The 144,179-nt window shown below is 36.1% G+C and overlaps 3 protein-coding genes and 2 pseudogenes across 13 annotated transcripts; 2 read left to right on the plus strand and 3 right to left on the minus strand.

The window, feature by feature from the left end:
* The first annotated feature begins 3,157 nt into the window (after window positions 1-3,157).
* Window positions 3,158-22,504, plus strand: LOC142520070 (dynamin-2A-like). 3 transcript variants are annotated; one of them, XM_075623025.1, is made up of 23 exons: window positions 3,317-3,443; window positions 4,823-4,880; window positions 4,996-5,046; window positions 5,154-5,274; window positions 5,369-5,458; window positions 5,762-5,823; window positions 6,005-6,119; window positions 6,229-6,571; window positions 8,473-8,620; window positions 9,640-9,741; window positions 9,845-9,964; window positions 10,375-10,458; window positions 10,548-10,675; window positions 13,075-13,159; window positions 13,374-13,518; window positions 19,370-19,446; window positions 19,789-19,845; window positions 20,321-20,468; window positions 20,554-20,702; window positions 20,885-20,998; window positions 21,065-21,132; window positions 21,337-21,509; window positions 22,028-22,504. In XM_075623025.1, exons 4-23 carry the CDS (start codon window positions 5,235-5,237, stop codon window positions 22,255-22,257), a joined length of 2,478 nt encoding a protein of 825 aa, XP_075479140.1. In that variant the 5' UTR covers window positions 3,317-3,443; window positions 4,823-4,880; window positions 4,996-5,046; window positions 5,154-5,234; the 3' UTR covers window positions 22,258-22,504. The 3 variants fall into 3 exon arrangements, with proteins under 3 accessions (XP_075479139.1, XP_075479138.1, XP_075479140.1); XM_075623024.1 differs by lacking the exon at window positions 4,823-4,880 and having other exon boundaries at window positions 3,158-3,443; window positions 22,058-22,504; XM_075623023.1 differs by lacking the exon at window positions 4,823-4,880 and having other exon boundaries at window positions 3,159-3,443.
* Window positions 14,021-15,499, minus strand: LOC142520071 (uncharacterized). The gene has a single exon (XM_075623027.1). The coding sequence runs from the start codon at window positions 15,497-15,499 to the stop codon at window positions 14,165-14,167; it is 1,335 nt and encodes a 444-aa protein (XP_075479142.1). The 3' UTR covers window positions 14,021-14,164.
* A 750-nt stretch (window positions 22,505-23,254) lies between the features above and the next one.
* On the minus strand, window positions 23,255-96,502 carry LOC142521119 (uncharacterized). Of its 9 annotated transcripts, none has more exons than XM_075624318.1 (4): window positions 25,168-25,720; window positions 24,413-24,535; window positions 24,038-24,262; window positions 23,255-23,881 (listed from the first exon to the last, which is right to left on the minus strand). In XM_075624318.1, the coding sequence occupies exons 2-4, from the start codon at window positions 24,440-24,442 to the stop codon at window positions 23,771-23,773; spliced, it is 366 nt and encodes a 121-aa protein (XP_075480433.1). In that variant the 5' UTR covers window positions 24,443-24,535; window positions 25,168-25,720; the 3' UTR covers window positions 23,255-23,770. The 9 variants fall into 9 exon arrangements, 7 of the variants coding, with proteins under 7 accessions (XP_075480433.1, XP_075480432.1, XP_075480431.1 ...); XM_075624317.1 differs by having other exon boundaries at window positions 24,413-24,522; window positions 25,103-25,720; XM_075624316.1 differs by having other exon boundaries at window positions 25,103-25,720.
* Window positions 78,263-79,912, minus strand: LOC142521425 (patellin-3-like; annotated as a pseudogene).
* A 34,314-nt stretch (window positions 96,503-130,816) lies between the features above and the next one.
* On the plus strand, window positions 130,817-132,540 carry LOC142520593 (dihydrofolate reductase-like; annotated as a pseudogene).
* Window positions 132,541-144,179: the final 11,639 nt, after the last annotated feature.

Genomic DNA, 144,179 nt, shown 5'->3' on the forward strand with positions numbered 1-144,179 from the left:
TTAAAATGTTAAATATTATATATTATATTATATTATATTAATATAATATAATATAATATAATATAATATATTTTAAAAAAGGAAAATCTTAAAGTTAGTCGGTGAAATTGAAAGTTAAATTGAATTCCACCTTCAGATTACAGAACGTAAGGAGAAAAGAGAGAGAAGAAAAGAAACAGGGTTTTGAAATTTTCTTTTCGATCGTGCGACTTATCGATTTATCCAATCGACGAATCGACTTTAATTTTGGGATCGTTGACACGAGATCTTCGATTTGAGGTATAAATTATATAGTTTTGGATATGTTTGAAATTTGTCGATTTCTGGAATAAATCCGATAAATTGTTAAATCATACTGAAATTGAAGATTGTTGAATAGTGTATGATCTTAACGACGTAGAGAAGATTAATGTATTGTTGTTTTGACTTATTCCTAATTTATTTTAATTAGGGATTTTTAATTGTTGGATTGAGATTGGAGAGGTCAGTTGTTATTAATTCTGAGTATATATTCGGAGTCTACGAAGTATAGGCTACACGTTGATATAAAGTTTTCATAATTTGATGGATGTTGTAAAATAGCCTATTACTTGAAGTTAATTTATTATGGTGTATTTGATGTTCGTATTGTGAATTAAATACACCAGAAATAGTAATTGTTGAACGATAAGAATTTATAATCGAGTTTTATATTTTGTTGAATTAATTGTTGTTGGGCTATTTGATGTTATATATTGAGGCTATTATGATTGTGTTGATATGGTGACAATGATCTGATAATTGTTGTTGAATTATTTAGATACATCACAAGCCTCGGGATCAAAGAAATAGCCAGATTTTATATATACTCGATTATCAGGTACGTGTTGACGTACGAGCATATGTTGTTATTGTTTAGTATTGATGAATATTATTGTGTTGAACGATGATAAATCGCCGGAATTGGGTGATTTGATATTATATTTGTTGTTGTTTATTATTGTTGATATTGTTGACTATCGTTGTTGGGAGACGTCTCGTTGATGTTGTCACGTTGATGTTGTTCGTTCAACGATATTGCTATCGCCAGAGTTGGGGTGCGACATATCGTTGATGTTGTTATTCGTTCGACGTTATTGTTGTCGCCGGTGTTGGGGTGCGAAATATCGTCGATGTTGTTGTTCGTTCGATGATATTGCTGTCGCCGATGTTGGGGTGCGACGTATCGTCGATGTTGTTGCATTGTGATGTTGTTGAGGTTGTTGTTGGCTGATTGTCCAGAAACGGCAAAGGGGGTATTTCTATTATGATTTCAGTTATATTTTATGTTGTTAATATAACTGTTATGTATTACGATGATGATTGTTGTATATGCTCACCCTTTGAGGGCTGTTTCTGTTGGACAGGTTACAGGACTATGCGTGAGACAGGATAGTGGTGAAGGACTAGGTGTGTCTAGTCAAACAGTCCTGTAGTTAATAGTAAATAGAGACATTATGGTTCATTGTCTTATTTGAGTTGTATGTGTATATTTATTATACTGTTTCTACTACACTGACGTAGATAGTGTGGTGATTGCACTATTTTGTCGTATATGCATTATATTATTACGTCGTCGAAAAGAAAATTTTTATGCATATGACGTCACATGTTGTATGATTACGTGGCGAGGTTTGGGGCGCCACATTACATATCTATCAAGATTTCCTGGGTCTTGATTTAGATCTAGACTGATTTCTGGCTCTGTATCCATAATTCTTTCTTTCAGCATATTTGTCTGCCTCTAACATTTAGCCCTTCACTGACATATTTATATTGTTTTCATGCTACCCTAAGATCCAATTCCTTCGAGTAAGCAACACCCACGACTTTTTCAAGGGTGAAAGTGCCTCTTCCATACTTGAGAGTATCCCTTTGTTGATCGTACTATTTCGGCAAAGAATTCAACAGGAATATGGCATGATCTTCTTCATCAATGAACACTTCTATGTTCTCAAAATTAGAGAGCAAATTCATCAATGTTTTCATCTATGCTCTTGTTCTCATCCATTTTAAATCCATGGAAATGTTGACTCATATAAATTCTATTGGGCAGAGCCTTTGTCATATACAATTGTTCTAACTTATTCCATGATTTCTCCTTCACAACTTTCCTAAGGATTTTATCACTTAAACTTAGAACAATAGTATTTCTTGCATTCTTTAAGATCTCAAATTTGTTTGTAATGGTGTTTGGCATATTCGATTCACCCTTGAGAGCATCGTCCAGCCTTAAATTTCTCAGATGAGCCATCATCTTTTCTCTCCATGGATTGAAATCATTTCTCCACCTCGAATTTTGATATTAACATATGGATATTTGCCCCTGACCAGTAGACTTTCCTCGAGGAATCAACTAAAGACTTCACTCAGAGATCTAACACCTCCATAACAACTAAGTCAAGATCCTTCAACAATAAATGAACATAGCTCGGGTACCACTTTGTTATAACTAATTACCAAATAATCCACTAAAGAAAGCACAAACGATTTATGCGGAAATAATAGAACACCAAGACATGAATTTTACTTGGTCCGGATTATGACCAATCCTACATACAAAGTTATGATAATCACCCAATTGAATCCAAAAATGAGTTACAGAGATATTCAATTCTCATAAAGATTACAACAAGATCCTACATCATATATATATGAGACAATTTATAGTGTGTATACATCCCCATTTGAAATTTATATATTTCGTATCCAAATAATTATATCCTAAATTCTATTAAAATTAAAGCGTATGCCAATCCATTTCATACTAAGGTGGAATTCAAATATCACAAAAGCTCCGATAAGACCGTCTTATAATTCTATTTTATGACACGAATCTCTTATCCAACATAACCAATGAAAAAAATATTATTTTTCATTTTATGTAGATACCAAGTTAATCGATGTCACAAATATAGATTTATAAGACCGTTTTACATGAATCATTATCAAATACACCTAAGTTCGCAAAATCAAAATCAAATATCTGTTTTCAAATAAAATTAATCGATTCGATCCAAGTTGTACTTAATAAAATATATGAAAACTTATTTAATTTCATCATGAGGTAAATCTACCTTAATTTAATACATTATAGTTTTAAAAAAGCTGTCCTTCCATATCTAGGATCTGTTCCTTGTTACTAATTTTGAAAAGAAAAAGTTCAAAATTTCGAATATACCCGGCCCCCTCCCCTCCGCCCTAAATCCACAATATTCAAACGCATTTGCACCTCAATTCTACCGTTGGATCTCCATTTCTTGTTGATCCAATCGATGGAGGCGATCGAGGAGTTGTCCAAGCTTTCCGATTCCATGCGCCAGGCCGCGGGCCTGCTTGCCGACGAAGATATTGACGAAAACTCATCTTCTGCTTTCTCTAAACGCACCTCCACTTTTCTCAATGTTGTTACTCTCGGAAGCACTGTCAGTTCATTATTCCCACCTTTGATTCATCGTTATTTCTTTTCAATGTCTTTGATTGACTGGTGCTTTTAGATTCACGAGCTAGCTTAGTTTTGGATCTACAAGTTCATTCTAATCATCTGGAATGTGAGTTGGCGTTATATTTCTTGTGGTTCTTGATTACCATTTTATTCCACGTCCGAATGCAGTTTTAGGTTCACTAATTATGAATTAGGAATAATGAGGCGGACCATTATTTATTTGTCAATTTGTGGTTAGGTAGAATTGGTTCGTTATGGATTATGTGGTTTTGGTTTGCTATATTAAGGTGTGATTGTGCATGTCGGTGTTCTTTGTATGTTGTTGGTTCAGTGCTTAGCCTTTACCATGAATATGTAATTTGAAGTTTGTCACAATGGTATGAGGTGAGAGGCCTGGCCCAGAAGAATAGATCAATAGACATTTTGTTTATATTCTGATTTTGTCTATATGTCAGTTCACTGAATGAAGCACATATAAACCAACAGTGGTTGTCATTTGTGTTATAGTCTCTTGAAATGATAAGTATTTACTGAGCATCAGCCTCTTTTTCTATCGAAGCTACTTTTCCACGATTCATAATATTCAGGTTCACACCTTTAAAGTTAGAATCCTTTGGTCTGTTGTTTTACCAATTTTTTCTACTCTCTTTTGGCATTGCTTGTATATTTTGAACCTCTTAAGTTGGTATGCTTTATTTTTGGTGTCGTTATCAAATTCTAAAGCTGACAAATATTGGCCTAGTTTCCAGTGAGTTTCTTGACTTGTCCTCTTTTAGAACTAGGTGCATTCTATCAAAGTCAAGTAAATAGCAATTGAAAAGGAAAAAAAAATTCTCTTTTCTCAACGAAATCACTTCTTATCTAAGGAAAATGAGCAGTTCCTTGATTATTAAGCATGATATAAATAACAATATTGGGGATTAATAAGCATGGTACCAATTGTTAGCTTGGATTTCACTTATTTAACGTGGATTATATCTTCGGGTCCAGTATTGAAGGGCGCTGAAACCATTGTCGGAGAGGCATAGGGATATGGAGAGGCAGAGAGATATACCAAATAATTAATGTTTCATGTCTTTCTATTGTATGAGTACCATGCTACGTGTCTTTCTGTTGTATCAGTTCCTGAGGACTTGAGATTGGGAAATAGTTGTGAATTGTGAGTTTGTCTACCGGGATCTGATATTCTGAAGTGATGAATCATTGATTGATAGACTTGTACTTCGCTGGATCATAAAAATTTGCTGGAACTTACCTGACCAAGTGTATCAGGAAATAATGATATTCTATTAATGGCATACCTGTATTTAAATCATTTTCTGTGCCATCCTGTTTGAATATTTTGACAATCGATAACAGATATCGGATCTGTGCTGGTGTTGCTCCAGAATTATGCATTTTTAGAATCTGCATCTGAGTGAGCATCTTTCGTAAAATTATATGCACAGGAATTACTTAATAGAACTATTTTTTTATCTGTATCATAATCTTGTAAATTAATAATATAGTTCGATGTTGAACAATTTCTTCAGGGTGCAGGTAAGTCTGCTGTATTGAATAGTCTAATTGGGCATCCTGCACTGGTAAGTATTTCTAGTTTGTTGATCCTTGATTTTTTTATCATGCGGTATGCACCCTCAATTATTTCTGTGTGAACCATATTTCATGTGTTTAACCTTCAATTTTTCAGCCAACTGGCGAAGGTGGTGCCACACGTGCTCCGATATGTGTTGATTTAATAAGAGATAACTCTCTAAACAGCAAATCCATTATGTTGCATATTGACAACAACTCTCAACAAGTTTCTGCTAGTAGGCCCTCTAACTGAACTTTAGCATATATCATATTTGTATAAACATCAATTAGCTCTTATATGTTTCTTCTTCTTTCTTTGTTCCATCATAGGTGGTCTTCGGCATTCATTACAGGACAGGTTGAGCAAAATTTCAGGCAAGAGTCGTGATGAGATATACTTGAAGCTCCGAACTAGCACAGGTGCATTTGAACTAATAATTTCTTTGCTTAAAATTTTTTACAGAACTGTAGGTGGCTTTTTTATGCTGTTTCCTGCATCTGATTATCCAGTTGTACAATTTACTTTTTATTTTAACTGTTGCTGGCAGTGAATTGGCTAAACATGCCCATTCTGCCCAACACATTAAGCTTCCGAGACAAGTTACTTATTTTCATCTTCACCTTTTCTCAAAGCATTCAAACGTTTGTTTTTCTGACAAAAATGTTCACTAAATTTCTTTATATGTTCATTACCATCTTGTTCTTTGTCACATTGTTTTGCAGCTCCATCATTAAAACTGATTGATTTGCCTGGGGTGGATAAAGGAAGTCTTGATGATGCATTGGTGAGAGTTTCTAAGGAGATTTTAATGCTTGAAAATGCATATGTAATTGTACTTCATATTGAATCTTGGTTTTATACTTATGTTCTGCTTTTTGCATATTGCCTGAATCAGAATAAGAATTCATTACCTGACACTTGGTTGTAATTTAATTCAATGGTCTGATGGATTGTTTTGGTCACAGGGTCGATATGCTGAACACAATGATGCAATATTGGTGGTTGTCATTCCTGCTTCCCAAGCTCCAGAAGTTGCATCAGCAAAAGCCATTAGAATGGCGAAGGAGCTTGATGGAGAATGTAGGTTACATTCATTTGTCAAGTGTGAATTTCTAAAGAGATTCTGATGTCGTGGCGTATTTGTTAAAATTCTCTATGTAAACTTGTCTAACTTCTTATTGTTTATTAGGTACAAGAACTGTTGGTGTTATTAGTAAGATAGATCAGGTTGCTTCAGAAACAAAAATTCTTGCTGCTGTAAAAGCTCTTTTACTAAATCAGGGGCCACGAAGTACAGCTGACATCCCTTGGGTTGCTTTAATTGGACAATCTGTCTCCATAGCATCAGCTCAATCGGGAAGCGTCGGAGCTGACAGCTCTTTGGAAACTGCCTGGCAAGCTGAGAATGAGAGTTTGAAATCTATTCTTACAGGAGCCCCGGAGAGCAAGCTTGGGAGACTAGCCTTGGTAGAAACTCTTGCTCAGCAGATCCGAAACCGTATGAAATTCAGGCTTCCAAGTCTCCTCTCTGGGTATACTCTTTCTTCAAGTTACTTTTATTTTCAATTGTGCTCATCCATTTGGGAGGGATTGTTTCTTTCCATAATCTCTAACCATGGTATTAGTTTTATACTTGTTTTCCTTTTAAACATAATTTATGCTGCATTTCTTGGGGAAGATGATATTTGATATCCTTGGGAAATTGTCATTTGAATACCTTTTTAGATTATGAATTGAGTCTGAAGAAACATGGCATTTTGATAAGAATAAAAAATTGTTCATAATTATTATGTATGAAATAGGAGGATAATACATCCTTGTGATCAATCTCTCCAAAAAGTCTCTGAAGTTCAACCCAATTGGAGTGCCTCCTCGTTTCCAGATCCCTTTTAGTTGCTGCTATCACCAACTTCAATTTTTTTGAATTTTTCCTTCCCAAACATTGATTTTCACAAGTGTTACTGGTCATAATCAAATGAAAACCATATTCCTCCAAGATCTTACACCATTTAGATACTGTGATTAAGCAAGAGAAAAATGCTATCACTGGATTCTCATTGCCACTTTTCTTAGGTAAAGATATATAATGTGTTGTGATAAAACATGTTTTGTTTGATAAAATTTTAATGAGTATGATAAATTTTACATTTTGTGTTGTTGAGACAAAAATACTCTAAACAAACATTGATGACAATTTGGTATATAAAATGATATTTGTAGCGGTGTTTTCAAAACCGTGTGTTCAGCTGTTAATAAATAAATATTTTATAAAATTTTAAATTATAGATTATGCATTTATCTGACAATTTATTTTTTTAATAAAAATTAATATGATTTTGCATTTTATATCATTTTTAATATTGATTTCTAATTATTTTTTCTCTATTTTTTAATTTTATTTAGTTTCATCGTGTAATTATTTAGTGTAATGTATGTGCAAATAAAAAAAATATAAACCATCAAAGAATAGAGTTCAAATCACGTAGATTCTAACCTTCAAAACTCATAAATTTCAATTCAATTTATATATCAACTAGTTGATAAAATTCAGATTCTTGAACTAAGTTAATGCTCAAAAACATAATTTTTTTATAAAAATTACTGAACGACCGATACAGAATGTTAAAAAAAATTAATTCTTTGACAAATCATTTCTTCGTATTAAATTTATCGTAAAATGATAATTTAATCCCATCTAATTATGCTTCCCAACAAATTTATACTAAATTATATTGATTACATAATTAAAATATTATCATCATTAATTAATCTTTTTATATTAAAAAATTATCCAATAATTACACGGGCTTCATGATTAATTGGGCCCATAAAAATGAGACAAACATGGGTTTAACAATTTATCCTTCACTTATCACTCACACCAAACATAGCCTTAGAGTACACCAACTCGGGAGCATCTTTGAGTAAGTTGTGTGTCGTGGTATACCATGAGTATTCAAACTCGTTAACAACCCAAACTAAAACTTTTAACCTGGGAGGTTATGCCTTGCCAGGTTTCCAAATAAGGGGATAAAGATCTCCACATAGTAAAAATTTGGCTAGAGACAAATATCTGTGGATGATTATTTTTTATGGACTGGTCATAAGACTAATTGACCTGAAGTCGTTAGTTTCAAATGAACCGGAATTCGTATAAGGGAGATGTAGGTCTCATTTGTGATGTTAATGATTCCATAGAAGTACAAAATTCACATCTTACCTCTGTTATATCTCTTATAAGATCCCAGCATTCTTGAGAAAACTTAAATTTATTAGGAATTTTCAGTGCTGTAAGTTTTGTCAGATGCATAAAAATTATTTTGTTAATGATGTCGGATACTTTTAAACTGATCCTTATTTTCCCAGTCTACTTACAGTATCTAGAACCTATATTTGAGTTGTTGATTATATTTTTAATTTGATACTCCTTCAGGCTTCAGGGTAAGTCCCAAACAGTAGAGGATGAGCTTTTCAGACTCGGTGCACAGATGGTTCAGAGTTCGGAGGGTACAAAAGCATTAGCACTGGAGCTTTGCCGTGAATTTGAAGACAAGTTTCTTCTACACATTTCTACTGGAGAGGTGAGATATGGAAATAAGCTCTATCATTATCATGCAAACAAATGTGAAGGTGATTATTGTAAAAGGTGCCATTTTTACGCAGTGTTGGATTTGGCAGCATACTCGATCTAATTGGTAGCGATATCAGGAATTGTTGGTGTTTCTTCTCTTTTTTATTCAATTCTCTGTATCTCGAATTCATGTGACCTTGTTCTAGAACAACCCAACTAGCATAAATTACCTGGCTAATTTTATGGTGTTTGCTACTTTTGTTTTCTGAAATTGTACATGTTGTAACATTTGATGCACTTGTCTTGTTGAATGGTCGTGATGTAAATTATTGACACTTGCAATCATTATGGGGTGATATTTCCAGTATCTTGAGAAGATTATCTCGACAGCTGGACGTTGAGATTATTGACTCATCTTAAAATAATAAAGAATCTTGAATAGTTTGTATGGATGTGGTTTAGAATTTAGAAATTGCTTTGTCGCACAATTCTAGGAATTCACTGGCTGTCAAATTTTGTTTTCTCCGTCTGCCCATATTTGTTTAATTTATTCTGATCTGTTCCAATATCATTAAAGAAATGATTCCTTTAAGATTGGCACTGCTGGTTTGATTTTGTTGGATTTACTTGATGAATTTCGTTTTTGGTGGTAGAGTGCTTATTAAATGGATGTTCCTTTTTCTACCTGCAAATTGGGTAATTTAAACTAGGATTTTGCGACATATTGAAGAGATTGTGGCCCTTTTTTCCCCTTGTTATTGTATTCTGAGGAAACAAATAGAATTCGGATCTTTTATGCTTTTCTCGTTCTCCATGATATAGTGCTTGTTTAATTGTGCACTTCCATTTATTTATGTCTGATGCTTGCATCCACATTTCACTTATATCATCATTACCCTTCATTGAAACAATCTTTTGGACATTGTTTTTTATATTATCATGCAACTGTATATTTATGGGAGATGATGTGAGCAGCATAAGTATGTTTTTACTTTGCTAAGATTATAAATAACATCACTTTTCTTCCAGGGTGGTGGGTGGAAAGTTGTTGCTAGCTTTGAAGGAAATTTCCCCAATAGGATCAAGCAGCTTCCACTAGATAGACATTTCGACATAAATAATGTGAAGAGGGTATGTGTTGTCTTACTTTGCTGCATGATCTCTAGGTATCTAATTTGAGCCATAATCCCTATTTTGCATGCTTACTGGGATGATTTTTTTTAATTGGTTCCAGATTGTTCTTGAAGCAGATGGTTATCAACCGTATCTTATATCTCCTGAGAAAGGGTTGAGGTCTTTAATCAAGGGTGTTCTGGAGCTTGCAAAAGAACCTTCACGTCTTTGTGTTGATGAGGTGAACTAGTGTTGTCTTTTGTTTCCTTTCTCAGGTTATGTTGTTTAATTAAATGTTTCCCTTGGATAGTTTCTGCTACATGTATTTGATTTTTTTCCTAATCAGTTATCTTAACATGAAATACCCTCCTATTTATATTTTCCCGATTCTTACTATTGCAATGATCTAGTCAAGTAATTTAACTTCAATTTGATCTGCAAGTGAGATCGATGAATCCCAACGACTAAATTTTCAGGTTTGTTACAAGCAATGACTCCTATAATGTGGTCCCTTACCTTCATTTTTCTTTGGTCCATCTTTCTGATCTAGAGCAATTTTCATTCCTTTTCATGCAGTAAGAAATCCTGCTTCTTCCAGTTGTGCATTGTTTTGTTCTAATGCTAGGTTATACATTAAAAATCTTTGAATAGGTGCACAGGGTACTCGTCGATATTGTCTCAGCTGCTGCAAATGCGACTTCAGGCCTTGGACGATATCCTCCATTTAAGCGAGAGGTAAACATGACTTGTGATTTTAAAATGCATCACAAAATTCAGATATATTTTGTTAGTTCTTGATGGAATATAAACTGTTATTAACGTAGGTTGTAACAATTGCCATAACCGCTTTGGAAGGATTCAAGAATGAAGCAAGAAATATGGTTGTTGCTCTTGTTGACATGGAACGGGCATTTGTTCCTCCACAGCATTTTATTCGTTTGGTGCAGAGGCGGTACGTTCAATGGCTGGTCATGCATTGGAAATTCCTCTTCCCTACCCCTTTAGTAATTTTTAGACGTTGAAACTTTCTTATGTCGCTTGTCAAACACATCGTATCTTTGTGAGCTCTTTTGACCCCAGTTTTTTGTTTGATGTGTCAATGTTGGCCTAAAAGCTTCCCACTTTTGTTAGCTGATTTAGGGATATCCTTACTGTTAGGAACTAAATTTTCGATCGACTCAAAGTAAAAAGTATAACAATAATTCGAGTGAAACACTCAGCCAAGGATTAAATCCTTTACAAAATACCTTAGCTCAAGCTAGTAACTCACTAAACTGTAAAAATGTGAATGAATATCTCCTAACAAACTCCTCTATTTAATCCCTCTCTCCCAATCTAGATTCTTCCGGTTATTTCGAGATATAGGAGGCTTGGGCCTCCTCTGGCCTATTTGGTCTTGGCCCACTATAAGGCCTGGGCCTCTCTCATTTTGGGCCTGACTTTGGACCTCCTTCCTGGGCTTTCTCGGTCCGACACAAGTGGGACCATAACAATACCGTCTTCTTGAAAATAAGTCTTGTCCTCAAGACTGAAACTTGAACTTTCATTGTCTACGATATCAACGTCCATAACAGCTCTAATCCTTAAACTGGGAACTTTTAAGCCACCGACCTGGCCAAACCTTTAACAAGAGTATTGACCACTTCGGTTGTCAATAATTGAGCTGGAAGTTGGATTCCTGGTGATAATGCTGTCTTTCCACTTTCCAGTATGTAAAGTCTCATCAATATTTGTCATCATACCCCAGTACAATGTTCAGAATGCGAGGGTTATTGACCCAGCTCGTAGACCTCCAAAATCGGACAAACCCCAGCTGGAACCTTGAATTTATCTTTGATCGACTGGATGGTCGGGGTGAAACAGGATAGTAAGCGACATATCAATTTACTAATCTTAACTCAACTATAAACTCGCCACATAACCTGTTGGATGTATCTTGATTCCCATCTTCTCCTTTGACACTGTTTATATTCCCTCAATTAAAAATTTTGAGATACTGTTTCGCCTAACACCCATATACTCTGTTATCATAATGAGAATACTAGCATGTTTTCTGATATGTGGATCCATCCAACCCACATAAAAAACAATTAACCGAAAACCAAAGTCTCTGAATAGTTTACCAAAATTCAGAAAATCAAACTGATACTCTTTAAACCTTGTAGAAATGTTCAGTATGGTTAGATTCCTTTGAGTCAAAATCAAGAATCTCAAAACACATTTCCAAGAAAATAAAGCTGCTAGGTAGATCCCACCACTCCAGGGTCCCTATATCTAGCATGATTAGGTATTTAACATCATCATGGATTAGGTATTTAACATCATCATGGATTAGGTCCTTAGCTTTGTTCATACATAACAACAGCCCCAATTTATTTGATCTCTGCATCTGCTGCTTCTTCACCCCTATTTACGATTTTGTCAATTTGCATCCCCCATTCCTTGCTGGCTTCAATGACCACACCCACAACTACCAATGGGGCAGAACTTTTTCGACCTATCCTGCCGGATGCAACCTTTGGACCTTAATTTCTAAGCTCAGAACTAATTCTGGAACAGCAAATCTTATAATATAGGTAACAACTTTATCGTTAACTTCAAAATGAGCCTAACCATGGGGTGGCAGATTCAATTGTACGGAGAATATCATGCTTGGTCATAAATACGAGCCTAGCCATGGGGTTAGCATGTGGGGGTATATAATACGCGAATGGGATGTTCAAATTTAGTCAGACCCAAGTCCATGAGCTTAACATGGTATCAGAGCCCAAGCTCACTTTTATGTGTTAGACTATCCTTATGGGTCACCCTTAATGTTTTGTAAACTTCACGCTCTAATTGTTCTATTCCTGGGTGCGAGAAGGGTGTGTTAGACCACATCGACAAGATTAAGTTCTTGAGAGTTGTATATATATATTCGGACAATCCTTTCCCCTTGAGGTAGTTTTTGGGATGATGCTAGGTTCAAATCCATGATCTTAACATGATATCAGAGCACATACCTACCTTTATGTATTGGACTGCTGTTAATATCATCAGTTTGAGCGTAACTCCACCCAAAACGATAGTTCAGGGGAGATGATTTTCCAAGTCGTTATATACAACTTCCAAGAACTTAATGCAGCCGATGCGAGACATCTAACACACCCTTACACCCCGGAACGAACAACTAGAGCGTGAAGTTTACAAGACATTAATTGGCAGGTCTGAGCTCTGATACTATATTAAGATCATGGACTTAAGTTCACCCCAAAAATTAGCTCAAAAGGATATAATTGTCCAAATCCATATATATAACTCCCAAGAATTTGGTCTGACAAATGTGAGACATCTAACATATTTTTTTCACAGAATGGATCGACAGAGACGGGAGGAGGAGCTTAAAGGCCGGTCATCAAAAAAAGCATCTGAGGCTGAATCGTCCATATTGAATAGGGTACATTGTATATTTTGTTTATTTATTATTTATTATTTCACGCATGAAATTTCACAAATGCCTGAGATTGGTCTTTTTCATCGTATTTTCATTGTAATTTGTAACGTCATGCCAACTGCCATGTGTTCATAGTTCCACTGAAGAAGTTTACTTTTTATTATCTTAGAATTTGTTATTAGTGTGCTCCTCTGAGTGTCTTGAGTGCTTGACTCAGGCTACTAGTCCACAAACTGTAAGTCAACAAAGTGGGGGGAACTTAAAATCTATGAAAGATAAGCCCAATCAGCAAGACAAAGATAAAGATACACAACAAGTGTCTGCCTTGAAGACAGCAGGGCCTGAAGGAGAAATAACAGCAGGTTCATGTTAACAGTTACCTCTTTGTTTTTATTGACCTCAAAGACCTGTTGTTTCCTTATTTGAAGTTTATTTTGTATAATATGAAAGAAGTTGTATTTTGTCTCTCCTTATCTACTCAATCTATAGGTGGTTCTGTGTTTATGTTCAACTAGTTGTATGTTCTGCATGATTGTAGTTCTGAACCGTTCTTGTTTGTCATTTTATAAAGTTTCAGCCCAATGCTGCAAATTGACCCGGAGTATTTGTGTTGAATTTGAACATTTTTTAAAAGATAAATTCTGCGAGAACTGATGGTAAAATCGAGTAAGAATCAGTTTGATGAATTGAGGTTGGCAGAAGCCTGCCATTTGCATTTTCTGCAAAATTCCAACCTGAGAAACAGGTCATAAATCACTGAAGCCACAATTGATCCCATGAACGCCATGAATAAGCTAGAAGTCAAGAACACTATTTTTATTTTGAGTTAATTTTCTTCCTAGTCTTGTTCTGTAATTTTTTTTAATCTTTCACTCCATGGTTGACAGTTACATTTTTTTTTATGAACTAATTCATTGAAAAAGGTAAAAATGTAGCAGTACAGATACACTGGGCATCCCCAGGAGATAGTATACCAACATACAATACATAACTGCCTACTCAATGTTCTTAAGAAATTATATCAATCATATTCGGTACACATCTGTAGGTGTGAATCTGAATTTTCCTAATGGAATCTTCGATCTTCGGTTTTTCTCCCTCAAAAAGCACTCGATTCCTTAAGTTCCAAACATTGTATACCGTGGCTGCAAGGGCTGTGACTCTCATTTTGTCTAAAGTAGACTTACCTCTGTACGTTTCTCTAAACGCTTTGAGGACAGAGGTTGGCGTGGCCATGATCTTCTTCATATCTAACCAATGTCGAACCCCATCCCAGATTTTCTTTGAAAAACGACATTTGAAGAAAAGATGTGAGTTTGATTCATCAACTTCATTGCACAGCATACATATCTTGTCTTCCACAAATCCCATTCGGTCACGCGTTAGAAGTTTTTGATGGGCTAGCAACCATAAAATGATTCGGTGCTTTGGCAAGATGCAATGTCGAGACAAGATGATCTTCCAAGGCCACTTCCCTTTAGATTGCACGAAATATTCATATGCCCTAGACATACCATGATGTGAAGCAAACCAAGAACAGATTTTATCTTGGGCTATTTCCTTTGTACCGAAACCACCTATGAGCAAGTCACGAAGATGGAGTAGTTTTTTGAGTAGTGGCGAGTCTTGTTTATGCACCTCCAAACTCCAAATGTCACTTGAACTGCGATAGAAGTGTTGAACCCATTTAATCCAGAGGCTATCTTTCTTGAGGTGGATTTTCCACAGCGTTTTTGCAAGTAAAGCTTTGTTCCACGCCTTGAGATCCTTAAGACCCAATCCTCCATCCTCCAAAGGCTTGCAAACTGAAGTCCATGCAATAGGCGGGTGCTTTGTTGGCCAAACAAACTTCCGGCAAATTGATTGAATGGAGTCAATCACACAGGACGGAACAGGTAGTATGGATAGCCAGAAACATTCCATTCCTTGAACCACTGATCGAATTAGTTCTATTTTCCCTGCATAAGATAAAGAGTTCCTGGGCCAAGCATTAATTCTCCTCGCAATGCTGTCAACAAGAATGCTATAATCTGCTGCTTTGAGTCGTGCACCCGCCAATGGAACCCCTAGATATCTGAATGACAATGACCCATCAGCAAAGCCAGTTATCATCAATATCTCGTGCCTCACGCTATCAGCCATACTAGCCGTATAAATATTGGATTTTAGTGCATTAATTCTGAGGCCAGCCATATCCCCAAACTGATCCAAGCAATGCATGATCATAGAAACACTAGACACGTCACCATGAGATAATAATAGCAAGTCATCAGCATATGCCAAGTGCGTGATATTGATGGCGGCACATTTCGGGTGGAACCTGAAAGGGGGAGTTCTAGACATACGGTGCAATGATCTTGATAAAACCTCGAGGCACAAAGTGAACAACAATGGTGACAATGGGTCTCCCTGTCTCAACCCACGTTTACCCTAAAAAAAACCATACATCTGACCATTCACAACAATCGAGTATGACGTGGTAGTGACACACTCCATAATCCACTTAATGAATAATGTAGGGAAGTTAAGAGAGGAAAGTACCTCCCGCAGAAAGTCCCAATCAACCGTGTCATATGCTTTGCATAAATCAACTTTCAACATGCAACGAGGAGTTCCCCTTTTCCTAGCATACTTCCTCAGTAGTTCTTGTGCAAGGTGGATATTGTCCACAATTGATCGATCTTTAATGAAAGCTGTTTGGGCGTCATCAACAATTTCTCCCATAAAAGCAGTCAACCTGTTGACAAGAATTTTGGAAATAATTTTGTAAAATACCGTACAGCAGGAGATTGGTCGGTAATCATTAACCGTTGATGCATTTGATGACTTGGGCACTAGTGCGATAGTAGCATGGTTCCACTGTCGCAGCATTTTTCCTTTTTGAAAAAATTCAAACACTGCTGCACATACGTCAGATTTGATAATGTTCCAAGCACTTTTGAAGAACAGTGCTCCAAATCCATCCGGCCTAGGAGCTTTGTCATTGTCGATATCAAGCAATGCTCTATCAATTTCATCAACCGTAACCATTTTAGTGAATGAGTTCCAATCCCTTTCCTTGACACACGGTCCTTGTCGAAACATATCATGGTCAATTGGAGCTGTACTTAATTTTTTACCCAATAGATCAGAGTAAAAATGAATAAAACATTGGGCTATTTCCTTGAAATCAGTAACAATATTCCCCTCGCTATTTTTGATGGCCAAGATAGCATTCCTTTTGTTGTTTCTCTTGATCAAATCATGGAAGAACTTAGTACACCTATCTCCCCGTTTCAAGTAGTTGATCTTTGTCTTTTGAGCGATGAATAATCTTTCAGCCTCCATGACAATTTCAGTTTTCCGCTTTAATTGTTTATATTCATCTAGTATAGTACCTGTGTGAAGCATTTTCCTTTGCAACTCCTCTAATCTCGTCTTAGCAGCAGCTGCACGAGAGGAAATGTTGCCAAAGTGTTGTCTATTGAGCGTCTGCAATGGTTTTTTCAAACCTTTGAATAGCTGCTTAAGCCGATATTGACAAGTGCCATATCCCTCAAATCTCCAACGGTCTAAAACCAAATCCAAAAACTTGTCGCTCAATGTCCACATGTTGAAAAACTTGAAAGCCTTTGGTTTCTGCTTTTGATCCTCGAGTAATGATACTATAGAGACAGTGTGATCCGATAGACAACCCGGGGCTTGAAATTCAGTATGTCCATTTAGATTCGAAGACAGCCATGCCTGATTAACCAAGACACGATCCAACTTGCTGCACACCTTGGGGCTCATCCACGTGTAGAAGCAACCCGAGAATTTTAAATCCAACAAGTCTAATATAGCCACACAATCCACAAAATCTTTGGTTTCATAGTTCTTCACTTTCAGACCCCCTTGCTTCTCATCCGGTGTTAACACATTATTGAAATCACCCAATAGAATCCAAGGTAAAGAGCAATTTGCACCAAATCGTATCAGATCATTCCACAGAAATCTCCTTTGCACAATCGTGTTAAAACCATAAATAAATGAGATACAAAATTCTTTTTGTGTCATTAAACATTTAACTCGTGCATGCAATACTTGATCTGTCAAACAAATGGTAGTAAGATCCACCCGAGTAGGATTCCACAATACAAAAATTCGGCCTTTGTTGCTCATGTCAAAGTTATGAGTAGCTTTCATACCTGGAAATCGAATACGCAAAAGATTCTGAAGGGCTTTATCATCAAACTTAGATTCAAGAATACCAATAACATCAATATGCAGCGTGCCCACAAGAGTTTGGACACCCCTTTGCTTTAGAGGTTTGTGAAAACCTCTAATGTTCCAACAAGCTAGCTTCATTGGGAACTGGAGGCAATTTCGGGTTGCCGCCCCTTCTTTTGGTTCCCAAAATGTATTCCTGAACTACCATCATTCGGCATATACTCAGTATCATACGAACTCGAATCTTCCATGCCTTCAAAGAACACCGCCCGCTGTTTCATAGCTTCTTGTTGCTCAGCATTCGATTTCTTATTATTTTGTTTTTTCTTATTCTTCTTGTTCTCCTTCTTATTGGACACCACTTCAAATCCATCATCATCAGCTGGTGAAAGACCGGAAGTAGCAGGTACCGTTTCATTAGCATTAGTCATAGGCTTCTTTCCCTTATCATTAGCAGTAATCACCTCTGTGGTTGGGGGATCATGAACTGGACTTTCGGCCTTCCTATCATTGGGTTCAGTGATGTTTCCTTCTCTCATACAACTAGGAGAAGCACTTTTGTTCAATTTACTGTTGGTACCTACAGATTGCGAGTGGTGTCTTGGAGGAGCATGTTTATAGCTCCTGCTCACTCTCGAGCGTCCCCTAGATGTGCTTGTTCTCCACGCAATGCTTCTAGATCTGTTGCGTTTGTTGTTATTTGCCACACCATTTTCAGTATCTGCACCCTCTGTTACCACATCATTCAATTTCCTGATACACTTAATCATATTATGTCCAGCCCGATGACAGTTCTCACATATTGGGATGTCGTGTTCATATTCAAATGTAATACTGATATCCCCAATTGGTAGCTCGACTTGTACCTCCGTGATCTTGGGTTTTGAAGTTTCTATCTCTACCAACACTCTTGCATATTTGATTCTCTTCCTGTCATGAGTAAGCATATCCATATGGATAGGATTGCCTACTTTCGACGCTAGTTTGCTCAAAATGTTGTGATTCCAACAATCCGGTGGAAGTCCATGAATTTGAACCCACGAAGGGATTGAGTTCATTTCTTCCTCCCTGAAACGAAAGCACCTTGGCATTTCTTTGAGGAATAAGTGAAACCCAAATACCATATACGAACCGCCACTTAGTACACGTTCTTTCGCTTCTTCATTTGGGAAGGTGAAAACAACCCATCCACTATCATGCGTTTGGAAGTGTATTTCCTTTCCCCATCTTCGTACCAAATCAAATAAAGCCGCAGTAGGTGGTTTCCCATTCAGAACATATCCTAGCAGGCAAATCCCATAAGTTTTCTCAACCGAGTCAATGTCTTCTTCTCCAAATTTAAGCTTGGTTGAACCTGTATCCACAAATTCCAATTTGTAATTGCTGTTAGCCATTCTGTTGTTCTTGAAAAGACTTGCATATGATGCTCGAGTTCTCCTATTGTCCAAACCATGATTGCTCTTATGAGAGTTGTTAAGTGTTTGTTCCATAGTAGGTGCAGAGTTTGATGCCAATCGATCATCACAGTTACTATTGTTACCCTGCAAGTTCTGATTATCATTCGTCTGCTCGAAATTCATGCTTATAACAGTAGCAGAGGTATTCGGTTGCACCTCCGTAGCAACTTGTTCAAAACCCACGGTGCTCATTGTGGCAATGTCACAAACACTTAGACTGCAGAAACCAGGTCTTTGCACTTTCAACAACCGAGATGAGAACGATATCCAACAATCAGAAAGCACAGGTAATTGAAATGGTAAGAAGAGTAAAGCAAGGAATGATCAGCAAATCAGTAGCAAAGACGAAAACTCAAGTACTCGAAATCCAGCGTAAAAGCGCGCCACTCCTTGCATTGTAGTGAGAAGGGAGAGTTTCTCTCTCTAAGTGGCGTATGGGACATTATCGAGTCTATACGTCATTGGTTGACAGTTACATTGTTTTGCTGCAAGCTGGTTGAGTGACAATTTAGTTTGGTAGTTCAGTTTTTGGGAAAAAATTGTGGTTGACTTCTGGTCGCTTCTACAGGTTTTTTATTAAAGAAGAGTGCCAAAACCAATGGTTGGAGCAGGAGATGGTTTGTTTTGAATGAAAAAACAGGAAAAGTGAGTGGCTCAAAGTTTACTTATTAAATTGCCATGGTACTGATACCCTGCACTTTCTTTCCTCTGTTTGGGTTTGGCGTGAAGAAAATCTGAAAATGTATTTAGATTATTTTGATTGTCTACAAACATTACATTGTAGTGTCATACCTTTTTGTTGTAAAAGAAAGTTGGATATAGACTTGAAAAAGGGTTGGGGAGAAAGGAGGGGGGTGGTGGTGTGCAATGATATCAACACAATGTGCTGATAATAGTACAGTGCACTTTGGTTGTCACGGATTCTGGTTTACTCCCTTTTTATTACTGATTATCTCATTTGGTTGAATTGTCTGCATTTTGTTGCAGCTTGGATACACGAAGAAACAAGAAGAGCGCCACTTCCGAGGCGTCATTACGTTGGAGGTGTGCCCTGCATCTGATGACTGTTCGCTATCCTTTTTAGTTTTTATTTTTGAGAAAAAAAACTACCAACCTTACGAATATTCCTGTTTGATGAGAATCCTCTCAGCTTTTCGTTTTGTTTTAATGTCTCTTGTCACTTTGTACCATCTAGAGAAAATGGTGGCATGGACATTTGAAGATGGCAATGCTCTTATTTTTGTGTCTTCTCAATGCTTTTAGCAATAAGAGAATATTTATGGCATATTGCAAAAACAGAAATATCTGTCGTATTTTTGTTCTTTTATCTTTTGATGTACCAATAGTTCAACATATACGTTACTTGTATCGAATTTAGGACATTTGTTGTATTTTGAATGGCATGATTTTCTTTGTATTGTATAATGTTTAGCTGTTAAAGTTTTCGATATGACTTGATATGCTTGGAAGATTGGCGTTTGAAATTCTCCTTTGTGTATTCTTTTGCTGAAACTATCAGGAATGTAACTTGGATGAAGTCTCAGAGGAAGAGGAATCTCCTTCAAAGAGTTCAAAAGATAAAAAGGCAAATGGTCCTGATACTGGGAAAACACCCAGTCTTTTATTCAAAATAACAAACAGGGTTCAATATAAGACAGTTCTAAAAGGTATGTTATTTTACCTTTTTTTCCATCATGTATATTTTTGTTATATTTACTATCAAATTAGCTAGTAATTCTTTGATGTTTGTAGCCCATGGTGCTGTTGTTTTAAAGGCTGAGAGCATGGCAGATAAAACCGAGTGGTTGAATAAACTCAGAAATGTTGTTAGCTCTAAGGGAGGTGAAGTTAAGGGTGAATCTGCCCCTTCAATGCGGCAAAGTCTTTCTGATGGTTCACTTGTAAGTGATTCATGACCTGCCTCGGTCTTCTTGCCTTCTTGGTGCATCTATGGTCCCAACCAATTTTAATCAATGATGATTGCTGCACGGTCTAATTTTTGCCTGCTTGATCCATTAGGATGTATTTTTCTATATCAATGGAGAGTTCTATAAACATGTTTTCTTTTTGTTGCCCCATGTAGGATACAGTGGCCAGAAGACCTGTAGATCCGGAGGAAGAACTTCGATGGATGGCTCAAGAAGTGCGTGGTTATGTTGAAGCTGTTCTTAACAGTCTGGCTGCCAACGTCCCTAAGGTCAGATTTTACTGCAACATGTTTTATCTTAGGCCCCGTTTTCATGTGTGTATCGTTTGATTTCAGGCGGTTGTTCTATGCCAAGTAGAGAAGGCAAAAGAAGACATGCTTAATAAATTGTACATTTCTGTCAGGTAAGTTTCATGTTTTGCATCTATATATTTATTTGTTTTCGTGTTATTGATCAAATGTGAAGTTTTCTTGGAAAATTTATTTTGTCAATCTTGTTTTATTGATCAAATGATTCAAATCTATGTACGTGGATTCAACATAGTATTTTAATATTATATTTTTCATTCTTATTCTCTTATCAAGTAACGATATATATGGGATTATAGTGCCCAAAGTGCAGCAAGAATAGAAGAACTGCTCCAGGAGGACCAGAATGTGAAGCGCAGAAGAGAACGCTACCAAAAGCAATCATCTCTACTTTCCAAGCTTACTAGGCAATTGAGTATTCACGACAATCAAGCAGCTGCAGCTTCCAACATATCAAATGGCGGGGGTGCAGGTAATGACTGTCTTTATCTCTTATCTCTTTTGTTAAAACACCATATCAAATGACTTCTCAAGTTTCAACTCAAGCATATCTCTTTTGTTCGCCTGATATGATAGTTAACTGAATGAAAGACGCTCTCTCATGGTGGAACTGTTTCTGTAGGTGAAATCTGACATAAAGCGAAAAATATTTTTTATGGATGAAACACTACTGTGTTGTGGAGAATACTCTTTGGAAGAGAATCCAATCAGCATGATTGGAATAATGAAATGTTCATCATTATAGAGGGTAAAACACAAAAAGTGACTGGAAAAGGGTAACAATAGACACAAGGAGGCATGTTATTTTCACACTTATTATCATGTATACTTGATCTCCGTTCCTATTTGATCATTTCAATGCAGTTGGGATCATAATGATAGCTTCTTTGTTATTATGATTAATGTTATATCATCATTATCATTATTTACGTTTTGTTTATGAGCACATTTCTCTGTCATGTAAATTGTGCTCCTGTCTAAAATTTGCAGTGAGTAGTCCAACTGCTTCTGGTACATCAGGTGATGACTGGAGATCTGCATTTGATGCTGCTGCCAATGGTGCATCAGATTCCTACTGGGATTCTAAGTCTAATGGTCACAGTCGCCGGAAAAGTGATCCAGTCCAAAATGGTGATTTAAGCTCAGAGCCGAATTCCAGCAGTCGTCGCACACCCGTTAGAATGCCACCTACTCCTCCATTTTCTGGACAACGCTCATAGAATCGAGATAATTTTGCTGATTGATTCTTGCTTGTTGCCGAACTGTTGCGTGTATTGTGAAACATTTTATTGAGTCCTTATCGAGCTCAAATCATGCTCTATAGTATCTATAGATCCAGTACATGCACACACCTGTGTAGATAAATATGAGGATTGATGATGTCTTCGTGGTGGATGAATTTTTGGTTGTGTAGTATTGTCAAATGACATATTATGGGACGTTCATTATTCCATTGGGAATTTGTCACTGGTTGTATTTTATATAATATTAGAGAAAAAATGGATACTCTCTTTAGTAAGCTGTGAGTAATTACTCAAGCTACTGTAACCATTTTCCTGCATTTTTTTTCCTTGTGTGATGATAGCATCATTGTTTTACTTTAGGATTCTTTATTAGCATGTGTATTTTAAGACACTGCCCGATGCACGAGATGAAGAGCACCAAAAGTCAGAGAAGAATCTATGGTGTTTTAACAAAAGTTCTTACTATGTCGTGAGTTGATAAATATTGATAATGAGGTTTTAGAAACAACAATTTGATTCTTTTCAACTATCGTGGTTGGTTTAGGGAAAGAATTCTTTTGCCGAGTATCGTTGCATTCTCATTCTGATTTTTTCATACACGCCATTTTATATTTGTTTCAATTTTAAAGTTTAATTAAAATGAATTTAATTATATTTTGAGATGTATAATTTTAATGTAAAATCAATAAATTTAATCGTATTAAGAAATTTCTAGTCAAATATTCTAATTTCTCATGCATTTAGTCGATATTATATTTACGGTAAATGTCAGGCTTTGGCCTAAGAATCATCCGATAACGAGAAAATTAGAAGAAAAAATGGAGGGCTTAAATTAAAATTAAAATAAGATTCAAAATGACAATCACTTAAACGACGTCGTAATAGCCTCTTGGTGTTGTCTTGTTGACAGTTGATTCCGACGAAGAAAGAGCTGGCTCACGTCGGCTCATCCATGGAGAGTTGAGAAATTCATTAATGTTAGTCACGAATTAATCCATTCCTAATTATTGTTCGTTTGGTGCTTGTGCAGTTCCTTCAACGAGTTTTTAGCATCCTCAATTCTTGGGTAAGTGAGGAGCAGAAAGCTAGCAATGTCCGTTGATGTATTTGTATGGATTTCTCACATCTCCACAATTTTATTTCGAGTTGTTTTGTTTTGCTAAATTTCATCAGTTTCTTGAAATATGCTTCAAACAATGCTATCTTCAAGTATATCAATCCACATGGCAGGAATTGTTATTTACAAACTTTCCTCTATTGACGATCAATCCTATGGCAAAGCACTAGAAATCCCACTAACTTCGTCCAAGAACAAACATTTATCTAGGGATGACCTAAAACTTCGGGATATTATTACTATAAAATTAATCATCACCAACTATTTGATGCCAACAATCTTGTGATCATGACATCCAAATAATCGCTCGGCAAAAGATGGGAAAAAGCAGCTTCGAAGGCTCTATTTGGGCGAACCCCCACGCCAATGGCCCTATTCACTCATTCCACACTCGGAAAGGAACTTTTGATACTCATCTTCAACCTTTGCATAATCACGAGAGTGCTCGTAGATATATGATTGATCCTCGTCTTCTGAGACATGCTGTCACAATTGTCAAGTTCGACAAGGTCAAAACGAGGACGAGAAAAGTTGCATAAAATAGTTGATCAATTCAATATACTAATAACATAAAAGAAGCACCCATAAAAATTTGCACATTGAGAATCAGATAATGGCGCGATAAAGCACAACTCTTACAGCAGAATCTGGTTCACATTCGGTACTCATTGTGTCTGGATCCCTCAAGTCACTGAGAGCCGTTCTCCATCTCGTGCTTTTAGACATGCGGTGATGAACTCCGGATATTTGTGGTTCTTGATTTCTCAGATCTCTAGCATTTCTACTTCTAATAGCCACCATTATGCATCTGATGCAAAAGATTACCAGAGGGACCAGAACTAGAAAAGAACCAATGGTTTTAGCCTGATGAATTGATGATAACATGGACAAGTTTGTTGAGGTAGAAACTAACTTCTAGCGTGCATGTGCGCACACAATCGCTGATAATATTTTACTCGCAAAACACTTTAGTGAAACTTGAACCCAAAAAATGACTATAATCAAGAAACTTACACAAAGTAAATGATGGTGCAATGGCTTCATAACGATCTAATTCCATTCTCTGCCACGAAATCCCAAGCCTTGAATTGTTTTCGACAGCTTAATTCTAAGCCATTCCCCACCTACGAAGTGATGCTTATAAGAAAGGAGACAAAAGTACCAAACGATAACAAAGATTTCTCAAGCCAAGGAGGCAATAGCTAATCACAGAAGTCACTTGATTAAAGCATCTACTTGTTAGACCCAACTTCTAAAGCTCGAACGATTAGATGTGAATTGACAATAGTCTTCCACTTTCACACTCAATTCATAATGTGTAAGTGGGTCATGGGGAGCAGGGCAGAAACAAAATGTCCCGAAGTATACATGTTGGCCGGATATTGAACAACGTTAAAGGAGTGCCCCAAACAAAATTCATGAAATATAGTGGTGTTTCTAACCCTAGTTCGATTTCAAGGATATTTTGAACTTTCCGCACTTTATTCATAACAAACCAAGCCACTGGAAAGCTAAACTCAAGATTCAGAAATTGCAAGATATAGCATAGTAAGAATCGCATATAGCTGAACTTAATCACAAACAAAATATCAATTACTCTACAGATTCCACACAAACCCAATCTCTTAACTTTTATTCTCCAACTTCCTGCTAAATTATCTCCAATAACATAGGCATTCAAGAAATCAATCAACAAAATCTCACCACTTGAGCATATGTGATGACAGGAGAAGGGACATCAAGAAGATGCCCTTCAAAAACAAGATTACCATCCACAATATCCTTGTGAGCAGTAGAGATTTCAAGAATCGGCACCCCATACAATTCTGAAACGGAAGGCATATTTTCATCTCTGCAACATTTAAATAAACCACACCGCAAAATAATTAACAAATCAAGGTAAATGGAATTCAGCAAAATAGATTTACTGTTGACAACACAAGCTTTTCTTATCTCGATTCTTCCAAGATATCCGCTGAAGATGAAGCTTACATCTCCACAAAGGTTTTCTGCTCATTTTCACAAAAAGAAGGGGTGTGTGTGTGGGGTGGAATCCAATCTTCCTACAATTTCTTAGACAACTACTGCACGCATTTCTCCTGGACAAGCTCATTTAGTGCTCACTCTCATGCTTAGAACACATTATGCAATGTCATCAACCAAGAATAAGATGAACTTAGGACAGAGAGATAACCCGCGAAGATAATTTAGAGTTTCTGTCAAAAATTGCATAGGTTTGAAGATGTTGGGTGGAAGACAAGATTGAATAAGCTTCAGTTCCATTGACCATTGTTTGATTTCCAATCGATCAGAATCACAAAATCGCTCCGAGCGAAGAGCGGAAGTGTCGGGCCTTCTTCTTCCAAAGCCCATGGGCTTTGATTACCTAATAAATAGCTCATTGACCATTATTTGACTTCCAATCGATCATTTGACTTCCAATCGATGAGAATCACAAAATCGCTCCACTAAGGATCAGAGCTAAAATTCATACAGTTTTTTGTTCTTACCATCAGTGATTAATGATCAAGGTTATAGTCTTTGACAGAATTCGACTTATATCAGAAAAGACGATGACTTGACAACAAGTACATCTGCATTCATAAACGGATATCTTTTATACAAGTTATAATTGAAAATTGAGATTATATATAAGATCAGTGAACCAGCCAGCACCAACCAATCTTCTGACTTACAAGCAAACCAACTCTCTCCGTAAAAGTATTACAAGAAGTCAAATTAAAGAGCAAGAACACACTGGTTCGATATTTATCTGATCATATTAAGGATCATATTCGTGCGTATTATTAATCTTTTTATAGTTGTGAGCAAAGAACTCTACTGCTCAAAGTTTTCAGTTTCAGTTTCACTAAGAGTTTCAGTTAGGCAGTATTGAGTCTTACTACAATAGATAATTTCAAAATATTTATAATTACCAAAATCTTTTAGTACAAACCTTGGCGTAGGACTATTAAATTCTTCGAATATCCAGAAACATATGTGTGTGTATTTATCATTCAGTTTACCTTCCTTACTTATCTCACTAAATAGCCATTTGTTTAATCAGTTTCAGTAAGCCTACTCTTTCACACAGTTCCTTGAAGAAGAAAGAGTGGCGTAGGAAATTTATTTAAAGCATAAGATAATATTCGAAACATATATTAAAATTCGAGATTAAATTTAAGATTTTTAGTTATTTTATATTATTTTTTACAAAATATCTAGTAGTATTTAACTTCATAATTCTTATAATGTTTCATTTTATATAGAAATAAATATTAAAATTATTATATATCTTCTTTTTATTTTTATTTTTGGAAAATATATTCACAATGAATAAATGTTATAGGGGAAAAAAGACAAATTGGTCTAACTTTAGATGTTTTTTCTTTTGAGTCCTGTAACTTATCAAACTTGGGTATTGGTCTTCTAACTTTTATGTTTTGGCTATTATGGTTCGAATATTACGGGAGTGTCTAATTTTGACTAGAAATTTCTGACTAGTTCGTGATACCTAACACGGTAGAAATAAAATATTGATAATATAAAAACAAATTTATCAAGATATTCAAAATTTTAAAAAAAATTCAATCAACTTATATAAAAACAGAAATATTTAAATATATTTACTATATTGAAAAAATAAATTATAAATATTCTAAATACATGCAACACATTCTTTCCTGCATTACTTATTATTATTATTATTATTCATACTATTTATTAAGTACTCTAAATACATGCAACACCAATTATTTTAGTTTTTTTTTGTTTTTTCAAAATTTCTCTCGTCAAACTACAGAAGTCCATGGTTCCTAAAATAACAACAAACAAAATTTTAAAATAAGAGAAAAAATTAATTTTTAAAATATTAAAAATATAATAATTATGCAATTAAATATAAATAAAAACTATTTAAAAAAATATTTATTTTTCTTAAACTATAACTTAAATATTTTGTAAAATTAATTTTAATATAGGATACTTCCTAAAAAATATTCATTACGCGATCTTCGTGGTACAAAACAATAAATCTATTTTGATAGAGTTTCACAAAAATAAAAATATAATATTTTTAAACATAATTCATATAAAACAAAAAATAACACTCTTATTTAAAAAATTAGAATAATTATCTTAGTATGTTTGTTTCAAAATTGTAGTTATTTTAAATCATTTATCCAATAAAATTAAAAGCTGCCCAGAAAAGTAGATTATAATATATTTTTCTAATTAAAATGTATTTTTATATGACTATCTCAAATAATTTGAAAAAAAAATAAAGCAAAAAATAAAATAAAATTGTAGAACCCGAACAATAAGAATTAAAATAAAAACTTAAAAAAAGATAATGTTAAATTGTTTCATAATTTTATAACTAAAAATCTAGCTATATAAAAGAGTAGGTTTTTTGTGAGACGGTCTCACGAATTTTTATATGTGAGACGGGTCAACCCTACTGATATTCACAATAAAAAGTAATACTCTTAGCATAAAAAATAATACTTTTTCATGAATGACCCAAATAAGAGATCCGTCTCACAAAATATGACATGTGAGATCGTCTCACACGAGTTTTTGCTTATATAAAATAAAGATAACTATTTATCGTCTCCTTTATTGTGATTTCATGGTAACATATGATTTAGATAATCGAATTTATACAATGTAATTTGCTTTAAATTATCAAAATTTGTAATTAGAATTTCGAAAGGAATTTTTGTTGACAATATGTTTCTTGCTTATTCTTCTTAATATTGTCATTTATTCTTATATTGATAAGACAATTGATAGTTGCTTTTAGAAATAAAAAATTCATGTATTGTTCGGCAGAATGATTTACGAATTAATTACTTCTATTATCAACTTATCTGGTTTTTTTAATGAAATAAATAATAAAATCATATACAATTGAAATATACATATCCGAAAACTAAGGTCTCTGAATAGATTATCAAAATTCAGAAAATCAAACTGATACTCTTTAACCCTTTGTAGAAATGTTCATTATGGTTAGAATCTTTTGAGTCAAAATCGAGAATCTCAAAACACATTTCCAAGAAAATAAAGCTTCCCCAATTTATTTACGTATAGGTACGTAGGTCCCTATATCTACGTATTTAACATTGTCTTTCACTACCAAAAAAAAAAAAAAACAGTAGCGACGGTTTAAACCGTCGCTAAAACCGTCGCCTAAAGGGTAATGCGACGGTTTTAACAATGGATTGGGGGTCCGTCACCGGAGGTCGCGTCGCCTTCTATAGCGACGATTTCTCAATAACCGTCGCTATTCTTGAAATAAATCGTCGCCAATAGCGACAGTTTTCAACGCACCGTCGCTATTATAGATTACAAACCGTCGCTATTGGCGACGGTAGTCAAAAACCGTCGAAATAGCGACGATTTACATTAAACCGTCACTGAATATTGCGACGATCTAGTATTATACAGTCGCACATCGCGACGGGTAAAAAACCCGTCGCCTTATATGGCGACGGACTTAATTATAAAAGTCGCCAAAGGTGATGGTCAAAAAACCCGTCGCACAAAATGGCGACGGGTTTGTTCGAAAAGTCGCAAAATAGCGACGATTTTTTATAACCGTCGCTAATGTAGAGACGGTTGTTATTAAACAGTCGCTTAATTTAATAGGCGACAAATTTATGAAAAACCGTCGCTATTTGAGCGACAATTTATCAAAACCGTTGCTAATCCAACCGTTTTTTTTCATGCATATATAGCAACATCCACACCAGCATGGATTATGTCCTTAGTTGTCCTTAGCTTTGTTCATATATAACAACATCACCAATTTACTTCACCCCTCCCTATTTACGATCGTAAATTTTCATCCCACTTCAAACTCTACCCATTAAATTATTTATCTCCACCTCTTGTTATTTAATATGTCAACAGTTTATGTGTTTTGGGACATGGTGACATGTCCACCATCGAGACGAGAGCAGCTATCATTGGTCATACACGAAATACATCATGTTTTTGGTAACTTTCAAGAGGTTGGTCATATTTTGATTTCTGCTTACGGGATAAAAAGCTAACATACCCGTCACAATCCAAAATGAAATCCGCAGAGTTGGCATCCGGATGACTTGATTGAATGAATGTAAATATGTGTGTTTATATACGTGTGTGTATATATATATATATATCGAAATTTGCAATTTTACAGAGATCGAAATAAAATCTTTTTTAAAAAAATAAAAAAAATCATTTAGGTCATAAAAATTATATTCCTCTACGTCTTCATTATTTGTTTGTGTAATGATTATTTCCCGATGAGCACACGGAATTTGCAATTAAATCCAAACTTTATTTTCAATTACTTATATTTAAGTCCAGGTCTTGGTTTTTGACTTGCTGCATTTACTGTACATGCGTAAGTACTCACAAATTTGCGCTAAATGTTGGATAAACAACACCCAAGTTTCAAATCTACGACCAATTTATTTTCAAGTTTTGAAATAAAAAAAAATTATATTCCTCTACGTCTTCATCATTTGTTTGTGTAATGATTATATTTCTCGGTTTTTGACTTGGTTCATTTACTGTACTCACGTATTTTAGCCAGCTGATATCCTGCTTTGATGGGCTCAGATTCCGAATCAGAATCGGAATGACAACAATTGGGCCTCTAATAAAATAGTGGACTTGATGTAATATTGCTCGGGTAATGATGGATTAGAAAGCCCGATAGTATTAATAAGAACGAAGGGTTTTAATGAAGGTTGAAACACATAAAACATTGTCTAAGGTCATTCCTTGATTGGAAAATAATGTTCCTGTAGTTGTGATTTTGATGCAGAAGACCTATTGGGTAGATTGAAGTTTTGAGAAATGTAAAGTGACCTGCAGCATTTGAAACTCGTTGAAAGCACAAAAACATGTGATTTTAACAGCATTAGTCAAAGATTTTCTATATATATATTGTTAATTTTATTGTTTTTGTTAATCAGATGAAGAACATAAGGGAGTGCTGGATTTTATGCATCAAATTATCGCTTTGAAGTTCCATCAGCGAGAGTTAGAGAAGTCTTCATCACATCCGCCAACAAAAGTAATGTGCATGCTCATAAGCATAAATGAAAGGTTTGCGGGGCTGTTACATAAGCTGAAATAGAAAGGTGATTACCAGACTTTCTTGGTACATCTCGACGATGAACCTAGAAAACTTCAAAATTCAACTCCAGTGTGCTCTTGTGATCTTGTTTGGTCTTTTGCCGGTTTACAAAATAGACCTGGACCGTGTCAAACTAAGGTCTCTGAATAGATTATCAAAATTCAGAAAATCAAACTGATACTCTTTAACCCTTTGTAGAAATGATCATTATGGTTAGAATCCTTTGAGTCAAAATCGAGAATCTCAAAACACATTTCCAAGAAAATAAAGCTACCCCAATTTATTTACGTATATGTACGCAGGTCCCTATATCTACGTATTTAACATTGTCCTTCACTACAAAAAAACGGTAGCGACAGTTTAAACCGTCGCTAAAACCGTCGCCTTACCCTTAAGGCGACAGTTTTAACGACGGTTTGGGGGTCCGTCACCGGTGGTCGCGTCGCCTTCTATAGCGGCGGTTTCTCAATAACCGTCGATATTCTTGAAATAAACCGTCGCCAATAGCGACAGTTTTCGACGCACCGTCGCTATTATAGATTAGCGACGGTAGTCAAAAACCGTCGCTATAGCGATGATTTACACTAAACCGTCCCTGAATATTGCGACGATCTAGTTTTATACCGTCGCACATCGCGACAGGTAAAAAACCTGTCGCTTATATGGTGACAGACTTAAATATAAACGTCGCCAAAGGTGACGGTCAAAAAACCCGTCGACGGTCAAAAAACCCGTCGCACAAAATGGCGACGGGTTTGTTCGAACAGTCGCAAAATAGCGACGATTTTTTATAACCGTCGCTAATGTAGAGTCGGTTGTTATTAAACCGTCGCATAATTTAATAGGCGACAGATTTATGAAAAACCCTCGGTAATATAGCAAAGGTTTATCAAACACCGCGTTATTTGAGCGACGGTTTATCAAACACCGTCACTAATCCAATCGTTATTTTCGTGCATATATAACAACAGCCACACCAGCATGGATTATGTCCTTAGTTGTCCTTAGCTTTGTTCATATATAACAACAGCACCAATTTCCTTCACACCTCCCTATTTACGATCGTAAATTTCCATCCCACTTCAAACTCTACCCATTAAATTATTTATCTCCACTTTTTGTTATTTAATATGTCAACAGTTTCTGTTTTGAGACATGGTGACATGTCCACCATCGAGACGAGAGCAGCTATCATTGGTCATACACGAAATACATCATGTTTTTGGTAACTTTCAAGAGGTTGGTCATATTTTGATTTCTGCTTACGGGATAAAAGCTAACATACCCAACGTAATCCAAAATGAAATCCGCAGAGTTGGCATCCGGATGACTTGGTTGAATGAATGTAAGTATGTGTGTTTATATACGTGTCTATATATATATATATATATATATATATAGATCGAAATTTGCAATTTTTAAAGAGATCGAAATAAAACCTTTTTTAAAAAAATAAAAAAATCATTTAGGTCATAAAAATTATATTCCTCTGCGTCTTCATTATTTGTTTGTATAATGATTATTTCCCGATGAGCACACGGAATTTGCAATTAAATCCAAACTTTATTTTCAATTACTTATATTTAAGTCCAGGTCTTGGTTTTTGACTTGTTGCATTTACTGTACATGCGTAAGTACTCACATATTTGCGCTAAATGTTGGATAAACAACACCCAAGTTTCAAATCTACGACCAATTTATTTTAAAGTTCTGCAATAAAAAAAATTATATTCCTCTGCGTCTTTATCATTTGTTTGTGTAATGATTATATTTCTCGGTTTTTGACTTGGTTCATTTACTGTACACACAAATTTAAGTCAGCTGATATCCTGCTTTGATGGGCTCAGATTCCGAATCAGAATCGGAATGACAACAATTGGGCCTCTAATAAAATAGTGGACCTGATGTAATATTGCTCGGGCAATGATGGATTAGGAAGCCCGATAGTATTAATAAGAACGAAGGGTTTAAATGAAGATTGGAACACATAAACATTGTCTAAGGTCATTTCTTGATTGGAAAATAATGTTCCTGTAGTTGTGATTTTGATGCAGAAGACCTATTATGTAGATTGAAGTTTTGAGAAATGTAAAGTGACCCGCAGCATTTGAAACTCATTGGAAGCACAAAAACATGTGATTTTTCACAGCATTAGTCGAAGATTTGCTATATATATATTGTTAATTTTATTGTTTTTGTTAATCAGATGAAGAACATAAGGGAGTGCTGGATTTTATGCATCAAATTATCGCTTTGAAGTTCCATCAGCGAGAGTTAGAGAAGTCTTCATCACATCTACCAACAAAAGTAATGTGCATGTTCATAAGCATAAATGAAAGGTTTTCGGGGCTGTTACATAAGCTGAAGTGGCAAGGTGATCACCAGACTTTCTTGGTATATCTCGACGATGAACCTAGAAAACTTCAATATTCAACTCTAGTGTGTTCTTGTGATCTTGTTTGGTCTTTTGCCGGTTTACAAAATAGAGATGGACTGTGGTAAACTAAGGTCTCTGAATAGATTATCAAAATTCAGAAAATCAAACTGATACTCTTTAACCCTTTATAGAAATGTTCATTATGGTTAGAATCCTTTGAGTCAAAATCGAGAATCTCAAAACACATTTTCAAGAAAATAAAGTTGCCCCAATTTATTTACGTATAGGTACGTAGGTCCCTATATCTACGTATTTAACATTGTCCTTGACTACAAAAAAAAAAAAACAGTAGCGACGTTTTAAACAGTCGCTAAAACCGTCGCCTAAAGGGTAAGGCGACGGTTTTAACGACGGTTTGGGGGTCCGTCACCGGAGGTCACGTCGCCTTCTATAGCGACGGTTTTTCAACAACCATCGCTATTCTTGAAATAAACCATCGCCAATAGCGACAGTTTTCGACGCACCGTCGCTATTATAGATTAGCGACGGTTTGTGACGGTAGTCAAAAACCGTCGCAATAGCGACGATTTACACTAAACCGTCACTGCATATTGCGACGATCTAGTATTATACCGTCGCACATCGCGACAAGTAAAAAACCTGTCGCCTTATATGGCGACGGACTTAAATATAAACGTCGCCAAAGGTGACGGTCAAAAAACCTGTCGACGGTCAAAAAACCCGTCGCACAAAATGGTGACGGGTTTGTTCGAACAGTCGCAAAATAACGACGATTTTTTATAACCGTCGCTAATGTAGAGACGGTTGTTAATAACCGTCGCTTAATTTAATAGACGACGGATTTACGAAAAACCGTCGCTAATATAGGAACAGTTTATAAAACACCATCGCTATTTGAGCGACGGTTTATCAAACACCGTCGCTAATCCAACCGTTTTTTTGTGCATATATAACAACAGCCACACCAGCATGGATTATGTCCTTAGTTGTCCTTAGGTTTGTTCATATATAACAACAGCACCAATTTCCTTCACCCCTCCCTATTTATGATCGTAAATTTCCATCCCACTTCAAACACTACCCATTAAATTATTTATCTCCACCTCTTGTTATTTAATATGTCAACAGTTTCTGTTTTGGGACATGGTGACATGTCCACCATCGAGACGAGAGTAGCTATCATTGGTCATACATGAAATACATCATGTTTTTGGTAACTTTCAAGAGGTTGGTCATATTTTGATTTCTGCTTACGGGATAAAAGCTAACATACCCAACGCAATCCAAAATTAAATCCGCAGAGTTGGCATCCGGATGACTTGGTTGAATGAATGTAAGTATGTGTGTTTATATACGTGTCTATAAAAATTTGCAATTTTTACAGAGATCGAAATAAAATCTTTTTTAAAAAAATAAAAAAATCATTTAGGTCATAAAAATTATATTCCTCTGCGTCTTCATTATTTGTTTGTGTAATGATTATTTCCCGATGAGCACACGGAATTCGCAATTAAATCCAAATTTTATTTTCAATTACTTATATTTAAGTCCAGGTCTTGGTTTTTGACTTGTTGCATTTACTGTACATGCGTAAGTACTCACATATTTGCGCTAAATGTTGGATAAACGACTCCCAAGTTTCAAATCTACGACCAACTTATTTTCAAGTTCTGAAATAAAAAAAAAAATTATATTCCTCTGCGTCTTCATCATTTGTTTGTGTAATGATTATATTTCTCGGTTTTTGACTTGGTTCATTTACTGTACTCACATATTTAAGTCAGCTGATATCCTGCTTTGATGGGCTCAGATTCCGAATCAGAATCGGAATGACAACAATTGGGCCTCTAATAAAATAGTGGACTTGATGTAATATTGCTCGGGTAATGATGGATTAGGAAGCCCGATAGTATTAATAAGAACGAAGGGTTTAAATGAAGGTTGGAACACATAAACATTGTCTAAGGTCATTTCTTGATTGGAAAATAATGTTCCTGTAGTTGTGATTTTGACGCAGAAGACCTATTATGTAGATTGAAGTTTTGAGAAATGTAAAGTGACCTGCAGCATTTGAAACTCGTTGAAAGCACAAAAACATGTGATTTTTTAACAGCATTAGTCGAAGATTTGCTATATATATATTGTTAATTTTATTGTTTTTGTTAATCAGATGAAGAACATAAGGGAGTGCTGGATTTTATGCATCAAATTATCGCTTTGAAGTTCCATCAGCGAGAGTTAGAAAGTCTTCATCACATCTGCCAACAAAAGTAATGTGCATGCTCATAAGAGTCATTTGCGTCAAAATCGAGAATTTCACAACACATTTCCAAGAAAATAAAGCTGCCCCAATTTATTTACGTATAGGTACGTAGGTCCCTATATCTACGTATTTAACATTGTTCTTCACTACAAAAAAAAAAAAGCGGTAGCGACGGTTTAAACCGTCGCTAAAACCGTCGCCTAAAGGGTAAGACGACGGTTTTAACGATGGTTTGGGGGTCCGTCACTGGAGGTCACGTCGCCTTCTATAGCGACGGTTTCTCAATAACCGTCGCTATTCTTGAAATAAACCGTCGCCAATAGCGACAATTTTCGACGCACCGTCGCTATTATAGATCGACGACGGTAGTCAAAAACCGTCGCAATAGCGACGATTTACACCAATTGTAAACAACCATCGCTATTGGCGACGGTAGTCAAAAACCATTGCAATAGCGACGATTTACCCCAAACCGTCACTGAATATTGCGACGATCTAGTATTATACTGTCGCACATCGCGACGGGTAAAAAACCCGTCGCTTTATATGGCGACGGACTTAATTATAAACGTCGCCAAAGGCGACGGTCAAAAAACCCGTCGCACAAAATGGCGACGGGTTTGTTCGAACAGTCGCAAAATAGCGATGATTTTTGATAACCGTCGCTAATGTAGAGCGGTTGTTATTAAACAGTCGCTTAATTTAATAGGCGACAAATTTATGAAAAACCGTCGCTATTTGAGCGACAAGTTTATCAAAACCGTTGCTAATCCAACCGTTTTTTTTCATGCATATATAGCAACATCCACACCAGCATGGATTATGTCCTTAGTTGTCCTTAGCTTTGTTCATATATAACAACATCACCAATTTACTTCACCCCTCCCTATTTACGATCGTAAATTTTCATCCCACTTCAAACTCTACCCATTAAATTATTTATCTCCACCTCTTGTTATTTAATATGTCAACAGTTTATGTGTTTTGGGACATGGTGACATGTCCACCATCGAGACGAGAGCAGCTATCATTGGTCATACACGAAATACATCATGTTTTTGGTAACTTTCAAGAGGTTGGTCATATTTTGATTTCTGCTTACGGGATAAAAAGCTAACATACCCGTCACAATCCAAATGAAATCCGCAGAGTTGGCGTCCGGATGACTTGGTTGAATGAATGTAAGTATGTGTGTTTATATGCGTGTCTATATATATATAGATTGAAATTTGCAATTTTTACAGAGATCGAAATAAAATCTTTTTTAAAAAAATAAAAAAATCATTTAGGTCATAAAAATTATATTCCTCTGCGTCTTCATTATTTGTTTGTGTAATGATTATTTCCCGATGAGTACACGGAATTTGCAATTAAATCCAAACTTTATTTTCAATTATTTATATTTAAGTCCAGGTCTTGGTTTTTGACTTGTTGCATTTACTGTACATGCGTAAGTACTCACATATTTGCGCTAAATGTTGGATGAACAACACGCAAGTTTCAAATCTACGACCAATTGATTTTCACGTTCTGAAATAAAAAAAAAATTATATTCCTCTGCGTCTTCATCATTTGTTTGTGTAATGATTATATTTCTCGGTTTTTGACTTGGTTCATTTACTGTACTCACATATTTAAGTCAGCTGATATCCTGCTTTGATGGGCTCAGATTCCGAATCAGAATCGGAATGACAACAATTGGGCCTCTAATAAAATAGTGGACTTGATGTAATATTGCTCGGGTAATGATGGATTAGGAAGCCCGATAGTGTTAATAAGAACGAAGGGTTTAAATGAAGGTTGGAACACATAAAACATTGTTTAAGGTCATTTCTTGATTGGAAAATAATGTTCCTGTAGTTGTGATTTTGATGTAGAAGACCTATTGGGTAGATTGAAGTTTTGAGAAAAGTAAAGTGACCTGCACCATTTGAAACTCGTTGGAAGCACAAAAACATGTGATGAACATAAGGGAGTACTGGATTTTATGCATCAAATTATCACTTTGAAGTTCCATCAGCGAGAGTTAGAGAAGTCTTCATCACAGCCACCAACAAAAGTAATGTGCATGCTCATAAGCATAAATGAAAGGTTTGCGGGGCTGTTACATAAGCTGAAGTGGCAAGGTGATTACCTGACTTTCTTGGTACATCTCGACGATGAACCTAGAAAACTTCAAAATTCAACTCTAGTGTGCTCTTGTGATCTTGTTTGGTCTTTTGCCGGTTTACAAAATAGAGCTGGACCGTGTTAAACTAAGGTCTCTGAATAGATTTTCAAAATTCAGAAAATCAAATTGATACTCTTTAACCCTTTGTAGAAATGTTCATTATGGTTAGAATCCTTTGAGTCAAAATATGGCGACAATTTATGTGTTATTTAAAGATCTCGACAAAATATGCCGACAATTTATGTGTTATTTACAAAATATGCCGACAATTTATCTGTTATTTATAGCGATCTCGGGAAATTTTTTTTAACTAAAGAGTAAATGTCCGTACATTTTCCGATAGCAGAATATCCTTGTACATCAAATATTCATTAGTGTAATTAAAATTTTACACACGTGATTTTGATAATTTATTAAACCGGAAAAAAGACTAAACAAGATCACAAGAGCACACTATAGTTGAATGTTGAAGTATTCTTGTTTCATTGTTGAGATGTACCAAGAAAGTCTGGTAATCACCTTGCCACTTCAGCTTATGTTACAGCCCCGCAAACCTTTCATTTATTCTTATAAGCATGCACATTACTTTTGTTGGTGGGTGTGATGAAGATTTCTCTAACTCTCGCTGATGGAACTTCAAAGCGATAATTTGATGCATAAAATCCAGCACTCCCTTATATTTTCATCAGATTAACAAAGTCATCCGGATGCCAACTTTGCCGATTAAATTTTGGATTGCGGCGGGTATGTTATGTGGGAACCAAATTTTTCCCATATAATTAATCATTGCAAGGAAATTAGGACCTTGGATTTTTTGTACTAGAATAAGGTATAAATATTGGAAATCTTGTAGATTGAAAATCTTTGTTATCAAGATAATAAAATCCTCACTTGTGCATGAAAATTTTGAAATTATGAGAATTAGTACAAGATCATGGAAGATTTGTGCAAGGCTTAAAGAATTAAGGCATGATATTGCTTAGGATTTTCGAAAATCCTTCTAGAATATATGCCTAGATATTGGAATGCATGGATGCATGGGAGCTTGCAAGGTAAAGTGGAAACTAAATCATCAAGTTGGCTCAAAAATATCCCTTGACTTAGCATCACTATTTTCGAACCAAGCAGGGGAAAAGAATCAAAGATTGAATCCCACAAATTTGGTAGTCCAATAATGCAATCATGGAATGGATTTTGGGAGACAAAAATATGAGATTTAGGCCAATTTTGGACATGATTTATGCACCAAATTTAGCTCCCATCCCTCCACCTATAAATATGCCATCATTCCCACTCCTCAACTCACCCAAATTTTCGAAAATCTAGAGCTGAAAGGTTCGAAATTTCAGCAACTCCCTAGCCAAAATCTGCCGAAAATCTTCTAAGAAAATCGAGCCGTAGTGCCGCCGAGTGAAGAACAAGGAACGATCCACTTCCCAAAGCCGAGCACCTACGTTTTTCGCAGCTAAAGATACTATAAGTGGGCTGTTTTTAAATCTTAAAATTTCGATTATGCATATGTGATTTTCGGTTTTTGATAAAAACTTCGGTCGAGTACAATTCTTTCTTCTACTCCTTTTCTTGTGTCGATTGTCATACTGTTTCAAGCACTTTGAGGAGTCGACTTGTATATGGGTGGGAATCCCAATCATGACGTACCCTTACGCGGTGGGGGATATAACCGCTATACGGCCTCGCCCCCTTAGAGGAGTAAAAATTAGGGACTGACGTCAGTAAACCATAGATAGTTAGATAAATCACAGTGACTGGTAAATGTTATGCATGTTTATGAAGTATGTATGCAAGTCATGTGTTTCGAAATTTATGCATGTTGTTTTATTGTGCTCGATATTCCCCAACTTGCTGAGTATTCCCAAATACTCACCCCCCTTAAAACCTTTCCCAGATAAGCTTGAGGAAGAAATTGAAGAGGAAGAATCTAAGCAGTTCTGGGGATGGTGAATGCTCAAGGAATTAGATTAAGTTTAAAGTTCAGTATTGTCATTCAGATTTACGTTTCCGCATTTATTTTTATCGTCTTTTTGAGATTCCGATTTTGTAAAGACAATGTTATTTCATTGAAATTATGATATATAAACTGGTTCGGTTTACACTGTGCTACGAAAGGCTTGTTATTTCGATTGTGTGATTGTTAAACAACGCCGGTGTCAAATCCCGAGTTTCGGGGCGTGACATGTTAGCTTTTATCCCGTAAGCAGAAATAAAAATAGGACCAACAATTTGAAAGTTACCAAGAGCATGATGTATTTCTCGTATGACCAATGATAGCTGCTGTCGTGTCGATGGTGGACATGTCACCATGTCTCAAAACACATAAATTGTCGGCATATTAAATAACAAGAGGTGAAGATAAATAATTTTATGGGTGAAGAAGAGTTTGAAGTGGTTTTGGATTGGGGGGCTGGGGGGGGGGGGGGGGGGGGGGAGGAATTTATAGAGATCTAGGAAAAAAAAATTTAATTAAAGAGTAAATGTCCGTACATTTTCGGATAAGAGAATCTCCTTGTACATCAAATATCCATTAGTATAATTAAAATTTTACACATATGATTTTGATTATTTAGTAAACCGGCAAAAGACCAAACAAGATCACAAGAGCACACTATAGTTGAATGTTGAAGTTTTCTTGGTTCATTGTGTAGATGTACTAAGAAAGTCTGGTAATCACCTTGCCACTTCAGCTTATGGAACAGCCCCGCAAACTTTTCATTTATCCTCATGAGCATGCACATTACTTTTGTTGGCGGGTGTGATGAAGACTTCTCTAACTCTCGCTGATGGAACTTCAAAGCGATAATTTGAATGCATAAAATCTTGCACTCCCTTATATTTTTCATCTGATTAACAAAGTCATTTTGATGCCAACTTTGCCGATTTCATTTTGGATTGCGGCGGGTATGTTAGCCTTTATCCCGTAAGCAGAAATCAAAGTAGGACCAACATTTTGAACTTACCAAGAGTATGATGTATTTCACGTATGAACAATGATAGCTGCTCTCGTGTTGATGGTGGACATGTCACCATGTCTCAAAACACATAAATTGTCGGCATATTAAATAAAAAGAGGCGGAGATAAATAATTTAATGGGTGAAGAAGAGATTGAATTTGCAGTGGATTGGGGGGCTAGGGGGAATTTATAGAGATCTCGGGAAATTTTTTTTAATTAAAGACTAAATGTCCGTACATTTTCCGATAGCCGAATCTCCTTGTACATCAAATATTCATTAGTGTAATTAAAATTTTACACATGTGATTTTGATGATTTAATAAACCGAAAAAAGACCAAACAAGATCACAAGAACTCACTATAGTTGAATGTTGAAGTTTTCTTGGTTCATTGTGTAGATGTACTAAGAAAGTCTGGTAATCACCTTGCCACTTCAGCTTATGGAACAGCCCCGCAAACTTTTCATTTATCCTCATGAGCATGCACATTACTTTTGTTGGCGGGTGTGATGAAGACTTCTCTAACTCTCACTGATGGAACTTCAAAGCGATAATTTGATGCATAAAATCCAAGCACTCCCTTATATTTTCATCGGATTAACCAAGTCATCCGGATGCCAACTTTGCCGATTTAATTTTGGATTGCGGCGGGTATATAGCTTTTATCCCGTAAGCAGAAATAAAAATAGGACCAACAATTTGAAAGTTACCAAGAGCATGATGGATTTCTCGTATGACCAATGATAGCTGCTGTCGTGTCGATGGTGGACATGTCAGCATGTCTCAAAACGCATAAATTGTCGGTATATTAAATAACAAGAGGTGAAGATAAATAATTTAATGGGTGAAGAAGAGTTTGAAGTGGTTTTGGATTGGGGGGGTGGGGGAGGTGGGGGGCGAAATTTATAGAGATCTAGGAAAAAAAATTTTAATTAAAGAGTAAATGTCCGTACATTTTCGGATAACAAAATCTCCTTGTACATCAAATATTCATTAGTATAATTAAAATTTTACACATATGATTTTGATTATTTAATAAACCGGCAAAAGACCAAACAAGATCACAAAAGTACACTATAGTTGAATGTTGAAGTTTTCTTGGTTCATTGTTGAGATGTACCAAAAAGTCTGGTAATCACCTTTCCACTTCAGCTTATGTAACTGCACGCAAACTTTTCATTTATCCTCATGAGCATGCACATTACTTTTGTTGGCGGCTGTGATGAAGATTTCTATAACTCTCGCTGATGGAACTTCAAAGCGATAATTTGATGCATAAAATCCAGCACTCCCTTATATTTTCATCTGATTAACAAAGTCATCCGGATGCCAATTGCGGCGATTTAATTTTGGATTGCGGCGGGTATGTTAGCTTTTATCCCGTAAGCAGAAATAAAAATAGGACCAACAATTTGAAAGTTACCAAGAGCATGATGTATTTCACGTATGACCAATGATAGCTGCTGTCGTGTCGATGGTGGACATGTCACCATGTCTCAACACACATAAATTGTCGGCTTATTAAATACCAAGAGATGAAGATAAATAATTTAATGGGTGAAAAAGAGTTTTAAGTGGTAGTGGATTGGGGGGCTGGGGGGATTTTATAGAGATCTCAGGAAATTTTTTTAAAAATGTCCGTAAATTTTTGATAGCAGAATCTCGGTGTACATCAAATATTCATTAGTATAATTAAAACTTTAAACATGAGATTTTGATTATTTAGTAAACCAGAAAAAGACCAAACAAGATCACAAGAGCACACTATAGTTGAATGTTGATTAAATGATCAAGATCACATGTGTAATTTTTTAATTATACTAATGAATATTTGATGTGCAAGGAAATTCTGCTATCCGAAAATTTACGGACATTTACTCTTTAAGTAAAATTTTTTTACCGAGATCTCTATAAATCCCCCCCGGCCCCCAATCCACTCTCACTTCAAACACATTTTCACCCTTAAAATTATTTATCTCCACCTCTTGTTATTTAATATGCCGACAATTTATGTGTTTTGAGACATGCTGATATGTCCACCATCGATACGAGAGCAGCTATCATTGGTCATACGTGAAATATATCATGCTCTTGGTAACTTTCAAATTGTTGGTCCTATTTTAATTTCTGTTTACGGGATAAAAGCTAACATACCCGCCGCAATCCAAAATGAAATCGGCAAAGTTTGCATCTTGATGACTTTGTTAATCAGATGAAAATATAAGGGTGTGCTGGATTTTATGCATCAAATTATCGCTTTGAAGTTCCATCAACGAGAGTTACAGAAGTCTTCATCACAACCGCCAACAAAAGTAATGTGCATGCTCATAAGCATAAATGAAAGGTTTGTGGGGCTGTTATTTAAGCTGAAGTGGCAAGGTGATTACCAGACTTTCTTGGTACATCTCAACAATGAACCAAGAATACTTCAACATTCAACTATCATGTGCTCTTGTGATCTTGTTTGGTCTTTTTCCGGTTTACTAAATCACCAAAATCACATGTGTAAAATTTTAATTATACTAATGAATATTTGATGTACAAGGAGATTCTGCTATCGGAAAATGTACGGACATTTACTCTTTAATTTAAAAAGATTTCCCGAGATCTCTATAAATTTCCCCCCAGCCCTCCAATTCACTACAACTTCAATCTCTTCTTCACCCATTAAATTATTTATCTCCACCTCTTGTTATTTAATATGTCGACAATTTATGTGTTTTGAGACATGGTGACATGTCCCCCATCGACAAGAGTACAACTATCATTGGTCAAAAATGAAATGCATCATGCTCTTGGTAACTTTCAAATTGTTGGTCCTATTTTGATTTCTGCTTACTGGATAAAAACAAACACACCCGCCGTGATCCAAAATGAAATCGGCAAAGTTGGCATCCGGATGACTTTGTTAATCAGATGAAAATATAAGGGAGTGCTGGATTTTATGCATCAAATATCGCTTTGAAGTTCCATCATCGAGAGTTAGAGAAGTCTTCATCACAGCCGCCAACAAAAGTAATGTGAATGCTCATGAGGATAAATGAAAAGTTTGCGGGGCTGTTACATAAGCTGAAGTGACAAGGTGATTACCTGACTTTCTTAGTACATCTCAACAATGAACCAAGAAAACTTCAACATTCAACTATAGTGTGCTCTTGTGATCTTGTTTGGTGTTTTGCCGGTTTTTTATTGATCTAAATCACATGTGTAAAATTTTAAAGGAGATTCTGCTATCTGAAAATGTACGGACATTTACTTTTTAATTAAATTTTTTTTCGTAATATCTCTATAAATTCCCCCTCCCCCAGCCCCCCAATCCACTACAACTTCAATATCTTCTTCACCTATTAAATTATTTATCTCCACCTCTTGTTATTTAATATGACGACAATTTATGTGTTTTGAGACATGGTGCATGTCCACCATCGACACGAGAGCAGCTATCATTGGTCATACGTGAAATACATCATGCTCTTGGCAACTTTCAAATTTTTAGTCCTATTTTTATTTCTGGTTACGGGATAAAAGCTAACATACCGGCCGCAATCCAAAATGAAATCGGCAAAGTTGGCATCCAGATGACTTTGTTAATACGATGAAAATATAAGAGAGTGCTGGATTTTATGAATCAAATTATCGCTTTGAAGTTCTATCAGCGAGATTTAGAGAAGTCTTCATCACAGCCGCCAACAAAAGTAATGTGCATGCTCATAAGCATAAACTGAAAGATTTGCGGGGCTGTTACATAAGCTGAAGTGGCAAGGTGATTACCAGACTTTCTTGGTACATCATCAAAATTACATGTGTAAAATTTTAATTATACTAATGAATATTTGATGTACAAGGAGATTCTGCTATCCGAAAATGTACGGACATTTACTCTTTAATTAAAATTTTTTTCCCGAGATCTATATAAATTCCTCCCAGCCCCCAATCCAATACCAATTCAAACTCTTCTTCACCCATTAAATTATTTATCTCCACCTCTTGTTATTTAATATGCCGACAATTTATGTGTTTTGAGACATGGTGACATGTCCACCATCGACACGAGAGCAGCTATCATTGGTCATACGTGAAATATATCATGCTCTTGGCAACTTTCAAATTTTTGGTCCTATTTTGATTTCTGCTTACGGGATAAAAGCTAACATACCGGCCGCAATCCAAAATGAAATCGGCAAAGTTGGCATCCAGATGACTTTGTTAATCCGATGAAAATATAAGGGAGTGCTGGATTTTATGAATCAAATTATCGCTTTGAAGTTCCATCAGCGAGATTTAGAGAAGTCTTCATCACAGCCGCCAACAAAAGTAATGTGAATGCTCATGAGGATAAATGAAAAGTTTGCGGGGCTGTTACATAAGCTGAAGTGGCAAGGTGATTACCTGACTTTCTTAGTACATCTCAACAATGAACCAAGAAAACTTCAACATTCAACTATAGTGTGCTCTTGTGATCTTGTTTGGTCTTTTGCCGGTTTTTAAATGATCTAAATCACATGTGTAAAATTTTAAAGGAGATTCTGCTATCTGAAAATGTACGGACATTTACTTTTTAATTAAATTTTTTTCGTAAGATCTCTATAAATTCCCCCTCCCCCAGCCCCCCAATCCACTACAACTTCAATATCTTCTTGACCTATTAAATTATTTATCTCCACCTCTTGTTATTTAATATGACGACAATTTATGTGTTTTGAGACATGGTGCATGTCCACCATCGACACGAGAGCAGCTATCATTGGTCATACGTGAAATGCATCATGTTTTTGGTAACTTTCAAATTGTTGGTCCTATTTTGATTTCTGCTTACGAGATAAAAGCTAACATACCGGCCGCAATCTAAAATGAAATCGGCAAAGTTGGCATCCAGATGACTTTGTTAATCCGATGAAAATATAAGGGAGTGCTGGATTTTATGAATCAAATTATCGCTTTGAAGTTCCATCAGCGAGATTTAGAGAAGTCTTCATCACAGCCGCCAACAAAAGTAATGTGCATGCTCATAAGCATAAATGAAAGGTTTGTGGGGCTGTTACATAAGCTGAAGTGGCAAGGTGATTACCAGACTTTCTTGGTACATCATCAAAATTACATGTGTAAAATTTTAATTATACTAATGAATATTTGATGTACAAGGAGATTCTGCTATCCGAAAATGTACGGACATTTACTCTTTAATTAAAATTTTTTTCCCGAGATCTCTATAAATTCCTCCCAGCCCCCAATCCAATACCAATTCAAACTCTTCTTCACCCATTAAATTATTTATCTCCATCTCTTGTTATTTAATATGCCGACAATTTATGTGTTTTGAGACATGGTGCATGTCCACCATCGACACGACAGCAGCTATCATTGGTCATACGTGAAATACATCATGCTCTTGGCAACTTTCAAATTTTTGGTCCTATTTTGATTTCTGCTTACGGGATAAAACCTAACATACCCGCGGCAATCCAAAATGAAATCGACAAAGTTGGCATCCGGATGACTTTGTCAATCAGATGAAAATATAAGGGAATGATGGATTTTATGCTTCAAATTATCGCTTTGAAATTCCATCTGTGAGAGTTAGAGATGTCTTCATCACCGCCGCCAACAAAAATAATGTGCATGCTCATAAACATAAATGAAAGGTTTGCGGGGCTGTTACATAAGCTGAAGTGGCAAGGTGATTACGAGACTTTCTTGGAACATCTCAACAATTTTTACCAAGAAAACTTCAACATTCAACTATAGTGTGCTCTTGTGATCTTGTTTGGTCTTTTTCCGGTTTACTAAATCATCAAAATCACATGTCTAAAATTTTAGTTATACTAATGAATATTTGATGTACAAGGAGATTCTGCTATTCGAAAATGTACGGACATTTACTCTTTAATTAAAATTTTTTTCCCGAGATCTCTATAAATTCCCCCCAGCCTCCAATCCAATACCAATTCAAACTCTTCTTCACCCATTAAATTATTTATCTCCACCTCTTGTTATTTAACATGCCGAAAATTTATGTGTTTTGAGAAATGGTGACATGTCCACCATCGACACGAGAGCATCAATCATTGGTCATATGTGAAATACATCATGTTCATGGTAACTTTCAAATTATTGGTTCTATTTTGATTTTTGTTTACGGGATAAAAGCTAACGTACCCGCCGCAATCCAAAATGAAATCGACAAAGTTGGCATCCGAATGACTTTGTTAATCAGATGAAAATATAAAGGAGTGCTGGATTTTATGCATCAAATTATCGCTTCGAAGTTCCATCAGTGAGAGTTAGAGTAGTCTTCATCAAAACCGCCAACAAAAGTAATGTGCATGCTCATTAGCATAAATGAAAGGTTTGCGGGGCTGTTACATAATATGAAGTGGCAAGGTGATTAACAGACTTTCTTGGTACATCTCAACAATGAACCAAGAAAACTTCAATATTTAACTATAGTGTGCTCTTGTGATCTTGTTTGGTCTTTTTCCGGTTTACTAAATCATCAAAATCAAATGTGTAAAATTTTAATTATACTAATGAATATTTGATGTACAAGGAGATTCTGCTATCCGAAAACATACGGACATTTACTCTTTAATTAAAAATATTTTCCCGAGATCTCTATAAATCCCCCCCTCCAATCCACTACCACTTCAATATCTTCTTCACCCATTAAATTATTTATCTCCACCTCTTGTTATTTAATATGCCGACAATTTATGTGTTTTGAGACATGGTGACATGTCCATCATCGACACGAGAGCAGCTATCATTGGTCATACGTGAAATACATCATGCTCTTTGTAACTTTCAAATTTTTGGTCCTATTTTGATTTCTGCTTACGGGATAAAACCTAACATACCCGCGGCAATCCAAAATGAAATCGGCAAAGTTGGCATCCGGATAACTTTGTTAATCAATGAAAATATAAGGGAATGATGGATTTTATGCTTCAAATTATCGCTTTGAAATTCCATCAGCGAGAGTTAGAAAAGTCTTCATCACCGCCGCCAACAAAAATAATGTGCATGCTCATAAGCATAAATGAAAGGTTTGCGGGGCTGTTACATAAGCTGAAGTGGCAAAGTGATTACGAGACTTTCTTGGTACATCTCAACAATTTTTACCAAGAAAACTCAACATTCGACTATAGTGTGCTCTTGTGATCTTGTTTGGTTTTTTTCCGGTTTACTAAATCATCAAAATCACATGTGTAAAATTTTAATTATACTAATGAATATTTGATGTACAAGGAAATTCTGCTATCCGAAAATGTACGGACATTTATTCTTTAATTAAAATTTTTTTCCCAAGATCTCTATAAATTCACCCCAGCCCCCAATCCAATACCAATTCAAACTCTTCTTCACCCATTAAATTATTTATCTCCACCTCTTGTTATTTAATATGCCGACAATTTATGTGTTTTGAGACATGGTGACATGTCCACCACCGACACGAGAGCATATATCATTGGTCTTACGTGAAATACATCATGTTCATGGTAACTTTCAAATTGTTGGTTCTATTTAGATTTCTGTTTACGGGATAGAAGCTAACATACCCGCCGCAATCCAAAATGAAATCGGCAAAGTTGGCATCCGGATGACTTTGTTAATCAGATGAAAATATAAAGGAGTGCTGGATTTTATGCATCAAATTATCACTTTGAAGTTCCATCAGCGAGAGTTAGAGAAGTCTTCATCACAGCCGCCAACAAAAGTAATGTGCATGCTTATTAGCATAAATGAAAGGTTTGCGGGGCTGTTACATAATATGAAGTGGCAAGGTAATTAACAGACTTTCTTGGTACATCTCAACAATGAACCAAGAATACTTCAACATTCAACTATAGTGAGCTCTTGTGATCTTGTTTTGTCTTTTTCCGGTTTACTAAATCATCAAAATCACATGTGTAAAATTTTAATTATACTAATGAATATTTGATGTACAAGGAGATTCTGCTATCCGAAAACATACAGACATTTACTTTTTAATTAAAAATATTTTCCCGAGATCTCTATAAATCTCCCCCCCCCCTCCAATCCACTACCACTTCAATCTCTTTTTCACCCATTAAATTATTTATCTCCACCTCTTGTTATTTAATATGACGACAATTTATGTGTTTTGAGACATAGTGACATGTCCACCATCGACACGAGAGCAGCTATCATTGGTCATACGTGAAATACATCATGCTCTTGATAACTTTCAAATTTTTGGTCCTATTTTGATTTCTGTTTACGGGATAAAACCTAACATACCCGCGGTAATCCAAAATGAAATTAGCAAAGTTGGCATCCGGATGACTTTGTTAATCAGATGAAAATATAAGGGAATGATGGATTTTATGCTTCAAATTATCGCTTTGAAGTTCCATCAGTGACAATTAGAGAAGTCTTCATCACAGCCGCCAACAAAAGTAATGTGCATGCTCATAAGCATAAATGAAAGGTTTGCGGGGCTGTTACATAAGCTGAAGTGGCAAGGTGATTACCAGATTTTTTTGGTACATCTCAACATTGAACCAAGAAAACTTGAACATTCAACTATAGTGTGCTTTTGTGATCTTGTTTGGTCTTTTGCCGGTTTACTAAATCTTCAAAATCACATGTGTAAAATTTTAATTATACTAATGAATATTTGATGTACAAGAAGATTCTGCTATCCGAAAATGTACGGACCTTTACTCTTTAATTAAAATTTTTTTCCCGAGATCTCTATAAATTCCCCCCCAGCCCCCCAATCCACTACCACTTCAAACTCTTCCTTACCCATTAAATTATTTATCTCCACCTCTTGTTATTTAATATGTCCAAAAATTTATGTGTTTTGAGACATGATGACATGTCCACTATTGATGTTTTCCGGGTGAATCGGGTAAGCATAGTCGGGGCAATATATCAGATAGTAGTATAAGTATTTTAGGAAAATGAGCAAGGAAATATAATTCGTGCTGAAGGTATATATCTGTAATATGATTTTAACTGTGACCTGGCAACAATGTAATGAACTCGTGAATGGGCGTCGGAAAAGTGTCCGGAGTATCCACTCCGATGCTTAAGTCAGCAGGTGAAGAAAAATGGTAAAGTAGCTGTATATGTGGTGATATACGTAAGTGCTCGAGGGTTCAAAATTTTTGAATCTGTAAATGAAAAGTATAACTGCTATTTATAGGAGAAAATCCCATAATTACCTTGTTTTCAGTGCCCACATGCTAAGTATGGTAAGATGGCTGCCCATACCCTACTTCTGATGACTTTTCTGACACGCCAAATCCATGTTGTTCTAATAGTAATGATTGCCAAGCATAAGGTAGCACAAACTAATACACTCGAGTGTGGTGCACTTTTCGAGGTAGCCCAGGTAGAAAGTTTTTCCGGGAGCTTGCTTGAGAGCCCGGGCTCCTGATTGCCCGGAGAGAGAATACCCTGAGCATCACCATGCCCGGCTGCTGAAGAAAGTACTCTGCATAGTTACTCTGATTTGGGCTATCCATTTAGTTTCCAGGATATTCCATGACCCAGACTCTTATGGGGGTATCACCAGCCATCCCTTAAATAGTCGAGCTAAAGTTTTACTCCCTGTCCCGATCAGTCACGCTTGAGTTTCAATAGAAAGATAACCAATTCCAGATTATAAAAGCATCGAGGGCTTCAAATATCTCAGAGATGGGATGAGGTGTCGAGAGCTTCAATCTCCCGGGCTTAAGATAAGGTGTCGGGGCCTCATGTCTTCCGAACTTTAAATAAGATGTCGGGATCTCATGTCTCCCGGACTTTGAATATTTTTGTCGTTTAATATTCTCGGGCAGTCGGGCTGATGCCATGATGACATATGCCCTAGAATTCCAATGGTCGGAAACACTTTGTAGTCCGAGAATATGATAAGTCTGACGCTTCGATATCCGTGCACGTCCTTTCACCTACCTGCACAATTTTCAAGATGCATCCTAACCATCCGATTCAACTTTAAATCAACGATTGAGATCAACTCCCTCTCTCCTATATATAACAACACACCCCTTCCATTTGTCACTTTCTGAATTTTCGAATCTCACTCTCCCAAACTTCTCTCAAGCTCTCCAACATGCGGCGCTTCCTACTCCGGCGATCTTCAAACACTGCAATCTCTCAGTTTGCACAGCCCATACCTTCTGCCTAAAAACTCGTAAGTTTCCTTTTATTCTTCAAAAATGTCTAACTCCACTTCTTCTACCTTCGGAGTGAATGTGCGAGGCTTGCCTAGCGACGAGTCCACCGCGATACGCTCTGATTCAACCCCTTCTCCTCCCCCACAATGCTTTCCAACCCAACCCTATAAAAAATCAAAAGCCCAACAACTTAAAGCCTCCTCTTCTGGCCCTCCCCGAGCTCTGAAAAAGAGCAAAGGTAAGGGTAAAGCCCGGGTTCCTTCTCCACCCCAATCTGAGACTCCAGGAGTTCCCTGGTCTGCTTCAATAAACAGCACCTTGTGCTCGGGAGCGGACGAGGAGCTCAGGACTCTCGGCTCCATTCCTTCTTCTTTTCCAATTTTAATACCCGGTCCTTCTGATAAGGCAGACAGTCCCCCTCCCGACTTTACCACCTTCTTCTGGGACCAAGTCAGAAATGGTCTTCGGTTTCCCATCCCCCCTTCTACATCGAGGTCGCCAAGTTTTTTGGTGTACCTATTAACCAACTCCACCCTAATTCCTTCTGAATTATGGCCTCGACCTATTTTTTTTTTAAAATGAACAATCTTCTCATCAACCCTCTCGTCCTCCATTATTTTTTCGTTTGCAGACTGGGAGATAATGCCTTCTCCCTTTCTGTCCGGCTAAATGCTCGGTTCCTTGATGATATCCCTTTTTCCCAGAAGGGGTGGATAAGACGATTCTTTTTTGTTCAACTCCCAGCTCCTCTTTCTTGTTTGACCGAGTTTCTCCCATATCTCCCCCCGCAACTCGCCCTTCCCAAGGCTTATAAACTTGAGGATCCCTTCCTCCAAAACCAAACTCTGGTTGAGGGTCATAAATACTCTTCCTCCACCCTCATCTCAGATGAAAATTTGATGCCTATGGGTTGAGTACCCGGGCTGAAGACCCTCTGGACCGGGTAATTGATGAAGTCGCTGGCTTGGGCGTTCAACCTGATAATCTCAACTCTTAATTTTTTCATATTTATTCTGTATTTATCCTTCGACTGACTCTGATCCTTTCTTTATGCAGATAAGTCCAATATGCAGGAGGCATTTGCTAAAAAGCGAACGGCCGAGAAGGCGGCCAAGGAGAAGATGATGGCAGCTCGGCGAGCAGCTGCCAAGAAGAAAAAATTGGCCGAGGAGGAGGCGGCCTGTCTAGAGGAGTCAGCTCGGGTGGGTGCTCAACAAGAGCAGGAGGAGTTCTGGGTGGAATCCAAGGATTCCGAAGACCACATTCCTCTCCTCCAGAGGAAGCGAAAGTCTGTCACAAGCCCCGAGCTGATTCTCGTTGAGAGTAACCAGGAGGGAAATCAGGGCACCTCTCGGGCGGCTCAATCGACTACTCCTCCCCGCCAACAGCCTACCCAGGAGCCCGTCCAGACTGAGCAGCCCAATCTCCAGTTTGAAGCGCCTATCCGGGGCAATCTCTTCCTAGAGGGAGCTACTTCAACTGGGCTAAAGCTTTTCAAACAAATGCTTATTCCTGCCGAGGAGGTACACCTGAAGAGATCCCGGCCCACCCCAAAGATTTTTGAAGGATGTAACCGGGTTTTCTCCGTAACTTCCTGATTTCTCTCTTTTCTCTTTTTTTTTACTAACTCCTTATGAACAGGGCGTCCAACTACTGATCTTAGCCTTTGAAGAGGTGGCAGCGGCGGCTTCTGCAAAGAATCACCATGCCCAGGTTGCTGAGAGCTCCATGAGCAGATTCAAGAAGAGCTTACCGGGCTGAAGCTGCCCATGAAAAATAAATAACCGACCTCCGCGCTTCTTTGGACAATGAGAATCAGCAGATAGACACAATCTCTCAGCAATTGATAGGGGCCAATGAAGACCTGGGAAAGGCCCGAGATGACATCAATGAGGGCCTCGTCCGAGAGGAGGCTTTACGAAGGACTATCTCGGTCTTAGAATCAAGGACTGATTTTTTGGCCAATGAGGTAGAAAGACAAACATCCCTGACCATTGCTGCTAGAGATGCCCTTGTTGCTGCTGATTATCAGAAAACTAGTAGCGAGAATCCTTCCTTCAATCTCCAAAATTTAAGGTGGCAATGGAAGATCGTGCCTATCCTTTCTTCAAGACCGACTTTTCCAAATTTCGGGAACAATTTGAAGAAGCCGGGCTGCTGCCTACGGATAAGAAAGGTTTTCCTGACCTCGATAAAGCCATAGCGTCCCTTCCCAAGGATGCTGGAGAGGAGAAGAAGGACTCTGAAGAGGAAGAGCAGCCAGGGTCCGAGCAAATAGACTTAGAATAGGATTATAATTTTCTACTCTCTTTCTTTCATTATAATCCCTGCCTCCGGGCTATTAATGAAATATTATTTTTCTCATATACGGTGTTTTCACTTTTTCTTTAATGCTTTCCATATACCCGGTCTTAGAAATAACCAAGAACTACTTGTGAATAATAATAAACCACAAAAATTTCTAAGTGCTGTAAATTAACCGGGAATTTCAAAAAGTAGTCGGGATGTTGAACCTTGACGTTGAATAAAAATCCCGGTACTTAGCAAATGATTGAGGTGTAAAACTTCTAAGTCAGGGTACCGAGCCCTAAATTTTTCTCATAACCATAGTGCGGGATCCTGGGCCGGAGATCATGTCTCGGGACTTGTGAATGGTCGAGGTGTGGTTCTCCGAGCCAAGGTGCAAAGCCCTGGACTTACGAATAACCAAGCTACAAAGCCTTGGGCCGGAGATTATGTCCCGGGACTTGGGAATGGTCAAGGTGTGGTGCACCAAGTCAGGGTGTAGAGCCCTGGGCTTATGAATAACCAAGGTACGGAACCTTGGGCCGGGGATCATGTCCCGGGATTTGGGAATGATCGAGGTGTGGTGCCCCGAGCCAGGGTGTAGAGCCATGGGCTTATAAATAACCAAGGTATAGAGCCTTGGGCTGGGGATCATGTCCCGGACTTAGGAATGGTCGAGGTGTGGTGCCCCGAGCCAGGGTGTAGAGCCCTGGGCTTATGAATAACCAAGGTACGAAGCCTTGGACCGGGGATCATGTCCCGGGACTGGGGAATGGTCGAGGTGTGGTGCCCCGAGCCAGGGTGTAAATTAACCGGGGCTTTGTACCTCCCAGATTTTGATATAACATTCACATTCATACACTTTCTGAGAAGAACAGAACTTTAATTATATCTTCAAACAAATAATTACATCTTTCAAGCAAAATAATTCTTTAAATGAAATACATTCCAGGGTCTCTTAATAGAGCGCCTTGAGCATCTTCTAAATAAAAAGCTCCCGAGCTAACCTTCCGGGTTATTTTAAAAGGTCCTTCCCACCGAGCCTCCAATTTTCCAACATCTCCAGCTGGATTAACTTTCTTCATGACCAGATATCCTACCTGAAAGTCTCGGATTCGGACTCGCTTGTTATATGATTTCATAACCCGGCATCAGTAAGCTTCCATTCGAATCAGAGCATGCTCTATCTTTTCTTCCACCAAATCCAATTCCATTGCCCGGCTTTGATCATTATCATCCAAGTAAGATTCTACTTGGGCAGAAATTGTCCTATTTCAACCGAAAGAACTGCTTCAGAACCATACACCAAATTAAAAGGAGTCTCTTGAGTAGGTGCCCGGGGAGTAGTTCTGTATGCCTAGAGAACACTAGGCAATTCTTCCACCTAATATTTTCCTTTGTCCTGTAGCCTAGTTTTCAAAGCTTGCACAATAATTCTGTTAACAACCTCTGTTTGACCATTGGTTTGAGGTTAAGCAACAGAAGTGAAAGACTGAGTGATTTTCATTTCCTAGCACCAAGCTGTGATCTATTTTCCCTGAAACCGCCTCCCATTGTCTGAGATTAGTCCCCTGGGGACTCCAAATCGGCATAAAATATTCTTCCACAGAAACTTCAAAACTTCCTGCTCAGTAATCTTTGCCAAGGGCTCGGCTTCTACCTATTTAGAAAAATAATCAACTGCTACCAGCAAAAATGTCTTCTGAGCCCGGGAAATTGGAAAGGGACCAACAATATCCATGCCCCATTGATCAAAGGGGCAAGATGCCTAGATAGGCTTCATGAGAGTGGCCGGACTGTTTTGAAAATTTGAATGATGTTGACAACTCTCAGAAGCCCGGACCACTCGGGCAGAGCCTTGGCTAATAGCAGGCCACCAAAATCTGGCAAGCATTGCTTTTCGGGCTAATGCTATTCCTCCGAGATGCTCTCCGCAACACCCCTCATGAATATCTCGGAGGACATAATCCACCTCTCCTATAGATAAGTATTTTAATAGAGGTCCCTGAAATGAGCTCATGTACAAGATATTATTTAAGAGAACAAACCTAGGAGCTTGTCTCTTGATCTTCTGAGCTTGAAATTTATCTTCGGGTAATTAATTGTTTACAATGAATTTTATCAGGAGTGTCATCCATGAATCCTCTGGTGCTGGCAACGTCTCTTCTTCAGTGGAGAGGATTGACCGGGAAACGTGCAATACTTCTCGAGTATTAACTTCTGCTAAAGAGGCGTCCATTTTAGCCAAAGCATTTGCTTCCTCATTCTCTTCCCGGGGTATCTGCTCAATACTCCAATCCACAAAAACTTCTGCATGGGCTTTAATGAGCTTGAGATATTTAAGTATCCTGTCATCCTTAGCTTCATATGTAACGCCCCGAAAATTTAAAGGTCCACGCGAACCACATGCATTTGAATTATTAAATTCTCCTGTATTTTAATTAATTATTTTAATTGCATAAATTAATTATGTTGTGCATGTTGACATATTTAAAATTATATTTTCTACATTGTTGCATTAAAATGTATTTTTAAAAGGTTATTCGAGTTGCGATCGAGGAACGGAGACCGAGGGCTGAAAAATAGAAAATATTTTTATTAAATAATTGTTTTTTTATTATTTAAAATATGGGTGATGTTTTTCTTATTTTTGAAAATATGGGGTTTTTGCAATGATTTTATACGCCGGGACGTAATTTTTATCGGTATTGGTTTTTCAACAAAAATGCAAACGTTTTGGCAACCCGGCTAATAAATTCACAAACTTATTTAAGCAAAATTATTTTTAATATTTTAATTAATCACTAATGAGCTGAGACTAATTATATGCTTAATAAGGCCTAAGCCTAATTAGTAATTAATTAACTATAAAATAAATTAAAAACCCTTCCCCACACTCTACTCACGCCCCACACTCATTAAAAATTCAGAAAACTCTCCCTCACCCCAACACACGACACACACATCTACAATAATTGAAGGGAAAAAACCGAGAGTTTTGCAAGGAAAAGTCTAGCCAAGGTCTTGCCCCGTTCTTCGCAATCGTCAACGAGAAATCGTGCGTTTAAAACGCAAAAGCACGCCATATTCTTTCTTTCAATCATCTATCACACCATAATATTTATTTGAACATGTTTTGAAAGAAAACAAGGCACTCAAATTATAATTTTCCCAACTATTCATATGCATAGGTTTAACTCTTGTTTGTTGATTCAAAAATCATGTTTAATTTGTGTTAAGGGGCTGCCATGGTTAGGGTATGGATTAAGGGTGTTTTAAACAAATTTTAGGGTCCTAAACACACACCAAATAAGCTGAAAACGTGAGTAACAAAAGCTCGAAAACAGTAGGCACCAATTAAGAAGGAACCGTGGGATTTTTGATTGCACAAGAGTCAAGTGGCTCGTTTCTTGGCATGGGCTGTTGGGGCTCGTCCAGGGCTCGACCAGGGGCAGTGTTGGTCTTGGTATAGGGCAGGGTTGGGTCCTAGGGCGGCTAGGGGTCAAGGTGGTGGCTAGGGAAGAGTCCTAGTGAACTAGGACTCTCCCCCATGTGAGTTTCTGGGCGCATCGGGAAAGTTAGGCTTGCGGCTGGCCTGGGCGCGAGCCAGGCTGGTCCATAAGGGTCAAGGGATGTTGGCCAAGGGTTGGGTCGTGGGTTGGTGCATGGTGGCTCGACGTGGCTCGAGCCAAACGCATGGAGAGTGAGAAGCAAGGTAGAGCGCTGCTGCTGTGCTTGGTGTGGTGGCTCGCTGTGCAGTTTTTGGAGCTTGGGTTTGGTCTGGGCTTGGTCTGGGCGTGGTCCAGGGTGGTTAGGGTCATGAGGGGTCAAGTGGTTAAGGGCTGAAAGTAACCTAGTTGGGTTAAGAGTCCTACTATTGCTAGGATACACACGCACACCACATGCAGATTTTTGGGTTCGGTTCCAGCAGAGTTTGAGCGAGCCAGGGCTAGGTTCAGGGGCTTGGGCTTGGTCAGTAGGGTCCTAGATGGGTTGGATAGGGTTTGGCTCGAGGTTGCTCGGGCATTGCTCGAGTAAATTGGGAGATGGCTCGGTGTGTTCGAATAGGTGTCAAAAACGAGATTTTAAGAACTAAAAATGAATCCATGGGTCCACGGGTGTGGCTCATGACTTGGAAGGGTAGAATAAATATTAAGAATGCTATGTTTAAAATTTGAGATCAAAATAACGAGTTTTGGATTTATCCGGGATTTAATCGCCGCACGAAACGCTAATTAACGAGTTAATTGAAACGCCTAGTTTTAAGCTTTTTAAAATTATGGAAAATTAGGTTTAAGCTTAAATAATTATTAAAAGCCTAAGTTTTTAATTTGGGAATTTTATATTAAGGTTTGGTTTAATTCGGGATTAAAACGCATTAATACGTCACATTTAAAGATTAATTTAAAAGTCCTCGATTTATGCTAAATAAAAATATGAGAAAATTTATGTAAGCTTAAATAATTATTTGGCACATGTTAGAGTCAATGAAATTAAGAAAATGTCAAAAACGTGAAATTTTACGTCCAGGGGTAAAACGATCTTTTTACACCTAGAAAATTAGTAAACGTCATGGCAGTGTCCCGAATGCTGTTTTATGTGCTAATATGATTATTTTAATGGTTATGGATTTTTATGGAATTTTTATATGTTAATATGTCAATTTTAAATGTTTATGGATATTTATGATTTTAATATGTTAAATTATGATTTTTAAATGTTTATGAATTTTTATGATTTAAATTGGACATTTAAAAGATATGTTGCATGCTTGGTTTCAAAATAAAAATGATATTATGCATGTTTTTATTAAGTGATGATAACATGTTGAAGGACGTGAAGGGATTGTGACTACTACATGTTGGAAATATCGTGATGGTTATGGTCCCAGTGGGAGCCCGACGATCGTGTTTCCTTGGATACGGATACGAATACGAATACGTGATACGAATATGTTAATACGTTGGCCAAGGCCCAGTTGACGGGTGAGAGTGTCGCCGGTGTCCCCGCCGCCCAGTACTGTGGTCTTCTTTAGATGGATCTATCGCCCAATACGTTTAAGAATACGAGTCACAATCACGATCTGAATTCAACAAACACGAACATGAACATGAATATGAATATGAATATGAATATGGACACGACTATGGACATGAATATGAATATGTTTAAGTGATGTGTTTATGTCTTTTGAAAATGTTTTTATGCATCATGAAAATGTTTACGAAAATGTTATGTTTTAAGTTTATGCATCTTCATGAAAACGATATTTTAAGTACAAGTATTTTTCACTGTTATATGTTAACTGTATTACGTATTACTTGTTATCAAGGATATGACGTGTTGAGTCTTTAGACTCACTAGATGTGATTGATGCAGGTGATTATGTTAATGTTAATGAAGGTCTTGATGGTTGATCTGACTGGACTGGAGGTGCACATAACCCGAGGACCGACGCTAGTTTTCCACACTAGTTATGATTTATGATTTTAAGTTATGTTAAAGATATTTTTACGACGTTTTATTATGAGTGGTTTTTGAGAGGTTATAGTATGGGCTATACTTTTCAAATGTTAGTTGGTTGATTTATTTTAAAATGATGTCAAAAATATTTTATGCTTGTGTAGGCAATTCGGCCGATGCTATGTGAGGTTTTAAAAAAAAAAATTCTAGTACTTTTTAAGAAAACGAATAAGCAGACGTTTCATCATAAATACCCTTTATCTGTTGAGTAATCAATTGTGAATCAAAATACAAAATGATCCGGGAAGCTCCAATTTCCCGGCAGCTCGGATACCAGCGAGAATAGCCTCGTACTCTGCCTCATTGTTAGTTACCCGGGAGTCAATTCTTAGTGCCAGTTTAATCTTCTCTCCCGGGGGAGATACTATCACTACTCTCACCCCACACACCGAAAGGCTAGACTCCCCATCCACAAATACTCTCCAAACCTCCTCTTCATCATGCTGAAACATCTCTGATAAGAAATCTGACAAGGCCTGTGCTTTGATGGCAACTCGGGGCCTGTACTCAATGTCATACTCACCCAACTCCACTGTCCACTTGATCATTCACTCGGATACTTCTGAATGAGTCATAATCCTCCAGAGAAGACTATTGGTAAGCACAATGATTTGATGCGACAGAAAATAAGGTCGCAATTTCCGGGCTGTCATAACCAAAGCCAGAGCTATCTCTTTCACCTTACTGTACCGTAGCTCGGGGCCTCTTAAAGCATGGCTGACATAATAGAGAGTAGGGATGTAATCGAGTCGAGCCGAGCCGAACTCTTGAATGTTTGAGCTTGGTTCGTTTATAATCGAGCCGAGCTCGAGCTTTATTTAACAAATATATGCATGGCTCACGAACTTATTCAAGCATTTATCGAGCCTAAGCTTCATAAATATGAATTATACATTTAAATTTTCATTAAATTAATTAAAAAGTAAATTATATATTTAAATAAAAATATATTATTCTTATTAAAATTTGTAAATTTATTATAATAAATAAATTTAATAGATTTTTCTATATATTTCATAAATAATATGCAAAATCAATAAATCAAAACTATTATTTTTTCATCTAAAAGATTATTCATAAACTTGCCAACGAACATGTTCACATGCTAACGAGCCGAATACTGTAAAGCTTGAATTTGGTTTGTTTATCTTAACGAGCCTCATTAAACGAGCTCAAACGAGATTTTATCGAATCGAGCTTCGAATAGCTCACAAACGGTTTGGTTCGTTTACATCCCTAATAGAGAGGCTTTTGATCATATCCTTCTTCTTTTATCAGTAATGAGCTGACAACATACTCTGTAGTGGATAGAAAAACAAATAATTTCTCCCCGGGCTATGGCTTCACTAGGACATGAAGCTCTGCTATATGGTTCTTAAGATCCCGGAAGGCCTGTTCACATTTTTCATCCCACCCAAATTGTTGTGCCTTCCGCAGGACCTGGAAAAATGGATAACTTCGATGTGCTGACCAGGATATGAACCGGGAAAGAGAAGCAATTCTCCCGGTCAGCTTCTGCACTTCTCGGAAAGATCGAGGAGATGACATATTCAAAACGGACTTGACTTTTTCCTAATTCACCTCGATCCCTCGGCCAGTAACCACAAAACCCAAGAATTTACCACTCTTCACGCCGAAGATACATTTGGCCTGGTTGAGCTTAATCCCATACTGCATGAGAGTGGCAAAAGTCTCCTCCAAATCAAAGATGAAATCAGAAACCTCCCTGGACTTACCCAAGATATCATCCACATATACCTCTACATTCCTGCCCAACTGCTTCTCAAACACTTTGTTCATAAGACGCTGATAGGTGGCCCCTGCATTCTTCAACCCGAAAGGCATGACCACATAACAGAATGTGCCTCCTGAGGTGATGAAGCTGGCCTTGTCTTGATCATTTTTGGCCAGGGGAATTTGATGATACCCCTGGTAAGCATCCATGAAACTGAGCAGCTCATATCCAGAGGTGAAATCCACTAACTGGTCAATTCTGGGCAGCCGATAATGGTCTTTGGGGCAAGCTTTGTTGAGATCCCTGGAGTCAACACACATCTTCCACTTCCCGGTAGATTTTGGCACCAGTACCACATTCGAGAGCCAGGTAGGAAATTATATTTCTATGTGGCCGGCTTTCAGCAAATCTTTAACCTGTACATCAATCACTTTGTCATTTTCATAACCAAAGTGTCTCTTCTTTTGCTTCACAGGTTGAGATCCCGGGAGGATGTTCAATTTATGCTCCTCTATCAGGCGTGAGATCCCTATCAACTCCTGCTGAGACCAGGCAAAAATATTAAGATTAGTTTTTAAACAATTTATCAAACTGATCCGGGTGGATAAATCCAAGTCTCGAGCCACCCGGATCTCTTTTCCTGGCCCGATCTCCACCACCTCATGCTCTTCCTCTACCACAAACTGGACTTCTCCCTTTTCCACTACCTTCTCCATCTCCCCACAACCCTGGACTCTCTTCCCTTCCTTCTTCGCCCTCTTCTGGTCCACTCGGACCGCTTCTACATAACACTTCCAGGAAGAAGGTTGATCTCCCCGAACTTCACCTACTTGGCTTCCCACTGGGAACTTAATCTTTTGGTGGTAGGTGGATGCTACGGCCCTTAGCTCGTTCATGGTCGGCCGCCCCAAGATGATATTATATGATGATGGGGCCATCCACCACAATGAAAGTGGTCATCACCGTCTTCTTCAGCTCCCTGGTACCCAAAGTTAAGGGCACAACAATCTCCCTCTCTGGATAAAAAGCATGGCCAGCAAAGTCAAAAAGTACTGTGTCCACTGTTTCCAACCGATATCCTTGCAAATCCATTTGTACGAGGGCTTCTTTGAAAATAAAATTGACAGAGCTGTCCGAGTCTACGAAAACCCTCATAATATCATAATTTGCTACCCTGGCTTGAATTACCTGAGCATCGTTGTGGGGAAGATTGACACCCTTCAAATTTTCCGGGCCAAAACTAATCACTGCCTCACTTCTCCTCACCCCTTCCACCTCCATACAATCTCTTCTGCTCCTCGATTTACTAGCTTGATTAGAATTACCGTCAGTGGAACCTCCAGATATCATTTTAATCACCCCCCAGGTCGGGGGTGAGGACTTCTTCTTCTCAGGCTCTGGCTCTCTTCTCCCCTTCGGGGCATTCTTAGAATCTTTCTAGCACTAGGTCCAGGCTGCCGAGCTGCCCAGGGTGGCAACCTTGGCTTCTTGCTTGATTGAATATGTACCTGAACAGAGGGTGAGACATAATCTCTTTTGAGCGTTTTGCAGTCATCCGTGTTGTGGTAACACACTTTATGAAATGTGCAAAATCCTTTCTTTTCAAGCTTGGTATACTGTTGAGATGGAGGCAAATCCCTGCTACACTCTTGGACCTCCCGGTCCCAGGTAATCTTGAAGGGCACATGATGAGAAAAATGCCCTGGGTTACCCCTTCTCTGTCCTCTGTCCTCGGGCTTAGATACCTGATCTCCCCATTCTCTCCTCATCGCCTCTCTCTTCTGCTTCTGTGCCTCCTCCATGTTAATATACTTTTTTGCCCGAGCCAGAAAATCTTCAAAGTCCTCGGGCGTCTTCTTTGTCAGTTATCGAAAAAATTCACCCTCCTTCAACCCCTGGGTGAATGTAGTTGTCTTAGTCTCGGGGGCACAAGAAGGGACATCCAAAGCCACTCTGTTAAATCTTTGAATATAAGCTCTCAAGCTCTCATCCGGGCTTTGTTTAACTTCAAAAGGACTAAATGCAGTCTTTTTGTACTTCTTATTGCTACTGAAATTGGTGTAGAAACACCTTCTGAAAATCCTCAAAAGAATGGATACTTTGAGGGGCCAATCCCTCAAACCACCTTTGAGCAGAGTCAACCAGAGTGTCAAGAATACCTTGCACTTGATTCTATCAGCATAACAGTGCAACATGGTCATATTCTCGAACCTGACCAAATGTTCCTTGGGGTCTGCATTACCATCATAATCTTTAACTTTGGCAGACTTAAAGTTCCCGGGAAGAGGTTCCCGGACAATAGCTTCAGCAAACGGGCATCCCTTGATGATTGCCCGGGAATGAATTTTACCCTCCATCTACCCCTTTAACACCCTCATCTTCTGCCTTATTCCTTGCAACTCCTCCGCCACAGTCGGGGATTTGGACCCCGCACTAGATTCTCTCTCTTCCATCCTCGCTTCCTCCTCCCTGACCTCCTGCTCTCTCTACTGCTCTCCTTCCTACTGTGTAGAATGATGAGAAGGATCTCTCCGGGCTACAGTTTTCTCCACCGCCTCGGATATAATCCAAGCCAACTCTTCCGGGGATAAGGTAATGACAGTTGGAGGTCCTGTGGGTGGAAGACCACCTTGTCCAGAGACAAGAGTATCATCTCCTGGAACCCCGGAAGTAACTTGATTGGTTTTTCTGGTAGGAGCCATATCAACGTCTTGAGCTGAATTCCTCACAGACGGCGCCAATGATGTTAACCGGGTGAATCAGATGAGCAAAGTCGAGGCAATCTACCGGATAGTAGTATAAGTATTTTAGGAAAATGAGCAAGGAAATATAACATGTGATGAAGGTATATCTCTGTAATATGACTTCAACTGTGACATCCAGACAATGAAATAAACTCGTGAATATGCGCCGGAGGAGTGTCCGGTGTATCCACTCTGATACTTAAGTCAGCAGGTGAAAAAGAATGGTAAAGTAGCTGTATATGTGGTGATATACGTGAGTGCTTGAGAGTTCAAAATTTCATAATCTGTAAATGAGAAGTATACCTGCTATTTATAGGAAAAAAATCCCATGATTACCTTGTTTTCAGTGTCCACATGCTAAGTATGGTAAGATGGATGTCCATACCCTACTTCTGATGACTTCTCTGACACGCCAAATCCATGTTGTTCTGACAGTAATGATTGCCAAACACAAGGTAGCCCATACTAATACACTCGAGTGTGGTGTGCTTTTAGGGGTAGCCCGATTAGAAAGTTCTCGGGAGCTTGCTTGAGTGTCCGGGGAGAGAATACCCCGGGCATCACCATGACCGGCTGGTGAAGAAAGTACTCTTCATATTGACTCTGATTTAGGCTATCCATTTAGTTTCCCGGATCATCCATGACCCAGGCTCTTATGGGGATATATATATATATATATATATATATAATATTATTCAAAATCAAAACATAAGACTTTTAAAAAAAACAAGAATGGAACATATATTTTAATGAAAAATAAAGAAAAATTACATAGGACTCATTTAACTTTCTTGACGGTATATAAATTGGTTTTCACTAGGGGTGGGCATAAAACCCGGAAAAATCGAAAAAACCGACCGAGCCGAATAATTCGGTTTAAATGGTTCACTTTTATCGGTTTTTCGGTCGGTTACGGTTTTAAAATTTATGAAATTCGATTTTTCAGTTCGGTTTTCGGTTTTAATCCCCCAAAAAACCGAATAACCGAACCGGCCATATTATTGTTAAGTGTAGGGTTTTTATGTATAATAGGTCATATTATTGTTAAGTGTAGGGTTTTTATGTATAATCGGCATATTAGGATTTAGGAACTTAGTATCATTAACCATCAATTTTCAATCCAATCGTTTTCTCTTCTTTCTCACCACTCATTAGTCGATGTTTTCTTTTCTTTTCTTTTATATATATATTTTTTTAAGTTTTTGATAAGATGATTGGTGTTCCATTCGAGCTGGTTGACACCTTGTCATCATTCCTATTACTGAATATTACGTTGGATCCATATATTTTCCGTATTTACATGGTTAATTAGTTTTATATTGTTGTTATATTCGTATGACATGTTTGTACACAACACAATTTATATATATATAAGATTAAATCCCACAAATTAAATGTTTGACAAATACTATGATTTAGATTTTAAAGACATAACGTGACGTATAAATATATTTAAGATTAGGTCCCACAAATTAAATGTTTGACAAATAGTATAATTTAGATTTTAAAGACATAATGTGACGTATAATTTTATTTCTTAACAAAAATTTAGCTAATCGTATATAACCGGCCGTATAAACCGAACCGTATTACAAAAAATCTGAACCGAATCGAAATAAAATAGTTTGGTTTTGGACTAGAGATATTCAACACCGAAAACCGAAAAACCGAACCTTTGTAGAGTAAAACCGGACCAAACCAACCGTTGCCCACCCTTAGTTTTCACGGCTAGATTTTATTATTCGAAAAGTACTTTTGTCTATTTTTACGCATCTTAATTTTTATCATTTGATATGTGATGATATTATGTATGGGTTGTTTTGCATTGATCAGGGGCAGAGCAATCCAAAAGATGAGGTGGGCTCCAGCAAGCCCTAAATTTTTTTATCAATTAATATATATGTGTGTATAATATTTTTAGCTAAAAATCGAGGCTTACATAAGAGCAACCCGTCGTATAAGAATGGTTTGGGTTGATGAATTTTTTTTAGGATACTGCTTACTTTTAAAAAATAAAAAATAAAATCATTCAAAACTAAAAGAAGCTTATATTTCAGATGCAATAAAAATTAGAATATCGTGTGTGTATATATACTTGCAAGAAGTATGTGTCTCGCATGTGTATATTGAATAGTATATAAATTATGAAATTTATTCCTCATAATATGATGATTCGTATACAGGGATAAAATTTTTGAAGTAGTTGGTTCTTTTTTCGAATGCTAAAATTATGTGCATTTTTTAAGCTACTAAAACTTTTAATTTTATTATTACATATGCATCTCATATTTGATACCTTTGAATATATATATATACTTATATTTGGAAACAAGATAATGACATATGACATTTTCTGCTGATTTGTCGGCTACCTAGTACATTTATGAGTACCGTATAAATTACTAACGTTGGGGACCAACACCTATAAAAGGAGGATCTTACAAGATTTATTCATAAGTTGTTTTCGCAAATGCACAAAATTCTATCAGATTGATTAATGATCATTTTGATCAATTCGTATTCTCACTTAATTTTTTATTACACGAGTTGTATTGTATCGTGAGAATCCCAGTAACTGCCTGAATCTTTTTTTTTTTTAACATATCAAGTTAAGAAAAGAGTATGTTAAGAGTTTCAATTAGGCAAAGAGATAAGTCCTAAGTCAGAGTGGGTTTGTACAAATGATTGTACCAATCAAATCTTCTAGTGATTCCTTCTTTGAAGATTTCTATCTAGGGTTTTGACTCCTCAGCCTCCAGCAGCAGCCTTCGACTATTTCCTACAAATTCTTGTAGTTTTACACTCAAATTTTAGCAAGAAATCGCGTAGCAATCGCCTCTCGATTGTCTTCCCCCTCACACCGCGTCGGAATTCGCTATTTCATGCGTTTTATCGCAAAGACATGTATAAACTTTTCTTTTATGTATCGATCTTGTCATAGTATGTATTTTGATGCATGTTTTCAAAGTTTGAGTGATTATGTTCTTAAACGATTTTTGAAAGTTTTTGGATCTCAAAACCATGTTTACTGATTCCTGCGACTGATGGGTCAATTTTCTGAAAGCATTTTCAACATATGAATTGTAGTACGTTGCATTATCGTTGATTTGACAGTAAATTCATATTTTTCTGATAAGTAACAAAGGAGATATGATTTTTATCGTGTCATCGCTCAAGCTATGAAAATTTTTGTGCAAGATTCACGTTTTCTTGAAGTTTTGTGATCGCAGGCTATGTTGGATCTTGGAGGCTGCGTACGATTGTGTCATGGGGTGAGTCTAGATGTTAATGGGTGGTTTGATACGAGCTGGAAGTGTCTTGGTGGTGTTAGAAGTCGGGTGAACCGATGTTGAGCAACTTCGGGCGTAATACTCGTCGTAGGTGTTGTGATGGTTTAATCTACCTTTTCAGTCTAAGGCTGGGTTAGGGCTCTTGTATTTGATTTGGAGTATGTCTTAGGGTCCTATGGTAAGCCTGGTCAGGGTGGTTCGTGGTCCGGATGGTCGGGAAGAAGGTTGGTGCAGCTGAGTGTGAGGGAGCTTGCGCAGGTTTGGTTTCGCATAGTCTAGCGCCACAGCGCTGACCATCGGACTGTCGCAGCGCTTAGGTCCCGCAGGGCTAAGTTCTCTCAGTTGAAGCACTGCAGTGCTGTGTGTGTGGCGCCTAGGCGCTTGCTTAGCGCCGCATCACTACACCCTCAGCGCCTAGGCGCCTGTTCTGTTCATGGGATTTTGGTGTTTCTTGTATGATGGTTCAATTGGGTCCTAGGGTTGGTTTGGGGTACGAGTCATGGTTTAGACGATGGTTAAGCAAGGTCAAGCCACGAGTGGTTTGGTTAGTCGTAAGCTATTATAATTAAGTTCGGGATTTGTACGGATACATTATGCGATTTGGGTTGTTAAGATTCATGTTTTAGAATGTTGCAGCAGTTGCCCAAATAAGATCCAACAAAACCCACAACGTTTTGTAAGTATGTTTGACGTGCAAAAGAAAATATTTTATATTTTTGAGGTATTTGATTTGTCTTGTGGCCAAATTATGTTACGGGTTTGGAAGCCGGAGAACGTGTCTGGGGACCTCTCCAACCTCTTCGGGGGATTTACGGGTTGGGAAGTCGGTGAAGTATGACCGGGGACCTCTCCAAGCTTGGTAAAGTATGACCGGGGATTTATGTATGTGGGAGTGGACATCTGGTCGAAAGGCTGTGGTGATCCCTGCCAGCCCAGTACTATGATTTTAGACTGATCAGACAAATTGTGTTATGGGACCACTTGCTTTGAAACATGCTTCTACGCAAAATTATGTATGCTTACATATGTTATGATGAAAGCACGTTTACGAAAATGTTTCATGCAGTGATAGCACATCTATGTTTATGTATGTATGCTCATATTTTATGTACGTACACAATACTTTTAAATACATGTATTTTATTACGTATTATTTGCTATCCATGGTTTATGCATGTTGAGTCTTAGGCTCACTAGATTTGATCGATGCAGGTGAGGATACTTTTGTGGAGACCGGGGGTGCCGACCAGTGAGCTTGCTCGGACAGTGTGCAGGACAAACCGAGGACCGTCTATGTTATGAAAGATTTTTATTCACATTAAACATTTGTATTCTGATTTTATCGATGCATGTTTTGGTTGGCGAACTATTATTTTCTTACGCTCGTTTTGAATGATATTTTTATGCCATGAAATATTTTGTACTTGATTTATATTTCAAAAATTTAGTCCAGCCTTTTATTTAATTCAGAGGGTGAAAGTTTACTATTTAAATAAGAAAAAAAATTTATTTTCCTCAAATTTTAAAGCAGAATATGTATTTTTAAGTACGAGACTTTATACAAACCTGACATTCCGTACCTAAACAAATCAGTCGGCACGCAGCAGTCTGATAACTCGGTGCAGTAGTCTGATACCTCATACTATTTTCAGAAGGATGTCTACATGGACAAAAAGACAATTCAATGGATGATATTATTAAATGCATTCAATGTTATCGTTTGAATCGAAGCCTATATAAAGCTTATGAGCTCAGTTGTGAAAGAGTTAGTCATTCAGTTACAATTTACAAGAGCCATCAATTACAAAGTTAGTTGCGTTTTGTCTCAAAGATTTCATTCAATTGACAAGTTCACTGAAAGACTCGATTCATCAATCCCATAAATACCGCTGGTGCATTCGTCAAACCAAATGGCATGACAATAAATTCATAGTGTCCATACCTGGTTCTGAATGCTGTCTTTGAGATATCAGAATCCCTGACTCTCAGTTGATGGTATCCAGATCTCAGATCGATCTTGGAATACACCGAAGAACCTTGCAACTGATCAAATAAATCATCAATACGAGGCAATGGATATTTATTCTTTATCGTTGCCTTATTCAGTTGCCGGTAGTCGATACAAAGTCTCATCGACCCATCCTTCTTCCTCACGAACAGTACTGGAGCGCCCCAAAGAGAAACACTCGGTCTGATATACCCCTTGGCCAGTAAGTCCTCCAACTGTTCTTTCAACTATTTCAACTCGATCGGTGCCATTCGGTATGGAGCTCTCGAAATCGGAACTGTTCCTGGCATCAATTCAATACTGAAATCGATCTCTCGCATCGGAGGCAATTCAGGAATCTCATCTGGAAAGACATCAGCAAACTCGCACACCACTGGCAAATCTGCCAATGATGGACTCGATTTCAGTAAATCAACTGAATAAACCAGGAATCCATCCGCTCCTTTCTGCAACAATCGAGTCATATTCATTGCAGATATCAACGGAATTCATGCACGAGAACCCTTACCATAAAATTTCCACTCCTCAGCCATCTCAGGTCTGAATCGGACAATCTTGTAGAAACAATCGACTGTAGCCCTGTACTTGGTCAACGTATCGATACCGATAATACAATCAAAATCGGATATCCCAAGCACAATACAGTCCAACTAAATCTCATGCCCATCATACTGCAGTATACTAGATTTAACAGATTTCACTGACATCAAACCTGTCCCTAACGGAGAAGAAACAGACACTACTGCAGACAATGACTCAATAGGTAACGCATGACTCAATGCAAACCTCTCAGAAATAAAAGTATGCGATGCACCAGTATCAATCAATACATATGCAGGATAACCAGAAATAAAACAGTTACCTGCCACGACATCATCAGGTGCATCCTGTGCCTGCTCCTCAGTCAAAGCAAATAGTCGGGCCTGTTGTCTAGGAGGCTGGCTCCCTGTCTAGCTTCCTCCTGGCCTCTGCTGTGACTGAGTAGACGGTGCTGGTTGGAAAGAATGAACAGCAGATGGTTGTCTACCTGTCTGAGCCGCTGATCCAGATGACTCAGCTGCCTGGGATCCCTGGGCACCTCTCTGGGGACACACTCGGGCAAAGTGTCCATGTTGCTTACAAATGCGGCAGTTGCCGAACACTCCTCGGCACTGCTCGGTGGAATGCTTCCCTCCACAAGTGCTACAGTAGGATCCTGTATAACTCTGGCCCTGACCAGTCTGTCTAGAGCCACTCGAACTGGATGAGCTACTTCCAGCTTTCTTGAATTTCTTCCCCTTATCTTTCAGGAAGTCTTTCTTCCCACTACCACTGCCGCTCTCAAATCGGGGAGCTGGTGGAGGCATCTGTGATCTCGGTGCTGAAGGCACAAACGAAGCCTCTCTCTGTCTCATTAAACCGGCTTCGGCTCCCTTGGCTCGGTTCAAGGCATCTGTGAAATTGTTTGGCCTCCCGGTATTCACCAAGGTAAAGATTTCAGGATTTAGGCCATTTATGAACTGGTCCGCAACGGCCTCATCATGTTCAGCTACGTGGGGAGAAAATCGGAGCAGAGTAGAGAACTTGGCCACGTATTCCTCGATATTTAGTTGGCCCTGTCTCAAGTTGGCGAACTCGGCTCCCTTGTCCTTCCTATATGAAACTGGAAAGAACCGTTGATAAAATTCAGCCTTAAACACATTCCAGGTAATGGCCGTACCTCGTTGTTCCAATGCCCGTTTCGTTGTGATCCACCAGTTTTTGGCAACGTCATGCAACTGATGTCCGATCAGTTTCACCCTCTTCTCATCAGTATACTCCAAAGATTCGAACATCATTTCAATATCGTCCAACCAACTCTCGCATTCCACTGAATTATCCGTACCCTTCAACGTCGGTGGATGGAATGACTGAAACCTTTTCATCAATTTCTCCATAGGAGTAGCTGTCACATCCATGGGAGGATTTGAAGTACTACCATGTTCTGGTACTCTTCTCGGAGGCATATCTGATAATCAAGGAGGTTAGTAATTCCAACTACCACACATCAGTTTCAATCCTCCTCGGATCATCTTACAGCTGATCCATTCCAAATAATACACAATACCATATCAAAATCAGATATTCAGGCAAACATGTATTAAAACAGGAATTCATGCTAGCAATCAAAAGCAGGAAAGAAAACCTCAATCTACCCCGCTCACTAGCTCCTATCTCAGTCTAAAGGATCTATCGCTCTGATACCACCTGTTTTGGGGACCCGGACGCTAATCAGTTCTTAATCGTCATCAGGATCAATTTACTAATCAAGTAATTAGGGTCATAAATTTTTTTTTTCTTTTTAATGCGGAATGTAATGAAATCAAACTAATATACAACTCAGTATAAAATAAAGTACAAGTCCTGTACCGTCTACAAATCAGTAAAAACTAAGGTTCAACATCTAATTATCAAGTGCCAAAACCCTATATACATCAAAGTCCGAAGTCTCCACTCTATCACGATCTCTCCTCATCTCCTGGACCCTGATCATGTCCCACCTATTGTCATGTACACATACAAACAAGACAACAGCCGGATAATTTCAGTGAGAATATAATCCCAGTATAAATCAACGAAACATGCAATCATATAACCAAATATAAAGCATGTAACAGATAACAGCAATATGTATCAAAATCTGAAACATAATCAATATCAGACTGTCGACAATACTCGTAGCTACATAATTTAGACTAGACTCAATCCTAGTCTAGGGATCCCGGTTTCCAGAAGTTGGCATTCCTATATCGACCAACAGTAATAGAAAAGACTCCAGTTCTATCCACGTCGATAAGGTATCGATCACCAGAAATAGAAAAAGGTCTGATTCTATCCACACCGATATGGTATCGATCACCAGTAATAGAAGGAACTCTAATTCTATCCACACCGATATAATATCGATCACCAGTAATAGAAGAAGCTCCAATTCTATCCACACCAATACGACATCGATCAACAGTAATAGAAGAAACCCAAATTCTATCCACATCGATAGCCAATCATCCAGTGACAGACTTTGGCACTATCGCCAATACACTATCTTGTGACATCGTGCAATGTGCCCGTGGCGATCCCGCCACTATCAGGCACTTCTGTCACAAGATTACTCGTCTAATACCTGTTATCTATTAATCAAGAAAACAAGTACATCAATCAAATCAATGCAAATATCAATGAAATAAAGTAAAGTATGTGATTTAGGGAAACTCAAGTCTAAACCGACTTAAGTCGATCTCTCAATATCACATTGACTTATACCTTTCGTTCGTAGTTTCGGTTTGGAGCAATATCAATTCTGAACTCAAGACTGTCTCTGTAAATCTGAAACGACATATTGAGAATCATAATATCAATATTTCCATTCTCAATTCAACATTGAATCTGATTAATCTGGATCTAATTCAAATCACAGCATAACGGTACAATCTCAGTATCCCCGTCAATACCATATTAACAGACACCAATTACAAATCATAACCCATATCCGATACAATCTATAATCCATCCATAATCCAAATTTGTCCGATTTCAGATCAATATAATCAGAAAATCATAACAATTCCATAATAAGTCCGTTTCTTAATCTGACTTCGATTCTATGATGTCTAACATGTCAAGAACATCATATATGAATCCTATTCAATTCTGACAATAGCATAATTTCACAACATGTCAAAACGTAGCAAAACTTACGTCCAGTTGTAGCCTACGTCTATAGGATTACAGTACCGAAGTCGGATTTAAAATCAGACGGACGGATTTTGCACAATCGCGATCCTAAGATTCAAGGACAATTTTTCTCCCAAAGTTCCCCTTCGATTTCTCGTTTCCGAAGTTTTACGTATTTGCTTATATATATATATATATATATATATATATATATATACACGTAACATGCATCAAGGCAAATGGCTCACTCTACGTGCAACACGTCTCGCGCATATATATATATATATATATATATATATATATATATATATACACGTAACATGCATCAAGGCAAATGGCTCACTCTACGTGCAACACGTCTCGCGCATATGCGCGACCTAAATCGGCGCATATGCGCGAGACCTTCTGGTCTTCGCACATTACTTCTCGGCAGCTCGCGCATATGCGCGACACCTTCCGCACATATGCGCGAGACTCTCTGGAGTTGTGATCGAAACTTCACACAGCTCGCGCATATGCGCGCCTTCCCGTCGCGCATATGCGCGAGACCTTCTGTCCCATTCGCAGCTTGTGCGCGTCTCATGTCGCGCATGTGCGCCGATGGTACTGTCCTCGCACATACATTTCCACACGTTACTTCAAATCGTGTCTCGGTTAATCCTTTCATAATCATATCAAATTATAATTCAATAATTACATATTACTAGGATTAAATTTCCGGGCATTACATTTCTCCCCCCCCCTAAGATATGATTTCGTCCTCGAAATCACAGGCAATCCATCATATCAATAAGAAGGTATGTAATAAAACTGAACAGAAATTTACATCAGTAAAATAATGCTGGGAATTCTTGTCTCATATCTGATTCAGTCTCCCAAGTGGCTTCTTCAACACCATGACGAGTCCATTGTACTTTCACCAACGGAATCATCTTCGTTCTGAGCTGTTTTTCCTTACGATCGATAATCCGGATCGGTTTCTCAACATAACTCAATGTCTCATCCAGCTCGGTCTCGTCGGGTTGAATAACATGTGAATCATCAGGGAGATACTTCCGCAGCATTGATACATGAAAGACATCATGTATTCCAGATAATGAAGGCGGCAATGCTAGTCGATAGGCACGATCTCCTATCTTTTCAAGAATCTCATAAGGACCGACGTATCGTGGAGACAACTTCCCTTTCTTCCCGAATCGGACAACACCCCTGAAAGGAGAAATCTTCAGAAACACTCGGTCTCCTGCCTCAAATACCAACGGTCGTCGTCGAAGGTTGGCATATTTGGCTTGTCTGTCCTGGACTGCCTTCATTTTCTTCTGGATCAACTTCACTTTTTCAGTCATATCTCTGATCATGTCAGGTCCAGTCTCAGGAAATTCAGAGATATCTCGATGATTTCGTGATTATTTTCATCGATGATATTTTGATCTATTCAAAGAATGTGATGGAGCATGCTGAACATTTAAGAATTGTGTTGCGAATTTTGAGAGCGGAGAAATTATATGCTAAACTGTCGAAATGCGAGTTCTGGTTGAAACAGGTGGTATTTCTGGGACATATCATATCCGGAGACGGGATATCAGTTGATCCTAGTAAGGTTGAGGCAGTGATTTCTTGGCCGAGACCGACCTGTACCAGAGATACGCAGCTTTATGGGTTTGGCAGGATATTATCGCCGATTCATTAAAGATTTTTTGAGTATTGCCAAACCGATTACACAGTTGACTCAGAAGAATGCTCCATTTGTTTGGTCTGAGGAATGTGAGACCAGTTTTCTCGAATTGAAGAAAAGATTGACCAGTGCTCCTGTGTTGACGATTCCTTCAGGCACTGGTGAATTTGTTGTTTATTGTGATGCATCTCACCGAGGATTGGGCTGTGTGTTGATGCAGCGAGGACATGTTATTGCTTATGCCTCGAGACAACTGAAGTCCCATGAATCTCGTTACCCAATTCATGATCTTGAATTGGCAGCCATAGTCTTTGCTTTGAAGATATGGCGACATTACCTCTACGGTGAGAAGTTTGAGATCTATTCTGATCACAAAAGCTTGAAATATCTGTTTTCACAGTCCGAATTGAATATGAGGCAGCGAAGATGGCTTGATTTGCTAAAAGATTTCGATTGTGAAATCAAATATTACCCAGGAAAATCCAATGCAGCAGCTGATGCACTGAGTCGAAAGGTATGTTCTTTATCCTTATCGACTATGGGGGTTTCAAATTTGATTGAAGACTGCTGTTTGCCTGGATTAGTATTTGAGACAGATCGGAGACCTATGAGATTATATGCGATTCAAGCTGAACCAGAGCTGATTTTGAAAATTAAAGCAGCTCAGAAAGTTGATCAGAACATACAGAATTCGATTGCAATGGTCAAAGCTGGTCATCAATCGGAATATCAGGTTCGAGATAGTGTTTTGTATGTGAATAATCGTCTTGTTGTGCCGAATGTTTCGGAATTGAGACAGCGAATACTGACAGAAGCGCACAACAGTCGTTTTAGTATTCATCCTGGTGGCAGGAAAATGTATAATGATTTGAAGACACAGTATTGGTGGAAACAGATGAAATCTGATGTTATTGAATTTGTAGCCAAGTGTCTGAATTGCCAACAGGTGAAAGCTGAGAGGAAGAAACCCGGAGGATTGTTGCAAAGTTTGTCGATTCCTGAATGGAAATGGGATCACATTTCCATGGATTTTGTGACACAGTTACCGAGATCCTCCCGAGGTTGTGATGCGATTTGGGTCGTGATTGATCGATTGACCAAATCCGCATGCTTTATTCCATACAAGATGACGTATAGCTATGATCAGATGGCCGATATCTATGTCAAGGAAGTGGTTAGACTGCACGGAGTGCCGAAGTCGATTGTTTCAGACCGAGATCCTCGATTTACTTCGCACTTCTGGCAGAGTTTGCAGCAAGCTCTCGGTACGAAGTTACATCTGAGTACCGCATATCATCCACAGACTGACGGACAGTCAGAGCATACGATCCAGACATTGGAAGATATGCTGAGAGCTGTAGTGCTGGATTTTAGCACTAATGCCATTCGCGGTTGTGCGCGTCTCATGTCGCGCATATGCGCGAGCTGTGTGAAGTTTCGATCACAACTCCAGAGAGTCTCGCGCATATGCGCGGAAGGTGTCGCGCATATGCGCGAGCTGCCGAGAAGTAATGTGCGAAGACCAGAAGGTCTCGCGCATATGCGCCGATTTAGGTCGCACATATGCGCGAGACGTGTTGCACGTAGAGTGAGCCATTTGCTACGTTTTGACATGTTGTGAAATTATGCTATTGTCAGAATTGAATAGGATTCATATATGATGTTCTTGACATGTTAGACATCATAGAATCGAAGTCAGATTAAGAAACGGACTGATTATGGAATTGTTATGATTTTCTGATTATATTGATCTGAAATCGGACAAATTTGGATTATGGATGGATTATAGATTGTATCGGATATGGGTTATGATTTGTAATTGATGTCTGTTAATATGGTATTGACGGGGATACTGAGATTGTACCGTTATGCTGTGATTTGAATTAGATCCAGATTAATCAGATTCAATGTTGAATTGAGAATGGAATATTGATATTATGATTCTCAATATGTCGTTTCAGATTTACAGAGACAGTCTTGAGTTCAGAATTGATATTGCTCTAGACCGAAACTACGAACGAAAGGTATAAGTCAATGTGATATTGGGAGATCGACTTAAGTCGGTTTAGACTTGAGTTTCCCTAAATCACATACTTTACTTTATTTCATTGATATTTGCATTGATTTGATTGATGTACTTGTTTTCTTGATTAATAGATAACAGGTATTAGACGAGTAATCTTGTGACAGAAGTGCCTGATAGTGGCGGGATCGCCACGGGCACATTGCACGATGTCACAAGATAGTGTATTGGCGATAGTGCCAAAGTCTGTCACTGGATGATTGGCTATCGATGTGGATAGAATTTGGGTTTCTTCTATTACTGTTGATCGATGTCGTATCGGTGTGGATAGAATTGGAGCTTCTTCTATTACTGGTGATCGATATTATTATACTGATCTTAACGTAGGGATGGCAAATGGAAGGGAAAAGGCATCATGCCACCCGAGTTCGAGCATCTCAATTTTCCTTCATTCAATGTCGATGACTATGATCTTAATTTTTCCAATGAAAAACATCAAGAACGTGAACAAGAGGCTCAACAAACACGTCATCATCAAAGTCAAGAAAGTATGAGCAATACGATAGTGCCTAAAAGTAAAACTAGCACCTTGTCTCGCCTGATATCCGATATCTTCACCAAACATTTCGAAAAGATGATGCTCTCCTCCGATGATATGCAAGTCCAATGCAAATATTTCTCGAAAACTTACATGTTTCAACAAGGAGGTGGTTATAGAACTTTGACGCGACACGTGGAGAAAAATAATCATGTGAAAATTGGTAGTGATAGTTCTCAAACTCAAATTCTGGCATTCTCTTCAGAATAGGATAATGATTCACAATTTTTTAAATTTGACGAATCTAAAATTAGAGAAGAAACGACTAAATTCTGTGTGGTTGAACAATTTTCTTTTAGTTTTAGTGGTAAATTATCTTTTAAAATTGGTTTTCTACGAATGCAAAACCTTCTATTAGATGTATCCCACGAAATAGCTCTCAAACGCACACTTAAAAATTACTCGTAGATGAAAAAAATTTAATTAAAGAATTTGCTATTTTAAATAATATAGTTTCTTTGAGTTATGATATTTAGAGTGATCATTGACAAAATTGTCCATATATGAGTATTACATGTAATTTGATTGATAATTTTTGGGACATTAAAAAAAGATTGCTTGTATCTAGATTTTTAACGAAAAACACACTACACAAAATATTTCCCAACTTATATTTGTTATTTTAGAAGAATATGGTCTAACTTCTCAAGTTTTTCCAATTTTTTTGAAAATATTAATGCAAATACTTTTGGTATTAGTAAACTTATTGAAATATGTAAACCATCACTAGGTGGCAAATTTTTTCATATTAGATGAACATTTAATATTTTAAATTTATATGTTCAAATGGACTGAAAAATTATTCTCACATATTCAACCAATTAGGAACGTGATTCATTAATTATGGATATATCCCCAAGTTATGAAACAATGAGACAATTTTGAAAAATAAATAGTATGAGGCGTAAACGGTTTGCACGAGATGTTCTAACTCGTTGAAATTCAACATATAAATTATTATTATCAACTTTTGAATATATAAATTTATTGTGTATATTTTTTCATCAACATATACAAGCTCGTGATATTTATTTTTTTAATCGATACTACGTATGCACTAGTATTTGTGAAATTTTAAAAAAATTTAATGAAGCTAGTAACCAATTATCTCGTCTTTATTATCATACTTCTCATTTAGTTTTGACACATAGTTAAAGCATTGCATGGATTTTTAGTTAAAATATTAAATCTAATGATGATACTTTAGTTCAATGTATTTATTTCAAGAAAGAAAATTGGAAAAAATATTTTTTACAAATTTTAGATCCTAGACTTAAATTAGTTGGTTTATGAGAAATGTTAGCATTATATTATGAATCTTTAGACCTTGTTACGGAAACGGTTCCTAATATCTCATTGATTTTGTTTAATATCAAAACTCATTAATGTGATATTTATAATAAATATAACACGAAATATGGTGGACAAATTGTTCGACATTAAACATAACCTACTACAAGTAGTAATATTACTTCTAAACTTACTAAATAACAACTTTTATTAAGAGAACAAAAGAAACGTCCACGAGAATTTTCAGTCGAGAACTTGATAATTATTTTACCGCGAATTTTTATTTTGGTGATGCGGACGAAGAAACTTTCGACATTTTACGATGGCACAAGAAAATCTAGATTGCTCCATTTCAACGATTGCAGTGGAGCAAGCTGTTAGTATTGAAGAAAATATATTGGATGAGAGACGTTCTATCTTAAAGTCGAAAAATTTGGAAACTCAATGTTTGATCAATTATCGGTCAAAAGTCGCGAGCCGAATACAACATATTAAAAGTGATGAAGAAGACTAAGACGAAACTAAGGTAACATCTGGAACAATGACATGAAGAAATGCAAATGAATGTGATTGAACATAATGAAATGTATAGATTGACATGTTACATTCATCTATTGAAAAGTGTCATATTGTACATTTAATCATTTAGCCTTCACCGATAGACATGTTACCTTCATATAGACATGTATATGCTCCTCCTGGAGCATTACAACCCCTTCCTTAACAATGGACACGTGTTAAGTAATTATTTTTCTGATGGAGTCAAAAATTAGGTTTTGTTTCAAATAAGAATGTTTTAAATAAATTAAATTTTGTTTTAAAAATGAAAGTAAAAGAGAAGTGTAGAAAATATGAAAACACGCAGAATTTAGATATATGTGATAGATGTAAGTAATTTATGAGCAAAACTCATTGACAATAATTTCTGACTCTTTTCTTGGTAGCAGGTTTGACAATGAGCTCTGCCACTGGATCATCCACAGTGAACTCCGGGTTGCATTCACAGATATCCACACTGAGGCCACCATACTGAATCGGGACTTGCTCCGGAGAGAGATACCTGTCGTGCAAAACCAAAGCATTGCAACTTTAAGCAGACATAGATATATCTCTAAGGAAAGCGCAATTTATTAATTGCCACAAGATTAGAAAAAGAAACCACCCAAAATTTTTTTACACTAACTTGAAAAGCATTTCTGTTGTTCTTGCTGGACCAGAAATACAAATTTGCTCTTCGTGCGAGGAGTCAAGAAAGGACTAATCATCACGTAGAAAGCCAAATGCCAGCATGGAACATTGATGAACACCTTTTAGGAGGAAAAGAAGAAGGGAAACGAGGGTCATTAATACCATTTCACACCAGGGGATCTGCAGCGCCTGTTTGGTAGCAATGCGAAGCTCTCTCTTCCCTGGTCCAGGGGAGTTCCTGAGAAGTGAGATCACTAACTTGAAATATGGTGTTGACTCCACCAGGGCTAAAATCCAACTTCCGAATACTTCTCTCAAGAAACTGTATCCTCCATCGCAGAAATTTCATCCTTTTCTCCTCATCTGAAAATGTCTTGGTGTACAAGTTCTTGTCCTGAAACTCTCCATACACATTGTAACACACGGGGCGGCGCTCCTTGTCGTGACCGCGTATAAACACAACCTTTTCAAGATCTTCCCCCAGATCTTCCTTCACCAGCTCGTCTACATTGAAATCTTTCCTCCATTTTATGGTGTTTTTCAGCATGGTGAAGGAATCTTTCACTTTGAAATCGCGGGCTCTCAGGAACTTCAGTAAAATCACGTCGCTTCTTTCATCTTCCATCAACGGCACACCCCAGATGAATACCTCTTCAGGTGAGCCAGCGGTTTCCGAGGGTGAAGCTGACCCGAAGAGACGATTGTTAAGAGCTTCTTGAACGGAAGCTTTGAGTTCTTCTAGAGCCTTTCTCTCGAAATCTTTGAGATGCGAAAGCCGGTTGCTTTCTTCTTTGAAAGAAGGTGTGGATTCCGGGGCCTTCTTCTTTTCGACCAGACTCGATTTCTCTGGTTCTACTACTTCTCTTTTCTCGACTACCGGCGATTCGGATTCCTGCGGCACCTCCAAAGCAGCAGCTAGAGGTTGAGATAGGGAAGACGGTCGAACGCCCCCCTATTCTGTAACGGTGAAGGTGACATGCTCCACCGCCAGCGGCGGCTCAAGTGGAGACGGCTCCAAAGGTGTGTCTTTTTCAACCACCGTGACAAGTTCTTCAACCGTTACTGGAATATCAGCAGCTTGGGGTTGTGGGTCGTTCTGCAGCTCTAGTCCCACCGACGCAAGCGGCGGCGTTTCCGTCTCCTCCGCGAGCGTAGGTGGAGGAAGAAGGGTTGCCTCTTCTGGTATAGCAATTGGAGGGGTCATGACCTCTGCCATTGTTGAGAATGAGGAAACTTAGAAAAATATTAGATAGATGGATAAAGATGAAGCATAAAGTTGCAGTGTTCTTCGACAGGCAGGGGTAATTCTTGATGATCATCACCAATTATGGCTCACTCACTCAAATAAAAAAATGGTGTTTTTTTTAAAAAAAAAAAATTGGATCATTATTATTATTATATATATATATATATCTTAATATTTACAAAATATGAGAGTTTATATGATTTAATAATATTAAAATAGACAGAAAAACATGCACCACTTGACGTGCATCTGCTTCATAATTCAGAATTATTCTTTACAGTCTAATATTTTTTGTTGTCTAGTTTGATGTTGTAAAAATGTTAACAAATTTAATGAGATTCTAGTAGAGCACTACCCACACTTTAATAAGAGAGTAAAATCGGTCAACAAACAGAGATCATTCGTTGTCTGTTTGCAAGTGCCTAAATAAAATATTCGACACACGAAATTGATCCGCGAGACCGTCTCACAAGAATTTTTGTGCAACATGAATTATTTATTTTTGATTCCATATTTAAATATACTTTAATTTTCATAAGTTGTTTTGTCTCATCGTTATACTGTTTTGAAAAAGTGAAATACTTGGAAGCTAACAATGTATTTGTATTATTTGAATCAGTTTATTATTAAATCAAAATTTTTAATTCAGATAAATGATATAAAAAAATTATTACAACTAGTAAAAATATTATTATTAATATAAGCCCATTACAGATAGACGGGTAAGTCTATGCTCGTCCTGAGCATTACTCCCCCTTCTCTTAAAAATAGACACGTTCTTATTTTGTTATATTTTTTTTTCTTTTTTATATTTTCTTTCTGCTGTAAATGTAATCATCTATTCTTTTTCTTTCTTTTCTTATTTAACTTTTTCACCTAACTTTTTTGTTTTTTTTTTTTTCTCATTTTCTCTTCCTATTTTAATTTTGTTTTTTAAGAATCTAATTTTATTATTCACTCTTACTTCTAATTATATATATATTTTTTTTCATTCTTTGACCATTGGTATTATTATATATATTAATTAAAATTTTCAAAATCTAAATGCTAGAATTTAAATATTCCAAGAAATTCTTCATATATTTTTATTTTTAATTATCTAAACTAAATTGGAAACAATTATTACTAAAAAGATATATTTTAAAGAAATAAAATAAATTATGAATTGTTTTAAATAATTTTAAAGTTAATATTAATTTTTACTCCTTTAAAATAAGAGGATAAGTGTGGGGACCCGGACGCTAATCAAGTTCTTAATCATCATTGGGACTAATTAATCAATTAGTAATACAGGGTCTAAATTTTTTTTTTTTAAAATGCGGAACGTAGTGACATAAAACATATATACATCTCAGTATAAAAAAACAAGTCTTGTACTACATACATTTATTCAACTAAGGTTTAATTGCTAATATCAAGTGTCCAACCCTATCTCTAATCCAAGTCCGAAGCCTCCACTCTAATCACGATCTTTCCTCATCTCCTCGACCCTGAACCTGTCCCACCTGTTGTCATGCACACATACAAAACAAGACAACAGCCGGATAACTCCGGTGAGAATAAATCTCAGTATAAACAATGTAAACATGCAATCATATAAAAACATATACAAAAGCATATAACAAATATCATTCACATGCAGCCAATCAACAAACATGTATGATATCAAAACTGTAAATCAACTAGTCGTATCAGACTTGACTCAAACAACGCGTCGTCTCAGACTCGACTCAACTCTAACCTAGGGATCCCAATGTCTGGATATTGATAATTATATCGAATCTCAGTCGATAGGAATGAATCAACCCTAAACGGCATCGATATAATTCATATATCCAGTGTCTGGGCGAAACAGCCGCAGAACTGACGAATCAGTCAAGAATTAAGCGAATCAGCCAATAACTAGACGAATTAGCCAATAATTAAGCGAATCAGCCAAAGTTTAGACGAATCAGTCGATAACTAGACGAATCAGCCAATAACCAGACGAATCAGCCGGTGACTAGGCGAATCAGCCAATTACTAAACAATCAGTAGTCAATACATGCAGTGGCTATAAATCAATAGACTACAAACATCAATCTCATCAATTACAAATATCAATGCAATAAACTAAGTATGTGATTTAGGGAGACTCGAGTCAAACCTCACTCGAGTTGTGCAATCCCAACTCAACATTAATTTATACCTTTCTTTCTGATACTTCTGACTCTGTTGAAGTCTCGAACCCCAAGCCTGTCTATACTCAATCTGACAATAACAATATTGAGGGTACGGCATCAATACACCACTCAATCAATACTGGATATAATCAGAATTCAATCAAATTCTATTTTAACAATATGATGTCATAATTTCAATATATCCAGCACTATCATATCAGTCAGATATCAATTCTAACATCTCATGTTTGATAACAATTCAATTCTGATATCAAATCTCAATCAACTCAACTCTGAAAATCATAACAATTCCATATGGTATCTATCCTTCAGTCCGGTTTCGATTATTCGATGTCTAACATGTCAAGAACATCATATATGAATCCTATCAGATTCTGACAATACCATAATTCCAAATCATATCAAAACGTAGCAAAACTTACGTCCAGTTATAGCCTACGTCGATAGGAACACAGTACCGAAGTCGGATTCAAAATCTGCCGGGCGGATCTTTCATAACCTTCGAATTCTTAAACTAAAAGGCATAAGGTTTTCGAGAGGATTTGCTCGTTCTTCGTTCTGATAGATTCTGAAGAGTAGACATATGTGTATATATATATATACATCCCACCTTGCATGCTTACAAAACGTGGCACATTTCATGTTTTCCAGGTGGCGCTCGGGCGGTTAATCTTTACCGCTCGGGCGCGAAAGTTTCTGTCGAGATACTCGGCTGAACATCTCCTGGCGCTCGGGCGGTAATATTCTACCGCTCGGGCGCCAAACATTTTGTCCAAGAAGTAAACTCATGGTGCATTGGCGCTCGGGCGGTTCTTTTCCACCGCTCGGGCGCGAGATGTTCGGTCCAACATCTTGAGATGTTTGGTTCAACATCTTGGCCAACATCTTGAGATGTTCGGTTCAACATCTTGGCTTATACTGTAACGATGCCCTGCTTCTTCATTTGAATTCCTATAATTTCACTTCTGTCAATTAATCAACGTCTGATTACAGTAATTAAGTCTCGGCATTACAATAAGTTTAAAAATAATAAGAATATTTTAGGAGTGATATTTTTTTAGGATGGAGTTAGAGTAGTTTGGACCCCACATAATTAATTATTTTTCTGATGGACTCAAAAATTAGTTTTTGTCCAAATATGAATGTTTTAAATAAATTAAATTTTGTTTTAAAAATGAAAATAAAACATATACAAACACAAAAACTTACATAAATTTTCGCTGAAAAAAATTAAATAGAATTCAAATTAAATAAATTTTCATTTTTGTGTAGTATTAATGAATACGAATATATTATCACTATTAATTTTAAAATATCTGATTTTAAAATTCTGAATTTTAATAAACAAATTATAAAATTTGAAAGAAACGATGGCCATTTTTTGTGGATGGTTATATTATGAGTTAGAATTTTTTTCTAGTAAATGTAAATTCCTTGTAATTTTTACAGTTTATTATGATGTTTTTTTTTAAAGACATATGTCAATTTATGAGATGGGGTAGTAAAGCTCCAGGAGGAGCATACACTCCATCGTTACGTTCGTCTATTAAAAAAATGTCATATTGTACATTTAATCATTTAGTCTTTAGGTCATCATTTTTGGGTCTAGTGCAATCAACAAGGAAATAGTCTTTTCTACCACAATTAAAAATAATTTGATCAGAAGAGTTTGATTATTTTTTTTATGAGAATTTGAAAGATAGAATTATTCTTCCTCATGAATTTCCCAAAATTCCTGACAAATAATGACATAGCGTCATTGCTCAGTTGTTATGATTACTTTGATGGAGTCTCTTCTATTGTAAAAAGGGCCTATGTAACTGGTGGAACATATGGCTCTTTTTCATTTTTTGTCCCCAGCTCAAACTCATGAACCTTTAGGTGAGCTAACAGATCATGCAACTCGAGTGAAACGTCTCGACTTAAAAATTCGGAAATTTTTTTTTATGAACTGATAATATACATGCCCATGCATAAATTCAAACTAACATTTTCCTAAAATTATTCTTGATACTAGATAATAAATGCAGTCAAAATCTGTCAAACAGCACTGTAAAAATCCACAATTAAATAACATCATAAAATCAATGTCCTCGTAAAATCATAAAAGTGCGGAAACATGTGAGGTCCTCGGTTTTCATGCCACACCAACCACGCCTACTCAGCCTTCAGCGCCTCTAGTCTATTCGTCGACATGATCACCTGCATCAATCATACCTAGTGAGTCTAAAGACTCCACACACTTGAACCGTAAATAACAAGTACATAATCATAGCATGCAACAGTGAAAAATAATGTAATAAAAATAACATTTCATGATCTTAAAAAAATATGAGCATAAACGTAAACATATCGTATGAAATCATGTCATGTAAAATCGTAACATCATAAACATATCCATATCGTATCATCATCATAACATTTTTCTTTATTAAATTCAGATCATTAGTTGCGATTTTCGTATTAGCTCTGTTCGATGGATCCATCTACGTGGAACAATGGTACTCGACGGCGAGGGACTATCAGCAACACTCTCACCCGTCAACTGAGCTCGGGCCTTACATATCATCATAATAATCACAACCAACTCATTTCTTTCAAAAACGTGTAATTATATAATCATCACCCATAAAATTCATGCATGTACGTAAATTTTCTTTAAACCAATCATGCATCGTATTTTAGCTTTAACTTAATATTTCATGATTATAAGTACATAAACATTTCAAAATATGCATTTTCAGCATTCAGGGCACTGCTAAGACCGCTATCGAACCTTAGGTGCAAAATGACCAAAATACCGTTGAAACCCGTCAAATACAAGTTTTAAAAATGAATGATTTATCACAGAACATGCTCCTTCATGACTAAAAATAATTAACAACAACTGGAGATAATTATTATTCAAATAGATTAACATATATATATATATATATATATATATATATATATATATATATATATATATCAGCACAAGTCTTTTTATTTTATTTTATTTATTTTATAAATGATTCAAATTTAATTTATTTTAATTATAACTGGATATGTTCAATTTTACGTGGAAATACTTATAACTATCCAAAATCCTAATTATTTATGTAAATATAAAAATTCAATCAACTTATATAAAAATAGAAATATTTAAATATATTTAACATATATATATAAAAATTATAAATATTCTAAATACATGCAACACGTACTTCCCTGGATTAGTTATTATTATTATTATTATTATTATTATAATTATCATCATCATCATCATCCATACTATTTATTAAGTACTGTAAATACATGCAACACTAATAATTTTAATTTTTTTTCCAAGATTGCCCTCATCAAACTATAGAAGTCCATGGCACTCCAGGACATTGATATCGTATTTGTCGATCTCCTGAGCACTTTTGTAAGCTCTATAAAGAATCAATAAAGAAAAAAAAAGACCAATTTCACCGAACACAGTGACCGTTTGAGTGATTCAACTCATTTTGATGCTGGAGATTTTCTGAACGATTTATCAATTTACTGGTGGAATATAAATTTAAAATATTTTATGCACTCATATAATAATGTTTTGTTGTATAATTATGATATGTTTTATATTTCAATAATTACATATGTGTTGTCAGTAATTTTTTCATTGCATATTTTTTTTAAGTTTAAATATGAAAATTGCTAAACAAGGAACTAATCACATTGAAGTTTGCATACCTGATAGTGGTATAACGCACACTATTATCTGAGATAAAATATATTTTTTGGAACTAAAACTAACAAAAACAATGTTGAATACAATATCAGATCATGTATACTTGATTAAAGGTTGTGGTAAAGCACATTTTTTGTTACCTAATGGTACAAAAATTTTGATAAATGATGCTTTGTATTCACCACAATTGAAAAAAATTTTGTTGAATTTTAACGACATATATTGTCATGGGTATGATACTCAGATAATGAATGAAGGAAATAAAAAATATATGTGTCTTAACACATATAGATCAGTAAAGAAATATTTAGTTGAAAAACTATCGATGTTCCCTACTGGATTGCATTATACACATATAAGTCCAATTGAATCAAACATGGTTGTTAATAATTCTTCAACATTAATCAATTGACATGATTGATTAGGACATACTGGTTCAACAATGATGCGAAAAATTATAGAAAATACACATGGTCATCCAAACTTGAAAAATTTATTATAAGACCATCATCATCTAAAATCCAAACTGAATCACCCATGTTTCTTGAACGTATTCAGGGTGATATAAAATTATAAAGAGAAAAAACTTTTACTTTAAGAATATATTTTGAGTGATTAACATTAAAATATTTTGAGTGATTTTGAAAACAAACGAGATAGTTACTTATATTTCTCTTGAAGTGAGTTTTGTACAAAAGTTGAAAAAACCAAAGTAATATAGTGAATTTCTTCTGTAAGTAGAAGAATGAGAGACGTAAAAGAAGATTGTCTTCGAACTTCCATGCACCTTTGTGCCATCTTACTTACTTTCTTTCCTTTATATCTTATCTTGATGATATACTTCATTTGAGTTCTTACTGTTAACAAAAAATACTGGACCGTTTTCGCACACTACTAGTAGTCCAATCGTTTTTTATGTTGAGAAAAATTAGGTCTTGTATAGATAACACTATCAAGACCGGTCACAAGAAAACTTTGTGTTTAGAGAAAAAATTTAAAGTGTATATTCACTATTCTTCTAAACACATTAATGATCATAACATATTTCAAATGAATAGATTTCAAATGTAGTTTTATTGTTTAAAAAATAAGATCATAAACTTTAAAGACATTCTTTATATATTTATATAGTACTTCACGTTAATTAGAACAAATTTCAAGTTCATCCAGTGATAATGTCATTTCAAATTTATTCTATTTTGTATTGTTAAGAAAATATGCTTTTGATTTTTGAAACCCATCTTTGTGAGTTTTGATAAATAAGTATCTAATATTTATTTGTTATTAATATTTTATAAACGTCGTTTTATGAAAAAAAAAGTTATTTTCACCAAAAAAAGAAAGATTTCTGGAACCAATCGTATATCTGAAAAGAATCTATAATTGTGTTAAAAAATACAGCCCATCCCGTGTCAAAAGCTAACTATTAAAGCCTGTCACGGGTGGGTTTATTGATGGTTATGATGTACGAGAATGGCAGAGAAATTGGGAGGGCAATTTGTTAGAGTAATGCACTCAATTATCGGGAAGGCAGTAAAAACAGTGTGCTTTGAAAATTGGGAGGGCGGTAAAAACAGTTAAATTATTAAAGAGGACATAAAACCAAAATTTGAGTTACTTCAAATCAAAAGTTGAGTTAAATGCGGTATAAATAGTGGAAATTGCAAGGTGTTTACGGGATATTTGAAAAAGGCTTTCACCATCATACAAAACCGGTTAATAAATGAGGTGTATTGGCTTTAGACTTTTAAATTCTTTTGTAAAGTTCAAAAGTCTATAGATATTTAATCTAAACTTTTATTTTTGTTGTATTTTTTTTGAATTAATCATATGTTAAAAAAATTCATAGAGTTCTATGAAAAAATGTCAATAAAAATCATGCAAAATAAATCCACAATATTTTATGAAAATATTTAGAAATATGTGAAAGTCAGTAGAAATCTGTCAAATATACAAAAGTATGTTATTTAATAAAAGTCAGTAAATCTCTACAATGAATACACTTTAAGTCAATTTAACTTTAATAATAATAATAATATATATATATATATATATATATATATATATATATATATATAATATATGCTAAGGAAGTAAAATATCTGACTAGGATATTAAATAATATTTAATAAATAATAGCATGTTTAGTTTGATGAATTGAATTTGAGATAATAATATAAACGATGATTTCTCTTTTTCAATAATTAGCATAACTATAAAATAGAAATATAAAGGATATTGTTGTAAAAATATCCCCCTTTGGATTTAATTTATGTATTACAAAACCTGAAGAATAGGTAAAATTTCCTGGTAAAGAGTGACCGCAAGCTTGCCTTTAGAGAAAGACTCAGGAAAGAAGATGGATGATGATATTAAAGATAGAAATGTTACCTCCATCTATTGAAAAATGCAATATTATACATTTAATCATTTAGCCTATTCTTGATAGAAATTACAGATAGACATGTTAACTTCATCTATTGAAAAGTGCCATATTGTACAATTTTCTTTCTATCAGCATCAAATCCACCACCCATCAAGAAGAGGATGTGTGGGACCCTTAACTTCTAATCGTTATTATAATGTAATTTGATTATGATTAATTAATTACAGCGGAAATCGAGTTTAAATTTTCTTTACGATGAGCCCAAAACATCTTATTTGAATACTAAAAATAGTATTTCATCTCACATCATAAAACATGCCCACACGTAATCAAAGTCAATCACATACAAACAACTCATATCATCGGGACATGCCCCGGTACATAGATACATATACATATATACTGGGAAACAACCACTAAATCTCAACTTAAACTGTGACTCCCTCCAAAAGCACCATCTCCGGTCTCCTGATATCCTGGATTACCTGTCATTGTCAATATACAAAGACAACAACAGTCCTCTCTGGGTGAGCAAAGCTCAGTCTGAAGCAACCATAATATATACCATAGATATCTAAACAATGATATATGATATGCAATGCATGTATGTCGTGGAGGTATCAGGTCAAATGCCCATCCACTGAGCACATGTCAGAATCAATCGAATCGCTATCAAATCAATACTCGAGCTGGCACACCGGTCTCAATCAGAGATACTCGTATGATAGCATCGACAAAGCGCCATCAAATCCCAAATCTCAATCAATCATCTGGGCCACTAATGACTATGCTTTAAGGGCCACATAATGCCAAACATAGCATCGTGTTCACAAACCCCAGAATCAAATCAAATCATATCAGGATATCCAATGATCATAGCTCAACGTGCATGTCATGTATGCCACATAAACTGAACAAATAAGGCATATAGACATGTATTCTCATTCCAATCAATCAAATCAATCCAACATATATCATATGATACAGATACTTGTCGTATGTTACTCGGTCGCAACATACCTCAATTCTTCGTTCCAGTTGATGTAGCTTGAAGATATCAATATAATAATCTATCTACATCAATAACATATTCATTTCAATCAATAACAACTGACAAACAATTCTTCAATCTCAATCCAACGATTAAAATTTCTTAATTATAATAAATTGGGAATAATTCAAAATAACATCATTATAATTATCTTTTCTTCGTTAAAATCATATATTATTCAATAATATTCAATTTCTGTATGATTTAATAATTTATCGGATTTATTCCAAAAATCGACAAATTTCAAACATCACCAAAAATATAAAATTTATACCTCAAATCGAAGACCTCGTGTCAACGATCCCAAAACTGAAGTCGGTTCGTCAATTGGATAAACAAATAACTTGCAAGATCGAAAAAAAAATCGAAACTCTTATTTCTCTTTTCTCTCCTCTTCTACTTTCGTGTCTCTTATCTGAAATCACCTCACCGTCTTTACTCTCTTTTGTTGGATTATTTTACACGTATATGAATTGGGTTGTCTAAGGAACAAATTGGAATCATCTTCTAATCAACAATAGGCACGTACAGGAAAATCACATTCCAACCATATCAATCCTCATTTTGTTCTTTATTTACAATATTGCCCTTAAATTTAAATGGACTATTTTTAAATTTAATTCACTATTCATTGTTATTTTTATTTTATTTTTTGTTAAACACAATTTATATATACTAATTTAAAATTTAATAGACTATTGCAAATCTATTTCTAAATAAAATTATATTATGAGTTGATTTACGACTCATAATTTACGTAATTAACGTTAATCAGATCATGGGGTCTCACAAGATGTACGTATTTTCTACTATTATTTTCTTACTTTTATGCATTATTGTAGTTTTATGAGATTTTCTTTTAAAAAAAAAAAATTAGTTCCAAGAACGATAAATTGATTTGATCAGTTTCCTGTAGAGACACCAAGAACTATGAATAAAGTACGTGGTAGTGGATCCAGTGGAAGTGAGATGCATCCATGCGGCTTGCCAACTGCGAAGATCATGGAAAGAGATTCCAATATTTCCGTATGGACAGATCTTGAAAGTTGTCATGTCCCCAGCCGAAGAGTATAAAATCTGGATTGTCACATAGTCGACGCTCTAAAAGGATTGGGGTACTGCAGCAGAGATATATCTATCATTGCATATGCAGACATCAATCATATCCCCGAAAATCATACAAAAGCACTAAAACAAATCGGAATTACATTGTTACACGTTGAGCACATAAGTATACATGTTTTCATATTCATTTTTCATTATTTTTTATGTTGATTTTAATTTGATGGTCATCATTTCTTTATATGCGGCAAACCACAAAATGTTGCAGAACTTTGGAATTTTAGCCCAAAAAATGAACTTCCCGTTAATTTGCTGATCATATCGTGCGACACGGATTTTTGGCCTACAATGAAAACTTTTAGATATTATAAATATAATATTATGATAGCATGTCGTCCTTCCAAGTGCAGAAACTATCCTCCAGCAAACACTGTCATGTGCAGGAACTAGTTAGTGCCAAAAAATTTGCACCCTGCCCAAATAGAATTATACTAGTAAATTCGTTGTAATATTTACATTTATTTCTTGAAATTCGTGTAGTAGGCAAAAAAGAACTATGAGAAGTAAAGATAAATATAACAACAAATTTACTAGAAAAATTCTATTTGAGCAGGGTACAAACTTCATAGCACTAACTGATTCCAGCAGAGGATGGTGTTTGCTGGAAGATATGTTCAGAACTTGGAATGGCCACATTCCATCATAATATTATATTTATATTTCATCAAAGTTTTCATTGTTGGCCAAAAACCAGTGTCGCCTGATATGATGAGCAAATTAACGGGAGGTTAGTTATTTTGGGCCCAAGTCGCAAAGTACGAGTACATATGTGCTCAATGTGTGACAATGTAATTCCGCTTTGTGATAATGTTTTGTATGTGTTTTGGACATATTTTTAACGTCTGCATATGCATTGATGATTATATCTCTGCTATTGTACCTTAATTCTCTAAGAACCTTGACTATGTGAAAACTCAAACTTGATATGTTTTTGCCAGGGACAGGGCAGTTTTCAAGGTCTATCCATACAGAAATTTTGACGTCTTTCTTCTCGATCCCCGCAAGTGGCAAATCGCTTGGATGCTTTTCACTGCGACTAGATTTGCCGCTCGGATGCTTCTCACTGCGACTAGATCAATTGCCACTTGCTCTACTCATGGTTCCTTGTGATTCTACGGAAAATTGATCAAATCGTAACAATGAACATAATCAAGAACTTATCGATCTTGTAACTAAGTTTTTTTTTAAAAAAAACAAAAAATCCCATAAGAACCACAATCATGCCTAAAAGTAAGAAAATAAGTGCTTTGTCTTCTTGATATGTGGGAGATTTGGCGTTGATAGAAAGAAAATTGAAAATAAATAAATTTTTCTTTAATAATCCTTCGGAAGTTAAAATACTCATTTACTGACAAAAATAGATTGTAAAGAAAGAAATCAACGAAATAGAGAAAAAGAACATAATGATCTTTTAAACATATTTTTCAAACAAAGAAAAATAGATTTAGAATAAACAATATGAAACATAAAACAAGAAACATGGTTACACCAGATAAACAGAATAGAGAAAAAAAACAGTATGAGCTTTCAAACCCTTGCAAGCAGCAACAAGATTTAAACAAAATAAAGGAAATAGCTTGTCACGAAATGTAAAATACCACAAGTCGTCATAATCCAGAACAAGAAGCTGCTCAAATTGAGAGAATTCAAAACATGGATGGATATAAGATGTGTTTATTGTTTGGATATTTCTATAAGCAAAACCATCATCATTGTAAAATAGTACACTCACAAAAAAAACCCAAATATTCTTAACAGAATCAATAAAATCTTCAAACTTTCATCGCACGAGGAACGGAAACACACCAAGCAAGAGGAGATAGTTGAGGTTGGGGAAAGAAATTAAAAAATGACAAGAAGAATAACCACACACACACACAATGTACAGAACAAAATCGAGAATGGAGATTCTTACGCAGATTAATGGCGAGAAGGGGAAGCCCTAGAACCCAGGCGGAAGTGAGGAGACCAACACTATCTTTGGGTCAGATCTTTTACAAAAAATGCTTTTTCAAAACTGTATCTGGATACTTGAAGCTGGCAGAAAAAATATGTCTTATTATTCTATTTCCTTTTGAACGTATTCGTTCAAGCCTAACACATCACATACAATTTATAATATTTCAACGATGAGTTTCATGAATTAATTAATCACTAATGTCTTTTTGCATACATATATATGTCTTTATATAATTTTTTGTTATTTAAAATTTTTCATGTTCTTTATTATGGCATTAGCATAAATTCATTTTGTACTTTCACCAAATTAATTAAGATTTAATTATTAAAGGGGATATTTTTGTTTTTTTTTCATGTTATAAATATATATGAGCATGTTGATAGTGATACATTGATTCGAATGAGACAAAAAAGAATTCAAAATAGAGCAAAAACTGTGAAAGATGATATCTGATACTTCAAATCAAAATTTGAGGTACTTCAAATCAAAATTTGAGGTAAATGCGAGGTTGCAGGGTATTTATGTGATATTTGAAAAAGGCTTTCACCACCATTATTAACCGATTTTGAATGGTGGTGAAAGCCCTTGAAACTGCACTGTCCCCGGCAAAAACATATCAAGTTTAAGTTGTCACATAGTCAAGGTTCTTAGAGAATTAAGGTACAGTAGCTGATATATAATCATCAATGCATATGCAGACGTCAAAATTATGTCCAAAACACATACAAAAGCATTATCGCAAAGCGGAATTACATTGTCACACATTGAGCACATATGTACTCGTACTTTGCGACTTGGGCCCAAAATAACTAACATCCCGTTAATTTGCTCATCATATCAGGCGACACTGGTTTTTGGCCAACAATGAAAACTTTGATGAAATATAAATACAATATTATGATGGCATGTGGCCATTCCAAATTCTGAAAATATCCTCCAGCAAACACCATCGTCTGCTGGAATCAGTTAGTGCTAGGAAATTTGTACCTGCTCAAATAGAATTTTTCTTATAAATTTGTTGTGATATTAACTTTACTTCTCATAGTTCTTTTTGCCTACTACACGAATTTCAAGAAATAAATGTAAATAGTACAACAAATTTACTAGTATAATTCTATTTGGGTAGGGTGCAAATTTCTTAGCACTAACTGATTCTTGCACATGACAGTATTTGCTGGAGTATAGTTTCTGCACTTGGAAGGACGACATGCCATCATAATATTATATTTATAATATCTAAAAGTTTTCATTGTAGGCCAAAAATCCGTGTCGCACGATATGATCAACAAATTAACGGGAAGTTCATTTTTTGGGCCAAAATTCCAAAGTTCTGCAACATTTTGTGGTCTGCCGCATATAAAGAAATGATGACCATCAAATTAAAATCAACAAAAAAAATAATGAAAAATGAATATGAAAACATGTATACTTATGTGCTCAACGTGTGACAATGTAATTCCGATTTGTTTTAGTGCTTTTGTATGATTTTCGGGGATATGATTGATGTCTGCATATGCAATGATAGATATATCTCTGCTGCAGTACCCCAATCCTTTTAGAGCGTCGACTATGTGACAATCCAGATTTTATACTCTTCGGCTGGGGACATGACAACTTTCAAGATCTGTCCATACGGAAATATTGGAATCTCTTTCCATGATCTTCGCAGTTGGCAAGCCGCATGGATGCATCTCACTTCCACTGGATCCACTACCACGTACTTTACTCATAGTTCTTGGTGTCTCTACAGGAAACTGATCAAATCAATTTATCGTTCTTGGAACTAATTTTTTTTTTAAAAGAAAATCTCATAAAACTACAATAATGCATAAAAGTAAGAAAATAATAGTAGAAAATACGTACATCCTGTGAGACCCCATGATCTGATTAACGTTAATTACGTAAATTATGAGTCGTAAATCAACTCATAATATAATTTTATTTATCTTTACTTCTCATAGTTCTTTTTTGCCTACTACACGAATTTCAAGAAATAAATGTAAATATTACAACGAATTTACTAGTATAATTCTATTTGGGCAGGGTGCAAATTTTTTAGCACTAACTAGTTCCTGCACATGACAGTGTTTGCTGGAGGATAGTTTCTGCACTTGGAAGGACGACATGCCATCATAATATTATATTTATAATATCTAAAAGTTTTCATTGTAGGCCAAAAATCCGTGTCGCACGATATGATCAACAAATTAACGGGAAGTTCATTTTTTGGGCCAAAATTCCAAAGTTCTGCAACATTTTGTGGTCTGCCGCATATAAAGAAATGATGACCATCAAATTAAAATCAACATAAAAAATAATGAAAAATGAATATGAAAACATGTATACTTATGTGCTCAACGTGTGACAATGTAATTCCGATTTGTTTTAGTGCTTTTGTATGATTTTCGGGGATACGATTGATGTCTGCATATGCATTGATGGATATATCTCTGCTGCAGCACATCAATCCTCTTAGAGCGTCGACTATGTGACAACCAAGATTTGATACTCTTCGGCTGGAGACATGACAATTTTCAAGATCTATGCATACGGAAATATTGAAATCTCTTTCCATGATCCCCGCAACTGGCAAGCCGCATGGATGCATCTCACTTCCACTTGATTCACTACCACTTGCTTTGCTCATAGTTCTTGGTGTCTTTACAGAAAACTGATCAAATCAATTTATCGTCCTTGAAACTAATTTTTTTTAAAAAAAACAAAGAAAATCCCATAAAAACCACAATAATGCCTAAAAATAAGAAAATAATAATAGAAAATACGTGCATCCTCTTCTTGATGGGTGGTGGATTTGGTGATGATAGAAAGAAAATTGAAGAAAAATATATTTTTCTTTAATAATCATTCAGAAGTTAAAATACTCATTTACTAACAAAAATAGATTGTAAAAAAAGAGTTCAACAAAATAAGGAAAAACAACAAAATGATCTTTCAAACATATATTTGGAACAAACAAAAATTAGATTTAGAAGAAACAATTTGAAACAGAAAACAAGAAACATGGTTATACCATATAAACAAAATAGAGAAAAAGAATAATATGAGCTTTCAAATATATTATCCGATCATCGATCTTTTCACTTTTTACATGGCGTTCTTCAACAATACGTGGCGAAAGCTTGCTTATACACTTGAGTTGGATTCAATTAAATAAAGAAACATATGTGACAGGAACACAATAATCAGATTTGATAACAAAGAAGAAATGAAGCTTCATCAGCGGGTGCTGAAAGTGAATTTTCACACAATAAGAAAAGACTGCATATTTCCAACGACATTGGTGCAGCAAATAGGAAATTTAAAGTTAGAAATGAGGTGAATTATGATTTTGACATGTGGTGGGACACGGAAAAGTAAGAAAGATTCCTGGAAATCCATCTTATCATCCATATTAGATGATACCTATCCTAAAAGACCTGAACAATGAAAAGTGAAAATAACATGAAGAAATTACTAAATTTACAAACAAACTAAACAAATGCAGGATTAAATTTTCAAGCTCATTTTTATTTCCTCAAATTAATTATCTCTTCTTGGTTCTTGCCGCAGTACTTCGTCGACACATACAATTAATTTCTTTCTTTATCGTGCTTTCACGGGAGAACAGTAGGCACAATCTTCCATTAATTAGAATATTCTTTCTTTCAAATTCAAAAGATTAATATTTTAGTTATTCCTCTGGTACGCTGTTGTCCATTGAATGGCAATGTCAGAGGTTCATTATTGATTGTTACAGCTTATGAGAATGGCTGAGAAAATGACTTATCATTTTACTCTTAACTTATCATGTGCGTGTTTTTTTGGTTGCTAGAGAACAACAAGTGTCCCCGCATTCAGCAGCCTGCCTGCTTGATCCGAAAGGGGCTGGCTATCCTTCACGAGAAATTGATCGAAGAGTATGTTTAAATATTCTTTGACTAGTCTCTTGGTGATTTGTTTTCAATTTTGAGGATAACATTAAGTAATATTAACTTATTTTTTTAGACAATTGGAAATTAATACACACGCAATACTTGTTCTCCCAACTGCTTATATATATAATACTAAAAATGTCGCATTTTGTTATGTGTTAAGTGTTATATTATGGTCAGGGTCGGGGGAGCCACCCTTGGGCCACCTATTTTTTCTCCTGGACAAGCTCATTTAGTGCTCACTCTCATGCTTAGAACACATTATGCAATGTCATCAACCAAGAATAAGATGAACTTAGGACAGAGAGATAACTCGCGAAGATAATTTAGAGTTTCTGTCAAAAAATGCAGAGGTTTGAAGATGTTGGGCGGAAGACAAGATTGAGTAAGCTTCAGTTCCATTGACCATTGTTTGATTTCCAATCGATCAGAATCACAAAATCGCTCCACTTCCACACTTCGAGAGACGAGTGGAAGTGTCGGGCCTTCTTCCAAAGCCCATGGGCTTTGATTACCTAATAAATAGCTCATTGACCATTGTTTGACTTCCAATCGATCAGAATCACAAAATCGCTCCACGACCTTTCTTTGAGAGAAGAGTGAAAGTCCGATCAGTGTCTCAATATTATCTGTAGGAAAGTTCGATTACTGATTAAGAATCAGAGCTAAAAGTCATATATTTTTTTGTTCTTATCGATCAGTGATTAAGGATCAGAGTTATAGTCTCTTACAGAATTCGACTTATATCAGAAAGAACGATGACTTGGCAACAAGTACATCTTCATTCATGAAAAGTTACTGTTGAAGATTGAGACTATATATAAGATCAGTTGAACCAGCCAGCACCAACCAATCTTCTGACTTACAAGCAAACCAACTATCTCCGTAAAAGTATTACAAGAAGTCAAATTAAAGAGCAAGCACACACTGATTCGTTATTTATTTAATCATATTAAGGATCATATTCGTGCGTAGTATTCATCTGTTTTGTTCGTATAGTTGTGAGCAAAGAACTCTACTGCTCAAAGTTTTCAGTTTCAATTTCACTAACAGGTTCAGTTATGCAGTATTAAGTCTTACTACAATGGATAATTTCAAATTATTTTTAATTACCAAAATATTTTAGTACAAACCTTCCTTGAGGAAGAAAGAGTGGCGTAGGACTATCAAATTCTCCGAATATCCAGAAACATCCGTGTGTTTATTTGTCATTCAGTTTACCTTCCTTACTTATCCCACTAAATAGCCATTTGTGTAATTAGTTTCAGTGAGCTTACTTTCACCTAATTCACATTAATTGCTTTGCTAAGAACTCTACTGACAAGAAGAAAGTTTCAGCATTATTAACATAATCGAAACAATTCGAAGAAAATTTATCCACCGTGTCAAAATTTTTAGTCTCTATCCTACAACTTTTTTCCCCTTTCGTTTCTCTTTATTACCATTATAATGTAATACATTATATTGAACAAAATTTCCGTATTGACCCATGTTGTAACACATTTTGCAACATGTTCCTCTCAGAATTTAGGTTGATAAAAATTTAGGAAACATCGGTCTTGAGCCATGAGACATTTTGAAACATGTTAGTGAAATTCTTATGTTTTTTTTTATATTTTATCCCAAGATTTAAAAAATTTTGGGTTGATAAAAATTTAGGAAATTTGTTTAAAGCATAAGATAATATTCGAAACATATATTAAAATTCGAGATTAAATTTAAGATTTTTAGTTATTTTATATAATTTTTTACAAAATATCTAGTAGTAATTTACTTCATAGTTCTTGTAATGTTTCATTTATATAGACATAAAGATTAAAATTATTATACATCTTCTTTTTATTTTATTTTTATTTTGAAAAAAAACTAGGAAAATATATTCACCATGAATAAATGTTATAGGGCGAAAAAGGCAAATTGGTCATCTAACTTTAAATGTTTTCTCTGTAGTCCTCTAACTTTTATGTTTTGACTATTGTGGTTCGATTTTTACGGGAGTGTCTAATTTTGACTAGAAATTGCTGACTAAACTGTACAATCCGATGACATGAAAACAGATTTGGGAATTTTAATTTGGTAGGAAATAATCCTAGTGGAATGCTACCTAAAATTCTACCACATCAAACAGAAATTATAATAAAAATATAAATATTTAATTATAATAATAAGAGATAAATAAATATCTCATTTTAAAATAAATAAATACCCCATTTTAAAATAGTGGGAAATTAAGAAAAAAGAAATATATTTTAAAAACGAATGGAGTAGAAGCACAGACCAATAAATCTATTTTGATACAAAAATAAAAATATAATAAACCTATTTTTAAACATAATTCATATTTTAAAAATTAGAATAATTATCTTAGTATGGTTGTTTCAAAATTGTACGTAGTTAATGTCACGCCCCGAAACTCGAGATTGACACCGGCGTTGTTTAACAATCACACAATCGAAACAACAAGCCTTTCGTAGCACAGTATAAACCGAACCAGTTTATATATCATAATTTCCACGAAATAAACATTGTCTTTACAATAACGAAATCCAACGAAATAGTAAATAATGCGGAAGCGTCTTACAATTATTAAATCATAAATTCGAACATAACTACTACTGGTCTCGTGAATCACCATCCCCAGAACTGTTCGGACTCCTCTTCCTCAACCTGTTCTTCGGACTTATCTGGGAAGGGTTGTAACGGGGTGAGTATTTTGGGAATACTCAGTAAATGGGGGGACTTTGAACACAACATAACCAATTTAATAACATTTTCAAAACATATCATAAACGTACATCATGCTTTTCATAAACATAACGTAAATTTCATAACATAATAACACTGCGATTTTTCACATTTAACGGTTTACTGACGTCAGTCCCTAAGTTTTAATCCTCTAAGGGGGCGAGGCCATAAAACAGTTCTATCCCACTGTTAAGGGCCATATGTTGGAATTCCACCCATTTTCAGGGAATCCTCACAGTGTCAAACATAAACGTAATAACTTTCGTAAAAACGTGTAGACAAAACGACGGTGCTCGACCGTATTTTTAAACCACAAAACCGAAATTTTCACGTGCATAAAACAAAATTTAAAACAGCCCACTTACAGTGTTTGGATGTACTTAAAAAAACGTGGAGTGAACGGCTTGGTTTGGATCACTTCGCGCTCCTCGTCCGGGTAGCGCTCCGGCTCGATTTCTTTGACGATTTTCGGGACGATTTTTGTGCAGTATTTTTGGCTAGGGAGAGTTGCTGAATTTTCGAGTTTTTCAGCTCTAGGATTTCGAAATTATGTGTGTTGAATGAGTGGGGTTGATGCACTATTTATAGGGGAGGAGGGTGGAGCTAAATTTGGCACTAAAATCATACCAAAAATTCATGTCAAATCTCCTAATATTGACTCCAAATATACTTGTCATTGCTGATGATTTCTCTTTCTAATTCGTGAGATCTTGATTTATATGAATATCCAAGATTTTCTTTATCTTGTTTCCTTGTATCTTGTATGATATACTAATTTGTAATATTTCCTACCCCAAAATTCGAAATTTGCTTGGCAATAAAGATTTCAACATGAACATCTTATTCTAATACAATAAAAAGAATATTATGCTAATAAAATTTCTTTCCAAATTTTAATTACATTATTGCAAGATTTTCGGTTCTCACAGTTAACACTTTTATTTTAAATCATTTATCCAATAAAAGTAAAAACTGCCCAGAAAAGTAGATAATATATTTTTATATGACTATCTCAAATAATTTGGAATAAAATTTCTTATAAAATAAAGCAAACAAATTTGTATTTGGAGTAAAATACAAATATAACATCTTAATTATACTAATAAGAGATAAATAAATATCACATTTTAAAATAAATACAGTCAAAATAATCAAATCACATGTGTATATCATCATCATCATCATCATCAAACAGAAAACTTCCTTTTATTGTTCAATGAGTGATAAAACCTCGTCTATTAAAAAAAACCACTGAAACTAATAAATATCTAGAAATCCAACCCTCTGCGTGCTTAATATATTATCTTTCCTTCCCGAGAACTCCAACATGCTTTTTCAGATCAAAAATTCAAGGCTACGTGATCCTCATGGGCTGGCAACCTCACTGATTAATTAATAAAGCAAACTAATGAATATTTGATGATTCTACTATCCGAAAATATTCGGACATTTATTCCCCCAAATCCACCCCCCAAGCCTTGAAGGTCTCTGTAAATTCCCCTCAATCCATTCTCACTTCAAACTCTTCTTCACCCATTAAATTATTTATCTACACCTCTTGGTGATTAATATGTTATATGCCGATAATTTATGTATTTTGGGACATGGTGACATGTCGTCTACCATCGACACTAGAGCAACTATCATTGGTTATATGTGAAATACGTCATGCTCTTAGTAACTTTTAAATTGTTGGTCCTATTTTGATTTCTGCTTACGGGATAAAAACTAACATATCTGCCGCAATCCAAATGAAATCGGCAAAGTTGACATCCAGATGACTTGGTTGCGTGAAGATAAGTATGTGTGTTTATATACGTTTGTGTTTATATATATATTGAATGTACGTTTGTGTATGTTCCATTCTTGTTTTTTTTTTTGTCTTATGTTTTGATTTTGAATAATATTTTAGCTGAAATATATTTTAATTAAAAATAAAGAAAAATTACATAAGACCCATTTATTTAACTTTCTGGACGATAAATAAATTTGTTTTCACGGCTAGATTTCATCATTATTTGAAAAGTACTTTTGTCTATTTTGTACGCATCTTAATTTTATTATTTGATATGTGATGATATTATGTATGGGTTGTTTTGCATTTATCAGAGGCAGTGCAACCCCAAAAGATGAGGTGGGCTCCAGCAAGCCTTAAATTTTTTATCAGTTGTTATATATGTACATATAAAAAAATTTGATTAGTCGAAGACTTGCTATAGCTCATTTTCTATATATATATATATATATATATATATATATTGTTAATTTTATTATTTTTTTTAATCAAATGAAGAATATAAGGGAGTGCTGGATTTTAAGCATCAAATTATCGCTTTGAAGTTCGATCAACGAGAGTTAGAGAAGTCTGCATCACAGCCGCCAACAAAAGTAATGTGCATGCTCATAAGCATAAATGAAAGGTTTGCGGGGCTGTTACACAAGCTGAAGTGGCAAGGAGATTACCAGACTTTCTTGGTACATCTCGACAGTGAACCAAGAAAACTTCAACATTCAACTCTAGTGTGTTCTTGTGATCTTGTTTGGTCTTTTGCCGGTTTATTAAATAGAGCTGGACCGTGTTAATTTTATTTTGTCATTATTTTCTAGATTTTAATGAGTTGTGTTGTCTACTTAAAAGATTTAATTAATGGTGTTTAATGTTTTGCAAAATGGTATTCGGGTTTAAAATTTTATTATCGTCATAACATTTTAAAATAAAAATGGTGTATGTCGTTCACTTTATATTAAAATATCCTCCATTAATATAATATTCACAGAAGTCAATTTCTAAAATTTCATAATAACCGCATGATAAATGGAGTTTATAATGTACTACAAATTAATCATCAATAAATAAATATAATTAAAACTCTTAACTGATTATATATACAATTTTGATAATATAGTATTGATTAGGCTTCCATCTGCCGTCACCGCACATTCCCCTTTCCTTTTGAATTTCGCTAGATATTGTGGGGAAAATAAAACAAATTAAATTGGATATTTTACGACCTGCAGTTCCATCAAACTAAGTGTTTTTTTCAATATGGACGAAATAGTTATTCAAGTACAAAATGTTAAATCTTAAGTGTGTGTATATATTTGAAATACAATTATATCATCATAAGGTTTCAAAAATTATCATAACACTAAAAACATATATAAATTTTTTCTTATTGAATATTAAATATACCCATATTTTATTTAATATTAAACATTAAATAACAATACTCTATTATTTTAAACTCCCTATGACACAAAACTATACCAATTTTATACAAGTTTAAATGACGACCAATATCAATTTTCCATTCTAGAATTATGACAAAGCACCAAAAATATTTATAAAAATTACACCAAACTGTTTCATAACATTGAGCTTTATCATAAAATTTCTTCTCCAAAAATTCGTCCATTCAATTGATGATTAGGAATTCTTGGCACATATATATTATGTGTCACGCCCCGAAACTCGGGATTTGACACCGACGTTGTTTAACAATCACACAATCGAAACAACAAGCCTTTCGTAGCACAGTATAAACCGAACCAGTTTATATATCATAATTTAAACGTAACAACAACTGTCTTTTCCAAAACGAAATCCAAACGAATAATGATAAATGCGGAAGCGTCTTACAATTCATTTAAATCAGAGTATTCGAAATAAAATCTACTACTATTCTTGCGAATCACCAACCCCAAAACTGTTCGGACTCTTCATCCTCAACCTGTTCTTCGGACTTATCTGGGACATGTTGTAAGGGGGTGAGTATTTTGGGAATACTCAGTAAATGGGGGATATTGAACACAACATAACCAATTTAATAACATTTTCGAAACATAACATATACATACAACATGCTTTTTCATAATCGTAACGTAAAAATTCATAACGTAATAACAGTGCGATTTTTCACCTTTAACGGTTTACTGACGTTAGTCCCTAAGTTTTAATCCTCTAACGGTGCGAGGCCATAAAACGGTTCTATCCCACCGTTGAGGGCCATATGTTGGAATTCCACCCATTTTCAGGGAATCCTCACAGTGTCCACATAACGTACCAATATTTTCGTAAAACGTATAGACAAAACGACGGTACTCGACCGTATTTTTAAACCAAAACCGAAAGTTTCATATGCATAAAAACCGAAATTATAGGTATTTAAAACTGTAAGGACCGTGTATCGTGTTATCGTAAATCCTGTGTGATTATCGATAATTCATGAAATTGATAGGTGATTATGTATTTGATGTATATTATGACAAGGAAATTGAGAAAATGAATATTGAATATGAATTGACGTTGTAAGAGCTCGATTGGAGAGGTCGGACGCCAATTTAGTACAAACATAAATAATTGTACAGAACGAGTGGCGCCCGGGCGGTAGAAAATGACCGCCCGAGCGCCAAGGTAGAAATTTTGAGTGTTCGGGCAGAACACTTCGCGCCCGAGCGGTAGTTTGTGACCGCCCGAGCGCGGAGCAAGTGGCATTTGGACAGAACATGCCGCGCCCGAGCGGTAATTTTTGACCGCCCGAGCGCGGTGCATTTGAAACTCGGGGGCAGAACCTCTCGCGCTCGGGCGCGAGAATTCTACCGCCCGAGCGCCGAAGCGGTGGAGGATAAGAATAAGTTCTTTTGTTCGTTTTCTTCATTTATCCTTCGACAACTTCGAGAGAATACGAGAGAAAGTGATTTCTTTTATCCGAATCGACTTCGAAAAGCTGTCTAAACGCGAAACAAATTATATATTTGTGATCTTCGCGTCGAGGGCTTCTGACTGAGGTAATTTTCTTCTAGTTCCAGCAGCTCTAAATATCAAAGTGCTGGGATAGCATGTATTTGAAGTTGAATTTCTGATATGTAGTAGAATAACCGACAAGAAACTTATATTCGAAGTCGGAATTGAATTATGATATGAATTTGATTTGCTAAGAATTTTTGAAGTTTCAAATGATATTTGAAACTCATATTAATGATTTTGGAATATGTTATTGATTGGAATGTGTATGTTATTGTTGTAGATAAAGTGTAATAACAATATCTTCATGCTACATCAACTGGAAACGAAGAGTTGAGGTATGTTGCGACCGGGTAACATACGACAGATATCTGTATTATATGATATATGTCGGATTGATTTGATTGATTGGGATGAGATTATGTGTCTATATGTCTTATTTGTTGATTGATGTGGCATACATGACATTGAGATTGAGATATCGATGTATAAAATAAATGTTTTGTTAACACACATCATTTTATGCATACATCGATACATGACATGCACGTTGAGCTATAATCCTTGGATACCTTGATATGATTTGATTGGATTCCGGGGTTTGTGAACACAATCGCTATGCCGGTATTATATGACCCGTAAAGCATAGACAATTGTGGCCCCATATGATTGGATATGAGATTTGGGATTTGATGGCGTTTTGCCGACGCTATCATACGAGTATCCCATATTGACCGGTGTGCCAGCTCGAGCATTGATTTGATAGCGATTCTATTGATTCTGACATGTGCTCAGTGGATGAGCATTTGACCTGATACCTCCACGACATATATGCATTGCATACCATATATCATCGTTTAGATATCTGTGGTATATATGATTGGTTGTTCCATACGACCTTTGCTCACCCCCAAGGGGGGCTGTTGTTGTCTTTGTGTGTGGACAATGGCAGGTACTCCAGGATATCAGGAGACCGGAGAGGGTACTTCTGGAGGGAGCCACAGCTTGGGCTGAGGTTTTATGTTTATGTCTTGTTCCCAGTATATATGTATATGTATCTATATACCGGGGCATGTCCCGAGGATATGAGTTGTTTGTATACAATTGGTTTTGATTACGTGTGGGCATGTTTATGACGTGAGATGAAATACTATTTTTAGTATTCAAATTATAGAAGAAATGATTTGGGCTCATTGTAAAGAAAATTTAAACTCGTTTTTCGCTGTAATTAGTTAATCCTAATCAGATTGTGTTGTAATAACGATTAGGAGATAAGGGCCCCACACAGTATGGTATCAGAGCATAGCTGGAAATGCTCGATTGAGTCTTGTGCACACGTGATAGGCACAAATGAATTGTGCGTATGTGTTTGAATTATTTGTATTACTTGCTCTTATTTGATTTGAATTGAGTAAGTATCTGATGAGATTGATGATATGAGATGATGAGATTATGAAATTGTTATTGATTTGTGATATTCATCTTTTGATTTGTAGATGGATCCCACAAATGAGACTGCGAGTAGCAGTACTGAGAGGATTGTTGGGCAATTTGAAGGATTGTCCATGGATGTAGTGATGGCTCGATTTCAGGATTTGAAACCACCGAGGTTCTTTGGCACTGAGAGTGCTGAAAGAGCTGAAGCCTGGTTGAAAGATACCGAGCACTTGTTTAATATTGTGGAATATTCTAAGGCTCGGAGACTGAAACTTGCTCTTTATCAGTTGAAGGACCGAGCTAAATCATGGTGGGAAGCCGCTGAGATTGGATTGAAAGAGGCCGGGATTGAAGTCACTTGGGATGTCTTCAAGGCTCAGTTTTTGGAGCAGTATTCCCCTCCTTCTTATTACACTGCTCAGGAGAATGAATTCAATAATCTGCAGCAGGGAACGATGTCTGTTGCGGAGTATGCTTCGAAATTTTCTACTCTGTTGAAGTACGCACCTCACGTAGCTGGGAATGCGAAGGCAAAATATAACATGTTTGTAAATGGATTACATCCTGTCTTATATACTTATGTTGTTTCTGGATTGCCTACCCGCTACGCAGAGGCAGTTGAACGAGCCAAGGCAGCCGAGGCTGGACTTAGGAGAGGAGGTCCACAGTATACTCCTCCATCTCTGGTGTCAGCTCAGCAGCCTACTTTGCGGTCGAGAGGTAAGAAGTTCAAGAAGACTGGTTCTGTTTCTTCGTCTTCTTCGAGTTCGAGTGGATCACAGCGAGGGAGTCCTGTGATTGCTCCTTACTGTAGCCATTGTGGGGGTAAACATACTATCGAGCAGTGTCGAGGTATGTTTGGTACTTGTTATCAATGTGGGCAGGAAGGCCATTTCTCTCGCGTATGTCCGAACAGGGGTACGACTTCTGCTCAACTCCAGCCAGGATTTAGAGGTGGCCCTGGTATGATGAGACCTGCTATTCCTGTTCCATCTTTTCAACAGTCGAGTGTCCCACGATATCGAGGACCGGGTGGTCAGAGTGCCCAAGTTCCTCCTCAAGTGAGAGTGTATGCCATGACTGAGGATCAGGCGAGAGAAGCTCCTTGATGCATGATTGCAGGTATTTGCACGCTTTGCGATTATCCTGCACGTGTTTTATTTGATACAGGAGCATCTCATTCATTCATATCTCATGCATTTGTTGCATCTCACGATTTGAGTGTACCCCGTTGTATAATACTTTGTCGATAGCCAAGCCAGCAGGGAAGATTATTTTGTCTGAAAGAGTTGTGCATAATTGTGTATTGATATATGAGGATACTGTGGTATTTCTGAATTTGATTGTCCTCCCAATGCACGACTTTGATTGTATTGTTGGCATGGATATATTGATGACAAACCAAGCTACTGTTGATTGTTGTCATGGAGTGGTTTGATTTCGACCAATTGATGGACCCAAGTGGAATTTTTATGGCAAGGGTTCTCAAGCCAAAATTCCATTGGTATCTTATTTGGAAATGTCCCGATTGTTGACTAGCGGAGATGAGGGTTATCTTATCTACGCTATTGATATTTCGAAGAAGGAGTCTTCTTTATCTGAGATTCCTGTTGCGAAAGAATTCCCGGATGTATTTCCCGATTAGATTCCTGATTTTCCTCCTCATCGAGAAGTTGAGTTTAGTATTGATCTTGTGCCATATTCTTGTGTATTCGAAATCGAAAAAGGAGCATGCTGAACATCTGAGACTGGTACTTCAAATTCTTCGTACTAGTCACTTATATGCTAAATTGTCCAAATGTGAATTCTGGATGGACAAAGTGGTATTTCTGGGCCACGTCATTTCGAGACAAGGCATATCTGTTGATCTTTCGAAGGTCGAAGCTGTGTTGAATTGGCCAATACCTACGAATGTTCCTGAAATCCGTAGCTTCATGGGTTTAGCGGGGTATTATCGACGTTTTATCGAAGGATTTTCGAAAATAGCTAAACCTATTACTCAACTGACATAGAAGAATCAGCGATTCATTTGGTCAGATGAATATGAAGCTAGTTTTCTTGAATTGAAGACGAGATTGACCACAACACCTGTGCTTACTATTCCCTCAGGTACCGGAGGACTTGTGGTGTGTACAGATGCTTCTGGTAAAGGTTTGGGCTGTGTTCTGATGCAACATGGCAAAGTGGTTGCTTATGCGTCTCGTCAATTGAAATCTCATGAAATACGTTATCCTGTTCATGATCTCGAATTGGCTGCCATTGTGTTTGCTTTGAAGATCTGGCGCCATTACTTGTACGGAGAAAAGTTTGTTATTTATTCGGACCATAAAAGTCTGAAATATCTCTTTTCTCAATCTGATCTGAATATGAGGCAACGCGGGTGGATGGATCTCTTGAAGGATTTTGATTGTGAGATTCAATATCACTCTGGATCGGTGAATGTTACTGCGGATGCCCTGAGCCGTAAAGTTCATGATTCTGTGTTAGCTTCTATCAATGTCGCCAAGGTACATGAGGATATATGTACTTCTGGCTGGACTTTTCACTCGAATTGGAATTCTGTCACTGTCTCAGCATTGCAAATTGAGCCGAACTTGATATCGAAGATACGAAAGGCCCAACGATGCGATGCTCAGATCCAAAAATCGAAAGAACTGGTATCGGCAGGACATCCATCTGGATTCCAGATTTCTTCTGATGGTTCTTTACGACTTAATAGTCAGCTGGTAGTCCCTGATGATTCTGATTTGAAATATGCCCTTCTTCGAGAAGCACATTGTAGTAAATACAGTATTCACCCTGGAGGTCGAAAGATGTATTTGACATTGAGACCTCAATTCTGGTGGAAACGTATGAAGAAGGACATTGCTGAGTTTATTTTTAAATGTCTTGTCTGCCATCAAGTGAAAGCCGAGAGAATGAAACCTGGAGGATTACTCCATAGTCTCGAAATCCCAAAATGGAATTGGGAACATATTGCTATGGATTTTGTGACTCATTTAACTCGTTCGCCCAAGGGCTGTGATGCTATTTGGGTGATTATTGATCGGCTTTCGAAATCTGCGTATTTTATTCCGTATGAGCGGACTTATCCCTATAAGAGAATGACCCGTTTATACATTGAAAATGTTGTGAGACTGCATGGTGTGCCAGTCTCGATTGTATCTGATCGTGATCCCAGATTTGCTTCTAAATTCTGGGGTAGTTTTCAGGAAGCGATGGGTACGCATTTGGCTATGAGTACTGCTTATCATCCTCAAACTGATGGCCAGACTGAGCGTACGATTCAAACGTTAGAGGATATGTTGCATGCGATTGTGATGGACTTCAGAATGGGATGGAAAGATGCCTTACCATTGGTTGAATTTTCTTATAATAATAGCTTTCAGACGAGTATTGGTATAGCACCGTTTGAAGCTCTATATGGGAGATGATGTAGATCACCGTTATTCTGGGATGAGATTGGTGAGAGATAATTGATTGGACCTGAAATGATACAGGAAATGAATGATAAGGTTCAGTTGATTCGGCAGCGAATGAAAGCTGCTCATGATCGTCAAACGAGTTATGCGAATAAATGAAGACGACCCTTGGAATTCCAGAAAGGTGACAGAGTGTTTTTGAAAATATCTCCCTTTAGAGGCACTGTTCGATTTGGCATGCGAGGGAAGTTATCTCCTCGTTATGTTGGGCCATATGAGATTCTGGATCGAGTTGGTGATCTTGCGTATCGATTGGCATTGCCACCAGCTCTATCTGCTATTCACGATGTGTTTCATGTTTCTATGCTGAGGAAATATGAATCGGATCCATCACATGTACTTGCACCTGATGAGGTGGAACTTGATCCTTCTCTTTCCTATGTCGAACAACCTGTTCGAATTATGGATCGAAAGGAAAAGATATTGAGAAATAAATCGATTCCTTTAGTACGAGTGCAATGGACACGACATGGTGTTGAAGAATCAAAGTGGGAAATGGAGAGCCAAATGCAAGATTCGTATCCGCATTTGTTTGATTCTATGACATCTGTTCCATTATATTCGATGTATTCTGATCCTTTTACTGATTTTAGCTTTGATATGTACTATAACTGGTGACATATTTATGTTTGCCAATGTTATGTATATAGAGATGTTTGAGATTTCGAGGACGAAATCTTTTAAGAGGGGGAGAAATGTAAGGACCGTGTTTCGTGTTATCGTAAATCATGTGTGATTATCGATAATTCATGAAATTGATAGGTGATTATGTATTTGATGTATATTATGACAAGGAAATTGAGAAAATGAATATTGAATATGAATTGACGTTGTAAGAGCTCGATTGGAGAGGTCGGACGCCAATTTAGTACAAACATAAATAATTGTACAGAACGAGTGGCACCCGGGCGGTAGAAAATGACCGCCCGAGCGCCAAGGTAGAAATTTTGAGTGTTCGGGCAGAACACTTCGCGCCCGAGCGGTAGTTTGTGACCGCCCGAGCGCGGAGCAAGTGGCATTTGGACAGAACATGCCGCGTCCGAGCGGTAATTTTTGACCGCCCGAGCGCGGTGCATTTGAAACTCAGGGGCAGAACCTCTCGCACTCGGGCGCGAGAATTCTACCGCCCGAGCGCCGAAGCGGTGGAGGATAAGAATAAGTTCTTTTGTTCGTTTTCTTCATTTATCCTTCGACAACTTCGAGAGAATACGAGAGAAAGTGATTTCTTTTATCCGAATCGACTTCGAAACGCTGTCTAAACGCGAAACAAATTATATATTTGTGATCTTCGCGTCGAGGGCTTCTGACTGAGGTAATTTTCTTCTAGTTCCAGCAGCTCTAAATATCAAAGTGCTGGAATAGCATGTATTTGAAGTTGAATTTCTGATATGTAGTAGAATAACCGACAAGAAACTTATATTCGAAGTCGGAATTGAATTATGATATGAATTTGATTTGATAGGAATTTTTGAAGTTTCAAATGATATTTGAAACTCATATTAATGATTTTGGAATATGTTATTGATTGGAATGGGTATGTTATTGATGTAGATAAAGTGTAATAACAATATCTTCAGGCTACATCAACTGGAAACGAAGAATTGAGGTATGTTGCGACCGGGTAACATACGACAGATATCTGTATTATATGATATATGTCGGATTGATTTGATTGATTGGGATGAGATTATGTGTCTATATGTCTTATTTGTTGATTGATGTGGCATACATGACATTGAGATTGAGATATCGATGTATAAAATAAATGTTTTGTTAACACACATCATTTTATGCATACATCGATACATGACATACACGTTGAGCTATGATCCTTGGATACACTGATATGATTTGATTGGATTCCGGGGTTTGTGAACACAATCGCTATGTCGGTATTATATGACCCGTAAAGCATAGACAATTGTGGCCCCATATGATTGGATATGAGATTTGGGATTTGATGGTGCTTTGCCGACGCTATCATACGAGTATCCCATATTGGCCGGTGTGCCAGCTCGAGCATTGATTTGATAGCGATTCGATTGATTCTGACATGTGATCAGTGGATGGGCATTTGACCTGATACCTCCACGACATACATGCATTGCATACCATATATCATCGTTTAAATATCTGTGGTATATATGATTTGTTGTTCCATACGGAGCTTTGCTCACCCCAAGGGGGGCTGTTGTTGTCTTTGTGTGTGGACAATGGCAGGTACTCCAGGATATCAGGAGACCGGATAGGGTACTTCTGGAGAGAGCCACAGCTTGGGCTGAGGTTTTATGTTTATGTCTTGTTCCCAGTATATATGTATATTTATCTATATACCGGGGCATGTCTCGAGGATATGAGTTGTTTGTATATGATTGGTTTTGATTACGTGTGGGCATGTTTATGACGTGAGATGAAATACTATTTTTAGTATTCAAATTATAGAAGAAATGATTTGGGCTCATCGTAAAGAAAATTTAAACTCGTTTTCCGCTGTAATTAGTTAATCCTAATCAGATTGTGTTGTAATAACGATTAGGAGATAAGGGCCCCACACAGTATGGTATCAGAGCATAGCTGGAAATGCTCGATTGAGTCTTGTGCACACGTGATAGGCACAAATGAATTGTGTGTATGTGTTTGAATTATTTGTATTACTTGCTCTTATTTGATTTGAATTGAGTAAGTATCTGATGAGATTGATGATATGAGATGATGAGATTATGAAATTGTTATTGATTTGTGATATTCATCTTTTGATTTGTAGATGGATCCCACAAATGAGACTGCGAGTAGCAGTACTGAGAGGATTGTTGGGCAATTTGAAGGATTGTCCATGGATGTAGTGATGGCTCGATTTCAGGATTTGAAACCACCGAGGTTCTTTGGCACTGAGAGTGCTGAAAGAGCTGAAGCCTGGTTGAAAGATACCGAGCACTTGTTTAATATTGTGGAATATTCTAAGGCTCGGAGACTGAAACTTGCTCTTTATCAGTTGAAGGACCGAGCTAAATCATGGTGGGAAGCCGCTGAGATTGGATTGAAAGAGGCCGGGATTGAAGTCACTTGGGATGTCTTCAAGGCCCAGTTTTTGGAGCAGTATTCCCCTCCTTCTTATTACACTGCTCAGGAGAATGAATTCAATAATCTGCAGCAGGGAACGATGTCTGTTGCGGAGTATGCTTCGAAATTTTCTACTCTGTTGAAGTACGCACCTCACGTAGCTGGGAATGTGAAGGCAAAATATAACAGGTTTGTAAATGGATTACATCCTGTCTTATATACTTATGTTGTTTCTGGATTGCCTACCCGCTACACAGAGGCAGTTGAACGAGCCAAGGCAGCCGAGGCTGGACTTAGGAGAGGAGGTCCACAGTATACTCCTCCATCTCTGGTGTCAGCTCAGCAGCCTACTTTGCGGTCGAGAGGTAAGAAGTTCAAGAAGACTGGTTCTGTTTCTTCGTCTTCTTCGAGTTCGAGTGGATCACAGCGAGGGAGTCCTGTGATTGCTCCTTACTGTAGCCATTGTGGGGGTAAACATACTATCGAGCAGTGTCGAGGTATGTTTGGTACTTGTTATCAATGTGGGCAGGAAGGCCATTTCTCTCGCGTATGTCCGAACAGGGGTACGACTTCTGCTCAACCCCAGCCAGGATTTAGAGGTGGCCCTGGTATGATGAGACCTGCTATTCCTGTTCCATCTTTTCAACAGTCGAGTGTCCCATGATATCGAGGACCGGGTGGTCAGAGTGCCCAAGTTCCTCCTCAAGTGAGAGTGTATGCCATGACTGAGGATCAGGCGAGAGAAGCTCCTGGATGTGTGATTGCAGGTATTTGCACGCTTTGCGATTATCCTGCACGTGTTTTATTTGATACAGGAGCATCTCATTCATTCATATCTCATGCATTTGTTGCATCTCACGATTTGAGTGTACCCCGTTGTATAATACTTTGTCGATAGCCAAGCCAGCAGGGAAGATTATTTTGTCTGAAAGAGTTGTGCATAATTGTGTATTGATATATGAGGATACTGTGGTATTTCTGAATTTGATTGTCCTCCCAATGCACGACTTTGATTGTATTGTTGGCATGGATATATTGATGACAAACCGAGCTATTGTTGATTGTTGTCATGGAGTGGTTTGATTTCGACCAATTGATGGACCCAAGTGGAATTTTTATGGCAAGGGTTCTCAAGCCAAAATTCCATTGGTATCTTATTTGGAAATGTCCCGATTGTTGACTAGCGGAGATGAGGGTTATCTTATCTACGCTATTGATATTTCGAAGAAGGAGTCTTCTTTATCTGAGATTCCTGTTGCGAAAGAATTCCCGGATGTATTTCCCGATTAGATTCCTGATTTTCCTCCTCATCGAGAAGTTGAGTTTAGTATTGATCTTGTGCCATATTCTTGTGTATTCGAAATCGAAAAAGGAGCATGCTGAACATCTGAGACTGGTACTTCAAATTCTTCGTACTAGTCACTTATATGCTAAATTGTCCAAATGTGAATTCTGGATGGACAAAGTGGTATTTCTGGGCCACGTCATTTCGAGACATGGCCTATCTGTTGATCCTTCGAAGGTCGAAGCTGTGTTGAATTGGCCAATACCTACGAATGTTCCTGAAATCCGTAGCTTTATGGGTTTAGCGGGGTATTATCGACGTTTTATCGAGGGATTTTCGAAAATAGCTAAACCTATTACTCAACTGACATAGAAGAATCAGCGATTCATTTGGTCAGATGAATGTGAAGCTAGTTTTCTTGAATTGAAGACGAGATTGGCCACAGCACCTGTGCTTACTATTCCCTCAGGTACCGGAGGACTTGTGGTGTGTACAGATGCTTCTGGTAAAGGTTTGGGCTGTGTTCTGATGCAACATGGCAAAGTGGTTGCTTATGCGTCTCGTCAATTGAAATCTCATGAAATACGTTATCTTGTTCATGATCTCGAATTGGCTGTCATTGTGTTTGCTTTGAAGATCTGGCGCCATTACTTGTACGGAGAAAAGTTTGTTATTTATTCGGACCATAAAAGTCTGAAATATCTCTTTTCTCAATCTGATCTGAATATGAGGCAACGCGGGTGGATGGATCTCTTGAAGGAATTTGATTGTGAGATTCAATATCACTCTGGATCGGTGAATGTTACTGCGGATGCCCTGAGCCGTAAAGTTCATGATTCTGTGTTAGCTTCTGTCAATGTCGCCAAGGTACATGAGGATATATGTACTTCTGGCTGGACTTTTCACTCGAATTGGAATTCTGTCACTGTCTCAGCATTGCAAATTGAGCCGAACTTGATATCGAAGATACGAAAGGCCCAACGATGCGATGCTCATATCCAAAAATTTAAAGAACTGGTATCGGCAGGACATCCATCTGGATTCCAGATTTCTTCTGATGGTTCTTTACGACTTAATGGTCAGCTGGTAGTCCCTGATGATTCTGATTTGAAATCTGCCCTTCTTCGAGAAGCACATTGTAGTAAATACAGTATTCACCCTGGAGGTCGAAAGATGTATTTGACATTGAGACCTCAATTCTGGTGGAAACGTATGAAGAAGGACATTGCTGAGTTTATTTTTAAATGTCTTGTCTGCCATCAAGTGAAAGCTGAGAGAATGAAACCTGGAGGATTACTCCATAGTCTCGAAATCCCAAAATGGAATTGGGAACATATTGCTATGGATTTTGTGACTCATTTAACTCGTTCGCCCAAGGGCTGTGATGCTATTTGGGTGATTATTGATCGGCTTTCGAAATCTGCGCATTTTATTCCGTATGAGCGGACTTATCCCTATAAGAGAATGGCCCGTTTATACATTGAAAATGTTGTGAGACTGCATGGTGTGCCAGTCTCGATTGTATCTGATCGTGATCCCAGATTTGCTTCTAAATTCTGGGGTAGTTTTCAGGAAGCGATGGGTACGCATTTGGCTATGAGTACTGCTTATCATCCTCAAACTGATGGCCAGACTGAGCGTACGATTCAAACGTTAGAGGATATGTTGCGTGCGATTGTGATGGACTTCAGAATGGGATGGAAAGATGCCTTACCATTGGTTGAATTTTCTTATAATAATAGCTTTCAGACGAGTATTGGTATAGCACCGTTTGAAGCTCTATATGGGAGATGATGTAGATCACCGTTATTCTGGGATGAGATTGGTGAGAGATAATTGATTGGACCTGAAATGATACAGGAAATGAATGATAAGGTTCAGTTGATTCGGCAGCGAATGAAAGCTGCTCATGATCGTCAAACGAGTTATGCGAATAAATGAAGACGACCCTTGGAATTCCAGAAAGGTGACAGAGTGTTTTTGAAAATATCTCCCTTTAGAGGCACTGTTCGATTTGGCATGCGAGGGAAGTTATCTCCTCGTTACGTTGGGCCATATGAGATTCTGGATCGAGTTGGTGATCTTGCGTATCGATTGGCATTGCCACCAGCTCTATCTGCTATTCACGATGTGTTTCATGTTTCTATGCTGAGGAAATATGAACCGGATCCATCACATGTACTTGCACCTGATGAGGTGGAACTTGATCCTTCTCTTTCCTATGTCGAACAACCTGTTCGAATTATGGATCGAAAGGAAAAGATATTGAGAAATAAATCGATTCCTTTAGTACGAGTGCAATGGACACGACATGGTGTTGAAGAATCAAAGTGGGAAATGGAGAGCAAGATGCAAGATTCGTATCCGCATTTGTTTGATTCTATGACATCTGTTCCATTATATTCGATGTATTCTGATCCTTTTACTGATTTTAGCTTTGATATGTACTATAACTGGTGACATATGTATGTTTGCCAATGTTATGTATATAGAGATGTTTGAGATTTCGAGGACGAAATCTTTTAAGAGTGGGAGAAATGTAAGGACCGTGTATCGTGTTATCGTAAATCCTGTGTGATTATCGATAATTCATGAAATTGATAGGTGATTATGTATTTGATGTATATTATGACAAGGAAATTGAGAAAATGAATATTGAATATGAATTGACGTTGTAAGAGCTCGATTGGAGAGGTTGGACGCCAATTTAGTACAAACATAAATAATTGTACAGAACGAGTGGCACCCGGGCGGTAGAAAATGACCGCCCGAGCGCCAAGGTAGAAATTTTGAGTGTTCGGGCAGAACACTTCGCGCCCGAGCGGTAGTTTGTGACCGCCCGAGCGCGGAGCAAGTGGCATTTGGACAGAACATGCCGCGCCCGAGCGGTAATTTTTGACCGCCCGAGCGCGGTGCATTTGAAACTCAGGGGCAGAACCTCTCGCGCTCGGGCGCGAGAATTCTACCGCCCGAGCGCCGAAGCGGTGGAGGATAAGAATAAGTTCTTTTGTTCGTTTTCTTCATTTATCCTTCGACAACTTCGAGAGAATACGAGAGAAAGTGATTTCTTTTATCCGAATCGACTTCGAAAAGCTGTCTAAACGCGAAACAAATTATATATTTGTGATCTTCGCGTCGAGGGCTTCTGACTGAGGTAATTTTCTTCTAGTTCCAGCAGCTCTAAATATCAAAGTGCTGGAATAGCATGTATTTGAAGTTGAATTTCTGATATGTAGTAGAATAACCGACAAGAAACTTATATTCGAAGTCGGAATTGAATTATGATATGAATTTGATTTGATAGGAATTTTTGAAGTTTCAAATGATATTTGAAACTCATATTAATGATTTTGGAATATGTTATTGATTGGAATGGGTATGTTATTGATGTAGATAAAGTGTAATAACAATATCTTCAGGCTACATCAACTGGAAACGAAGAGTTGAGGTATGTTGCGACCGGGTAACATACGACAGATATCTGTATTATATGATATATGTCGGATTGATTTGATTGATTGGGATGAGATTATGTGTCTATATGTCTTATTTGTTGATTGATGTGGCATACATGACATTGAGATTGAGATATCGATGTATAAAATAAATGTTTTGTTAACACTCATCATTTTATGGATACATCGATACATGACATGCACGTTGAGCTATGATCCTTGGATACACTGATATGATTTGATTGGATTCCGGGGTTTGTGAACACAATCGCTATGCCGGTATTATATGACCCGTAAAGCATAGACAATTGTGGCCCCATATGATTGGATATGAGATTTGGGATTTGATGGCGCTTTGCCGACGCTATCATACGAGTATCCCATATTGGCCGGTGTGCCAGCTCGAGCATTGATTTGATAGCGATTCGATTGATTCTGACATGTGATCAGTGGATGGGCATTTGACTTGATACCTCCACGACATACATGCATTGCATACCATATATCATCGTTTAAATATCTGTGGTATATATGATTGGTTGTTCCATACGGAGCTTTGCTCACCCCCAAGGGGGGCTGTTGTTGTCTTTGTGTGTGGACAATGGCAGGTACTCCAGGATATCAGGACACCGGATAGGGTACTTCTGGAAAGAGCCACAGCTTGGGCTGAGGTTTTATGTTTATGTCTTGTTCCCAGTATATATGTATATGTATCTATATACCGGGGCATGTCCCGAGGATATGAGTTGTTTGTATACAATTGGTTTTGATTACGTGTGGGCATGTTTATGACGTGAGATGAAATACTATTTTTAGTATTCAAATTATAGAAGAAATGATTTGGGCTCATTGTAAAGAAAATTTAAACTCGTTTTTCGCTGTAATTAGTTAATCCTAATCAGATTGTGTTGTAGTAACGATTAGGAGCTAAGGGCCCCACAAAAACAGCCCACTTACAATAATTATTGATGCTAAAACGTGGTTGTTTGGCTTCGGGAATGGATCACTTCGCGTTCTTGCTCGGATAGCGTTTTGGCTCGATTTCTTGGACGATTTTGTGCAGAATTTCGGCTAGGACAAGGTGCTGGAATTTTCGAGTTTTTCAGCTCTAGGATTTCGAAATTGTGGTATGTGGAGGAGTAGGGATGTTGTGATATTTATAGGGAAGGAGAAGGGAGCTAAACTTTGTATTCAATTCTTACCAAAAATCATGCCCAATCACCTCAATTTTGATTCTGATACACCTTGCCATTTTCGAAAAATATGATGGCTGAATTATGGGATTTATTTCCAATTTCCGTGTGGTTTATTCTTGCACAACAATCTTTATGCACAATAATAAGAGGATTTTCGAAAATTGTCAAGTCCATGCATTGATTCCTCTAGCCTTGGATGGTCCTTACCAAATCTTTTATATCCCCTTGCATTTTTCGAAAATATGCATGCCATATTGTAGGTATTCTTGACTTGGTGACAAAGATTCCAACAATTAATTATCTCCTCATATGTATATCTTATTTATTACAATAATCAAATCTAACAAATTTCCTTATAGTCATTAATTGCATGCTAAAAAAATCGGTTCTTATATTATGCATGAATCATCCAATGGCCAATAAAATAAACCACAACATATAAACCATCAAATTTGAAAATATGCACTAAGATATTGTGATTGTTCACTCCCTCTTCCCATAAATAGCGCATATTTAAACCTAGCGAATATTTAAACCTAAAAATTATTTACGTCAAATAATTTTAGAAAATTTGTTATAAATATATGTTTAGAATATCTAATAATTATTGACGGTATTAAAATAAATATAGAGTTTAAATAAAACACGATAGCAAAATAAATACAAATCGTGATAAATGAGCTTGCGTTACTATTTTAGTAACCAATTATTATTAAAATCAATGCATATACATACATTACACAAACATCCATCATTAAAAGGGGGTAGAAGAGGTAAGAGAAGGGAGACGAAGGAGAAAGAAAGAAAGAAAGAAAGAAAGAAGCTTTCCCCAACCTTTTTCATGTCATCCTTGTAGCGGCTGCGATAGAATTGCCGTATCTCTTCCGTCCGAAGTCAAAACCCAAAAATTCTTGAAGTTTGTCTTCCTAACATCCAGAGCTTCGATTCAAGCTATAAATCAGTCATTTTGAGCAAGGATTCAATTTGATCAAAGATGTTGTTCTTGTGCTATGTTTCTGTACGATTTCTTTACCGATTTGGTGAGTTGTTCTTCTTGTTGCTGTGATTTTTACAGGTTGAATTTTTAGATTTTACCTCGCTTTGAGTTATCTCTATATAGCCACTGGAAAAATTGGATTTTGATTAAAAAGACATTTGATATGATTTTGCTACCATAATGTGCCAAAATTGAATTGGAAATTTGACATCGTTAGAATAAATAATGAGTTGTAAATTAAAATAATTATTAATGGCAAATAATTTTAGAAAGTGTGTTATAAATATATGTTTAGAATGACAGAGAATTATAGACGATATTAAAATACATATCTGAACGATTCCACGTAGGTTTGGGATGGTGGGGCAAACCTCAGCGAGGACGCTGAGTCCCGAAAAGGTGAGTGAAGGCCCTTAGGTGAAATCTCACATCATCAAACTACGGGAGAGATGCTGGACATTTAAATGAGCGTGTAGCAACCCATTCTGACGCATTTTAAAGCCATGAGGCGCTGGGCCAAAACGGACAATTTTTAGTGTAAGATTTGAATTAAATGGGTTGGAGATGGATGTTGTATTTAGTGCAGAAATCGCACTATTTTAGTATAAAATTTACATCAAAATAGATTTTGTGGTTGAAGATGATCTTAACTCACCCGTAGAAATATTCAATATGGTTAGATTCCTTTGAGTCAAAATCAAGATTAATCTCAAAACACGTCTCGAAGAAAATAAAGCTTCTAGGTACGTAGATCCCACATTCCCACCACTATATATATATATATATAATATATATATATATATATATATATGTGTGTGTGTGTGTGTTTACGATTATAATAAGCAAGAAATAAAGTCCTTAGGATCCCACCTTCTCGTCGGAGCAGCAGCTTTGTTCATACATAACAGCCCCAATTTATTTGCCGCATTTGCTGCTCTTTCACCCCTCCCTGTTTACGATTGTCAATTTGCATCCCCCGTTCCTTTGCTGGCTTCAATTACCACACCCACAACTGCCAATGTTGAAATAATCCTAGTGGAATGCTACTCAGGCCGTGAGCAGGAAACAAACACAACTACCAACTCCTTTTTTTCCCCAAAGCCTTGAAGATCTGATCTATAAATTCCCCGCACTTGAAACTCTTCTTCACCCATTAATTATTTATCTTCACATCTTGTTATTTAATATGCCAACAGTTCATGTGTTTTGGGACATGGTGACATGTCCACCATCGACACGAGAGCGGCTATCATTGGTCGTACGCGAAATACGTCATGTTTTTTGAAACTTTCAAATTGTTGGTCCTATTTTGATTTCTGCTTACGGGATAAAAGCTAACATACCTGCCGCAATCCAAAATGAAATCGGCAAAGTTGACATCCGGATGACTTGGTTGCATGAACGTAAGTATGTGTGTCTATATATGTGTCAATATATATATATATATATGTATATATATATATATTCAATGTACGTTTGTGTATGTTCCATTCTTGTTTTTTTTTTTTGAAGTCTTATGTATTGATTTTGATTAATATTTTAGCTGAAATATATTTTAATTAAAAATAAAGAAAAATTACATAGGACCCATTTATGTAACTTTCTTTACGATAAATAAATTGATTTTCACGGCTAGATTTCATTATTTGAAAAGAATTTTTGTCTATTTTGTACGCATCTTAATTTTATCATTTGATCTGTGATGATATCATATATGGGTTGTTTTGTATTGATCAGGGGCAGAACAACCCCAAAAATGAGGTGGGTCGAAGACTTGCTATAGCTCATTTTCTTAATATATATATATATATATATATATATATATGCTCATTTTCTTAATATATATATATATATATATATATATATATATATATATATATATATATATTGTTAATTTTATTATTTTTTTTAATCAGATGAAGAATATAAGGGAGTGCTGGATTTTAAACATCAAATTATCGCTTTGAAGTTCGATCAACGAGAGTTAGAGAAGTCTGCATCACAGCCGCCAACAAAAGTAATGTGCATGCTCATAAGCATAAATGAAAGGTTTGCGGGGCTGTTACACAAGCTGAAGTGGCAAGGAGATTACCAGACTTTCTTGGTACATCTCGACAGTGAACCAAGAAAACTTCAACATTCAACTCTAGTGTGTTCTTGTGATCTTGTTTGGTCTTTTGCCGGTTTACTAAACAGAGCTGGACCGTGTTAGTTTTATTTTGTCATTATTTTCTAGATTTTAATGAGTTGTGTTGTCTACTTAAAAAATTTAATTAATGGTGTTCAATGTTTTGCAAAATGGTATTCGGGTTTAAAATTTTATTATCATCATAACATTTTAAAACTTTCCTATAAAAATGGTGTATGTCGTTCACTTTATATTAAAATATCCTCCATTAATATAATATTCACAGAAGTCAATTTCTAATCTTTCATAATAACCTGATAAATGGAGTTTATAATGTACTACAAATTAATCATCAATAAATTTAATTAAAACTCTTAACTGATTATATATACAATTTTGATAATATAGTATATACACGTCAGTCGATTTGGGTCAACTATTGATTAGGCTTCCATCTGCCGTTACCACACATTCCCCTTTCCTTTTGAATTTCGCGTGGGCATGAATATTATTGTGGGGAAAATAAAACAAATTAAATTGGATATTTTACGACCTGCAGTACTCCATCAAACTAAGTGCTTTTTTAATATGGACGAAATAGTTATTCAAGTACAAAATGTTAAATCTTAAGTGTGTGTGTGTGTGTATATATATATATATATATATATATATTTGAAATACAATTAAATCATCATAAAGTTTTGGTGATACCCCATAAGAACCCGGGTCAAGAATGACCTGAGAAACTAATTGGATAGAAACTAATTGGATAGCTCAAATCAGAGCCAAGTTACCGAGAACTATCCTCGTCATCCGGGCACATATTCTCTTCCCGGGCAATGAAGAACCCGGGCTCTAATACAAACTTCCGGTAACTTCCTACTCGGGCTACATCGAGAATTACACTACACTCGAGTGTAATTGATATGTGCAATCTTTTCTGCCAGAACAACATGGGTTTGGCGTGTCAGAAAAGTCATCAGAAAATATGGGCAGCAGACTTACCCTACCTAGTGGGTAGCACTGAAAACAAGGTAATGATGGATTTACTACTATAAATAGCAGGTATATTTCTCATTTACTTATTCTGGATTTTTGAACTCTAAAGCATATACATATATTGTCTTCGAACTTCCACACACCTTTGTGTCATCTTATTTACTTTCTTTCCTTTATATCTTATCTTGATGATATATTCATTTGAATTCTTATTGTTAACAAAAAAATAATGGATTGTTTTCGCACACTACTAGTAGTCCAATCGTTTTTGTGTGTTGAGAAAAATTACGTTTTGTATAGCTAACACTATCAAGATCGGTCATAAGAAAATTTTGTATTTTAAAGAAAAATTTTAAAGTGTATATTCACTCCTCTTGTAAACACATTAATGATCCTGACATATTTCAAATAAATAGTTTTCAAATGTATTTTAATGTTTAAAAACTAAGATCATAAACTTTAAAGTCATACTTTATATATTTATACAGTACTTCATGTTAATTAGAACAAATTTCAAGTTCACCAAGTAATAATGTCATTTCAAATTTATCTATTTTGTATTGTTAACGTGTAAACAATTAAGATTAATATTTAAGATTTGATTTATAGTTTAATTGTAAACAATAAAATTAATTAAAATCTATGTATTTCAAACACATCTCCTCAAGTGCACATTAAGGTTAACTCTAAAGTTGTTCGCATGTAAGGTCAACCAAAGAATATTTAAACCCAACGTGTATTGTTAAGAAAATATGCTTTTGATGTTTGAAACCCATCTTTGTTAGTTTTTATAAATAAGTATTTAATATTTATTTGTTATTAATATTTATAAAAGTCTTTTTTATGAAAAAAAGTTATTTTCACCAAAAAAGAAAGATTCATGGAACCAATCGTATGTCTGAAAAAAAATCTATGATTGTGTTAAAAAATACAGCCCATCCCGTATGAAAAGCTACCTATTAAAAGCCTGTCGTCACGGGTGGGTTCATCGATACGCACGAGAATGGCAGAGAAATTGGGAGGGCAATTTCTTGTAGTAAATTATAGATTTTTGGGCCGTCGTAGTGACTACGTTGGCTAGAATTGGAGGTGTATGAGATATTCACGGGTGGGTTCATTGATCACCTCAATCATTCATCCGTATTTTGGCCCCATCATATTCGTCTTCTTGTGGTGTATGAATTTCACGCGACGCCCATATCAATACGACACTTTAATGTGCAAGCTACTCTTCACTCGAACATATTTTTAAGAAACGTCAATATTTAGCCATAAAAATAGTTATAATAGTCCTCTATCAATCATATTATAATTGTTTTTGAATCATGCAAAATGTTTGAATAGATTTTTATTAGAGTTTTGGAATGACCATTAAATATTTTAATTGTAATATGTTATGTTTCTATTCGGAATCATCATTTCAATTCACAAGTATTGAATGACAAAATTCATTCAAAACATATTTTAAATTTTTCTGTGTCCCACCATATGTCAAATTCTCCTCGTTTTCTCATTTTAAATTTCCTATTTGCTGCACAAATGTCGTTGGAAATATGCAGTCTTTTCTTATTGTTTGGAAATTCACTTTCAGCACCTACTGGTGAAGCTTCATTTCTTCTTTGTTATCAAATCTGATTATTGTATTCATATCACATATATTCTTTATTTAAATGAATCCAACTAAAGTGTGTAAGCAAACTTTCGCCACATATTGTCGAAGAACACAAGATAAAATGTGAAAAGATCGATGATCGGATAATATATTTGAAAGCTCATACTATTCTTTTTCTCTATTTTGTTTATCTGGTATAACCATTTTTCTTGTTTTCTGTTTCAAATTGTGTAACACCTCTGACCGATTTCATAAAATAACAGCGAAAATTTAAAAATTTTACTTAGAGGGAGGAATGATTAAAAATTTCTTGACATAAAACATTTACAATCAAAAGTATATACATGATCAATAAAGTGTGGCAACAAAATACAAAATATCATTTTTTTGATCATGTCAAAATGCTAGCAAAATATCTTTCCTCCTTCCATCTTTGTATGCATATGACCCCGGCTCCAATCAACGTCCCGGTTCATCACTCTTATCTGCATCACATGAAATAACTGAAATGAGTATAAAACTCAGCAAGTGGAACTTTTACATAGCAATGGATACATATCATACTCTGTAAAACATGGCTTTGAAATCATTAAATACCATCTAACTCTTGGAACATGAATAACATAAAATATCATAACAATAACGATGGTATTTCTCTTTTCTCTGTTGGATTGATATCTAAATAGTATCTCTGTCTCTGTACCTATATCCCATCGATATAAATCGATACTCTGTTGGGATATAAGCCTATGGTCGTTGATCAACTAATTGCATGCAATATCTGACTATGTATCTATCAATCCAATAAATCATTTGAACTCTCTTTTGGGCATTAAATCAAACACTTTGCATACTCTTTTCTTTTGTATTCCCTTTTACACAATTGAGACATATAAAAGCCTCTAATATACAACAAAGTGTATTTATACATAATATGAATCAAATGGAAGGGAATAACATGTTAAAACCATTGAAACACCATACATATATTATCATGTGAGCACAAGAAAATGTATTCCACTTACTACACTTGGAGCACTTGATTCTAAACTCTTGGTAGAATTCCTACAACAATAAACCATGAATTGCACCATCAACATCTCAATAATCACAAACTCATACCATAAAACCCATAAAACTAACACAATCAAACATCCCATGATTTCCCAACATCATAATCCAAATAATAACCAAACCCACAAGCTTACCTTAGCTCCTTAAACTCAAAAGAACCTTGCTCTCACATCAATAATCCAACAATAAGCTTGAATCAAATGATCAAGGATGGAAAAGTAGGAACCCTAGTCTCCCTAGAGCTGAATTTTCGAGAAGTGAGGAAAGAATGAGAGAAATGAGAGCCAACACTTCTATTTAATCACTTAAAACCGAAAACACGACTTTACTGTTCATCGACTGCGGGTGCGCTAGCTTCTTCACCGCGGGTGCGCTGCGTGTACTGGACAACATCCAAAAATCTGAAAGTGACGACCGCGGGTGCGCTGCTCAAATGACCGCGGGTGCGTTGAAGGCTCTGCCCAAACACCGCGGGTGCACTGCATAATGGAGTGCGGGTGCACTCTCCCCTGTAGCCAACAACAAACTCTACATCTAAAATCGAATCGCAACGTCGCTTCTCCTCATAATTCGGCAACACTCTCAACATGAAAGTTGCAACTTTATACCTTATCTAACCATTCCCATTGGCCTCATACCAATTGGCTCAACATACAAATTACCATGAATTAAATCGCAACGACGCTACAACATAACCACACATCAACTAAAAACAACAATACTATAAACCATAAATCACAACTCTTAAAATAAAAAATATACTAAAATTTAACCAAATAGTCCATAAACACAAGAAATCTTAAACCGTACCGTTCACCAAGCTTGGATATTACAAATTGTTTCTTCTAAATTTAATTTTTGTTTGTTCGAAAGATCTGTTTGAAAGATTATTCTGTTGTTTTTCTTTATTTCGTTGATCTCTTTTTTTAAAATATATTTTTGTTAGTAAATGACTATTTTAAATTCTGAAAGATTATTAAATAAAAATATATTTCTCTTCAATTTTTTTTCTATCAGCACTTAATTCACCACCCATCAAGAAGAGGATGCACGTATTTTTTACTATTATTTTCTTTTTTTAGGTATTATTGTGGTTTTTATGGGATTTTCTTTGTTTTTAAATTAAAAAAATTTAGTTCCAAGAACAATAAGTTGATTTCGATCAATTTCCTGTAGAAACACCAAGAACTATGAGTAAAGGAAGTGGTAGTGGATCTAGTGGAAGCGAGATGCATCCATGCGGCTTGCAAGTTGCGGGGATCATGAAAAAAGATTCCAAGATTTCCGTATGGATAGATCTTGAAAGTTATCATGTCCCCAGCCAAAGAGTATCAAATCTGGGTTGTCACATAGTCGACGCTTTAAGAGGATTGAGGTACTGCAGCAGAGATATATTCATCTATGCATATGCAGACATCAATCGTATCCCCGAAAATCATACAAAAGTACTACAACAAAGCGAAATTACATTATCACACGTTGAGTACATAAGTATGTATATTTTCATATTCATTTTTCGTTATTTTTTTATGTTGATTTTAACTTGATGGCCATCATTTCTTAAAATACGACATACCACAAAATGTTGGAGGACTTTGGAATTTGGGCCCAAAAAACGACCCTCTCGTTAATTTGCTGATCATATCGGACGACATGAGTTTTTGGCCTACAATAGAAACTTTGAGATATTATAAATATAATATTATGATGACATGTCTTCCTTCCAAGTACAGAAACTATCTTCCAGCAAATACTGTCATGTGCTGGAATCAGTTAGTGTTAAGAAATTTGCACCATGTCCAAATAAAATTATACTAGTAAATTTGTTGTAATATTTACATTTATTTCTTGAAATTTGTTTAAATTTAGTTGTCTTGAACTTCAATATGAATTTTGTCATTCAATACTTGTGAATTGAAATGATGATTCCGAATAGAAACATAAAAAATTACACCCAAAATATTTAATGATCATTCCAAAACTTTTATAAAAATATAACTCAACCGTTTATTATGATTAACAATAATTATAATATGATTGATGCTGGACTATTATAATTATTTTTATGGCTAAATATTGATTAGTTCAAAGTAAATTGATAAAATTCAAAAGTCATTTTCTACATCTCCCTATTTTCTCTGCCATTGCAACAATCAATGAACCCGTGACATGCTTTAATAGTCACGGGATAGGCTCTCTTTTTTTTTTTAAACATATTGATCGATATTTTTTTTCGTACGTACGGTTGATTCTAAGAATCTTTCTATTTTGGTGAAAATTACCTTTTTTCATAAAAAGCCATTTATAAAATATTAATAACAATATAGTTATTAAATAATAAATAATACATTTAAAATTTTAAACATATGTGTATGTAAATAATAAAATATATATTTATCAAAATTTAAAATCTAAACAACAAAATACACACACATATATATATATATATATTTATATATATATACAAAACAAATCAAAATAAGATCAGATACTACTAAAATAATATTTTTATCTTTGTTAAAAATCGAAATAATCATGTATATGTAACCGAAAATCGAATTTTAAATTTTAAAAATAAGAATTACTTTTTTACGTGGAAGACTTTCTGTATAAGCACAAAGAACTATGAGTAGAACAAGTATTAGTCGATCAAGTGGAAGTGAGAAGTATCTCATGCACTTGAGTTGGATTCGATTAAATAAAGAATCACATGCGACATGAACACAATGATTAGACTTTAATGGAAACAAAGAAGAAATGGTACTACTATTTAATAGAACGTAACAAATATGTAAATCAAAATAAATATCATTTAAATAGTTTATTTGATGAAAACAAGATAGTAAATATATTTTTAAAATTTTATTAACACATATATCTTTATTATATATCGAAATTTTCACAACCCTTTCAAAATTGAAATACACTATTAAAGAATTTTTGGCTTAAAATCAATTAAATTTTTGAAAAAATTTCAATTGGAGGTACTTATGTCAAGCCAAATTGGAATCAAATTTCTTCAAAACTTACTTTAGAATTACATATTATTTAACATTGACTAAAATAATTTAAGCATTACACGGTGCTTTCAAATCAAAATTCTGATTATGGCATATTTCAGCTACAAAATTGAGTATGAATATGTGTGTGATATGTAAATCGAGAAAATGATAAATTTAAGCATTAAGGTGCTTTCAAATCAAATAATAAACAAATTTACAGCAATGCAATATATATTATTTGAAAAAAAATCTCCCACATGTAGGTTCACTTGGAGACATAATCTGACACTCACTGCCACAATTTGCTCCTTTAATATTCGTTTTAAAAAATCAAAAGTTCCCAACTACAATAAAACATTATTGCTTTTTAGAATTCAAATTGAAACATATAGTTAATATTCTCTGTAGCAAGTCTTGCATTTGTTTGTTTGTGTATTCAAGTATATTCCATAATACTTTGCTCATGTATTCCATTTTTTTTTTATCGTTTTGTTCCGTGCCGTTTCGTCGATTAACAATTAATCAATTATATTACTCCTGAAAATTTTATATTATTTTTAAAAAATTTGTATATAGATTTATTAAATAATTTTTTTTTAAAAAAATGTACAAATTATTACTGTTTTAGTGATTCATGAATTTTTTTGAAATAAATCTATGCTAATTGAAGGTGAAGTTTGGAACATAGAACAATTCTTTCTGTCGTATATCCTCGATTAATGCAACCTCAGATGATGTTTCAATTTTCGATTCTAGTATTGAGCGAATGTTACATTTAGAGGTTTGGTATTATGGGGATCAACCCTACTTCACTAGTACCAATAGACACCATAAGGGAATAAACACTACATTTAGGAGCCAATAATACGAAAACTTTGTTATAAATTACCCTTTTCTTACCGGGATCGGGACTAAAAGAATGATTGGAGCAACAAACATCCATCATGTTCGTACTTTGGATACCCATATAACCATCGAAGGCTCTTGATTATGTTCAACTGTTGCAAACATCCGAGAAGCAAAATGCCACAGTGTTTTAAAAAATCATCTTAACAATGCGGGCAATAATCTGCAACGGTTTTTTTTCCTAAACCGTCGTTCATTTTTCTGATGGTCTAATATAGATTGTTAATCGAATTTTCATATTAGTTAAAATTTTATACAGAATAAATTTATATGTAAATTAATTATGTTATGCTTGAGTTTTGTTATGTGTTTCTACTAATACTAATATATTTATTAATTTATGATTTACTTAACATGAATATCTTTTTATTTTTTAAAATTTTCCATCTAATTTTTTATCTTACAAAAAATACTACGTACAATATACTATATCTAAATATAAAAGATTATATTATTAAATCTTATACCTCATTTGATTTTGTAAAATAACAATAGAAAAACAAAATAATTTTAATAATTTTTATTATTGTGGGTATTTTGTTTTTATCTAACCATATGGTCAGTCAACCAAGTCCATTTTTTAAATTTTCACTATATTTTATGATATTATAAATATAAATATATGACATAAAATTATGACACCATCAGAATCCTTCTCTTCCCCACCGATCGGCGTCCGCCGAAAACATAAATTTCGGATGTTTAAGTACGGCACAACAGCGGCCGCAAACCCGCCTCCTCCGTCTCCGGTGCCACACTCTTCAGAAGATTGGAAGGGCGAGTTGTTTTGGAAAGCAATAGATCCAATTGACTGCAGGTACTTGGATCTATTGCGACACAAGTTGTGTCGCATACTCCATCATAGGAAACCGGAAGACATTCAATTGATCTTTTAAGATCTGAAAGATCAGATATGTCCGTTGATGTTCGATCGATTTGGTAGCTCTGTAATTCTCTGTCTTTGCGGAGTCTGCGACGATCAACAGATGAACCAGATGGTTTCTTCGCTCACCGCTGATGCCCATATACTCATGCTTGTCTGCCTCAACTCTAACGGGTATGTACGTTAACTTTCAGCTAAAATATATGCTGATTTCTGGATTTTCGTGTTTCTTTCCAGATTTAAGGCCGTGTTGTAGTTTGTCGAGCGTCTCAGGACCCCAAAACAAATGTCTGATGTGATATCCACCTTGCTACCCCTCATGGCCGTATCTTTCCCAAGCACGCAAAAGAAACTCAAGTATTTGTTGCAGAATTAATTCTTCCTTGATTTTTTATAATATTTTACCATATTTCACTTGTGTTTTTCCCAGCCAATACTCGATGGTATAGCTGATATTTTTTTCGAAATGGCCACCGATCGATATGGACACCTCCTTCTTGGGGAACTCCTCCGATCAGAAGTCTTTCTACTGGAAAGCCAACCGAGTAGTATTCTGTCAAAACTAATAGCAGATGTACATCAGATGTCTCATGATACATACGGGTACGTCGTACACACGCACTCTCTCAAGCTTGCTTGCATATAAAATCCAACATTTTTCTTGTTTCAGGTGTTGTGTGGTGCGGGATGTAATAGGACTCGGGATGCAGGATGTGCAAAGAGATATAATAGCTCAACTGAGAGGGGATTTTACCCTCATGTCGATGCACAAAGATGCACAGTCTGTAGTATTGGCTTTGATGATGAAATCCGAGGAAGAACTAGCAGCTCAAATCTACAATGAGATGATAAGCAGCCCTAATTTCCCCAGAGTCCTACTTGATCCTTTTGGCAAATCTCTTATCGAACACGCTCGGACACACGCTAAGGTACCAAAGACATTAATGCTCATCTTTATTTGTTTATTTGCAATCTAGCTAGCTCGAAGTTCACGTTATACAATCTTGCTGGAAACCGGTCGCCAGATTTTCCAGCTCCCTGATCTCCATGGAGAGAAAGTTTGTCCCAAAAAGAAAAAATCAAGGATTCGTGTGTGATATATCATCAAGAAATATGGCTTCATTTCCGCTCAGAAACCTTGTTTGTTCGTTTTTGTGATTCTTTTATGCTTGATATTTATACTCTTTAGTGTTTTAGGGTGTGGTTTTGAAGATTAAATGATTGACTTTATTAGCGATTACATTTGTTTTCTGTATTTAAACTTTCATCCCATCCCAAGCTTGAGTTCTCTCTTTTGGTGGTTTGAATTTTTATTTCCTTCATATCGATTGAATTTCAATGTGCACCAATTGAGTGATCTTAGAGTGCTTTTCCATTTTGAGTATACTATAGATTTTTTTTTTGGTATATATTTTGTGGTAAAATTTTTGAGTATTTTTCACTCTAATTCTCCCGCACTCTAGCATCATATTCCTCACTAATTTATGACTCAAAATCGATGAAAAATGAATCTATTTATAAGAAGATTTGAGTGGGTAAAGATCATAAGTATTTGACACTTGGATTTTGCCAAGATAGCCAAGTGTCATCCTTTTATAAAATTGTTTCCAATTTAGTTTAGATAGCCAAGTGTCATCCTTTTATAACAACGGAAAAACCATTACAAATAAAAACAGGATTGTTATTAATCAGGAACAGGTCACTGGAAAGTGGCCGGAACCCGTGCTGGAAAATTTGGATCTTGTTTGTGTGGATGCCCCCTTTCCCTGCCAGGGGAATCTGACGTTGAAGGGATATTTGATCCTCCATATTTTGAGTGGTTTGAGTTCAATAAGGTCTGTTTTTTGAGTAATCTTTTGCATTTAGGCTTTTCTGATGCTGTTTCACTTGGGTTTCGGATTATCCATTGTTTTTTTTTTGTCTGAATTTCAGGAGTTTTCAGAATATCAGAATTTTGATGAGTGTCTTGCTTATATCGAAGAATGCATGATTAAACATCGGCCTTTTGACGGTCTTCTTGGTTTCTCGCAGGTATCTTTACTTCTATTAATCTCTAATATGTTCATCTCTTCATGTTTTGAGTAAAGATGAAAAATATGGTAAACTGAAGTAACATGATCTTGTTGGCTTTATGGCATCATCTGATTTGGTTTTAAACAATTCAGGGAGCAATTTTATCAGCTGCATTGCCTGGATTACAAGCTAATGTAAGTAAATTTTCCTCGTCTTAGGCCACGCTTCATACCGGGATTTGTTAAGGAGAATTGGTGGGATAAAGAAGATTATTGTTTTTTTATTTAATTTGCTGGTATGGACTGATATTGTTTTGCAGGGTGTTTGTCTTACAAAGGTACCGAAGATAAAATTTATGGTAATAATTTGGGGAGCTAAGTTCAGGAATCCGTCAGTGGTTGAAAAGGCATATTCATCCGTAATCCAATGCCCATCCGTTCACTTCCTAGGTCATCCAATATAATTCTCTGTTTTCTTTCTTGTTGCTGAGTATTCTTTTCTTGCCTTGGATGATTTTCTACCGAACGAAACAAGTCAAATATTTAATGTGAACTTTTCTAAAAGTTAAAGAGTAAAATGACAAGTAATTTTCTCTGCCATTCTCTTAAGCTGTAACAATCAATAATGAACCCGTGACATTGCCATTCAATGGACAACAGCGTACCAGAGGAATAACTAAAATATTAATCTTTTGAATTTGGAAAAACAATATTTTAATTAATGGAAGACTGTGCCTACTGTTCGCCCGTGAAAGCACAATCAAGAAAAAAATTAACTATATGTGCCAACGAAGTACTGCGGCAATAAAAATGAGTTTGAAAATTTGGTCCTGCATTTGTTTAGTTTGTTTGTAAATTTAGTAATTTCTTTATGTTATTTTCATCTTTCATTATTCAGGTCTTTTAGGATAGGTATCATCTAATATTTGGGAATAAAATGTGTCACTACTTTGTCATATTAATCTGGGTAATTTTTTGGAAAGCAGATGGGTTGTAAAAACAAAAACAAAACAAAAACAAAAACAAAAAAGATTATAGGACAAATCAGCAATTTTATAAATTAAAATCAGCCGCGTAGGCAAGGACTGAAAAGAAAAGTCTTAATAATAACTGGAGGATAAAAAAGCAATATCGGGAGAATATAAAATCAATGAGTGAAGGAAGGAGATAAAGACATGGTCTGGCGTGTAAATGTGACCATTCACCACAAAAGGGGCCTAGGAAGGATAAAAGTTTTGATGAAATGTCAATATGTTGACATTAACTTTTTAGTTGTAAAATATTTTATACATGCTCAATGTCGATTATTATATATTTAAATAAGATATTTATGTAGATAACAAGATTGATCGGTGAAATTTTCATTCGGCATAGGCTGTATTTTAAAAAAAAATAATGATAGATTTTTTTTCATATGTACGATTGATTCCAGGAATCTTTCTTATTTGATTAAAACAATTTTTTTCATAAAAAGCGTTTATAAAATTTTAATAACAAAATACTTATTTAACAGAAAACTGATAAGAGGAATCTTTCTTATTTTTTCGTGTTCCATCACATGTCAAAATCAAAATTCTTTTTATTTTCTCACTTTAAATTTCCTATTTGCTGCACAAATGTCGTTGGAAATATGCAGTTTTTTCTTATTGTGTGTAAATTCACTTTCAGCACCCACTGGTGAAGCTTCATTTCTTCTTCGTTATCAAATCTGATTATTGTGTTCCTGTCACATATGTTTCTTTATTTAATTGAATCCAACTCAAGTGTATAAGTGACCGATTATTTCGGTTGGGAATAAATCTAGCAAGCGGACTAGGTCAAGTAATAGTATTTGGAGATGAGTCTAGGTATCGTACCCACAGAGATCGATGTTTAATTACTAGAATATGAATTATTTTTCTTAATTTAGGCTAATAAAGTTCAAATTATGGGAGATAGATTAATCAAAACTAAATTAAACAATAAATAAATTAACTAAAGCAAAAAAATCCAAATTATTAAATTAGAAGAAAATTCAAATTATTTAAAAACGACTAAGGCGCACAACGGTACCGAGACAACTTATAATCTACGTGTCAAATTCATATTCATTAAATTAATTATTTAATTCACGACGAAATTCCCAAAATTATTTATTAAACGATTCCTCGAATTAATAAACCTAATTAAATCTAACAGTCCAATTATTCCTAACTGAATTTAATTAGATTCAACCGCATTAGATTGCTGTGAAATTCCAGTTTTTCAACCTAAAGTCGCACACTGAAATCGAATACTATTTCTAGTCAATTTAACCATGTGTTAATTGATGTGTGAAGCAAATATTAATATTTCGTCTTCCGGTTTTAGATTAACCAACAAATATTCTATTTAATTAGTCAGATTAAAAGAACACGTGATAAACGACATCAATCAATGAATAAAATAAATAATCTAATTGAATAAAACTCAAAACATCAAAAAATAATATGTCTCGGCCCTATCATGGCCTTAGTCTACAAAAATCTACTCCATAAACTTAAAATAAAAGTGTAAGTCTCTGTTTAAAGTCAATGGAGAAAACATGATTAAGAAGGAATGGAAAGAGATTCTCTGTGATTTGTAGCGTGTGTGAGGAATTCCTCGCTGGTTTTGCCTTCCTTCTTCCTCCCTTCTTTTCTTTCTTCCGCGCTGTTCTGCTATTTCGTCTCCTTCTGTGCTTCTGTTATGGCAGCCCTCCCTTCTTCTGTACGCTTCTGCCCTTTTATTCTTCTTAATGGGTCTCCTCCTTCCTTTCCTTTTTAAGCCCATGTCCAGTAAAGAAAGTGTAGATAAGATATTTATAAAGATTTACATAGATTTTTCCAAGATTTCAATATCATCAAACACTTTTCACTTTTTATTCAAATCTACAATTATTAATTAAATTAAGCACATAATTAGGGATAAAAAGTCTAGATAAGCACAAATAAAATCCCTAAATCTCTATAACATTTGGGCTTATCAATCCCCCCACACTTAGCCTTTGTTCGTCCTCGAGCAAATCAAAAGAATAAAAATATTATGAAAGAATATTCAATGATTCACCACACAAAATGACACAATTAACACTTTTCAACATACCAAATTCCGTCACACTCAATCAAAAGATCACACTTTGAAAATCGTAAAATTCACTTTCGTTGCAACTTTAAAACTCAAGCATTCACTAGAAAAGATCAAGATAATGAGACGTGTGTAGTGTGGAAGTCAAAAATCATATTCCTCAAAGGTGTTTTAGTTCAAGGAGTGCTCATATTTTCTGAATTTTTTTTTATTTTAAGAAACTCTCCATAAGCTTGTCTTTCATACCTTTCTCCACTAAATGTTGGAGGAATATGACCCGGTCAATAGGCTTTTTTTAAGCTTATAACGTTAGGCCACGGCTCACGGCTACAATAAAGGTAGGGATATTCAAAATGAGAGAAAATAAACAATTTAATCATATAGCGCACTCTTTCATCTCTTATATTCCCCCCTCATTGATATTCATCATCCTCCATCAAATTTTTTCATCTTCCCCCATTATTTTTCTCTTTTGTTTCAGTTTTTTTTTTTTCAATCCTTAACGACATTCCCTTTTAGGTTTTTCAATCACCACATCAATATTCCTCCTTCTTTTCTTTTTCATTATGTATCTTTTCATCAATCCCTTTCTCATTCTTCATGAATTTTTTTTTTCAAACTCCTCCAATTTTTCTTATCAATCAGCACACGAGAGTTATTGAAAATTTTAAAGCGATAAAGAGTTTATTTCTCTCAAAATTAAGGCAGAGGAATACTGTATGAGCTAAAATTGGGTAATTGATGTAGGATTTTGAAGGAATACGAATGGTGGCTAATTGTATGTCTTTGACACACTCCATTCGATTTATTTGGCTCAAAAGGGGATACTAGGGATATAAATGATGCATTGGGTAGGCTCGAAAGGCTCAAACGGTCGAAGGATCGCCTAAATCATCCCTAAGTCATTCTCCTCCGTATTTTCGCCTCGAAAGATAATCAGACAAGTTCTAGATTATTTCTTTTATTTCTTTTTTTTTCATGAGCTCACCTCTTGCTAATTCACAATTAATTCATATAAGTATGACTCAAAGTGCATAGATGATGTCTCAAAACATGATACAAAACTAGTTTGTGCTCAAATCCTTCGGCTACAACTACAGCTCATCTCAATCAATTATACGTGTGATGTAATTTCTTGAGTGTTCAAAAATCTAGAAAGTCAATTAGTGTGTCATGTAATCAATGCAGTTTCTCAAAGAATAACCAGAAAAAAAAAATTTCATGCTCTAGGATTACACATTGAAGCACATGCTAAGTGTGGTGACGTGAAACAAACACAAATCAAATCCCCCCCCCACCCCCCTACACTTTAGATTTACACTGTCCTCAGTGTCATGCCATTCAAAAAGGATATAGAATTTGGATGTAGAATAGTAAGAGAACACTTCCCTGGCAGTGTGCTTTAATATCCATGGAATACAACATGGGGATGGTGGAATTCCTCAATGCTGGAAATCTTTTATTTCAACAGTTTAGCTTTTCCAGAATCTAAATCATATTCCTTTATTCCAATATTCCCTACACACACCAAAATCACAGAGAATTAACCTAATAGAATGAAAAAGTAAAAAAATAAAAAAAATAAAATGAAACGAAATAAAATAAATCACTGGGTTGCCTTCCAGCAAGCGCTAAATTTTTTGTCTATAGCTAGACAACTCCCTTTAGAAATTAGTTCGGTTCATGCAAAGGAGTACTTGGCTCCTCTTGCTCCACAATTCCTTCATGAAAAATTTTCAGTCGATGTCCATTCACCTTAAAGGGATTTCCAGAATCTCCACGGATTTCTATAACACCAAAGGGAAAAACATCAGTAACAGTAAAAGGCCCGGACCATTTGGAGCGAAGTTTACCTGTCATGAGTTTCAAACGAGAGTTATAAAGAAGAACTTTTTGTCCAGACTCAAATTCCCAGTGCACAATCCTTGCATCATGCCACTTCTGTGTCTTTTCCTTGTAGATTTTCGCATTCTCATATGCATCAAGACGAAATTCCTCCAGCTCATTGAGTTGTAGAAGACGCTGATAACCTGTAGCTTGCACATCAAAGTTCAAAAATTTAGTAGCCCATAATGCCCTATGCTCTAGTTCAACAGGAAGGTGACAAGCTTTTTCATAGACCAAACGAAAAGGGGAAGTTCCTATAGGGGTTTTGAATGCTGTTCTATATGCCCACAACGCATCATCCAATTTACTAGCCCATTCCTTCCTCGAAGATCCAACGGTCTTCTCAAGAATTTTCTTAATCTCCCTATTTGACACTTCTACTTGACCACTAGTTTGAGGATGATAAGGTGTTGCCACCTTGTGCGTGACCCCATATTTAGCCAAAAGAGATTCAAAATTGCGATTACAAAAATGTGTCCCCCCATCGCTAATAATGGCTCTAGGTGTGCCAAATCTTGCAAAAATATTTTTCTTTAAAAATTGGATTACAACCTTAGAGTCATTGGTTATACAAGCACTTGCTTCCACCCACTTGGATACGTAATCCACAGCCACCAAAATATATTTATTTCCTAAGGAATCTGGAAATGGCCCCATGAAATCAATTCCCCACACATCAAACAATTCACAGACTAAAATATTATTCAATGGCATTTCGTGTCTCCTTGAAATATTACCAACACGTTGGCATTCATTGCAATTCAAAACATAAGTGTGTGCATCCTTGAACAGTGTGGGCCAGTAGACTCCAGCTTGAAGGATTTTTGTGGCTGTTTTACTTGCCCCAAAATGTCCTCCAGTTGGACCACTATGACAATGAGCAAGTATAGAACTTACCTCTTCCGCTGGAATACACCTACGAATAATGCCATCTGCACAAATTCTAAACAAAAGAGGATCTTCCCAAAGATAATATTTTAAATCTGAAAAAAACTTCTTTTTCTGCTGATATGTAAGATGAGAAGGAATAAATTTGCATGATAAATAGTTGACAAAATCAGCATACCATGGTAGATTAGAGATGACATAAAGTTTCTCGTCAGAGAATTCATCTCTAATTACATACTTACCTTCCTCAGGCTTTTCCAATCTCGATAGATGATCAGCAACTTGGTTTTCAGTCCCCTTTCGATCCACGATCTCTATGTGAAATTCTTGCAGTAGAAGGATCCATCTTATCAATCTTGGCTTGGCATCCTTCTTGTTTAAGAGATACTTCAAAGCTGAATGATCCGTGTGGACTATCACTTTACTCCCTACAAGGTATGGCCGAAATTTGTCCAAAGAAAAAACAACAGCCAGCAACTCTTTTTCTGTGGTGGAGTAGTTCAATTGAGCTCCTGAAAGTGTCATGCTTGCATAGTAGATTACATGCAAGAATTTGTCCCTCTTTTGCCCCAAAACAGCCCCTAAAGCAATATCACTTGCGTCACACATGAGTTCAAAAGGTAGATTCCAATCTGGTGCGACAATGATCGGCGTGGTGGTCAACTTTTGCTTTAATACCTGAAAAGCTTGTAAACAATCCTCAGAAAAAACAAAAGGAACATCTTTCATTAGCAAATTAGTTAAAGGCTTAGTAATACTCGAGAAATCCTTGATAAATCGCCTATAAAAACCTGCATGCCCAATAAAGCTACGAATTCCTTTGACATTAGTAGGAGGAGGAAGCTTTTCTATTATCTCTACCTTAGCTCTATCCACTTCAATACCTTTTTCAGAAATTTTGTGACCAAGGACAATTCCTTCCCTTACCATGAAGTGAAATTTCTCCCAGTTAAGTACAAGATTTGTTTCTTCACATCTCTTTAGCACTTTTGACAAATTAACCAAACAAGAGTCGAAAGAAGAACCAAAAACAAAAAAGTCATCCATGAAGACCTCAATATACTTTTCAACCATATCATGAAAAATCGACATCATACAACGTTGGAAAGTAGCAGGAGCATTACACAAACCAAATGACATTCTTTTATAAGCAAATGTACCGTATGGACAAGTAAAAGTTGTCTTATGTTGATCTTCGGGGTCTATTGGGATTTGCATATATCCAGAATAACCATATAAAAACAATAAAAAGCATGACCTGCCAAACGCTCTAACATTTGATCAACAAAAGGTAAGGGGAAGTGATCTTTTCTTGTGGCATCATTCAATTTGCGATAATCAATACAAACACGCCAACCAGTCACAGTTCTAGTGGGGATTAATTCGTTATTTTCATTTTCAACAACAGTGATTCCCCCTTTCTTAGGAACAACATGCACAGACTTACCCACTTGCTATCGGATATAGGAAAGATCATACCTGCATCAAGGAGTTTGATTACCTCCTTTTTGACGACCTCTTGCATAGCTGGATTCAATCTCTTTTGTGGTTGAGTGGTGGGAGAGTGCTCCTTCTCCATTAAAATTTTGTGCATGCACATGGATGGATTTATTCCCTTGATGTCAGCTATGCTCCATCCAATGGCATATATGTGATCCTTCAGCACTCTCAAGAGCTTATCTTCCTCATCACCCGTCAAGGAAGAAGAAACAATTACTGGCCGTTTATGTTCTTCCTTCAAAAATAAATATTTTAAATGAGGAGGAAGTGGTTTGAGTTCGAGGAATGGGGCTTCTTCTATGGAAGGTTTAAGTGATTTTGGAATATGCCCCAGCTCCCCAATCTTCGAATTCAACGATCTTGGCAAAGGCTTTGATCCCTCCAAATAGTTCATACATTCCTCCACCTCTTCTCTGTCTGAATCCGTGGACTTTGGGTTCACCAAAAGCTTTTCCAGTGGGTCTTCAATCAAAGTATCCTGCACACTACACTCAACAATATCATCAATAGCATCTATTCTATAACAATCAGAAGATCCAGGATATTTCATACTACGAAAGACATTAAAAGTTACCTTCTCATCATTCAACCTCAAAACTAACTCACCTTTTTGCACATCTATGAGAGCTCTTCCAGTAGCTAAGAAAGGACGACCTAAAATTAGGGGGATCTCACGATCCTCCTCCATGTCTAGCACAACAAAGTCAACTGAAAATATAAATTTATCAACCTTAACCAAAACATCCTCTATTACCCCTCTAGGATATTTAATAGACCTATCAGCAAGTTGAAGGGAAATAGTGGTTGGTTTAACTTCTCCAATCCCCAATTTCAGCAGGAATAAGGCATAAGATTTATGCTAGCACCAAGATCACACAATGCTTTGTTAAAATTAGAATTACCTATAGTGCAAGGAATGGAGAAACTACCTGGATCCTTAAGCTTTGGAGGTAATTTATTTTGCAAAATAGCTGAACATTCCTCAGAAAGCTTAACAGTTTCAAAATCAACAAGTTTCCTCTTTTTAGTCAAAATATCTTTCAAGAATTTAGCATAAGAAGGCATTTGAGCCAAAGCCTCTACAAAAGAAATATTTATGTGCAATTTCTTAAAAACTTCAAGGAATTTTGAAAATTGTTGATCCAATTGTAGTTGCCTTGCTCTTTGAGGAAAAGGAAGTGTATTAATATCAATATTATCATTAGAATCAAATTCCTTACCTTTCTTACTTGTCTTCCGTGTAGTCTGAGTGTTCTGTTCCTTAGCATCTTCCATTTTTGGTTTCATTCCTCCATCATTCTTTGCCTCCATATCTGTAGAATTCTGCCTCTTTGGTTCCTCTTCCTCGGCCTTGATCACTGTACTCACTGCATTCACTCCTTTCGGATTTTTCTCAGTATCACTTGGTAGTGTTCCAAGGGGTCGATTTGCTAATTGATTGGCTATTTGACCCATTTGAGCATCCAACCTTCGTAAGATAGCATCATGATTCTGCAGTCTCGTCTCCATTCCCACAACATGTTTCATCATAAAATCCTCATAAATTGGTCTTTGATCTTCTTGCTTGAATTCTGGAGGTGCTGCAGGTACCAATAATCCTTGTTGTCTCACTTGTTGAGGAATGGGCAGTGGAGGAATATGTGTTGGATTAAGGGAATTCTCCGTATTCTTCCAAGACAAATTAGGGTGATGCTTCCATCCTGGATTGTATGTGGAACTGTATGGATTTGATTGCTGTCTCCATTGATTCCCCACAAAATTCACTGCTTCTTCATCAAAGATGGGTTGTTCCTCGATGAATATTCCTTGGACCTGATTTGCTTGATTTGATTTCAGCTGAGAGAATTGATGGGCCAACCCATCAATCTTAGCAGTAAGTGCATTCAACACATCCATTTCAAGAACTCCAGCCTTCTTTTCTCGTTTAATATCTGTCCAACCCGCACTATTTTCAGCCATATTTGAAATTATTTCAAGTGCAACTCGTGGAGTCTTCCTGTATAAGCTACCATTGGCTGCCGCATCTAGCATGGAACGCACAGAAGGATCTACTCCGTTATAGAAAATCTGAACTTGTTCAGATGAAGAGAAACCATGTTGAGGACACCTCCTCAACATCTTTCTAAATCTTCCCCAAGCTGTATGTAATGTCTCTCCATCCTTCTGGCGAAAAGATGAAATATCCATACGCAGTTGTGCTAGCTTGGTGGGTGGAAAATATTGATTCATGAACATTTCCACCAAACCATTCCATGTAGTAATAGAGCCAGCTGGTAGATCTCTAAGCCATTCTGCTGCTTCACCATGCAAAGAGAAAGGGAATAGTCTCAATCTTATGACATCCGTGCTCACTCAATTGAATTTGATTGTGTCACAGATAGATAGAAATCCCTCCAGATGTGCATTAGGATCCTCGGTCTGCGATCCTCCAAATCTCACTTGATATTGTATCATTTGAATGATGGATGGTTTCAACTCAAAATTATTTGCTTCCACAGTAGGACGAGTAATGCTAGAACCATAACCTCCAGTGGTTTGTCTAGTGATATCATAGACAGTGCGATCATCCTCCTCGTTCTCCATTGCTTCAATCTCCGCTGTTTCAACTTTCTCCTCTTGTTTTAATTGTTCTTCTACGTCAAAGTCTGAGGATTTCTCCCTTTGTGCTCTACTTCTCCGTCGAAAAGTATTCTCAATCTCTGGATCAAATGGCTCCAATTCTGTCCTTCCTTTAGCACGGCTCATGCACAGTAAGATAATCCCTGATAATAAATAAAAAAACTTTAAACGTACGAATATGCGTAAAATCAACAAAATTAAATAAAAACCTAATATCAAGAAAATAATAAATCCTAATATTAAACAATTCAATCCCCAGCAACGGCGCCAAAAACTTGACCGACTATTTCGGTTGGGAATAAATCTAGCAAGCGGACTAGGTCAAGTAATAGTATTTAGAGATGAGTCCATGTATCGTACCCACAGAGATCGATGTTTAATTACTAGAATATGAATTATTTTTCCTAATTTAGGCTAATAAAGTTCAAATTATGGGAGATAGATTAATCAAAACTAAATTAAACAATTTAAATAAATTAACTAAAGCAAAAAAATCCAAATTATTTAAAAACGACTAAGGCGCACAACGGTACCGAGACAACTTATAATCTACGTGTCAAATTCATATTCATTAAATTAATTATTTAATTCACGACGGAATTCCCAAAATTATTTATTAAACGATTACTCGAATTAATAAACCTAATTAAATCTAACAGTCCAATTATTCCTAACTGAATTTAATTAGATTCAACCGCATTAGATTGCTGTGAAATTCCAGTTTTTCAACCTAAAGTCGCACACTGAAATCGAATACTATTTCTAGTCAATTTAACCATGTGTTAATTGATGTGTGAAGCAAATATTAATCTATCGCCTTCCGGTTTTAGATTAACCAACAAATATTCTATTTAATTAGTCAGATTAAAAGAACACGTGATAAACGACATCAATCAATGAATAAAATAAATAATCTAATTGAATAAAACTCAAAACATCAAAAAATAATATGTCTCGGCCCTATCATGGCCTTATTCTACAAAAATCTACTCCATAAACTTAAAATAAAAGTGTAAGTCTCTGTTTAAAGTCAATGGAGAAAACATGATTAAGAAGGAATGAAAAGAGATTCTCTGTGATTTGTAGCGTGTGTGAGGAATTCCTCGCTGGTTTTGCCTTCCTTCTTCCTCCCTTCTTTTCTTTCTTCCGCGCTGTTCTGCTATTTCGTCTCCTTCTGTGCTTCTGTTATGGCAGCCCTCCCTTCTTCTGTACGCTTCTGCCCTTTTATTCTTCTTAATGGGCCTCCTCCTTCCTTTCCTTTTTAAGCCCATGTCCAGTAAAAAAAGTGTAGATAAGATATTTATAAAGATTTACATAGATTTTTCCAAGATTTCAATATCATTAAGGAATAGAATATAAGAGTATTTAATTTCCTTTCTTCTGATATTTTGTTCCCTTTGAAATCTAGTAAATTTATATTATCTCTCAATTTAAACAATTTTCACTTTTTATTCAAATCTACAATTATTAATTAAATTAAGCACATAATTAGGGATAAAAAGTCTAGATAAGCACAAATAAAATCCCTAAATCTCTATAATATTAGGGCTTATCAATAAGCAAGCTTTTGCCATGTATTGTTGAAGACCGCAAGGTAAAAGGTGAAAAGATCGATGATCGAATAATATATTTGAAAGCTCATACTATTTTTTTTTCTCTATTTTGTTTATCTGGTATAACCATGTTTCTTGTTTTCTGTTTCAAATTGTTTCTTCTAAATATAATTTTTGTTTGCTCGAAAGATATGTTTGAAAGATCATTATGTTTTTCTTTATTTCGTTGATCACTTTTTTTACAATCTATTTTTGTTAGTAAATGAGTATTTTAACTTCTGAAATATTATTAAAGAAAAATATATTTCTTTTCAATTTTCTTTCTATCAGCACCAAATCCACCACTCATCAAAAACATGATACACATATTTTCTACTATTATTTTCTTACTTTTAAGCATTATTGTAGTTTTTATGGGATTTTTTTTGTTTTTAAATTAAAAAAATTTAGTTCCAAGAACGATAAGTTGATTTGATCAGTTTCCTGTAGAGACACCAAGGACTATAAGTAAAGCAAGTGGTAGTAGATCCAGTGGAAGTAAGATGCATCCATGCGGCTTGCCAGTTGTGGGGATCATGGAAAGAGATTTCAAGACTTCCGTATTGATAGATCTTGAAAGTTGTCCTGTCCCTAGCTGAAGAGTATCAAATCTGGGTGGTCACATAGTCGACGCTCTAAGAGGATTGGTGTGAGGACCCGAACCTAATCCATCTTTTTAATCATAATTAGGATCATTTAATTCATTTGGGTCTAATTTTTTTTTTATTTGAAATACAATGCGGAAACGTAAAGTAATCAATTTGATATAAATATCAACATAAAGTACAAATCATGTACAACATATGTTTATCGCAACTAGACTAGGCACATCAGCCCATGACTCGACACATGCTCTGCAGTAATTCAATAGACTAAGCATATCAATCTCAAGAACTACAAATATCAATGCAATATAATTCAGTATGTGATTTTGGGAAACTCAAGTTGAATCAAACTCGAGTTGTGCAATCCCGAATCAACATTGATTTATACCTTTCTTTCTGTCACTCTGGTTCTGTCGAAGTCTCGGATTCAATGCCCGTCAATACTCAATCTGGCAATGACAATATCGAAGGTATCGTATCAATATACAACTCAGATCAATACTGGATATAATCAGAACTGAATCAAATTCTGTTTCAACAGCACAACTGTACCATCTCAATGTACCCAACAATACAAATCAATAGATATCAATTCCCCCAACTCATAATCAATTACGATACAAATCTGATATCACATTTCAATCAAATCAACTCTGAAAATCATAACAATTCTATACGATATCCGTTCTTCAATCCGGTTTCGATTATACGATGTCTAACATATCAGAAACATCATATATGAATTATATCCGATTCCTTCGACAGCATATTTTCAAAACATAATACAACGTAATAAAACTTACGTCCAGTTGAAGTTCTCGTCGATAGAAACACGGTACTGCAGTCGGATTGAAAATCTAAC

The sequence above is a fragment of the Primulina tabacum genome, chromosome 12, assembly GCF_025594145.1.
Source record: "Primulina tabacum isolate GXHZ01 chromosome 12, ASM2559414v2, whole genome shotgun sequence".
Lineage (NCBI taxonomy): Eukaryota > Viridiplantae > Streptophyta > Magnoliopsida > Lamiales > Gesneriaceae > Primulina > Primulina tabacum.

Excerpts from the sequence above, each read along its gene's own strand:
- LOC142520070 (XM_075623023.1), top strand. The coding sequence starts at position 3,294 with ATGGAGGCGATCGAGGAGTTGTCCAAGCTTTCCGATTCCATGCGCCAG. Across the intron at positions 5,275-5,368 it reads CTCTCAACAAGTTTCTGCTA|GTGGTCTTCGGCATTCATTA; the intron begins GTAGGCCCTCTA and ends GTTCCATCATAG. Across the intron at positions 20,703-20,884 it reads GTCTTTCTGATGGTTCACTT|GATACAGTGGCCAGAAGACC; the intron begins GTAAGTGATTCA and ends TGCCCCATGTAG.
- LOC142521119 (XM_075624318.1), bottom strand. The coding sequence starts at position 24,442 with ATGAAGCCATTGCACCATCATTTACTTTGT. Across the intron at positions 24,263-24,412 it reads TGCACCATCATTTACTTTGT|GCTAAAACCATTGGTTCTTT; the intron begins GTAAGTTTCTTG and ends TCAATTCATCAG. Across the intron at positions 23,882-24,037 it reads AATGTGAACCAGATTCTGCT|CATGTCTCAGAAGACGAGGA; the intron begins GTAAGAGTTGTG and ends CAATTGTGACAG.
- LOC142520071 (XM_075623027.1), bottom strand. The coding sequence starts at position 15,499 with ATGTCTAGAACTCCCCCTTTCAGGTTCCACCCGAAATGTGCCGCCATC.